General features: G+C 40.6%; 2 protein-coding genes and 1 non-coding gene across 13 annotated transcripts; 2 read left to right on the top strand and 1 right to left on the bottom strand.

Moving 5' to 3' along the window:
* Positions 1 to 30,943: 30,943 nt before the first annotated feature.
* Positions 30,944 to 31,074, top strand: LOC138988049 (small nucleolar RNA SNORA38). The gene has a single exon (XR_011464393.1). It is a non-coding gene; the product is annotated as a small nucleolar RNA SNORA38 (small nucleolar RNA).
* A 20,046-nt stretch (positions 31,075 to 51,120) lies between these two features.
* LOC102271132 (natural resistance-associated macrophage protein 2) lies at positions 51,121 to 81,551 on the top strand. 11 transcript variants are annotated; one of them, XR_011464232.1, is made up of 17 exons: positions 51,123 to 51,991; positions 55,684 to 55,767; positions 57,987 to 58,138; positions 58,840 to 58,959; positions 59,391 to 59,510; positions 60,958 to 61,064; positions 62,339 to 62,409; positions 62,517 to 62,584; positions 63,651 to 63,806; positions 64,467 to 64,625; positions 65,303 to 65,389; positions 66,294 to 66,413; positions 66,568 to 66,717; positions 67,251 to 67,324; positions 68,199 to 68,352; positions 70,294 to 70,419; positions 71,719 to 71,854. XR_011464232.1 is itself a non-coding variant. In XM_070370785.1 (17 exons), the coding sequence occupies exons 2-17, from the start codon at positions 55,695 to 55,697 to the stop codon at positions 71,723 to 71,725; spliced, it is 1,674 nt and encodes a 557-aa protein (XP_070226886.1). In that variant the 5' UTR covers positions 51,123 to 51,991; positions 55,684 to 55,694; the 3' UTR covers positions 71,726 to 71,858. The 11 variants fall into 11 exon arrangements, 9 of the variants coding, with proteins under 9 accessions (XP_070226888.1, XP_070226891.1, XP_070226884.1 ...); XM_070370785.1 differs by having other exon boundaries at positions 70,294 to 70,349; positions 71,719 to 71,858; XM_070370784.1 differs by lacking the exon at positions 71,719 to 71,854 and adding an exon at positions 78,966 to 81,551 and having other exon boundaries at positions 51,197 to 51,991; positions 70,294 to 70,349.
* A 1,840-nt stretch (positions 81,552 to 83,391) lies between these two features.
* Positions 83,392 to 124,491, bottom strand: LOC102272833 (thiol S-methyltransferase TMT1A). Its single transcript, XM_005892034.2, has 2 exons — positions 123,988 to 124,491; positions 83,392 to 83,543 (listed from the first exon to the last, which is right to left on the bottom strand). The coding sequence occupies exons 1-2, from the start codon at positions 124,483 to 124,485 to the stop codon at positions 83,526 to 83,528; spliced, it is 516 nt and encodes a 171-aa protein (XP_005892096.2). The 5' UTR covers positions 124,486 to 124,491; the 3' UTR covers positions 83,392 to 83,525.
* Positions 124,492 to 144,179: the final 19,688 nt, after the last annotated feature.

Raw genomic sequence — 144,179 nt, 5'->3', positions numbered from 1 at the left:
TATGGCCCAAGATGACGCCTCTGGTGCCAAGATTACTCCAAAATACATCTTATGGTTGAGGGGCCTGGTGCCATTCTGAGTTTTAAGACATTCCTTTCTTTCATTAGCAAACTGCTAGTGACTATATAACATCCAGCTGAAGACTAGCAGGGGGTACTCTTTCTGCACCCTTCTGATGTCTATGTCAGAAGCTTTCTCTATCTCCTTTATACTTTAATAAAACTTTATTACACAAAAGCTCTGAGCGATCAAGCCTCGTCTCTGGCCCCGGATTGAATTCTTCTCCGGAGGCCAAGAATCCTGGCATCTTTTTGTGGTTCTGCAACAACCTTTCAATATCACAAGGAAGAATGTTCTTAGAATAGCTGAAGATAATATTTATCTTCCCAAGTGGCTCAGTGGTAAAGAATCCAATTGCCAATGCAGGAGCCTCTGGTTAAATCCCTGGGTTGGGAATATGCCCAGGGGGAGGAAATGGCAACCTACTCCAGTATTCTTGCCTGAAAAATTCCATGGACAGAGGAGCCTGGTGGGCTACAGTCCATGGGGTCACAAAGAGTTGGACATGACTGAGTGACTCTGAGTACACACACACACACACACACACACACGGTATAAGTTTAGTTATTTAGCTTTGAATAAAGACCATTTAGTACTTGCATAGTGTTGAAAGTTGGATATTGGCTTGGTTTGAGTGGAGGACATTGTCTTTATGAATCTTGTTTATATAGGGAAGACAGGGAGTGACATCTTTAAAGAGTGGAGTGTTTGAGGCCGAAAGGGAAGCCTTTTGCCTTATTATTGTTGTCATTTTATTGTGGGAGTCTCTCTGGTTAGGGAGCATTTGAATGTGCAGAATATAAGGAGTTAGAAGACCTAGCCCCTTGTTGTGTCAGCCATCCAATGCCATTTAGTCTTTTGAAAATTTAACAAGCATGTATTGAACAATTAACGTTTATTGCCCCCTAGAGACACATGAAGTGTACTTCAGGTATCATCAAGAATATCATGGACATAGTAAAACAAATATGAATTATAAACTGCAATACAATCAGAATGGAATATAGAAGAGTTGGCCAATGATAAAAATATATTTGTTGTCTAATTCCTCTTCCATTTTTAATTTAAGGTCAGAGTAACTTACATTTTTTAGCATAAGAATCGGTTCCCAGTAGAGTCTTACACTGGGAAATTACACTGAGAACCCTAATTTCTTATTGCTAGTAGGTCATCTTGTGTGGGGTATTTTTGTTTTCTTTTGTTTCATGGGTCACTAAGAGTGTCTATAAAATTCCTAGAAAGGAGGCTGAAAGTTAACTATTGAAATTTCAGCAGGTTCCAAAGGGTAGAAGGAGGAATATATGAGTCTTGATTCCCTGGTGGCTCGGATGGTAAAGAATCCACCCAAAATGCAGGAGTCCCAGTTTCGATCCCTGGGTTGAGAGGGTCTCCTAGAGAAGGGCATGGCAACCCACTCCAGTATTCAGTCAAAACAGTAGTAAGTTAAACTTAAGGCCACATATGCCTGCCCACCTACAGCTTCAGATCTCTGGTTATCCATTGCTGAAGCTTTATCAGAGAGAACTGCTATATCCCTAAAGTGTTCATTGAGAAATGGAAGGTGTCTGAGGTGTTTGTTGGGGAACTGAGTAAATCTGCATGAACTGTATGTTTTTAAAAGATAAACTATACGTTTACTTGGCAAAATTATTTTAAATTGCAGAACCGTATACAGTGTATATTCATGAGAAGTCCTCTTGCCTGACCTTGTTTGTGCTCCTCCACTCCTTCCTCTTGGAGTCGGCGTTACCAGTTTGGGACATCCTTTGGATTTCGTTTGTACATGTATTTTCTCAATCTTTCTCTTTTGTTACATAAGTGATAGCATAGCGTTCTATAAATTGTATCTTTAACCTCACCGTGTATCTTGGAGACTGTTTCCTGTCAATCCGCTTAGATCTGCCTTGTTTACGGTGTTCCATCCTATGAGTGTTCTAGGTTGTCTTAGTCTTTTGACACTACAGACAGTACTGTGGGGAATGTTCTTGCACATGCTGATACTTCCTGTACAAGTGTTTCTTTAGTATTCTTTAGTTTCTTTAGTATGCATTCTTAGAAATGGAATTGCTGGGTCAAAGGATATGTAGACTTTTGACATTTAGATAGAAAATTAATTAGCCTTCTTATCTTATAAAACAGTCTTACAACTTTTTTGATAAGGAATGGGATAAAATAGTTATAATACATTGACCCGTGAGTGCCTTTCCCCCCCTGCTGTCGATGGCTGTTTGATAGGAGGAAATTACTGGCTTTAAGAGAAGGTGACACTTAGTGGTTGGGGGAGAGCTAGAAAGTCAAGGCACATTGTTAATCATAACTGTCCGAGTACTGCAGGATTGAGTCTTGTTGCTTGTATCTCCACTTGATCTTTTTCTTAACGTAATTTAATGACTGAAGTGACCTGGTGGTATGGTCCTAGAGAGCAGAGTGGTCTTATATTAACTTATTGCTTCTGTATGGGTGTTGGATTTTCATGGAGACATAAACACTGGGCAGCACCCAGCCCATATTGACTCTCTGTTCCTTGGCCTAGTTATGTTCTCTAGACACTGCAAGAAATGAAAATTATAGTTGTTGACTCAATGTTTTGATGAGAAAGTTGGAGTCTAGGTAATTCCCTGATGGTCCAGTGGTTGGAACTTGGGGGTTTTGCCCAGGTTCCATCCTTGGTCTGGAAACTAAGATCCTACGAGCTGCACAGCACAGCAGAAAAAGAAAAAAGCAAGAAGTTGAAATCTAGAATCCATTTTCTTTCTTGGAGAGAGATTTCGGAAAGAAGATCAGACTCTTGTGTTTAAAAGTTTTGTAAGTAATTATGGGAATAATCACTTAGAATTGTAATAATTCGATTTTGTGGTGAGACATTTCTTTTTAAAATTATTTAACTATCACCCTTTCACACATGGTACTTGGGGAAAACACACTACTGTCTCAATTGTTTTAAAATATAACCTTTAAAGGCGTGTTTTGAATAGGAATCTTCCTCAAATGTATTGAATATTTCTGTGCCTTCTGAAACCAGATATCAATTATCAAGACAAAAGTAATCTAATTGAATTGGTCCTTCCTGAGTAGAGCAGCAATTAGAAACTTGAGTTATTCTTACTAACATAATATTAATAACGATAAAACAAGAGAGTTCCAGGAAAACATGTATTTCTGCTTTATTGACTATGCCAAAGCCTTTGACTGTGTGGATCTCAATAAACTGTGGAAAATTCTGAAACATATGGGAATACCACACCACCTGACCTGCCTCTTGAGAAATCTGTATGCAGGTCAGGAAGCAACAGTTAGAACTGGACATGGAACAACAGACTGGTTCCAAATAGGAAAAGGAGTACGTCAAAGCTGGATATTGTCACCCGGCTTATTTAACTTATATGCAGAGTACATCATGAGAAACGCTGGGCTGGAAGAAGCACAAGCTGGAATCAAGATTTCCAGGAGAAAGATCAATAACCTCAGATATGCAGATAACACCACCCTTATGGCAGAAAGTGAACAAGAACTAAAAAGCCTCTTGATGAAAGTGAAAGAGGAGAGTGAAAAAGTTGGCTGAAGCTCAACGTCCAGAAAACTCAAATCATGGCATCTGGTCCCATCACTTCATGGCAAATAGATGGGGAAACAATGGAAACAGTGGCTGACCTTATTTTTGGGGGCTCCAAAATCACTTTAGATGGTGACTGCAGCCATGATATTAAAAGATGCTTACTCTTTGGAAAGAAAGTTATGACCAACCTAGACAGCATATTTAAAAGCAGAGACATTACTTTGCCAACAAAGGTCCATCTAGTCAAGGCTATGATTTTTCCTTTCCATATGGTTATGTATGGATGTGAGAGTTGGACTATAAAGAAAGCTGAGTGCTGAAGAATTGATGCTTTTGAACTGTGGTGTTGGAGAAGACTCTTGCGAGTCCTTTGGACTGCAAGGAGTTCCAACCATCCTAAAGGAGATCAATCCTGGGTGTTCATTAGAAGGACAGATGTTGAAGCTGAAACTCCAATACTTTGGCCACCTGATGCAAAGAGCTGACTCATTTGAAAAGACCCTGATGCTGGGAAAGATTGAGGGCTGGAGGAGAAGGGGACGACAGAGGATGAGATGGTTGGATGGCATCACCGACTCAATAGACATGGCTTTGGGTAGACTCTGGCAGTTTTTGATGGACAGGGAGGCCTGGTGTGCTGCAGTTCATGGGGTCGCAAAGAGTCAGACACAACTGAGCGACTGAACTGAACTGAATACTAATCTTAAAAAAATAACCATTCAACACACTTCGGCACTTCTTTCTATTTTATTTTATTCATTTAATTAGTTTATTTTTTGGCTATGCTGAGTGGCTTGCAAGATCTCAGTTCCCCAGCCAGGGATTGAACCCAGGCCATATCAGTGAAAGGCTAGAATCCTAACCACTATGCCACCAGGGAACTCCCAATAATAATATTCTTCTTTGGGAGGTGGGTTGGAGGGGGCCAGTGCTGTGTGACTTGTGGGCTCTTAGTTGCCTGATCAGAGATCAAACTCACACCCTTGGTAGTGAAAGTGTGGCGTCCTAATCACTGGACCACCAGGGAATTCCCAATAATCTTCATAATAATGTTTCAGAGTGATTGAAGTATGCGAAAGTTGTCTCATATCAATAGCCCACGATTTTCCGTGTAAAAGCCATAGTCCTAGATCGGATTTGTGGTTTCTAGTTTCTTGTGTGTTATCCTGGCTTCTTAGAATTAATGTAAAATAAAAGTAAAAAGGCTTTAAGTGGGTTCTAGGAGATGTGCTGTGATTGGAATCCAAGTGGCATGCTGAGTGGTCAGATGTGTGAATCCTATTTAGGTGAGGTGCTGGCTGAGAGAGGGGTGGGATTTAGTCATTGAGGTCTCCTGGCGAAACCATCTGGTAGCTCAGACTCTGATAGGATCGACATGGATACTGTTAATTATAACAAAGTTCTAGATATTGGTGACTATAGAGATGAAAGATTATGTTTTCTAACTTAGCAAGAGGTGGTATGTTTTATGCTCCAGAATATAGATGAAATATAACACCCCCTTCAGGTCTTAATTCTGTGATTTTGCAAAATAGGTATCAGATCAGATCAGATCAGATCAATCGCTCAGTCGTGTCTGACTCTTTGCGACCCCATGGACTGCAGCCCACCAGGCTCCTCCATTGCAGCACGCCAGGCCTCCCTGTCCATCACCAACTCCCGGAGTTCACTCAGACTCACGTCCATCAAGTCAGTGATGCCATCCAGCCATCTCATCCTCTGTCGTCCCCTTCTCCTCCTGCCCCCAATCCCTCCCAGCATCAGAGTCTTTTCCAATGAGTCAACTTTTTGCATGAGGTGGCCAAAGTACTGGAGTTTCAGCTTTAGCATCATTCCTTCCAAAGAACACCCAGGGCTGATCTCCTTTAGGATGGACTGGTTGGATCTCCTTGCACTCCAAGGGACTCTCAAGAGTCTTCTCCAACACCACAGCTCCAAAGCATCAATTCTTGGTGCTCAGCTTTCTTTATAGTCCAACTCTCACATCCATACCTGACTCCTGGAAAAACCGTAGCCTTGACTAGACGGACCATTTTTGGCAAAGTAATGTCTCTGCTTTTAAATATGCTGTCTAGGTTGGTCATGTTTCCTTCCAAGGAGTAAGCGTCTTTTAATTTCATGGCTGCAGTCACCATCTGCAGTGATTTTGGAGCCCCCAAAAATAAAGTCTGACACTGTTTCCACCGTTTCCCTATCTATTTGCCATGAAGTGATGGGACCAGATGCCATGATCTTAGTTTTCTGAATGTTGAGCTTTAAGCCAACTTTTTCACTCTCCTCTTTCACTTTCATCAAGAGGCTTTTTAGTTCCTCTTCACTTTCTGCCATAAGGGTAGTGTCATCTGCATATCTGAGGTTATTGATATTTCTCCCAGCAAGCTTGATTCCAACTTGTGCTTCTTCCAGCCCAGCGTTTCTTATAATGTACTCTGCATATAAGTTAAATAAGTAGGGTGACAATATACAGCCTTGACGTATACCTTTTCCTATTTGGAACCAGTCTGTTGTTCCATGCCCAGTTCTAACTGTTGCTTCCTGACCTGCATATAGGTTTTTCAAGAGGCAGGTCAGGTGGTGTGGTATTCCCATATGTTTCAGAAGTTTCCACAGTTTATTGTGATCCACACAGTCAAAGGCTTTGGCATAGTCAATAAAGCAGAAATAGATGTTTTTCTGGAACTCTCTTGCTTTTCCCATGATCCAGTGGATGTTGGCAATTTGATCTCTGGTTCCTCTGCCTTTTCTAAAACCAGCTGGAACATCTGGAAGTTCATGGTTCACATATTGCTGAAGCCTGGCTTGGATAATTTTGAGCATTACTTTACTAGCATGTGAGATGAGTGCAATTGTGTGGTAGTTTGAGCATTCTTTGGCATTGCCTTTCTTTGGGATTGGAATGAAAACTGACCTTTTCCAGTCCTGTGGCCACTGCTGAGTTTTCCAAATTTGCTGGCGTATTGACTGTAGCACTTTCACAGCATCATCTTTCAGGATTTGAAATAGCTCAACTGGAATTCCATCACCTCCACCAGCTTTGTTTGTAGTGATGCTTTCTAAGGCCTATTTGACTTCACATTCCAGGATGTCTGGCTCTAGGTTGAGTGATCACACCATCGTCATTATCTGGGTCGTGAAGATCTTTTTTGTACAATTCTTCTCTGTATTTTTGCCACCTGTTCTTAGTATCTTCTGCTTCTGTTAGGTCCATACCATTTCTGTCTTTTATCGAGCCCATCTTTGCATGAAATGTTCCCTTGGTATCTCTAATTTTCTTGAAGAGATCTCTAGTCTTTCCCACTCTGTTGTTTTCCTCTATTTCTTAGCGTTGATTGCTGAGGAAGGCTTTCTTATCTCTCCTTGTTATTCTTTGGAACTCTGCATTCAGATGCTTATATCTTTCCTTTTTGCCTTTGCTTTTCACTTCTCTTCTTTTCACAGCTATTTGTAAGGCCTGTCTCCTGTACAGTGTCATGAACCACAGTCCATAGTTCATCAGGCACTCTGTCTGTCAGATCTAGTCCCTTAAAACTATATCTCACTTCCACTGTATAATCATAACGGATTTGATTTAGGTCATATCTGAATGGTCCAGTGGTTTCCCCCACTTTCTTCAATTTAAGTCTGAATTTGGCAATAAAGAGTTCATGATCTGAGCCACAGTCAGCTCCTGGTCTTGTTTTTGCTGACTGTATAGAGCTTCTCCATCTTTGGCTGCAAAGAATATAATCAATCTGATTTCGGTATTGACCATCTGGTGTGTTCATGTGTAGAGTCTTCTCTTGTGTTGTTGGAAGAGGGTGTTTGCTATGACCAGTGCAGTCTCTTGGCAAAACTCTGTTAGCCTTTTCCCTGCTTCATTCTGTACTCCAAGGCCAAATTTGCCTGTTACTCCAGGTGTTTCTTGACTTCCTACTTTTGCATTCCAGTCCCCTGTAATGAAAAGGACATCTTTTTTGGATGTTAATTCTAAAAGGTCTTGTAGGTCTTCATAGAACCGTTCAACTTCAGCTTCTTCAGCGTTACTGCTTGGGCCACCCAAGACGGATGGATCATGGTGGAGAGGCCTGACAGAATGTGGTCCACTAGAGAAGGGAATGGCAAACCACTTCAGTATTCTTGCCTTGAGAACCCCATGAACAGTATGAAAAGGCAAAATGATAGGATACTGAAAGGGGAACTCCCCGGGTTGGTAGGTGCCCAATATGCTACTGGAGATCAGTAGAGAAATAACTCCAGAAAGAATGAAGGGATGGAGCCAAAGCAAAAACAATACCCAGTTGTGGATGTGACTGGTGATAGAAGCAAGGTCCGATGCTGTAAAGAGCAATATTGCATAGGAACCTGGAATGTTAGGTCCATGAATCAAGGCAAATTGGAAGTGGTCAAACAGGAGATGGCAAGAGTGAATGTCGACATTCTAGCAATCAGGGAACTAAAATGGACTGGAATGGGTGAATTTAACTCAGATGACCATTATATCTACTACCGTGGGCAGGAATCCCTTAGAAGAAATGGAGTAGCCATCATAGTCAACAAAAGGGTCCGAAATGCAGTACTTGGATGCAATCTCAAATACAACCGAATGATATCTGTCGTTTCCAAGGCAAACCATTCAATGACCAACCAATATGTCTCTGCATATTAAAAAGCGGAGACATTACTTTGCCGACAAAAGTTCCTCTAGTCAAAGTTATGGTTTTTCCAGTAGTTATGTATGGATGTGAGAGTTGGACCATTAAGAGAGCTGAGCACCAAAGAATTGATGCTTTTGAACTGGGGTGTTAGAGAAGACTCTTGAGAGTCCCTTGGACTGCAAGGAGATCCAACCAGTCAATCCTAAAGGAAATCTGTCCTGAATACTCATTGGAAGGACTGATGCTGAAGCTGAAACTCCAATACCTTGGCCACTTGATGCAAAGAACTGACTCACTGGTAAAGACCCTGATTCTGAGGAAGATTGAAGGCAGGAGGAGAAGGGGATGATAGAGAATGAGCTGGCTGAATGGCATCACCGACTTGATGGACATGAGTTTGAGTAAGCTCTGGGAGCTGGTGATGGACAGAAAATCCTGGGCATGCTGCTGACCATGGGGTTGCAAACAGTCAGAGATGACTGAGCAATTGCACTGAACTTGTGCTTGTTCATAGCAAACTGTGTTATCTTACTCTAGTACTTTTGACTTTATATTGTCTTCTCCTGCCCTCAGTCTTCCCCTAAAGAGACTAAACTATTTGAGGGTAGGGAGCTACTTTTATCTTTATATCTCTAGACCAGCACAGTGCCTTCAACATAACACATACTCAACAAGTGTTTGCTGAATGATGAAAAGCAGAACCATTACTTCGTAGTACAGTTCCTTTTATTTTGCTCAATTAGGTGTCACAGCTCATACTAAGAAGATAATTACCATGCTATTGTTATTCAGTCACTACGTCATGTCTGACTCTGCTACCCCATGGACTTCAGCACACTAGACTTCCCTGGCTTTCACTGTCTCCCGGAGTTTGCTCAAACTCGTGTCCATTGAGTCCATGATGCCATCCAATCAGCTCATCCTTTCTTACCCCCTTTCCTCCTGCCCTCAATCTTTTCAGCATCAGGCTCTTTTCCAATGAGTTGGCTCTTTGCATCAGGTGGCCCTAGTATTGGAGCTTCAGCTTCAGCATCAGTCCTTCCAATGAATATCCAGGGTTTCCTTTAGGATTGACTGGTTTGATCTCCTTGCTCTTCAAGGGACTCTTAAGAGTCTTCTCGAACACCACAACTGAAAAGCATCAATTATTTGGTACTCAGTCTTCTTTATGGTGCAACTCTCACATCCGTACATAACTACTGGAAACACCAAAGATTTGATTGTATGAAACTTTGTTAGCAAAGTGATGTCTCTGCTTTTTAATATGTTGTCAAGGTTTTTCACAGCTTCTTTTCCATGGAGTAAGCCTCTTTTAATTTCATGGCTGCAGTCACTGTCTGCAGTGATTTTGGAGTCCAAGAAAATAATTTCTGTCACTGTTTCCACTTTCCCCCCATCTATTTACTATGACATGATGGGACCGGTTGCCATGATCTTAGTTTTCTGAATGCTGAGTTTTAAGCCAGCTTTTTCATTCTCCTCTTTTACCTTCATCAAGAGGTTCTTTAGTTCCTCTTCACTTTCTGCCATTAGAGTGGTATCATCTACATATCTGAGGTTTTTGATATTTCTTCTGGCAATCTTGATTCCAGCTTTTGAATATTCCAGTCTAGCATTTCAAATTATGTACTCTGCATCCAAATTAAATAAGCAGGGTGACAATATACAACCTTGATGTACTGCTTTTCCAATTTGAAACCAGTCCATTGGTTGATGTCCATTCCTAACTGTTGCTTCTTGACCTGAATACAGGTTTCTCAGTGGACAGGTAAGCTGGTCTGGTATTCCCATCTCTTTAAGAATTTTTCACAGCTCATTGTGATCCACACAGTCAAAAGCTTTAGTAAAGTCAATGAAACAGAAGTAGATGTTTTTCTGGAATTCCCTTCCTCTTTCTATGATTCAATGGGTGTTGGCAATTTGGTCTCTGGTTCCTCGACCTTTTTTAGACTCAGCTTGTACATCTAGAATTTCTCATTGCACTAACACACTACATATGCAAACCCCACTCCCATCATCCCATAATCCTAGACCTACTCAGGCTGATTCTACTTTGCACATCATGAAGGGGAGCTGAGAACATTGTGACTTCTTCTCATTAATGTAGACAACAACCCTTAAGTAATTTAGGTTCCAAAGTAGACTCCTTGTCTACCTGGACTATCTGATTTAGCTGTTGATATAACCCGAATTAACCAGATAACTTTACACTTATTCTTTGGATTTGACTGTGTGACTATCACTTAATTCATATACTAATAAAAAATAGCTGATTGCTCAAGCTGGATAGCTCAGTTATATAGGGTACAAACTATTCATTGGTCCTTTTATTATAGAGGATAATAGAAACTATAACCTAGTTCTCTACTGAGTTATTCCTTTTGAAAATTGAAGCATATATCACATATAATATTATGGTGTACAACATAATGATACTGTATTTGTATGTACTGAGAAATGATCACCACAATAAGCCAAGTTAACATCTATCACAGTTACAGATTTTTTTTCTTTTGATGAGAACTTTGAGTATCTGTACTCTTAGCAACTTTCAAATATGCAATATAACATTATTAACTATAGTCATCATGCTGTACATTATATACCCAAGATTTATTTATTTTGTAACTGTAATTTTGTGCCTTTTCCCACTGAGGTTTTGGTTTTTTTTCAGTGCTTAAAATACCAAGACATTAACTTATAACTGGACAGTAACCTCAACCAAGTGAAGATCACTGTCTTTCTTACCACTCCTCTTCCATTAATCATCTTGATTCAATATTCATGAATGAATATGAATGAATTAATAAATAAAAATACTGTCTAATTGTTGGGGTCCTTAAATGGACCAGGATGTGGCAGTCCAGAGGCGACGATAGGAAAGTGAAAGAGAGAGAGGCTGATACTCCCTGGTTTACGCAGAAAACCAATAAAGCCCTTGACACAGGACTTGTGTCTCTCACGAAAGCACCAGGCGCCGTCTCGAGGAGGGGTGAAGGCACAGGGCGCCTTCTCGAGAGAGTCTTAGAAGCCCGAGCAGGAGAGTGAGCAAGACGGTCTCTGCGCTCCAAAGAACCAGCCAAGGAGAGAGAGAGAGAGAAAGAAAGAAAGACACGGGACCCAAGGTCTGATAGAGCAAAGGTGTTTTAATGATTTCTCTGTGAGTATATAAAGGCTGTAGTACGAGAAGTTTCTTTTGACAATGATAAAGATCAGAAAACCAAATGTACAGCAACTGTCACCAAGGGAACAAGGGATTAACGATGGTCACAAGGTCAGGAGACAATCCATATCTCAAGAAAGGGGATCGAGACTAAGCAGTTTTGTCATAAAGAGAAAGTTTACTAAAAGAGATTCAAGCCTGTCTCACACAATGACCTCAGTTCCTGGGAACAGCGTGCTGTTCCGCTTAAAAAAAAAAACCACAAAAGACTTATGAAAAACAACACGTAAAAATCCTCCTGTTAAACATTCCCTGACATCTAATCTGAATGAATGAATAATAAAAATACTCTCAAAGACAGTTGAATCAAGATACAAATTAAGCAGGTTACCTAGAGTCACAGCTTCTACAAATCCTTGGACTACAACTCTCATGTGAATAAGATGAATGGACGTTTTCTGATCTCTTCTGTATTTTAACTTGTAAAAACCATAGGACACCACAGTCATAAAGCCTGCTATCCCTGTAAATTAAAAAAGTAGAGATTGTATAAATAGTAGGCTTAAAATTCCCAAGAGAGTAGAGAACTGAATAAAAGGCAGTTCAAGGGATCAGTACCTGAAAAATAGCAGGCAAGATACCAAAGAATGCTTCATTCATGGATTCAATATTTGAAGATTTGACTCTTTCCAGGAAAACCTGAATTGTATAGTGTAGTAACTAGTATAGCAATTTTCCTAATGCATGGTTTCAAATTTTTAAGCCTCAAGGCTTTTATTTGGGGCAAGTCACTTAGCCAGTGAGTGAACCAACCAAAATCTCAGCATTCATAGCTTTTGGGTATTTGGCTTTATTCTTTTCTACTTTTTATTAATATTAAGTAAGGAGTAAATCTAGTAAAGTGAAAGCAACTTTCATCTTGTATGAAAATGACATATTGAGTTTTAATGAGAGGTAAAAATATGTGAATATTTGCATGAGAAGCATGTGACTCTGGGAAGAACTGTGATATTAGAAAGTTCTGGAAGCCCTTACAATTATTTCTGTATTCCTCTGGTGGCTCAGACAGGAAACATTCTGTCTGCAATGCAAGAAACCCATGTTCGATCCCTGGGTCGAGAAGATCCCCTGGAAAAGGGAATGGCTATCCACTCTAGTGTTCTTGCCTCGACAGTTCCAAGGACAGACGAGCCTGGCAGGCTACAGTCCTTAGGGTTGCAAAGAGTCAGACATGACTAAGAGACTAACACACTACGTATGTCAAGAGCTGAATATCCTGCTGTGACAACCAAGATTCCATGTAGTTGACTCTGAAACAGAAAACTGAATATCAATCAACTGAATAGGGAAAATTCTAGAAAGTGATTTGAAATAACGTGAGAAGTTAATCCATAACAAATCAAAATAATCATTTAACATATAAGGGAATAACTATTTGAACTAAGTTGGATTTATACCTCATACCAACAATACAAAAAAATTCTAGATGAGTTAGAATTAAGTTTGAAAATAAAACTATCAACAAAATCTAGAAGAAAATACAACAGTATATTTGTAATATCTAAAAAGAGTAAGGTCGACTTAAAAAAAAGTGACAAAGACAAAAATGCTGTATTATGATGACAGAATAAAGGAAACTTCTGCATAATGAAAGTGTGGCTTTATTTTGGGAATTCTCTCTTCTATTGATTTGTGCATCTATCCCTTCATCAATACCACAGTGTCTTGGTTGCTCTATTTATATAGTAACCCTTAGTATCAGGTAGGGGTGATAACTCACACTTAATACTTTTTCTTAAAAAAGGTTGTTTCAGCCATTCTAGTACTTTTGCCTTTACATAAATTTTAGAATAAGCTTGTTTATGTCTATTAAAAAATATTGCTGGGATTTTGATAGGAATTACACTAAACCCATAGATGAGTTTGGGGAAGATTGACATCTTTATTGAGTCTTACAATCCATGAACACAATAGTCTCTATAATTTTATTTATTTATTAAAAAATTTTTTTTTCTATAATTTTAGGTCTTTGATTTCTTTCATTAGCACTTTGTGTTTCTCAGCATATATTTTCTGTACATGTTTTAAGCTTATACTTAATCATTTCATTTTCTTTAGAGTGATTGTAAATGGTCTCATGTCTTTAGTTTCAGTTTCCATATGTTCATTGTTAGTGTATCGTAATGAGATTGATGTTTACATAGAATAGCAAGTTTTGACTATGTTGGCATATCTTTGTCTATATAGGTGGATGAGGATATATTTATTCTCTCTGCTGCTGCTGCTGCTAAGTCGCTTCAGTTGTGTCCAACTCTGTGCGATCCCATAGACGGCAGCTCACCAGGCTCCACCGTCCCTGGGATTCTCCAGGCAAGAACTTTATTCTCTCAGTGTCCATTTAATAAGTGGAAATAAGAATCAGAGTAAACAATCACATTTATACATATATTTTGTAGGCTGATTAGCGAAAAATGAAATTGAAATTAAAATGATAAACGAAAAGTGCAAAAAACAAATAACAGTAAAACGATGATAGTAGGTACATTGAGAAACAGGTACAATGCTAAAACCTCTGTAAGTTTAACCAAATCTTTCTGGAAAGATATAATAAGTGACGTTAAACTGAACATGCTCCTGCCACAGAAATTCTACTTTGGGGAACACAGTCCAAGGAAGTAAGCAAAGGAAAACTCAAGAAGTTGACACAAAGATGTTTATGGCTACACTATGTATGGGGAAAAACAAAACAACCCAAATGGCCCAAACAGAGGTAAAAACTACCAGGGCCCTAAAAAAATTATAAGTATAGGAAGTACTAATATATATGATGAAATGTTAAGTGAAAAATGCAAAAGCAAATAATCTACTAACACAGAATTTAAATACATGTAATTGTAATGTGCACATAGACCTTAGCAGTGATCATAAGATTTTTAACAACATAAATCAATTATAAAGACAGAGGTTAATATAAGAAATGAAAATATTCTATAAATTATCTCCTTAGGCTACTTCATCCCGTGGCAGAAAATACTTAGTAGATATTCATGATGAAACAAGTGCCATGGCAGAACAAACTTACATTCGTAATAAAACAAGTGAAACAAACTACTCAATAATATATACACAAATTTTACCATTTATTTTTCTAGCAAAAACTTATACATATATTTTGTAGGCTGATTAGGGAAAAGTGAAATTGAAATTAAAATGACAAACAAAAAGAACAAAAAACAAATAACAGTAAAACGATGATAGTAGGTACATTGAGAAATGTACCTTATCTATTGGCTCTCTTTCCTTATCAAATCAAGACTCTATTCTTACTAAAATTTGTTTTGTTTCTTTTAGAGATTGAAGTCAGAACCTTTACTGCTTTCCATACAGTATCTCTGTAGTTTGTGTATAATTGAGGTTAGCTGGAAACACTGTTATCTTTCTACTTTATTTTTTTTATCCTTCATTTTGTTTTTTGCTTTAATTTTTTATTTTTTTAAATTATAAAAGTATGATGTCACATTTATAAGAGACTTGGAAAATACAGAACAAACTTACATATAGCTCTACTATATATTACAATTAGTTTTTTTAAGTAGATAAATTAAGACTTTTAGTTGGCATTTCAATATCGAACTCTAAAAAATCAATAGAATGAATATACAGAGAAGTAGATGGATATAGTAGACCTGAAAAGCACTGTGAATGAATTCAACATAATTAAGATTTATACAATTTTCATACAACAGTGCATACTTAATCACTCAGTTGTGTCCAACTCTTTGTGATCCTGTAGACTATAGCCCACCAGGCTCCTCTGTTTATGGTATTCTCCAGGAAAGAACACTGGAGTGGGTAGTCATTCCCTTCTCCAAGGGATCTTCCCCACCCAGGGATCGAATCCGAGTCTCTTGCATTGCAGGCAGATTCTTAACCATCTAAACCAACAGGGGAAGCCCCTCACATGACAATAGGATACAAATTCTATTCACGCTCCCATAGACTGTAAACTAGAAGACACTGGAACATATCCAGGGACATGAAATAATGTGCAAAAATGTCATGATCTAAAGGTAGTGAAATCATACAGAACCTGTTCTCACTGTCAAATTATGTTAGAAATCAATATCAAAAGATATTTTTAAATAACCCATATATTTTCAAGTGCTGCTGCTGCTAAGTCGCTTTAGTCGTGTCTGACTCTGTGCGACCCCATAGATGGCAGCCCACCAGGATCCCCCGTCCCTGGGATTCTCCAGGCAAGAACACTGGAGTGGGTTGCCATTGCCTTCTCCAATGCGTGAAAGTGAAAAGTGAAAGTGAAGTCGCTCAGTAGTGTCCGACTCCTAGCGACCTCGTGGACTGCAGCCCACCAGGCTCCTCCGTCCATGGGATTTTCCAGGCAAGAGTACTGGAGTGGGTTGTCATTGCCTCCTCCTTTCAAGTGCTATGTGACATTTACTAAGAGAGATCTTTGACTTAACCACTGAAAGTCTCAATAAAGTTAGACTGAAAAAAACACAGAGGGTGATTGCAGAGAGAAAGCATTTGAATGAGAAATTAGTATCAAAATGAGAAATTAATATTAAAGATACTTTAACAAAATCCCATGTGTTTGGGAATTAAAGGTCCACTTTTATTTTTTATATAAATTTATTTATTTTAATTGGAGGCTAATTACTTTACAATATTGTATTGGTTTTGCCATAGATCAACATGAATTCACCACGGGTGTACACGTGTTCCCCATCCTGAACCCCCCCCCCCCACCTCCTTCTCCATACCATCCCTCTGGGTCAACCCAGTGCACCAGCCCCAAGCATCCTGTATCATGCATCGAACCTGGACTGGCGATTCGTTTCACATATGATATTATACATGTTTCAATGCCATTCTCCCTAATCATCCCACCCTTGCCCTCTCCCCACAGAGTCCAACAGACTGTTCTATACATCTGTGTCTCTTTTGCTGTCTCACATATAGGGTTATTGTTACCATCTTTTTAAATGCCATATATATGTGTTAGTATACTGTATTGGTGTTTTTCTTTCTGGCTTACTTCACTCTGTATAATAGGCTCCAGTTTCATCCACCTCATTAGAACTGATTCAAATGTATTCTTTTTAATGGCTAATACTCCATTGTGTATATGTACCAGAGCTTTCTTATCCATTCATCTGCTGATGGACATCTAGGTTGCTTCCATGTCCTGTCTATTATAAACAGTGCTGTGATAAACATTGGGGTACACGTGTCTCTTTCAGTTCTGGTTTCCTGAGTGTGTATGTCCAGAAGTGGGATTGCTGGGTTGTATGGCAGTTCTATTTCCAGTTTTTTAAGGAATCTCCACACTGTTCTCCATAGTGGCTGTACTAGTTTGCATTCCCACCAACAGTGTAAGAGGGTTCCCTTTTCTCCACACCCTCTCCAGCATTTATTGCTTGTAGACTTTTGGATAGCAGCCATTCTGACTGGAGTGAAATGGTACCTCATTGTGGTTTTGATTTGCATTTCTCTGATAATGAGTGAAAATTTTGGGGGGCTCCAAAATCACTGCAGATGGTGACTGCAGCCATGAAATTAAAAGACACTTACTCCTTGGAAGGAAAGTTATGTCCAACCTAGATAGCATATTCAAAAGCAGAGACATTACTTTGCCAACAAAGGTCTGGCTAGTCAAGGCTATGGTTTTTCCAGTGGTCATGTATGGATGTGAGAGTTGGACTGTGAAGAAGGCTGAGCGCCGAAGAATTGATGCTTTTGAACTGTGGTGTTGGAGAAGACTCTTGAGAGTCCCTTGGACTGCAAGGAGATCCAACCAGTCCATTCTGAAGGAGATCAGCCCTGGGATTTCTTTGGAAAGAATGATGCTAAAGCTGAAACTCCAGTACTTTGGCCACCTCATGCGAAGAGTTGACTCATTGGAAAAGACTCTGATGCTGGGAGGGATTGGGGGCAAGAGGAGAAGGGGTCGACAGAGGATGAGATGGCTGGATGGCATCACTGACTCGATGGATGTGAGTCTGAGTGAACTCCGGGAGTTGGTGATGGACAGGGAGGCCTGGCGTGCTGCGATTCATGGGGTCGCAAAGAGTCGGACACGACTGAGCGACTGAACTGAACTGAACTGAATTGATAATGAGTGATGTTGAGCATCCTTTCATGTGTTTGTTAGCCATCTGTATGACTTCTTTGGAGAAATGTCTGTTTAGTTCTTTGGCCCGTTTTTTGATTGGGTCATTTATTTTTCTGGAATTGAGCTGCAGGAGTTGCTTGTATATTTTTGAGATTAATTCTTTGTCAGTTGCTTCATTTGCTGTTATTTTCTCCCATTCTGAAGGCTGTCTTTTCACTTTGCTTATAGTTTCCTTTGTTGTGTGGAAGCTTTTAATTTTAATTAGGTCCCATTTGTTTATTTTTGCTTTTATTTCCAATATTCTGGGAAGTGGGTCATAGAGGATCCTGCCGTGATTTATGTCGGAAAGCGTTTTGCCCATGTTCTCCTCTAGGAGTTTTATAGTTTCTGGTCTTACGTTTAGATCTTTAATCCATTTTGAGTTTATTTTTGTGCATGGTGTTAGAAAGTGTTTTAGTTTCATTCTTTTACAAGTGGTTGACCAGTCTTCCCAGCACCACTTGTTAAAGAGATTGTCTTTTCTCCATTGTATATTCTTGCCTTCTTTGTTGAAGATAAGGTGCCCATAGGTGCATGGTTTATCTCTGGGCTTTCTATTTTGTTCCATTGATCTATATTTTTGTCTTTATGCCAGTACCATACTGTCTTGATGACTGTGGCTTTGTAGTAGAGCCTGAAGTCAGGCAGGTTGATTCCTCCAGTTCCATTCTTCTTTCTCAAGATTACTTTGGCTATTCGAGGTTTTTTGTATTTCCATATAAATTGTGAAATTGTTTGTTCTAGCTCTGTGAAAAATACCGTTGATAGCTTGATAGGGATTGCATTGAATCTATAAATTGCTTTGGGTAGTATACTCATTTTCACTATATTGATTCTTCCGATCCATGAACACGGTATATTTCTCCATCTATTAGTGTCCTCTGATTTCTTTCACCAGTGTTTTATAGTTTTCTATATATAGGTCTTTTGTTTCTTTAGATAGATATATTCCTAAGTATTTTATTCTTTTCGTTGCAATAGTGAATGGAATTGTTTCCTTAATTTCTCTATTTTCTCATTATTAGTGTATAGGAATGCAAGGGATTCTGTGTGTTGATTTTATATCCTGCAACTTTACTATAGTCATTGATTAGCTCTAGTAATTTTCTGGTAGAGTCTTTAGGGTTTTCTATGTAGAGGATCATGTCATCTGCAAACAGTGAGAGTTTTACTTCTTCTTTTCCATTTTGGATTCCTTTTATTTCTTTTTCTGCTCTGATTGCTGTGGCCAAAACTCCCAAAACTATATTGAATAGTAGTGGTGAGAATGAGCACCCTTGTCTTGTTCCTGACTTCAGGGGAAATGCTTTCAACTTTTCACCATTGAGGATAATATTTGCTGTGGGTTTGTCATATATAGCTTTTATTATGTTGAGGTATGTTCCTTCTATTCCTGCTTTCTAGAGGGTTTTTATCATAAATGGATGTTGAATTTTGTCAAAGGCTTTCTCTGCATCTATTGAGATAATCATATGGCTTTTATTTTTCAATTTGTTAATGTGGTGTATTACATTGATTGATTTACAGATATTGAAGAATCCTTGCATTCCTGGGATAAAGCCCACTAGGTCATGATGTACGATCTTTTAAATGTGTTGTTGGATTCTGATTGCTAGAATTTTGTTAAAGATTTTTGTATCTATGTTCATCAATGATATTGGCCTGTAGTTTTCTTTTTTTGTGGCATCTTTGTCAGGTTTTGGTATTAGGGTGATGGTGGCCTCATAGAATGAGTTTGGAAGTTTACCTTCCTCTGAAATTTTCTGGAAGAGTTTGAGTAGGATAGGTGTTAGCTCTTCTCTAAATTTTTGGTAGAATTTAGCTGTGAAGCCGTCTGGACCTGGGCTTTTGTTTGCTGGAAGATTTCTGATTACAGTTTCAATTTCCGTGCTTGTGATGAGTCTGTTAAGCTTTTCTATTTCTTCCTGGTTCAGTTTTGGAAAGTCGTACTTTTCTAAGAATTTGTCTATTTCTTCCAAGTTGTCCATTTTATTGGCATATAATTGTTGATAGTAGTCTCTTATGATCCTTTGTATTTCTGTGTTGTCTGTTGTGATCTCTCCATTTTCATTTCTAATTGTATTTTTCTCCCTTTGTTTCTTGATGAGTCTGGCTAATGGTTTGTCAATTTTATTTATCTTCTCAAAGAACCAGCTTTTACCTTTGTTGGTTTTTGCTATGGTTTCTTTTGCATTTATTTCTGGCCTAATTTTTAAGATTTCTTTCCTTCTACTAACCCTGGGGTTCTTCATTTCTTCCTTTTCTAGTTGCTTTAGGTGTAGAGTTAGGTTATTTGTTTGACTTTTTTCTTGTTTCTTGAGGTATGCCTGTATTGCTATGAACCTTCCCCTTAGCACTGCTTTTACAGTGTTGCACAGGTTTTGGGTTGTTGTGTTTTCATTTTCATCCGTTTCTATGCATATTTTGATTTCTTCTGTGATTTGTTGGTTATTCAGCAGCATGTTGTTCAGCCTCCATATGTTGGAATTTTTAATAGTTTTTTCCTGTAATTGAGGTCTAATCTTACTGCATTGCAGTCAGAAAAGATGCTTGGAATGATTTCAATTTTTTTTGAATTTACCAAGGCTAGATTTATGGCCCAGGAGATTTATGGCCTATCCTGGAGAAGGTTCCGTGTGCGCTTGAGAAAAAGGTGAAATTCATTGTTTTGGGGTGAAATGTCCTATAGATATCAGTTAGGTCTAACTGGTCTATTGTATCCTTTAAAGTTTGTGTTTCCTTGTTAATTTTCTGTTTAGTTGACCTATCCATAGGTGTGAGTGGGGTATTAAAGTCTCCCACTATTATTGTGTTATTGTTAATTTCCCCTTTCATACTTGTTAGCATTTGTCTTACATATTGTGGTGCTCCTATGTTGGGTGCATATGTATTTGTAATTGTTATATCTTCTTCTTGGATTGATCCTTTGATTATTATGTAGTGTCCTTCTTTGTCTCTTTTCACAGCCTTTGTTTTAAAGCCTATTTTATCTGATATGAGTATTGTTACTCCTGCTTTCATTTGGTCTCTATTTGCATGGAATATCTTTTTCCAGCCCTTCACTTTCAGTCTGTATGTGTCCCTTGTTTTGAGGTGGGTCTCTTGTAGACAACATATATAGGGTCTTATTTTTGTATCCATTCAGCCAGTCTTTGTCTTTTTGGTTGGGGCATTCAACCCATTTACATTTAAGGTAATTATTGATAAGTATGATCCTGTTGCCATTTACTTTATTGTTTTGGGTTCGAGTTTATACACCCCTTTTGTGTTTCCTGTCTAGAGAAGATCCTTCAGCATTTGTTGGAGAGCTGGTTTGGTGGAGCTGAATTCTCTCAGCTTTTGCTTGTCTGTAAAGTTTTTGATTTCTCCTTCATATTTGAATGAGATCCTTGCTGGGTACAGTAATCTGGGCTGTAGGTTCTTTTCTTTCATGACTTTGAGTATGTCCTGTCATTCCCTCCTGGCTTGAGGAGTTTCTATTGAAAGGTCAGCTGTTATCCTTATGGGAATCCCCTTGTGTGTTATTTGTTGTTTTTCCCTTGCTGCTTTTAATATTTGTTCCTTGTGTTTGATCTTTGTTAATTTGATTAATATGTATCTTGAAGTGTTTCACCTTGGGTTTATCCTGTTTGGGACTCTATGGGTTTCTTGGACTTGGGTGATTATTTCCTTCCCCATTTTAGGGAAGTTTTCAACTATTATCTCCTCAAGTATTTTCTCATGGTCTTTCTTTTTGTCTTTCTCTTCTGGGACTCCTATGATTCGAATGTTGGGGTGTTTAACATTGTCCCAGAAGTCTCTGAGATTGTCCTCATTTCTTTTAATTCATTTTTCTTTTTTCCTTTCTGATTCATTTATTTCTACCATTCTATCTTCTACCTCACTTATCCTATCTTCTGCTTCCATTATTCTACTGTTGGTTCCCTCCAGAGTGTTGTTTATCTCATTTATTGCATTATTCATTATATATTGATTCTTTTTTATTTCTTCTAGGTCCTTGTTAAACCTTTTTTGCATCTTCTTAATCCTTGTCTCCAGGCTATTTATCTGTAACTCCATTTTGTTATCAAGATTTTGGATCATTTTCACTATCATTATTCAGTATTCTTTTATCAGGTAGATTCCCTAGCTCTTCCTCTTTGGTTTGGTTTGGTGGGCATTTATCCTCTTCCTTTACCTACTGGGTATTTCTTTGCCACTTCATCTTGTTTATATTGCTGTGTTTGGGGTGGCCTTTCTGTATTCTGGCAGTTTGTGGAATTCTCTTTATTGTGATGTTTCCTTGCTGTGGGTGGGGTTGGAAAGGTGGCTTGTCAAGGTTTCCTAGTTAGGGAAGCTTGTGTCGGTGTTCTGGTGGGTGGAGCTGGATATCTTCTCTCTGGAGTGCAATGAAGTGTCCAGTAATGAGTTATGAGATGTCAATGGGTTTGGAGTGACTTTGGGTAGCCTGTATATTGAAGCTCAGGGCTATGTTCCTGTGTTGCTGGAGAATTTGTGTGGTGTGTCTTGCTCTGGAACTTCTTGGCCCTTGGGTGGTGCTTGGTTTCAGTGTAGGTATGGAGGCGTTTGATGAGCTCCTATTGATTAATGTTCCCTGGAGTCAGGAGTTCTTTGGTGTTCTCAGGATTTGGACTTTAGCCTCCTGCCTCTGGTTTTCAGTCTTCTTCCTACAGTAGCCTCAATACTTCTCCATCTATACAGCACCAATTATAAAACATCTAGGTTAAAGATGAAAAGTTTCTCCACAGTGAGGGACACCCAAAGAGGTTCACAGAGTTACATGGAGAAGACAAGAGGGAGGAGGGAGATAGAGGTGACCAGGGGGAGAAGAGGGGGAATCAAAAGGGGAGAGAGCAAACTAGCCAGTAATCACTTCCCTATGTGCTCTCCACAGTCTGGATCCCTCAGAGATGTTCACAGAGTTACGCAGAGAAGAGAAGAGGGAGGAAGGAGACAGAGGTGGCCAGGAGGATAAAGGGGGGAATCAAAAGGAGAGAGACAGATCCAGCCAGTACTCAGTTCCCTAAGTGTTCTCCACCATCCGGAACACACAAAGAGATTCAGAGTTGGGTAGAGAAGAGAACGGGGAGGGAGGAGATAGAGGTGACCTGGTGGAGAAAAAAGAGAGTCCAAAGGGGGAGAGAGCAGTCAAGCCAGTAATCTCGCTCCCAAGTAAAAATGGGTACTGAAGATTGGGTTCTTAAAGGTACAAAATTGATTAAAAAAAAATACCAAAAAGCAAAGATTAAAAATCTAGAGTAGAGGTTGGATTCTCAAAAACACAATATTAAAGAAAAAAAGAGTCACAAAAAATTATAATATATATATTTGAAGTTTGCTTTAAAAAATAGGGTCTTTTTGCAAATTAATAATAGGTTATAAAAATGAAAAAAAGTAATAGAGGACTTAAAAATTAAAAAAAATTTTTTTAAATTTAAAGAATGATAATAGTAAAAATATATCTAGGACTTCTCTGGAGCTCTTGCTTACAGTGTGGGGTCAGTTCATTTTCAGATAGTTCCTTGGTCCGGCTTATACTTCTCAAGATCTATAGGCCCCTTCCTATGTAGTTGGTGCTAACTACAGGGTTTTAATCTATTGCACCTGTCACTTCCAAGGCAGTTCCCTCTGTTTTAGCTTCTTCTGTTTGCTGGTCTCTTCAGTGTCTAATTTCCACCCTGACACAAGGGGGCGGTGGTGGTCACTTTTTTTTAGGCTCACTTGTTCAGTCGTGCCGTGGGGAGGGAGGAACACTGCAAACAAGTAACACTGGCGTGTGCTCGCACTGTCTCGGCCACACTGGGTTTGCCCCTGCTCACGGTGTGTGTACTTTCCCTGTCTACACTGCTTAGGCTCTAGGTTGCTCTGCCAGGAACTGTCTGAGGCCGGCCCTGGGTTGTGCACACTTCCCAGGCCTAAGCCACTCAGGTTCAGGTACTCGGGTAGTCCTCAGAGGCACAGACTCGGTTGGGCCTGCGTTTTGTGCCCTTCCCACGTCCGAGCAGCTCAGGTGACTGTTGAGGTCCTTTAATGGACCAGAACCTGGTGGTCCGGAGTTGATCGATAAGAAAGTAAAGGAGAGAGAAAGAGGCTGATATTCCTTGGTTTACGCAGAAAGCCGATAAAGCCCCTGCACGGGGCTTACTCTGTTCACAGAGGCCTCAGGCGCCCTCTCCATGGGGTGAAGGTGCAGAGGGCCTTTTCAAGAGGGTCTTAGAAGTCCAGGCAGGAAAGTGAACTCAGAGAGCCTCTGTGCTCCAGGGGATCAGCCTGAAAAAGAGAGAGAGGGAGAGAGAGAGAAAGAAAGACATGGGGACCAGAGCTCTAATGGAGCAAAGGTGTTTTAATCAACATGGTGTGGGCATATATACTGTCTTACAAGGTAGTTATTCTCAGCAAAGATAAAGATTAAAATTCCAGACTTACAAAACATAGGCAATCCATATTAAAGAGAGAGAGAGTTGTAAACAATCACTTTTACAGTATGGTTCACAAGAAGGAAGAGGGTACTCATCACCATATAGAAACACTAATGAAGGAAATGCCAGGATTCCTCAGTCCCGGGAGAGGCTTGCCTCTCCTCTTAATTCCTGAGTAAGGAACAGAGAATTCCTGACAGATCCAAAACAGCACACAGGAAGCCTCCTGTTATATGCTTCCTGACAGGTGACCAGGTGTTTGTCGAGCACAGTCTCTGCGACTTATCGCCTCCCCGGTCCCTGCCGCTCGGTTTTCTGGGTGTACAACTGGCGCACCTTCTCAGGCAGATGTTGACCGTCCAGAATCCCAAGAAGTCTTGGTTAGCAACGAAGCCTGCTTGCAGTTTGGTAGATGATGCCTCTCTGGAGCCGTGATTGCCCGCTTCTGGCTCTGGCTGCCCTTGCCTGCCTGTCTCCGGTGGGGGATGGACTGGTCCACAGCTGGCTAGCTCTGTTCAGTCCTTTGTTCTGTGCGTGGGCCTGGCAGCGTTTTAGGTTAGTGCTTTTTGCAGGGTAGCTATCCCATAGTCTGGTTTGCTATCTCAAGTTAGTTCCTTCAGATTGCCCTCGGGGCATTCAGGTCTGGTTCTTACTCTAAGCAATGCAGCCCGCGCCTCCCTGCCCAGTCCCCGCTTGCTAGTGGCAAATGCACGCGTCTGCGCTGTTTCTCCGCTGGAAGTTACCACTGGGCATGTAATCTGTGGGTTTTAACTATTTATTTATTTTTCCTCCCGGTTATGTTGCCCTTTGAGGTTCCAAGGCTCGCCACTGACTCTCCAGTGAGAGTGTTTCTTGGTGTTTGGAAACCTCTCGTTTTTAAGACTCCCTTCCTGGGATGGATCTCCGTCCCTACCTCTTTTGTCTCTCTTTTTGTCTTTTATATTTTTTCCTACCTCCTTTCAAAGACAATGGGCTGCTTTTCTGGGTGCCTGATGGCTTCTCCCAGCATTCAGAAGTTGTTTTGTGGAATTTACTCAGGGTTCAAATGTTTGTTTGATGAGTTTGTGGGGGAGAAACTGGTCTCCCCATCCTATTCCTCCGCCATCTTAGGACTGCCCTACTCTCTTTCACTTTCTTATCATTGACTCCGGACTGCCAGGTTCTGGTCCATTAAAGGACCCCAACAAGTGGCACCCAGAACAGGGATCTGGTATACACGGCATTTCGGACAGAGTGACTCAGGGCCTATTGAGGTCGGGACCTACTGAGGTCGGTAAGTACTAAGACACGGGTCAAACGGCTGGAAAGCCCCATCATTTCTCTACTTTACTTCACCATTTGCTTAAAGTTCAGGGACTTTTGGTTTCACACCAACGAATAGAGCCTTGCCTTCAAACAGTAGTCGAACATAGTCCCTGATTCCTGATAAAGACAGTTTTGATTTAGAAATTTGGCACTGGGTCAAAGAAAATGTTGAATGAGCTGCCAGATGGAGAAAAAATATTCCAATTGATTTCTGGCCCCTATGAGCTCTCATTAAAGCTGTAATCCTGCCATTTCAAGGTAATTCTAGCCCTCACAATATTCGACAACAGACAGAACACTTGTTACATAAATATGAATTAGATGATAAAACTTTACAGAAGGCCCAATTAGAACAACATAAAATATTTCAAAAATTTCCTACTAATCATACCCCAGCTGCTCCAAATGCTCCTCATCTGCCAGTGGGCACAAATCCAAAAGTCTCTTCTTTGCTAGACTTACTCGCTTTCCTTGAAATTCTCCTATTTTTGTTATAAAAAGAAAATCTAGCAAATGACGTCTCTTAACAGATCTTAATCCCAGGGATGGTGGAGCCTGGCAGGCAGCCGTCTATGGGGTCGCACAGACTCAGACACGACTGAAGCGCCTTAGCAGCAGCAGCAGCAACAGACCTTAAAAAAGTTAATGAAAGGAGATCCTAATTTAAATAGCCCTCATTCACTTTCTCAAGAGACACAAGAGAAACTCTATTTAGTGCAAAAAAAATTACAAAAACAGTTTCGTACTCGCATCAGACTAGATTTACCTCTAAAATTATTTGTACTCCCTTCTCTTCATTCTCCCACAGGACTTCCTGACCCAACAGCTCCAACCTTGATATAACAAAAACATGCCTAGGTAAAAGCCTATAATTAACTCTTATCACATTATTGAAATAGACAACCCACTTTGCCCTGAGATGTCAGCCTTAGACAGATTAGTATAACTTCAAGCCAGAAAAAAAAAAAAAGAGGGGGGGCGACAAACAGACCTTTTATATCTTAAAGCAGAAAACTATGAGACCTCTGTCTGTCTGGATATATATATATATATATATATATATATAGAGAGAGAGAGAGACATATATATATATATATATGTCTGTCTGGATATATATATATGTCTCAATATATATATATATGTCTCATATATATATATATGTCTCAATGTATGTCTTTGTCTCTGGATAATATTGCTGAGGTTAATTTATAAATGAGCTAAACAACTGTTCATGGTTTCTGAAAGAAAGTAAGATGCATGTTTTCAGTAAAAAGCGTATAAGAAATGGAATTGGCTTGTAGATGGCTATTCTATGAATAGACAAATAAAGTGATAAACACAGAAAGTGTAAAAAAAGTTTGTGAAAAGTGAGACCCAAAAAGAAAGTTCTACATGTGGTACATTTTATTAAGAGAAAAAGAAGGAAATATGGCTTATAGATGACTGTTCTATTAATGAACAGATAACGTGATGAATACAGAAAGTGTGAAAAAGGTTTGTGGAAAGTGAAACCCAAGAAGAAAGTTCTATATGTGGTACATTTTATTAACAGAAAAAGAAGTATGACTTACAGATAAATACAGAAAGTGTAAAAAAGGTTTGTGGCAAGTAGAAGAGAGTTTTATGCATGATACAAGTTTCTAAGACTTATGAATTTACTAATAACTGCTAGCTATAGCTATATTGTTTTCTATGTCACTTGTTTCGGAAGAATTTCTTATGTTAACAAATGTGTGACTGAGCCTATGATATAATGCTGATATGCAGTTCCACATGAGATCAATGATTATAATAATGTAACTCTAGATATGGGAAGAAACAACAAGAGGGAATATTTTCTTGGACCAAGAGGCTAGTAAGACAGTGGTCCAGAGACTTTTGCTACTTGCAAGGCCTGGTCCAATAACAGCACACTGAGTGGCCTATCAATGAAATCTTCCCTAGACCTGGAAATGAGCCTTCCCAACACCGCAAGACACAATAGCCATGAAATGCCCCCCAAACATGGTCAAATATGTGGCTATGAAGGGACCCTGCTGACTGGAAGTTGGTACTTGCCAGCTGCCTCTACAAAGATTACATCACGACCACTACAAGGTGCTGACCTTCAACACCCCCTGAAAGGAGTTCAGGGTGGAAATCAGAAATAAGGCACTCTGTGCTCTGAGAAAAAACCCAAAAGGACTGGCCTTCAGACAGTCAGATGTTTTCAGGTAAAGATTTTATGAGCCCTAATTCTTGCATCTTCTCACACCTAGAGAAACACTAATGTCATGAACCAATGTCTGGGCCTAGTTCTCCTGGTGGTCCCTGAACAGCTTTTCTACTTATATTAATCTTTGGGCCATGTACCTTTAACTTTCTTGTTAAGTTTGTTTCTTCCAGAATACAACAAATCTCCAAATGGTAGTATGACAAGAATATTCCCTGACCAACACCTAGACAATGCTGAAACAAGTCATCTTATCATTCCATGGACTCTCATCTCCCTCTGTTAATGCACCCTGTCGGAGAACAGGCAAAAGGAACCCAGAACCCCATGACGTCCCTGTACAGCCTGAAGAAGCCAGAGCAGTCATCGCCCCCTTTCCCCTGAGACTGGGTTTCCAAATGCCTGAGAAGAAAAATAGGTAGACAGTTAGACATGAAAAGGGTATCAAAAGGGACCAAAATCCAAAATCAGGATTTCCAAAATCAGGAAAATTAATGCTTATGGCTAATCACACCATTATCGATTGGGGACCCCATGGTATGTGGTTATCTAAGTGCTCAGATGATATATTAACAATACTATGTATGACTATGCTACTCAAGTAACATGAAAAGTTACTACGATGGAACATTAGCATGACAAAGGACTTCTTGGCTGGTTTGACGATGGAATGACACCCCCTCATCCTTGAATTGTCCTCGATAAACAGATTGGGCCTGAACAATGAGACATCTGGAAACTTGCTGCGAACACCAAAAAACTTAAAACTTGGACTAGACATTTCACAGAGACCAATCGTAGTCATAATAACTATTTCTTTCATTATAATCAATCATATTTCATACAAGCTTGTGTTCCCCTTCCTTTTGTTACAATTATATTTGTTGTTTACCATTGCCTTTATGCAAAAATTGTTAAAACTAAACAGACTCAACTAGTCAAGACCCTTTTTACAAATATAATAAATAAGGGGGAATTGTCAGGGAACATTTAACAGGAGGATTCCTGCATGCTGTTTTCTATTTCTCAAGGATTCTCTGTTCCTTATCAGTTCCTATTCAGGGAACAAATGAAACAGCACACTGTTCCCAGGACTGAGGTCATAGGATGAGACATGTAAGAATCCCCTACAGTGACTCTTTTCAGCATCAGCAACCTTGTATGTATTAGACTATCCATATTGTGGCTATTGATAAAATGTCATCCTGTGTAATAGCTGAGTAATCATCTTACTAAAGATATATAAGCCTACATTTCTGCTAATAAAGCACCCTTGCTCCATCAGAGCTTGGGTCCCTGTGTCTTTCTTTCTCTCTCTCTCTCTGTCTTTCTCTCTTTCACTTTCTTATCGTCGACTCCAGACTGCCAGGTTCCGGTCCATTAAAGGACCCCAACACCACACAGTCAAAGACTTTAGCATAGTCAATGAAGCAGAAGTAGATGTTTTTCTGGAATTCCCTTGCTTTCTCTATGATTCAACGATGTTAGCAAATTGATCTCTGGTTCCTCTGCCTTTTCTAAACCCAGTTTGTACATCTGGAAGTTCTCAATTCAAGTACTGCTGAAGCCTAACTTGAAGGATTTTGAGCATAACCTTACTAGCATGGGTAATGAGCATAACTGTTCAGTATTTTGAACATTCTTTGGCACTGGCCTTCTTTGAGCTTGGAATGAAAACTGACCTTTCCGGTCCTGTGGCCACTGCTGGGTTTTCCAAATTAGCTGACATATACAGTGCGGCACTTTTTAGGATTTGAACAGCACCATCTTTTAGGATTTGAAATAGCTCAACTGGAATTCCATCACCTCCACTAGCTTTGTTCCTATTAATGCTTCCTAAGGCCCACTTGACTTCACACCCCAGGACGTCTGACTCTAGGTGAGTAACCACACCATCGTGTTTATCCATATCATTAAGACTTTTTTGGTATAGTTCTGTGTATTCTTGCCACCTCTTCTTAATCTCTTCTGCATCTATTAGGTCCTGACTGTCTCTGTGGTTTATCATGCCCATCCTTGCATGAAATGTTCCTTTGATATCTCTGATTTTCTTGAAGAAATCTTTAGTCTTTCCCATTCTATTGTTTTCTTCTATTTCTTTGCATTTTTCATTGAGGAAGGCCTTATCTCTCCTTGCTATTCTCTGGAACTCTCTGGAATTCTCGTTCAGTTGGGCATATCTTTCCCTTTCTCCTCTGCTTTTTATTTCTCTTCTTTCCTCTGCTATTTGTAAAAACTTCTCAGACAACCACTTTGCCTTCTTGCATTTCTTTTTCTTTGGGATGGTTTTGGTCACTGCCTCCTGTACAAGGTTATGAACCTCTATCCATAGTTCTTCAGGTACTCTGTCTGCCAGACCTAATCCCATGAATGTATTCATCACCTTCACTGTATAATCATAAGGGATTTGATTTAGGTCATACCTGTATCACTTGTTTCTGGAGGAGGGCACAACAAACCACTGCAGTATTCTTGAGCCTGGCAGGCTGCAGTCCATAGGGTCGCACAGAGTCGGACATGACTGAAGTGACTTAGCACACACAGAGTGTATCACTTGTTAATTTCTTATTTTAAAAAATATTTCCTTATATTCTCAGAATTGGATTAGAAGTTTCCAACCTCATTTGAATTTTTTTAAATCACTAGGATAATACATTTTGTAGACTTTTAGCACTAACCCTAGATGCCAAAATACATAGAACTATATCAAAGCTTTGAGTGAATATAAATTAGAAATCTAGCATTCTTTTCATACTAAGTCAAACAAGTAGAATTAAAATGTCATAAATTTTTTTAGTCAAAAGTCATAAATTTTCTAAAATACATACATATACATACTATATATGTATACACACACACACACACACACACACACACAAGCTTTTCTATCATCCTTGATAAAAGCTTGAGAAAGAACAACAACAAAAAAGAGATGGAGAAACTGGAAAACATAAGTGAAATGAAATGGGAGCACTGAATATGAAATAGAAAAGGTGAAACAAACTAGATAAAAGTATAAAATTATCATATAGTCCAGTTGTTTTTAAACATGGCTGCTCATTAGAAACACATCTGGAGTTTTGGAGAAGAATAGCAATAATTTGGGCATTTATATTTTTCAAAAGATTCCAAGATAATTCTGTTATGCATCTGGATTTTTAAAAGTGATTACAAGTTTTTCTATGAAATCATAGTTTTAGTGATATAGAATTCTATTATTTTCTGTTGACTGATCATGATACAAAGATATTAAGTGTATAATAGTTATATAATCAAAATAGTAAAAAGTGTTTTAGAGGAGGAAATGGCAATCCACTCCAGAATTCTTGCCTGGAAGTTTCCACGGGCAGAGGAACCTGGCTGGCTACAGTCTATTGTGGTCGAAAAGAGTTGGACACAACTGAGCAACTGAACCTACATGACCCTCCTACAAAGGTGTGTCTGTGGTTTCCTGTCTTTGGACACGTAAGACTTGGAGGCAAAGAAATGTGGATTTGGAGGAGTCTGTGGCCAGCTTCCTCCCTGCAGGCCCAAGATCAACCATCCAACATAGAAAAGCCTTTGATTTCTCCATCAAGTCTGAATGAGAGTCTTGCTGTGTAGAGTATTCTTGGTTGTACATTCTTCCCTTTCATTACTTTAGACATAACGTGCCATTTGCTTCTGGCTTGCAGAATTTCTTTTGTGAAATCAGCTGATAACCTGATGGGAGTCCCCTTGTATGTTATATGCCATTTTCCCCTTATTGCTTTTAGTATTTTATTAATATCTTTGTCTTTAATTTTCACAGTTTTGATTACTATGTGTCTCAGTGTCTCCTCCTTGGGTTTATCCTGTCTGGGATTGTCTGCACTTCCTAGGCTTGGTTGACTATTTCCTTTTCCATGTTGGGGAACTTTTTAGCTATTATTTCTTCAAACATTTTCTTGGGTCCTTTCTCTGTCCCTTCTCCTTCTGTTGTTGTTGTTCAGTCACTAGTCTTTTATGACTCTTTGTGACCCCGTGGATTGCAGCACACCAGGCTTCTCTGTCCTTCACCATTTCTCGGAGTTTGCTCAAACTGATGCCCATTGAGTCGATGATGCCATCCAAACATCTCATCCTCTGTTATTACCTTCTCCTCCTGCCTTCAATCTTTGCCGGCATCAGGGTGTTTTCCAATGAGTTGGCTCTTCTTATTAGGCGGCCAAAGAATTGGAACTTCAACTTCAGCATCAGTCCTTCCAATGAATATTCAGGGTTGATATCCTTTAAGATTGACTGCTTTGATCTCCTTGCTGTCCTGGGGACTCTCAGGAATCTTCTTCAGCTCCATAGTTCGAAGGTATCAATTTTTCAGTGCTCAACCTTTTTATTGTCCAGCTCTCACATCCATACATGACTATTGGAAAAACCATAGCTTTGACTATACAGACCTTTGTAAGGCAGTCTGTAAAAAACAGACCTCTGTTTTTTAACGCACTGTGTAGGTTTTTCATTGCTTTTCTTCCAAGGAGCGAGGGTTGACCATAAGGACATTTTTCAGCAAAGTCAAACTTTTAGGTTATTGCTATCCAATAGATGTGAAATGGATCTCATTGTTGGTTTAGTTTGCCTTTCCCCAGTTACTAGAGATGTAGACTAGTTTTTTACATATATTATTGGTTATTTGTATTTCTTCTTCTGGAAATGGTTTTTTCATACCTTTTGTCCATTTTTCTATTTGGTTGTTTATCTCTATTTTTATTGTCATTGTCGTTGGTTTGTAGGAATTCCTTACAGATACCCATCTTTTTCTAACATGTATGTTAGAAATATATATGTTGCAGATAACTTCTTCCCATTTCCCTATCACTTATGTTTTAATCTTGTTTAAGATGTCTTTTATGTAGGATGTTTTAACTTTGTTAATTTTTATAGAAATTGTCCATTTTTCAAAATTTGATATAAGAAATTAGATCATGAGCTATTCTATTTTTTTTTTTTTCAGATAATTTTAAAGGTTTTGTTTTACAACTTTAGGTTTTTCACCCACCTGGAGCATATTTCACCTTCTTTTTCTGTCTTCTGAAGCTTCTAGGGCTCACCATTTGCTTCTTCACCACATTTCTCTAGTGAGAAGTCTTTGACATTCTAGACATCTTACTTCCTCCCTCTGAGTCTTTCTCTTAGAAACAACGGAATGGGAACATAAATGAAGCTCCAGGCTTAGAAAACTAGCTATTTGAAAGCCTATAAAGAAGAAGCAAGTGGCAACGATCAGGTAAAAGGAGACATTGGGAGGAATCTCTGCAAAAGATGATACATAGGGTGGTTCTTCACCCTTCACACCAAGAATCTGAGAACCCTGGAAGAAAATTTATGCTTGTGGGGAGAAGGAAGAGTGTCTCAGAGAGCTGGCCCTGAAAGAAGGGAGGTGTAGACTTGAGATAGGATCCTAAAAAAAACCTTTTTATTTGGTACTGGGGTATAGCCAATTAACAGTGTTGTGATAGTTTTCAGTGGACAGTGAAGGGACTCCACCATACATGTACATAAATCCATTCTCCCCCCAGTTATGTCCTACTTTTAAAGTTCTTCCACATCTACTTTTTTTTAAATTTTCTACTTTCTTACTTTACCTCTCTCCCCTACCTTCAAGTCCTGTGAGCTTTTTTTTTTTTTGTCTTGCACCAGAAGATTGTGAAAGTGAGGCATATAGAATCACATAGAAGTTGTTGGTGAAGTTAAGGAAGAACCCAGGTTTCTTGACCTTCTTGAACACTGGAAGGTTTCAAGCAAGCCCAGCTTGAAACCAGGTTGTGGGAGAGAGGAGCAGTATCCCAAAATTACCAGAAGGAGCCTGTGATTTCTAGTGCCATAAACATCACCACAGTCATAATCTTCATCAAAAAGCCTTTATCAGGGCCTACTTGCAATGAGCAATTAAGGTAGACACTGAAATAAATTTAGAATGCATTGCTCATGAACACGGTCTAAGAATTCACACTCTATGAAAAAAGAGATAAGCAAAGGCCATATATATATGACAATAAAGAAGAGATAGACCAATCTAGCTACTGCAGACAGTAAAGAATTAATATCAAATATGCCAGAAGTCACTGCAATACAAGGAAAAGAGGCTTGCTGGGTGAAGAACAGAGCCTAGTAGGAACTGGTTATGGGGGTTCCAAGTTCAGGGAAACTGTTACTGACCAATTAGGGAGGGCATGTCTCTTGCCTTCGGACTTCTTCCCCTCCCTTTTACCCACCACACACACGCCCCACCCCAAGCTTTTCTTCTTCACGGCAACATAACCCTTGCCACGGCTCAAGATCAGAGGAAGTTTTACTCTGTGTTAGTCTTTGATTCTGAATTAGGGACCTTTACCCAGCATCAGAAGAAACCACCCTCAGGAGCCGCTTTGTGCTCCCAGACTCGTGCACAGCAATTAGAGCAAATGGACAGAGGTAAGGACACTCCTGGAGGGAAGGTCTCCGCGCCCAGCTTTGGCAGGGTCACCCGGGATCTCTACCATTGGCCTTAGTATTCACTGTGGCATGTGGCTCATTACTCCACCTGTCCCATTCACTGAGCTTCTCCTGCGTTCAATTTCTGTAGGGAAAAGGAAGCCCCTGCTTCAGGGTACTCTCAGTCTAGGCATATCTGCACTTTCAGCAAGATTCATCAATGTCTCAAATAGCTGAATCAATATTAAATCATTCTACAGTTTAATCTCTCTCTCAGAATATCACTATCAAATATTCTAATATAAGAAAATAAAGGATTAATATATTCACATACACATGTGAATATATATGTTACTAAATGAACATGCATTGCTCAGGAGGAAGTCATTGGCTCTGTCTCAGGGTTCTTGCACTTGCTTTTCTCTCTGCTGGAAGTTTTCATCTAGATAGTTATTCCTATGATTTGCTCTCTCACTTCAGTCAGGTTTATCCTTCAAAGTGAGGTCTTTCCTAACCAGCCCCTCTAAATTGTCCTTATCTCCTACCTCTGGCTCTAGCTCCTTCTTACCATGCTCTTTCAATTTATTTCCAAAATAGAATTTATCACTGCCTGATGTACACTTAGTGACTTGTTTTCACCCACCCCCACAACAGAAGTTCCCTGAGAGCAGGAAGTTTGTATTTTTTGTTGTTTGTTTAAAAATTTCTTTTGATGTGGACTAAAGTCTGTATTGAATTTGTTATAATATGGCTTCTGTTTTGTTAAGTCGTTAAGTTGTGTCCAACTCTTGGAGACCTCATGGACTGTAGCACACTAGGCTACTCTGTCCTCTACAATCTCACTGAGTTTGCTCAAATTCATGTCCATTGAGTCACTGATGCTATGTAACAATCTCATCCTCTGCCTCCCCCTTCTCCATATGCTTCTGTTTTATGTTTTGATTTTTTGACCTCACAGCATGTGGGATCTTAGCTCCCCTACCAAGGATTGAACCCACACAGCCTGCATTGGAAGGCGAAGTCTTAACCATTGAACCACCGGGGAAGTCCCTGTATGTCTTAACCACCACTACCTGTGTCTAGAACAGTATCTGGTACAGAGTAGATCTTCAATGCTGTGTTAAATGAATGAAATGAAATACAGCAAGCATGTGTTTGTGTGTCCTTATTCTAATGTTGTTTGGTGACATTAAATAGGAGAGATTGAGATGTCTTTCTAAACTAATCCTATTCAGCTTTGGAAACTCGGTCATTCTAAACCTCTGACTCCACCTCTTAAGAGGACACCTCATAATCTCTTTTTAGTCCAGGTGACTCACCCTCTAACTGCAGCGGTCAGCTTGTGTTCTTGGTATCCTTGACCAGTATTTTTTGTTTGAGACTTGGCTTATAACCCAAGCTCAGTGTTAGACAGAGCATTCCCTGAGACTTTTGCTGGAACAATAAGGGAAAAGATATCTACCTGCTGATGGGGAGGATTCCATCAGCTCAGAGTAGATGGTGGCTGTGGTCCCACCATGTAGGCAGAACTTGTCTGAGAATAAAACCCCACTGGGACTGAAGTAGAGCCCAGAGTGAGAGGAGGTTAGAAGGAAAGAGACAAGTGCACAGCAGCTTGGTTGATACCATCTGAGTTCCCAGATGAAGCCCTGCCCAAAGCTTGCTGTTCCATTGGGTTACATGTGTGATTTACTTCCCTTTGAGCACAGTCTGAATTGGGTTTCTATCACTAGTTATCAAAAACCAAAACAAGGGAATTTCCTGGTGGTGCAGTGGTTAAGACTCAATGCTGTCACTGCTGGAACCTCGGTGTTATCCCTGCTTGAGGAACTAAGATTTCTGTAAGCCTCGAGGTGCAACCAAAAATAAATAAATAAAACATGTCTAATGCCCATTTAGCTGTATAATTTATACTACATCAGTTTTCACTTGTTTACTAAATAACACATGCAAATTTTTGCCTAAGACATTACAACATTTTTATAGCTTACAAAATAATCTGTGTATATCTATCACTTGATTGTAACGCAAGTATGTGAGGTTGGGTGCCGGGGTCCAGCCCTGGCTGATCCAGGGTATTCGAAGCGGGGATGGCGTCGGCGAGGGTCAGGATACAATAGCTTCAATTAGATATTAATTAAAGATATAAAGAGTAATAGAATAAGGATAGCTCAGTAGGAAAATTCAGTGGAGAAAAGAGGCTGAGTAGCTTGGTTTACGCGGGAGACCAATAAAACTTCAAGACAAGAAGTTTGCACCACTTATGTAGGCCACAGGCGTCCTCCCATTCTCCTGAAGGAGAGGAGACACTGAGGCCTCCCCGGTCGGATCTTAGAAGCCCAGGCATAATTAGTAAGCATTCCGCGCTCCAGATGGAGACTCAGCCAGAGTGAGAGAGAGAGCGACATGGGGAGACCAGTATTTCGAGAAACTGATCCCCATTCTTTATTTTCCATGGTCTACTTTTATACACTGGGATGTTATGCAAAAGTCATGCGGGGTCAGCAGTCCTGACTTTTATCAAAGTCAGGTGCTTCATACAAATGTATACAGAGGTCTTAGGGGTGTTACATCATCTTCTGGCCAGGGGGCCTGCTGACAATTTATGACCCTCTCCTTGTGACAGCGGTCAGTCAACCAGGACACTTATTTCTCCAGGGGTGATTATTCTTAAAACAGACGCCACCCAAATAAAGTTACATTTCTATAGGGTGAGGGTATAGTGGGTTTTAGTTAAGGAAAGAATTTACTTAGCCTAAGGTCTAACATGATTAATATCAAAGGTTAATACTTATTTCTTCTATATATTCATTAATGTGTGTAAGGGCAGGGGATGTAGAGACTTAGCAACAAACATTGGCTCAACAAATGAAAAACCCTTCACCAATACAATTTCTAATCAGCCCACTATACTTATACTAATGGTTTTCTAACTTTTCTAAGCAACCTGTTTTTAGAAGGTTTAAAGCATCTCGTGCCTCTCACGGTTGGGAGGCTGTGAGCAATCACATGTGGCTGGACAAGCCCGTCAGGCAGGCTAGAGAACCTTCAGAGGAGTTTGTAGGTTAAAACACTCTTGTCACGCCCAGGAGTTTTTATTAACTGGAGCTCTAGGTTAACTCCTTCTCCGAAAGAGGTGGTGGGGGACAGCCCCCCGTAAAGTCAGAAGTGTAGGTGAGAGCACAAAGTAGTAAAGTAGGCAGGCTCTGGTTATGGGGGTAGATGCTCGAGGATTTCCAGGGGGACTCCTGAGGCTCGATCCCGCCTTTGCGTATGTCGAGCCTCCTTCCTCATGACCTTTGCCATGGGCGGAGTACCTCACTCTGGCCCCCAACAGTTGGGTATAGATTATTCTTTCAGTTGTCTAAACTGAAGCTCAGAGAAATCAATCAATTTATCCAACAACAAACAGCTAATAAGTGGCAGAGCAAGAATGCTAAGTAGGTCTTTGGCTCTAAATCCCAAGGCCCAGTCTATGGCACTTCAGCTACTTAAATAACTGAAGACTTTCTTTCTGGATTTGTCTCTATTTAAAAAATGTTTTTAAAAGATTTTCTTACCATGTTGCATGGGTTCCTGGATCTTGGTTCCCAACCAGGGATTGAACCTATACCTTTGGCAGTGAAAGCACTGAGTCCTAACCCCTGGACAGCCAGGGAACATCTGCCTTTCTTTGTCTCTCTTAATAGAAAAGCACCGCTCTTAGAGACAGGACCTTGCTCTTTGCCTTGAGTCCTTTAATCCCTAGGGCAACTCCCTGAATGAGTGGAGGCTCCGAGTGGAGCGTTCGACCTCACTAATTGTAAGGATAGAGTTTGCTCATCAAGGAGCTTGTTATTGGCTGACTGAAATAATGCCTTTGTATCAAGGGCTGTTTTTCCACCTTTTTTGACTGCTACAGTAAAAAACATATTCTACAGCAACCCAGTACACACACACACACATACATGCAAATACATTATTAAAAATAAAGTTTCACAAAATAATACCTACTTTAGTACTTTTGACATTCTCTGATAGTTCGTTCCTATAGAGAGGGTTAATAGCCTTGATAGAGAGGCCAGAGGTCCCCAGGGGAAGAAAAGGACAAATCTTTTTTTCCCTACATTCCTGCATCTTAGTCACATAAGAAGTTTTTACAAACTCGTCTTAAACTCTATTCAGTTCAGTTGCTCAGTTGTGTCAGACACTTTGCGACCCTATAAACTGCAGCACGTCAGGCCTCCCTGTCCATCACCAACACCTGGAGTTTACTCAAACTCATGTCCACTGAGTCTGTGATGCCATCCAACCATCTCATCCTCTGTTGTCCCCTTCTCCTCCTGCCTTCAATCTTCCCCATCATTAGGGTCTTTTCACATGAGTCAGTTCTTCCCATCAAGTGGCCAAAGTATTGGAGTTTCAGCTTCAGCATCAGTCTTTCCAATGAATATTCAAGACTAGTTTCCTTTACGGTGGACTGGTTGGATCTCCTTGCAATCCAAGGGACTCTCAAGAGTCTTCTTCAAACCACAGTTCAAAAGCATCAATTCTTCTGCGCTCAGCTTTCTCTATAGTCCAACTCTCACATCCATACATGACTACTGGAAAAACCATAGCTTTGACTAGATGGACCTTTGTTGGCAAAGTAATGTCTCTGCTTTTTAATATGCTGTCTAGATTGGTCATAGCTTTTCTTCCAAGGAGTAAGCGATTTAAATGTCATGGCTGCAGTCACCATCTGCAGTGATTTTAGAGCCCCAAAACATAAGGTCTCTCCCTATTTCCATTGTTTCCCCATCTATTTGCCTTGAAGTGATGGGACCGGATGCCATCATCTTAGTTTTCTGAATGTTGAGCTTTAAGTTAACTTTTTCACTCTCCTCTTTCACTTTCATCAAGAGGCTCTTTAGTTCTTCTTCACTTTCTGCCATAAGGGTGGTGTCATTTGTATTTCTGAGGTTATTGATATTTCTCCCAGCAATCTTGATTCCAGCTTGTGCTTCATCCAGCCCGGCATTTCCTATGAAGTACTCTGCATGTAAGTTAAATAAACAGGGTGACAATATATAGCCTTGATGTACTCCTTTCCTGATTTGGAACCAGTCTGTTGTTCCATGTCCAGTTCTAACTGCTGCTTCTTGACCTGCATACAGATTTCTCAGGAGGCAGGTCAGGTGGTCTGGTATTCCCATCTCTTTCAGCATTTCCCACAGTTTATTGTGATCCACACAGTCAAAGGCTTTGGCATAGTCAATAAAGCAGAAGGAGATGTTTTTCTGGAACTCTCTTGCTTTTTCTATGATCCAACAGGTGTTGGCAATTTGATCTCTGGTTCCTCTGCGTTTTCTAAATCCAGCTTGAACATATGGAAGTTCACGGTTCACATTCTGTTGAAGCCTGGCTTGGAGAATTTTGAGCATTACTCTGCTAGCCTGTGAGATGAGTGCAATTGTGTGGTAGTTTGAGCATTCTTTGGCATTGCCTTTCTTTGGGATTGGAATGAAAACCGCCCTTTTCCAGTCCTGTGGCCACTGCTGAGTTTTCCAGATTTGCTGGCATATTGAGTGCAGCACTTTCACAACATCATCTTTTAGGATTTGAAATAGCTCAACTGGAATTCCATCACCTCCATTAGCTTTGTTCACAGTGATGCTTCCAAAAGCCCACTTGACTTCACATTCCAGGATGTCTGGCTCTAGGTGAGTGATCACACCATTGTGGTTATCTGGTCCTGAAGATCTTTTTTGTATAGTTCTTCTGTGTATTCTTGCCACCTCTTCTTAATATCTTCTGCTTCTGTTAGCTCCATACCAATTCTGTCCTTTATTGTGCCCATCTTTGCATGAAATATTCCCTTGGTATCTCTAATTTTCTTGAAGAGATCTCTAGTCTTTCCCATTCTATTGTTTCCTTTTATTTCTTTGCATTGATCACTGAGGAAGGCTTTCTCATCTCTCCTTGCTATTCTTTGGAACTCTGCATTCAAACGGATATATCTTTCCTTTTCTTCTTTGCCTTTAGCTTATATTCTTTTCTCAGCTATTTTTAAGGCCTCCTCAGAGAGCCATTTTGCCTTTTTGCATTTCTTTTTCTTGGGGTTGGTCTTGACCACTGCCTCCTGTACAGTGTCACAAACCTCCATCCATAGTTCTTCAGACACTCTGTCTCTCAGGTCTAATCCCTTGAATCTATTTGTCACTTCCACTGTATAATTGTAAGGGGTTTGATTTAGGTCATACCTGAATGGTCTACTGGTTTTCCCTACTTTCTTCAATTTAAGTTTGAATTTGGCAATAAGGAATTCATGATCCGAGCCATAATCAGCTCCTGGTCTTGTTTTTGCTGACTGTGTAGAGCTTCTCCATCTTTGGCTGCAAAGAATATAATCATTCTGATTTTGGTATTGACCATCTGGTGATGACATGTGTAGAGTCATCTCTTGTCTTGTTGGAAGAGGGTGTTTGCTATGGCCAGTGTGTTCTTTTGACAAAACTCTGTTAGCCTTTGCCCTGCTTCATTTTGTACTCCAAGGCCAAATTTGCCTGTTACTCCAGGTATCTCTTGACTTCCTACTTTTGCATTCCAGCCCCCTGTGATGAAAAGAACATCTTTTTTTGGGGTGTTAGTTCTAGAAGTTCTTGTAGATCTTCATGAAAGTGAAAGTGAAGTCTCTCAGTCGTGTCCGACTCTTTGTGACCCCATAGACTGTAGCCTACCAGGCTCCTCTGTCCATGGGATTTTCCAGGCAATAGTACTGGAGTGGATTGCCATTTCCTTCTCCAGGGAATCTTCCCAATCCAGGCCTCAAACCTGGGTCTCCTGCTTTGTAGACAGACGCTTTACCATCTGAGCCGCCAGGGAAGTCCAATAGAACCGTTCAACTTCAGCTTCTTTAGCATTACTGGTTGGGGTATAGACTTTGATTACTGTGAAGGATTATATAACAACAATGTATCCTGCTCAAGGGCATGTTTCTCCTTCTTAAGAACCTTCTGACTAAGCCTGTCATCTTAAAATGTATATTGTGGGAGTGGGTCCAGTAAGACCTTTACAACCTTGAGACACTCTTCTGATTTACTGTTAATAATCAATTGAAAAAGTATATAACTCCCTTGCTGGGACTAGTGAGGGGGCACTCTCCATCCCCCTTCTGATGTGTATGTCAGAAGCTTTCTCTGTCTTTTTCAGTGTAATAAATTTTCTTCCACATGAAGTCCTGAGTGTCTGGAACTTTGTCCCTGATCCTGAAGCTAAATCCTCTTGTTTGGAGATCACAAATTACTATTCCATTTTTACAAATTTTGATTTTACAAATTCGGATTGTGACACACTAAATTGATTTCATAATCCAATAATGTATTGAGACTCAGTTTGAAAAGCACCATTATAGGTCACAGATATATAAAGTCACATCCAAGGTAATGTTCACATCCCGTGAGAATCACAGAAGGGTTTACAGGGTGTGTGACATTGAGTTACATTTTGAAAAATGGACAAGATTTCAATACTGGAAGTGCAGGTGGAAGTAACAGCAGGAGCCAAGGTGCAGGGTCTGGCAAGCCCAGCATGTGTTCAGGATGAAGAGAATATGAAATTCAACTAGAGTGAAGGAGTTCCATGGTGGGGAGGTTAACAGATGAGCTGGAAAGAAGACTGAGACACGGATTGGATCCCTGGGTCAAGATCCCTGGGTCATAACCCCCAGAGGAGAAAATGGCAACCCATTCCAGTATTCTTACCTGGAGAATCCCATGGACAGAGGAGCCTGGCAGGCTATAGTCCATGGGTTTGCAAAGAGTCAGGTAGGACTTATAAGCTGAGCACACACCCAAAGACTCAATTTTGGAAATATATGCATAAATATAAACAGTTGTTGTTGTTAATATTCTAATAATATTCTAATGAATAGTCTTCATTGCCTGACAGCCATAATATATTTTTAAAAGGAGATGATACGTTTATGGAACACCTTCTATATACCAGGCCTTTTTTAGCACCAAGTGTACAAAGATAATTGCCCCAATGAGAAGCTCACATTTTAGTCAGAGAAGAAAACACAAAAACATTAACCCACTAAAGGATTCTGCTTATCTTATTTGTGTTGTATCTGTACCACCCATCTTCTGCCTGGTGGTGGTGGTGGTGGTAATTTAGTCACTAAGTCGGTTCTGCCTGGTATGAAGTTGATTTTCATTAAGTATATTCAGAATGATTTAGTGCTAGGGTAGAGTAAGAAGTATTCAGGTAGCAGGCAGAATGTAGGGCTAAGGCTCCTTGGAGGAAGGGGTCCTGTAATGTTTCAACAGAGGGGGATATTTTAATGGAACTAATGGTCTTAACGATAAAAACAACAACAATAGTGAGTTTCTCAGGTAAGGAAGGTGTATGACTGTTAGCATAACTGATGCTATCTTGGGCCCCTAGGGGTCCTCTTGTTTTTCCACTGACCTGACCTAGGACTGTACAGTCCACTGAATCACTTCTCTGTTGCCAAGTACTTTGTAGTTCATAGGTATTGTTTGATAATCACTGGGCCCATGACATTAGTAACCCATTAATAAATCTTGACTTAGGAATGCATGTCCTGTTTTGACCAACCTACCCCATATCCTAGTTTAACAATAAAATTGTCCAATTGGCCCCTTGACCGTGTGGAGTGCAGTTGTGAAAGCTTCTGGATTATTTTTCTCCCAATCCCACCCTGTGAGTAAGTACCATGTATTAATAATAAACTGAAGCATGATTATATGGAGCTGCCTGTCTTGCTTTCCTGTCTCAAAATGCCATCTCAGTTTGATGGGCATTTTTTGTTCCCTCTGTCCTCCAACAAAAAGGGAGGGGAGGGAAGAGTTAGGGGGCTTCCCAGTTGGCTTAGTGGTAAAGAATCCACTTGCCAATGCAAGAGACATAGGAGAGGTAGGTTTGATCCTTGGGTTGGGAAGATCCTCTGGAGAAGGGAATGGCTACCCACTCCAGTATTCTTGCCTGGGAAATTCTATGGACAGAGGAGGCTGGTGGGCTACATACAGTCCATGGGGTCACACAGAGTCGGATATGACTTAGTGACTAAGCACACACACAAAGACTCAATTTTAGAAATATATACATAAATATAAACAGACATAGTCTAATTATTAGTCTTCATTGCCTGACAGCCACAACAGATTTAAAAAATGGGATGATATATTTATACTTAACACCTCCTATATATCTGGCCTTTGTTAGCACCAGGTGTTCCAGAAAGACGCCAGGTCTGGCTGCTCACAACTCAAAGCCAAGTAACAAGCCAGGTTGGTGGAAAGAAAAGTATGCTTTATTTCAGACGCTGGCAACTGGGAGTTGAGGGGTATTCGTCTGTCCAAAGGTTGACCCCTCTCCCCATAGGTAAGAGATTTTATAGACAGAAAGAGGGGACTACATACAGAAGCAGCAGAGTTCACTCTGACAGTCATCTTCAAATTGGTCATTTGGTAATCTGACTGGAGTCTCTTGATTGTTTCAGGTATAGTTAATCTTCAGTTCCGGGGTCTGATTTCTTTAAGGCCAGTTCTCGGAATTGTGGCAGCTCATGTTGTGGGTACAGCCTGGTCATTGTGTAGTTAACTTCTCCACCTGGAGTTTCAGTATCTATAAGACAGCTCAAAGGATATGGCTCAGAATATTATCTACAGTCCTTGAGAAGGAATTAAAAGTCCTTCACTATGCTTAATGACTACATTATTATTATTAGGCGTCCTTTGACTGTTTTCCTTTGTTTTCGCATTTCTCACTTCTCAGATTAAACTTATTCTTTGACTAAAGTTCTCTGCAGACAAAAGGCAGGCAGAAGACATTGGGTAGGAGGTAGGGATCAAGGGCCTAAGGCTGCTGCTCTGTTTCACAGGTATATAAAGATACCTGCTGCTTTTGAGAAGCTCACATTTTAGTGGAAGAAGAAAGCACAAAAACATTAACCCACGAAAGTATTCTGCTTATCTTATTTGTGTTGTATCTATACCACTGATCTTCTGCCTGGTATGTAGTTGATTTTCAGTAAGTATATTCAGAATGATTTAGTGTTAGGGTAGAGTAAGAAGTGTTTGGGTAGCAGGCAGAATGTATAATGCTGCCTGGAGGAAGGAGTCCCGGAATGCTTCAAGAGAGATGGATATTGTAATGGAACTAATAGTCGTAAGGATAAAAACAACAACAGTAATGAGTTTCTCAGGAAAGGACGATGTATGACTGTTAGCATAACTGATGCAATCTTGGGCCCCTAGGGGTCCTCTTGTTTTTCCACTGACCCAACCCAAGACTGTACAGTCCACTGAATCACATCTCTGTTGCCAAGAGCTTTGTAGTTAATAAGTATCATTTAATAATCCTTAAAGTCTTGTAGCCCTTATGCTCTGCTGATCCTCAAACAATGACAACCTTTTGCTGACGTATTCCAGGAAAGTAGTTACTCCTCATAAATCTAGACTTAGGAACACAGGTCCTATTTTGAGCACCTAACTTAATACCCTGCTTTAATAATATAATTGTCCCAATGGCTCCTGGATGGTGTGGAATTCAGTCACCCACGTTTCTGGACCATTGCCCAATCTCACTTTGTAAGTTGTTTTTCAGCCACTCAGTAGTGTCTAATTCTTTGCAACCCCATGAACTGCAGCATGACAGGCTTCCCTGTCCTTCATTATCTCTTGGAGTTTGCTCAAACTCATGTCCAACCATTTTATCCTCTGTTGTTCCCTTCTCCTCCTGCCCTCAATATTTCCCAGCATCAGATTCTTTTCCAATGAGTTGGCTGTACCCATCAGGTGGCCAGAGTATTGGAGCTTCAGCTTCAGCATCAGTCCTTCCAGTGAATATTCAGGGTTGATTTCCTTTAGGATTGACTGCTTTGATTTCCTTGTTGTCCAAGGGACTCTCAAGGGTCTTCATCAGCACCACAGTTTTAAAGCATCAATTGTTAGGCTCTCACCCTTTTCTATGGTCCATTTCTCACATCCATACATGACCACTGGAAAAACCATAGCTTTGACCATATGGATTTTCGTCAGCAAAGTGATGTCTCTGCTTTTTAATATGCTGTCTCGGTTCATCATAGCTTTTCTTCCAAGGAGCAAGCATCTTTTAATTTCATGGCTGCAGTCACTGTTCATAGTGAATTTGGAGCCCAGGAAAGTAAACTCTGTCATTGTTTCCACATTTTCCCCATCTATGTGCCATAAAATGATGAGACAGGATGTCATGATGTTAGCTTTCTGAATGTTGAGTTTTAAGCCAGCTGTCCTCTTTAATAGCTGTTTTAATGTCCAGTTTTAATAGCTGTCCTCTTTCAGCTTCATCAAGAGGCTCTTTTGTTTCTCTTCACTTTCTGCCAAGAGGGTGGTGTCATCTGCACATTTGAGGTTATTGATATTTCTCCTGGAAATTTTGATTCCAGCTTGAGCTTCATCTGCTGGGCATTTTGCATGATATAGCCTGCATATACATTAAAGAAGCAGGGTGACATTATACAGCCTTGATGTGCTCCTTTTCCAATTTGGAACTAATCTGTTGTTCCATGTCCAGTTCTAACTATTGCTTCTTGACCTGCATACAGATTTCGAAGGAGGCAGGAAAGGTGGTCTGGTATTCCCATGACTTGAAAAATTTTCCACAGTTTGTTGTGATCCTCACAATCAAAGGCTTTAGCGTAGTCAATGAAGCAGAAGTAGTTTTTTTTTATGGCATTCCCTTGCTTTCTCTATGATCAGTGGATGCTGACAATTTAATTTCTGGTTCCTCTGCCTTTTCTAAATCCAGCTTGTACATCTGGAAGTCTTGGTTCACATACTGTTGGAGCATAGCTTGAAGGATTTTGAGCATTACCTTGCTAGCACGTGAAATCCACACAATTGTGTGGCAGTTTGAACACTCTTTGGCATTGCCCTTCTTTGGGACTGAAATAAAAACTGAACTTTTCCCATCCTGTGGCCACTGCTGAGTTTTTGAAATTTGCTGGCATATTGAGTGGTGATAGAGTTCTGCCAAGAGAATGCACTGGTCATAGCAAACACCCTCTTCCAACAACACAAGAGAAGACTCTACACATGGACATCACCAGATGGTCAACACCAAAATCAGATTGATTATATTCTTTGCAGCCAAAGATGGAGAAGCTCTATACAGTCAGCAAAATCAAGACCAGGAGCTGACTGTGGCTCGGATCATGAACTCCTTATTGCCAAATTCTGACTGAAATTGAAGAAAGTGGAGAAAACCACTACACCATTCAGGTATGACCTAAATCAAGTCCCTTATGACTATCCAGTGGAAGTGAGAAATAGATTTAAGGGACTAGATCTGATAGATAGAGTGCCTGATGAAACTATGGATGGAGGTTTGTGACATTGTACAGGAGATAGGAATCAAGACCATCCCCAAGAAAAAGAAATGCAAAAAAGCAAAATGGCTGTCTGAGGAGGCCTTACAAATAGCTGTGAAAAGAAAAGGAGATGGGAAGATGGGAAGCGAAAAGCAAAGGAGAAAAGGAAAGATATACCCATTTGAATGCAGAGTTCCAAAGAATAGCAAAGAGAGATTATAAAGCCTTTCTCAGTGATCAATGCAAAGAAATAGAGGAAAACAATAGAATGGGAAAGACTAGAGATCTCATCAAGAAAATTAGAGATACCAAGGGAATATTTCATGCAGAGATGGGCACAATAAAGGACAGAAATGGTAGGGACCTAACAGAAGCAGAAGATATTAAGAAGAGGTGGCAAAAATACACAGAAGAACTGTAAAAAAAAGATCTTCATGACCCAGATAATCACGATGGTGTGATCACTCACCTAGAGCCAGGCATCCTGGAATGTGAAGTCAAGTGGGCCTTAGGAAGCATCACTATGAACAGAGCTGGTGGAGGCGATGGAATTCCAGTTGAGCTATTTCAAATCCTAAAAGATGATGTTGTGAAAGTGCTGCACTCAATATGCCAGCAAATCTGGAAAATTCAGCAGTGGCCACAGGACTGGAAAAGGTCAGTTTTCATTCCAATCCCAAAGAAAGGCAATGCCAAAGAATGCTCAAACTACCACAAAATTGCACTCATCTCACACGCTAGTAAAATAATGCTTAAAATATTCCAACCCAGGCTTCAGCAATATGTGAACCGTGAACTTCCATATGTTCAAGCTGGATTTAGAAAAGACAGAGGAACCAGAGATCAAATTGCCAACATCTGCTGGATAATCAAAAAAGGAAGAGAGTTCCAGAAAAACATCGGCTTCTGCTTTATTGATATGCCAAAGCCTTTGACTGTGTGGATCACAATAAACTGTGGGAAATGCTGAAAGAGATGGGAATACCAGACCACCTGACCTGCCTCTTGAGAAACCTGTATGCAAGTCAGGAAGCAACAGTTAGAACTGGACATGGAACAACAGACTGGTTCCAAATAGGAAAAGGAGTACATCAAGGCTGTATATTGTCACCCTGCTTATTTAACTTCTATGCAGAGTACATTATGAGAAACACTGGGCTGGAGGAAGCACAAGCTGGAATCAAGATTGCCGGGAGAAATATCAATAACCTCAGATATGCAGATGACACCACCCTTATGGCAGAAAGTGAAGAAGAACTAAAGAGCCTCTTGATGAAAGTGAAAGAGGAGAGTGAAAAAGTTGGCTGAAAGCTCAACATTCAGAAAACTAAGATCATGGCATCCGGTCCCATCACTTCATGGCAAATAGATGGGGAAACAGTGGAAACAGCAGCTGACTTTATTTTTTGAGCTCCAAAATCACTGCAGATGGTGATTGCAGCCTTGAAATTAAAAGATGCTTACTCCTTGGAAGGAAAGTTATGAGCAACCTAGACAGCATACTAAAAAACAGAGACATTACTTTGCCAACAAAGGTCCATCTAGTCAAGACTATGGTTTTTCCAGTGGTCATGTATGGATGTGAGACTTGGACTATAAAGAAAGCTGAGTGCTGAAGAATTGATGCTTTTGAACTGTGGTATCGGAGAAGACTCTTGAGAGCCCCTTGGACTGCAGGAGATCCAAGCAGTCCATCCTAAAGGAGATCAGTCCTGGGTGTTCATTGGAAGGACTTATGTTGAAGCTGAAACTCCTATACTTTGGCCACCTGATGCTAAGAGCTGACTCATTTGAAAAGACCCTGATGCTGGGAAAGATTGAGGGCCAGATGAGAAGGGGACAAAAGAGGATGAGATGGCTGGATGGCATCAACGACTCAATGTACATGGGTTTCAGTGGACTCCGGGAGTTGGTGATGGACAGGGAGGCCTGGCTTGCTGCGGTTCATGGGGTTGCAAAGAGTCGGACACGACTGAGCGACTGAACTGAACTCAACTGAGTGCTGAAGTTTAACAGCATCAACTTTTAGGATTTCAAATAGCTCAGGTGGAATTCCATCACCTCCACAAGCTTTGTTCATAGTAATGCTGATTGTAAACTGAAACATGATTATATGGAGCTGCCTGTCTTTCTTTCCGTCTCAAGATGCCATTTCATTTTGATGGGCACTTTTTGTTCCTTCTGTCCTCCAACAAAAAGAGAGGGGTGGGAGAAGTTTGGAGAGCTTCCCAGGTGGCTCCTTTGTAAGGAATCCTCCTGCCAATGCAGGAGACATAGGAGAAGCAGATTAGATCCCTAGGTCAGGAAGATCCCTTGGAGGAGAAAATAGCAACCTTCTTCGTATTCCTGTCTGGAAAATCCCATAGACCAGTGGAGCTTTGTGGGCTATATGTAGTCCATGGGGTTGCAAAAAGTCAGACAGGACTGAGCTTCTGAGCAGGTACAAACAGGAGGAGTTAATTTCAGGCAGTTCAGGGAAAACAAAAGCTTGAAAAGAATATTGAGAGAGTGGATGGGAGGTGAGCATGGAAGGAAAAGTCTCCTGTTCAAATAAAAAGCACATACAATACAGATACATATTAGCATCTATACAGAAATCAGTTGGTTATTGTGGTACTGTGAAATGTTCAGTAAATTTACATGAATAGGATTTTATAAAAGAGGATCATTTCCAAGCTGGAGATTTGAATGGAAGGAAATTGTTTTAGATGGAGGCACTATAGTATGGTAGTGGGGAGCTGGCTCTTTGGATCTAACAAATCTTTATTCAAAGCCTGGCTCTATCACTCACTTGTGGGTCTTTAGGCAAAGTACTTAATCTCCCTCAGACCTAGGTTCCTAATATACAAAATTAAGATCATAGTTCTTGCCTCACAAATTTATTGTGAGGATTAATTCCTATTTATAACATTTTACATATGGTGTTTGATATATAGTAAGAATTCCATAAATGTTGTCAGTTACTCTAAGTGAATAGCAGGGACCCAGTAGGCAAGACTTGAGTGTGTATGTTGGGAGCAATTCCTGAGTAAATGTGACAGGGGTGCTATGGTAGATTCTCCTTGTAAAACGCATTCCTATTTTGGGAGTCCTAAACTAAAACAGGGCCTTTTCCTTAAACACGTTCGTTCTTGGGTGCTTTCGTATTTCTTCTTTTTTTCTTCTATTTTCCCATGAAGGCAGGTACATTGAGCCCAACCCAGTCTAAGGCAGGTATGCTTTAGGAAACTTGTCTGCTGTAGAACAAGGAGAAAAGAGATAGGTCAAATTGTAGTGGGATGACTTCTAGTCCTGGAATAAAGACATCTTCGTCTTGTGATGCTATGCTGTTCTGTGACTCTAGCTCCTGCGAAAGGAGACAGAGATGAAATCTCAGAATAAAAGTTTTCAAATGCAATTAATTGTTCATTAGTATCCAGGAATGGCAGATATATGAAGTTTTTCTTTTCAGGGCAGGTCAAAGATGAGATTTGATTATACTTCTAAGAGTGTTATTTGCTTCTTAAAATTTCCTCTGGTATCTTTAACAATGTGTTGCCCAGAGAAGCATAAGAGGCATTGTCTAGCCAAGAGAAGGTGCACTCCTCTGCATATATAGAGGCAAGAAACAGGAGCAGCAGTGGAGAAAGTCAGACCCAGCCTGCACAATGAAGAAGCAGAGTAAGAAGGAGGCAGCCCCACACTGTGAGCTAAGTAAGTAGCCAGCAATAAGCATATAATAGCCCAGGGACTCTACCCACCAGAGCAGACCTGGAACACGACAAGGAGGCTCCAGCCATTTTATTTTCTAGTTGCAGTAGACGTTCCCAAAGGAAAGGTTCTGTTCTGGAGGGACTTCATTAAGCCTTTCTGAAACTCCCCATATGTGTTGCAGAGAGATTCTCAGAATTAATTTGTGCATTTTCTTTTCTCTCTAGGAGAAATTCTCTATGGAAACCCACCTGTATCAGATGTTTGATGATTCTCAGCCCAGTTTTTTGGGTCCCTGAATTTGCTTGTACTTTGTCCTTTATTTGGATTTTGCTTTTTGCAGTTTACTCTCCTTTCCTCTTCTCTTGGACTCCTTTATCAACTAATAAAAATTTCTCCTAGCAGTTTTTACACGAAGAAAGATGTTGGAGGGTTTTATGCTTTTCTTCTCTAGATCTATGACTTGGTTAGATACGCTTGGTTACCTTTAAGGAAAGCGGTTATGGGGGCGATGTGGGGGCCGGTAGAGAGAGGGGTCTAAGAATGTTTCTGGCAGCTGTAAAGGACATTGTAGAAAATTAGGGTGGTTAGTCAGACTATTTTCTCCCTTCTGAAGCACCACTAGCCTGGTCGTCATCTTCAGACAAAGACTGGGATGTGCGATTGAAACTGGGAATGGAGCGGAACTGCTTTTGGGTAGGTGGAAAATAAAGTTTGGGAGAAGAAGCGAGGCAGCTGAATAGGAGAAAGGAAAACTCATTGCCGAGACTTCGGAATAGGGCACCTGATGCAGTCGAACTGGCTGCACTAGCTGATGCTTCGCGGTTCCTCCCAGGTGTGGGGCGCTCTTGGTGGGGCAGCAGATACTATGATGTGGCTCTGGGGGCGGGAGGTGGCTATACTTTGCAGGGTGGAGCTGGAATTCTCAGAGAGCCGTGTCTCAGAAGAAATGATCTTGTCTTCCAGGGCCTAACGAGGCCACGGCGAACTACAGCAGGAAACGTACTCGTCCGCAGGTTGCTAGCGGGGTGGGAGACTCCACAACACAGTGTGGGTTGGACCAGCTCCAGCACTAGCTCAGCCGCAGACAGCTCCCGCCCAGGCCTCCGTGGCCCCGCCCCCAGTCAGCCTGGAGTGGGCGGAGACTCGGGGTCCGTAGTCAGCCTGCCACGCGCGTTGGCCCCACGGCGAATATGAAGAATCCAACCCAAAGGAATGTGCGGCAGCGATCCTGTGGGTCAGCCGCAGGGCGTGTAGGGGGAGGCTGGCGTGGGGCTGGCTCCAGGGACATGGAGCCGCTGGAGCGGGGACCGATTGTCAGGTGGTTGCGGAGCCGGTAAGGTGGGCAGCGGGCCAGGTCAGGGGTCACGCGGGCGCCCCGCTTTCCCGGGCTCCCGGCGGCTCGAGGGCAAGCCTGGGACCAGGCGCCGCGGCCAGTATTTGGCGTGCGGGGCGCCAGGCGGGTCTGCGAGGGGCGGCGCGGGCTGGAGGGCCTGGACGCGGGTTCCAGATGGAGCCGCGTTCTTCAAAGGAAGAGCGAGAGGAGGGCGCCGGGACGGGGAGCGGGAAGTGAACGCCGGAGGTCGCAGGGGCCTCGCCCCTTCCCCGCCGCGGCCTAAAGAGACCTGAAGAGAAAATGGCTGAACCCCTGGGCGGACCTGCCGCGGTCCCGGGACCCGTGGTCGAAGGTCTGCTGACCCCGCTTCACGCCGCGGGAGAGGCCGACGGACGAGGGGCAAGGTCCCCTCGGCCTCCTTGTTATCTTCGGAGCCCTGATGCCCCGTCCGCTTCCTGGGCCTCCCGCCGCCGCACTTCAGCGAAAGAATTCATTTTACTACGGGCGACATCCAAGAAGCGCCTCTTCGTGTGAAGGGCCTGGACAGACCGCTGAGTCCTGCTGTGTAGATCGGTTTTAGGGCTGTTTGTGCAGCCTCCAGGCTCAGGAACTTTTGTAGGGGCAACGCACTCCGTGAGTGAGAAGGGTGGCTGGCTGCTCGACATCTGTTCGGTTTCATAGGTTCGTGCTGTTGCAGCTATGTTTACTTTTGGACGTTCTCTTTTTGTTTTGTTTGTTTTGTTTTCAGTTGGTTTCCCCCAATTCTCTTCATATATCAGACTTTTTCAAAGAGCATCATTGAAGAAGTTGAGTAACCTGGACTTGAGTTTTCCAGTGTGTAAAGATATTCTCATACCGTCCACTGCTTTCATAAGGAGTGTTACGAAGTTAAGGGAATGTGACACCTCTTTAAAGTAAAATCAGAAGCAAAAATTCTATGGAATGCGAGGCAAGAGGAGACAGGTTTCCAGAAATTTTTGCTGGCCATAGTTGTAGTGAATATTGCTGCGACTAGGGGACCTTGTGTTTCTCCCTTGATTCCTGTGGAATCTGAACCCCAACTAGTCTTGGCTCTGTAAACCTTTGAGCAAGATTCTTAGCCTCTTTGTTCCTTTGTTTCCGCATGCTTAAAATGGGGATTGATAATATCAGTGTTAAAGAGCTGATGGTGAGTATTGAATTAATATGCATAACGTGCTCAGAACATTTCGTAGCATGTAGGAGTTTTTGTTATTATTACCTGTAAGTGCCTTCTTTCCCCTAAAAGATTCCACAATAAAGGAATTCTGATCCCCTGAACCTATTGCCCGTGAACCCTTAGGCCTGTTTTTCATCCTTGTCATTCATTACCTGAGGGTATAGTATGATTACCTGTGACAATAGACTTTCTGCTGAGTTTATTTTATCATTAACTAAGACTACATGGAAAACTCCAACTATGCAGTACTGGGTCTGTCCATGATAGCTATGTTGGGTAAATGAAAACTTCTTTGACTGTTTAGTTTTTTATTGGATGATATTTCATTTATAGTCTTGGCCTAGGCCAGTTTTTTTTTTTTTTTTTTTTGAAGTCAATGCCCTCCAAACCATGATTGCAGCATACTTGGTTCCTCCTGTTTCCAGGATGGCTGTGGGACTTGGGTGGAGAATTTTTGGGCAGCCTGGCTATACTTCTTGTTAGTGAATGGGGAAGCTGTACATAAATCTTACTCTACTGTTAGAAAATCAGCAGTAATCCCTTAGAATGTACACAGAGATACCAAGCAGCTTTGGTATCTTTTAAACATTTTTAAACATTTACTTATTTTGTTTATTATTTATTTGAGTGCATCGAGTCTCAGCTGTGATGCCTTCACGTCTCTCTGTGGTGCTGGCTCAGTAGTTTCCTCTCTGCATGTGGGATATTAGTTCCCCAACTGGGGATCAAATCTGCATCCCCTGTGTTGGAAAGTGGACTCTTCAAACCACTGGACCACCAGGGAAGTCCTTGGTTCAGTTTTGACTCAGTGAAGTGACGAGGTTACACACTGGTTTTTACAAAGCAGCATCTTTTCTAATATTTGACTTTTAATGCTAAGAGCTTGGGTGGGTGCTGTGAAATCAAAGATACCTTTATCCCCTATTTCCTTATTGTGTATATAAACAGAAATATCTGCTGACAGACTTATGCTCTTTATGTGAGCTTAAAAGTTTCTCTCAGGTTCTCTTGCTACTACTTGGAAGGCTCTAATGAAAGACTTCTGTCTTGAGATTCTCTCCTTCCAAAAAGCTGCTGTTTATATAGGTAGCAGAATTGGGACCTAATCGCAAAATGAGAAACTTTGAGTTTACAAAAAAGAACATTGTTTCATGCATAATATGCTGGCCTGATTTGACTGAAGTACATATGGTGTAAATTCAATTATTTTTTTTACTAGATGAATTAAGATTTTTAGCTGGAGTTTCAATATCAAAGTCTCCAAATGAATAGAATGAATATACAGAAAAGTAGAAAGATACAATAGACCTGAAAAGCACTGTAAAAGCAATTCAAGATAATTAAGATTTATATAATTTTCACGCAACAGTAGGATACAAATTCTGTTCAAGCTCCCATAGACTGTAAACTAGGAGACACTGGCACATATCCAGGAACATAAAACAATGTGCAAAAATTTCATGATCTAAAGGTATTAAAATCATGCAGAGTCTGTTTCTTATCACTGTGGAATCATGTTAGAAATCAATATCGAAAGATATTTGCAAATAACCCACATATTTTCAAGTGCAATGTGACACTTACCAAGAGAAATCTTCAACTTAGCCTTTGAAAGTCTCAATATGTTCTGAAAAAAACAGAGGCGGTGATTGCAGAGAAAAAAGCATTTAAATGAGAAATTAGTATCAAAATAAAAAATTAATATTAAAAAAATTAATATTAAAGATACTTTAAACAAAATCCCATGTATTTGGAAATTAAATGTCCACTTTTAAATGATGGGTGTACCTGAGAAGGCTTAACAAGGAAAATTAGAAAATATTTGTAATAGAATGAAAATGAAAAGACTGTTTGCCAAGATTGTTGCATGAAGCTGAAGCTGCTCAAGGCAGTTAAATACAGTGTGGAATGTTGAATAAGGTATAAAAACAAATAATGGACACGCATATAATTTTGTGAAATCTGACTTGATGTTCTGATGAGAAAGTTGGAATCTAGGGAATTCCCTGTTGGCCCAGAGGTTAAGATTCAGTGCTTTCACTCTCAGGCTGGGGCTCCATCCTTGTCCTGGGAACTAAGATCCTATAAGCTGCATGGCACAGCAGAAAAAAAAGAAGTTGGAATCTAGGATCCATTTTCTCTCTTGGACAGAGATTTCACAGAAAAGATCAGACTTATTGTGTTTTATTAGCTCTGTAAGTAATTATGGGACTAATCACTTAGAATACTAATAGTAAAAATTTATTTAAATTTTAATTTATTTAACATTTTGTCTTGAGATACTTTTGTTTAAAATTATTTTCCAAGCACCTTTTCACACTTCATACTTGGAGAAAAAGCACACTACTATCTCGATTGTTTACTTTTTAAAGATAAACTTTCAAGGCCTGTTGTGAATAGGAATTTTCCTCAATTGTATTGAAGACTTCTGTGCCTTCTGAAACAGGATATCAGTCATCACAACAAAAATAATCTGTAATAATTGAATTGGTTCCTCATGAGTAGGTCAGAAATGAGAAACTTTTTATAATAATAACAATATTAATAATAATGTTCTTTTAAAAATAACTGCTCTTAACACTTTTGGGCACTTCTATTTTATTTTATTTATTTAATCAATTAATTTTTTGGCAGGGGAGTTCCTATGTTTTCTAAATTAGCATGAGGTGCTGTGTTTTACACTCCAGAAGATACCCCACCGCACCCCTACCCTCACCACCGGCTTCTGAGAAAATTGAAACTTGAGCTCACTTGAGTTGTTTGTTGGATCAAAAAGAGTTATAGATTCTATCCTTAAAAACCCATCAAAATGAGGGGAAGTCAGTCTTTTAAATATTTGGATTAATCTGGAGGCAAAGGCAGAGATTGAGTGATTGCCTGCAGACCTCTCTGTGGAGGCTGATTAAAACCCACTTCCCTGAAATACTTTTTACTTCAGTTTGGTTTTGAATTCTTGCCACCAAAATCATGATGAAAACTTTTACATTTTTTTCTGTTAAACATCTCTTAATCATATTCTGAAAACTGTGATTATTTTCAAGGTTATCTAATTCAGTAGAACAGTTATTCATTTCATATAGTAAGGGTTCAATCATACAGAGTCACAGAATGCTTGTTTTGAACTTGTTTTTATTTGTTCTTGCTAATTCCTCTCCCTCTCTTCTCTCCTTTCCAGAATCCTGTTCTATGAATTCAGACATTCAGGTATCCTCCATAGTATTGGGTCCTGCATCTTCTGTTCAGATACCTGTTCCAGATGGTAATTGATTGCTTTGTGCTATTGACTCATTTTTATTTGGAATTAGGCTTAAGCCAGTAACAGTTTACCATATTGTCCTTCTTGTCCTCTGTCCCATCAAAAATTGTCTGCATTTCCTATCTTCTGGGACTTCCCTGTAGCTCAGTTGGTAAAGAATCCACCTGCAGTGCAGGAGTCTGCCTGAAACACAGGAGACCCAGGTTCGATTCCTGGGTTAGGAAGATGCCCTGGAGAAGGAAATGGGAACCCACTCTAGTATTCTTGCCTGGGAAATCCATGGACAGAGGCGCCTGGCGGGCTACAGTCCACGGGGTTGCAAGAGTCGGACTAAAGCACCATTGTACCCCAACCAACAATATCATGGAGACCTGCTCCATTCAGGGGTCACCACCTGGTGCCTTAGGCTGTAAATGCAATGGATTTATAACCACACAGACCTCCCTCATAACTTATTTCCGGTTCTGAGATGAGCTAAGATTAGCTTCAAGTTTGGTTTCTTATAGCAGTAGTGCTTAGCTAGGGCTTCCCTGGTGGTTCAGATGTTAAAGAATCTGCCTACAGTATGGGAGACCTGGGTTCGATCCCTGGGGTGGGAAGATCCCCTGGAGAAGGAAATGGCAGCCAACTCTAGTATTCTTTCTTGGAGAATTCCATGGGCAGAGGAGTCTGGCAGGCTACAGTCCATGGGGTGACAGAAAGTCGGACACGACTGAGCGACTAACACTTTGAGTACTTGAAAAGGCAGTATAACTTGCAGCCTGGCATAAAAACCTCTAGGGTGGTTTAGTTCAGTTTAGTCGCTCAGTTGTGTCCAACTCTTTGCGACCCCATGAATTGCAGCATGCCAGGCCTCCCTGTCCATCACCAACTCCCAGAGTTCACTCAAACTCATGTCCATCGAGTCAGTGATGCCATCCAGCCATCTCATCCTCTGTTGTCCCCTTCTCCTCCTGCCCCCAATCCCTCCCAGCATCAGAGTCTTTTCCAATGAGTCAACTCTTCGCTAGGGTGGTTAGGCTGCTTCAGATGAGAATGCAGCAGGAAAATACTGAACTAGCGCCTTATAGAGTATTTAATGAGACTGTGCTTTGACTAATCCTTCCTGATTCTAAATTTCTCTAGACTTAGCATTCTTTTTCTGTAAATTTCCTCCTTAGTTCAGTAACACTTAAGGTAAAGTGAGTCAGTTCCCTATAGAAAGAAAACTGCAAAGATATCTTGGTAACCCTGAGATTAGAGCTTTGTGGTTAAAAATAACCATTTGATGGCTACACACACTGAGTTTCCTAACTTTCTTGTCCCTTAACACTTTTCTCTCAGACCCTCTGTCTCCCTGCATTTAAAATGAGCAGCAAAATGCAGGAGGAAGGGAAACACCGATGATTAGTCTGCGATGAACCCTCCTGTCCTGAGGGTGATAACTACGCTCCTCCCCAAGCTGTTCACTGCAGATCTTAGTCAGATGGCAAAGGGTTCCTGTTTGGTGGTTTCCTTGCAGCTTCTGATTTTAGCCTGAAATGTGGCAGGATTTTGCAAGTTACCAATTTTGGGGGAAGCCTGATGGAGATATAATGTCCAAGGGTGATCCTTTGAGTTCAGTTCAGTCGCTCAGTCGTCTCCAACTCTTTGCAACCCCATGAATCACAGCACGCCAGGCCTCCCTGTCCATCACCAACTCCCGGAGTTCACTCAAACTCATGTCCATCGAGTCGGTAAATCCTACCAAATAACGGATGGAGGGTGGAAAGGGGAGTGTCCCATTAGCCTATTTCCTTCTAAAAGTTAAGATTTTAGGTTATCAGTGAGGCTAGTCTGGGGATGTTATATATTGAGCCCTAGACATCAGTGATTTTAGAAGAAAATGAAATGATTCTAAAAATTGGCAAATGATAATAGAAGTGTGAAAGTAGGGGGAAACCGTTTGTGAGATTAATGTTGAAAACTGATGTAGAGTTGAGTGACCGGGAAGAGGGCTGAGAGGGAGCTTTATCACCATAACCATTTTTGTATTTCTCAAATTTTCAGCCATGTGAATGTATTGCCTATTCAAAATGTAATTTATTAACAATATAAATAAAAATAAAGTAAATTGAGATAGAGTCAGGTCAGTCTTATGTGTTTAGGTATTAAAAGATTTAATTTCAGTATTTCTAAGATGATTGTTAGTATTAGAGTATTTTGTTAATTTTAACTCATTTCTTTTCAAACTGTTAATTCAGAGGATGCTTTTGGAGACCATGGGGACTCTGCCAGTCTTGGTGCCCTCAACCCTGCCTACAGTAATTCCTCAATTCCTCAGTCCTCCGGGGGCCTCTCAGAGGAGCACTTCACCACCTACCTGGATGAGAATAATGCCGTTCTTGAGGAGAAGGTTAGTGACAGGTCCTTGGAGGAAAACATTATTATCTGGGGAAAACCTATGAATTCAGAGTCTGCTGGACAACTCAAAATCAACAACCTCAGAGTCAGTTCTGGCAGGCAATCTCTGAAGACTGAATTTTTGTAGTCAGAATAAATGGAAACTGTTAAGGAAACTAAGGTCCTTGAAAAACACTTGCCAGGTTGTACTAGTGAGTATTTTTTGATCCAGAAACGAGAATTTCAGGTTCCTTTTTTACGGTGCCTTTTGTCCAATTTGGATAGTACTGATATTCTTGCTGGGGTTTTAGAATGAAAGGCTGTTGGAAAGGGCAAGTAAGAGAAGGGTTGGACTCTTATTTGGACAGAGTTGATTGTCTTATTGATAAGCTGTGGAATAGATGGCAATTAAACTTGGACACACCCATGTCCAACTTCGGAAATCCTTTGTTTATGAAACTGATACTGTTGCTTTTTATGTGATAAAATAATAAATTAGATCAGCAGTTTGGAGGTGGGTGATAATTTTTTTATTTCTCCAAGAGACACTTTGTTATTATTATTTTTTAACGTTTTATTCTGTACTGGACTATAGTCAGTTATCAATGTGACAGTTTCAGGTGGCAGCAAAGGGAGTCAGCCATACACAGGCATGTGTATCCATTCTCTCCCGAAGGTGATAATCATTTTGCTCTGTTTTCCTCTCTCGTACAGCACTCTTGTTTTAGCTTTCGTAAACTCTGGGTCTTCACAGGACCAGGACTTCTTATGAGCGTTGTGGATCCAGGAAACATTGAATGTGATTTGCAGTCTGGAGCACTGGCTGGATTTAAGGTGAACATGGAGTCCTCCCTCTTTCCTTTGTAAACACACACAGCGCACCACAGCCTTTTCCTCTGCTCTGCCTGCTGGGTATCAGCCTTGGTGGCTACATGCTGATACTTCATTGGCCCTGACGCTTAGGTGAAAAGTACTTTTCCATCTGTTTTTAAACTTTATTTTGTCATGTAGTTGGTTTTTAATTTTATTTTACCCAGGTAGTTTCCTTGAACAAAAGTGAAACAGCAAATGGGAAAAACTAAGACTCAGAAAGGTGCAAGGTGACCTAGCAAGTTCTGTGCAGAATGTGATAGAGAACTCAGTCGTTGGATCCCTGAACGGGGCGCTTTGCTGAGTGTACTGTTTCCCATTCCCATTGCCAAACAACCAAACCCAAACTTCCAGTTGTTTCATGAGTGTAATGTTGGGATTTTGTTCTTCTGTAGCTGCTCTGGGTTCTTCTGTTGGCCACCATTGTCGGGGTCCTGCTCCAAACGCTTGCAGCTAGGCTGGGAGTGGTCACCGGGCTTCATCTTGCTGAAGTGTGTTACCGTCAGTATCCTAGGGTGAGCAGTGTTTGTCTGTTACTCATAGGTAACTGTGTGTCTGGCAACCTGTGCTGTCCCACCGTCTCCCCCCGCCCCCATACTGAAATAGTGGAGGAAGAGGGGATCTGTGTCCCAGAGGACTGGCAGTCCCAAGGGAAATTCTGTAGTTTCTCTCGCTGCTAAACCATGTTTCTGCACTCCTTCAAAATCTAACGAGATTCACATTTACCAGAAAGTTTGCTTAGACGTTTCTGTGTGAGTAAACACTTACCTTTTACTATGCCTTTTGGCACCAAGCGGGGCCTAGTCCACAAAGGGGCGGGGCTGTTCTCTAAAGCTTTTTTTTCATTCATCCATATTACTCCATTACTTTGCATTATGCATATTTTCTTTTTTGTTTGTCTTTGCTGTCAATCTGAAGTGAGTTTTTTTCTTTTACTAGGGCATGTTTGGCAGGATCTTTGAATTTGTTAATGATGCTTTTTCATTTTACCTTGACCCTGGAGTTTACACTGTCCTCCATAGTTTCCTTCTGGATATTTAGGTCTTTCTTGTTCCTGCTTAAGTCACGAATGGATAGACACAGGGTCTGGAAGATAGCTTTAAACCGACTTGATCTTTAGATAAGTATCTACCTCCAGTTTTTTCTTAAAGTTTAATCTCCTTTCCTGGCTGTGAGAGAGTATCTTTACCTGCCTTTTTTTGTTTTGTTTTTATATGCGTCTCAAAAAAAAAACAACCTGGTAATTTATAGTTTGTTTAGCTTCTCTTTCTTCATGTATCTCAGCTGTTGTTTTTTTGTGACTTTTTTTTCAGTAGTAGGTACATGGAAGTGGTCCCCCCACGGCCCCCGCCCCCCCCCTGCCTCAATGAGCTTGCACTACTAAATTTCTTTCTGTTTAATTATTTGACGAGATTATCTTCCAGATTTTGTTATTGGACACCCAGTTCCAACACTTTGCCCTGAGTCCCTTTTGCATATCTGTCTTTTCACTTGCTTGTGCATTATTATATTAAGGATGACTCCAGCCTTTTCATGTTTGTTTTGTCTCTTCAGCTATGGTCAGGATAGATATTTTTTCTATAGTATTTCTGTTCTCTCCTGAACAATATTTTGACCATTTTAGCATCCTCATTTCCCCTAAGAATTTTAGGATTGTTTTTAGGCAAAAAAAAATTAAATGGAAATAATGAATGGAAATTCCATTTTTCTGTCAAGTGAAATGGAAGGAGAAGAAATTGACATCAGCTGTTGCCCTGACCTGGACTCATAGGCTCTGCCACAAAGAGCAGCCTGGCCCTCTCCATCAAGGGGCCAAAGCTGAGTTCTGGTCCTTCATCTCTAGACCTAAGGTTTAATAAAGGACTGTTTATGGATCACTGCCAAAATGTGAGTTCTAAACTATGGGGTAAGTTCTTAGAAATGATTAATTAGAGCCATATCTTTCTGCTGTTTGGTGTTTAGGTTCCACGAATCCTTCTGTGGCTGATGGTGGAGTTGGCTATCATTGGTGTAGATATGCAAGAAGTTATTGGCTCAGCTATTGCCATCAATCTCCTGTCTGCAGGCAGGTGAGAGGTTTGTCTTCTAGAAAGTAATCAATGTTTTGTGAGATTTCAAAACAAGTATAAAAACAAAAGTCCTTCCCTGGTGGCTTAGTGGTAAAGAATCTGCCTGTGAAGCAGTAGGTACAAGTTTGATCCCTTGATTGGGAAGATTTCCTGCTGAAGGAAATTGCACCCCGCTCCAGTATTCTTGCTTGGGATGTCCTATGGATAGAGCCTGGTGGACTACAGTCAATGGAGTTGAAAAAGAATTGCACACGACTTAGAGACTAAGCAACAACATAAAAAGAAAAACACAAGTCATTTTCAATTTCCAAGATTCACTCAAGTATTATTTTTTCTGTAGAACCTTTCTGAAACTACTTTCCTTTCTCCTGGCAGATGTAGGCTCTATATCTTTCATGTTCTCATGTTGGGTAATACATACCTGTGTTATCCAGTATGTGGCAGTGTGTATTATAATTAATTTGTATGTCAGTTTATCCCAAGTGAGGTCATTGAGAGAGAAGACCAGTGCTCTTCAGTTTTGTGTCCTGAATGTCTGAAATACTAGACAAAGTTTGAATGAATGTATTGTTTCACTTTGACAAACCTAGACAGTGTGTTAAAAAAGAAGGACATTACTTTAGTGACAGAGGTCCTTATAGTCAAGGCTATGGTCTTTCCAGTAGTCATGTATGGATGTGAGCGCTGGACCAAAAAAAAGGCTGAGTGCCGAAGAATCGCTGCTTTTGAACTATGGTGCTGGAGAAGACTCTTGAGTCCCTTAGACAGCAAGGAGATGAAACCAGTCAATCTTAAGGAAATCAACCCTGAAGACTCATCGGAAAGACGGATGGTGAGGCTGAGCTCTAATACTTCGGCCACCTGATGCGAATAGCTAGACTCATTGGTAAAAGACCCTGATGCTGGGGAAGATTTATGGCAGAAGGAGAAGAGGGCGACAGAGGACGAGATGGTTGGATGGCATCACTGATTCAATAGGCATGAACTTGGGCAGACTCTGGGAGATGAGATGGTGAGGCACAGGGAAGCCTGGCGTGCTACAGTCCATGGGATCTCAAAGAGTTGAACACAACTTGATGACTGAACAGCAACAACAAATTGTTTCATTTAGTGCTGTGATCCTAAGCTACCCAGGGCCTGGCCTGCTTACCATGGATCCATTTTCCAAGTCCTTGCTCCTGCAAGTGTCAGATATCTGGAGAACTGTTGGGAAAAGAGTCATTCTCAATGTTTCTTTTCTTCCCTTAAATCTCTGTTTTTCATCTCTGACCTAGGATTCCACTATGGGGTGGAGTTCTCATCACCATTGCAGATACATTTGCATTTCTCTTTTTGGACAACTATGGTAAGGAGCATGGGAATGGAGGGGTCAGTCAGAGGAGCTGCTTTCCATCATGTGATTTACAGGGAAATCTGCCTTCTGTGGACTCACTGCTACATTTTCCCCTTCAGGTTTACGAAAGCTAGAAGCATTTTTTGGTTTTATCTTCACTGTTATGGCCCTCACATTTGGCTATGAGGTGAGTATTACAGGCTATTCATTAACTTTATTTTTTTATTAGCTTTTTAAAACAAGATTTTTGTTCTTTTATTATAAGAGACAGTAGGTTTTAACAAAAAGCCAAATTCAACCTTATGCCAATTTTAAAGGAATGAATTGTAGTAAAGACTAGTGTCCAAGGAAGACCTGCAGGGACTGTTAGTTCAATTGATTAGAATTTCTGGAACTTTCCAAACTAATCTCCCAGGTTGGCCATCCCAATAACAGAACAGCCTTGGAGAGGGTTAGGAAAGGGGTTGCAGGGTTATTCTTGGCTGTTACCTAAACGGATTCTGTTTTTGCTCATCCTGGTTGACAGTAATTGCAGCTTGGACTGTCTCTGTATTGTAGCAATGAACTATAGGGGATACAGGGCCTATTTGCTGGTTTGTGCCCCAGTCCCAACACTCCACTGGGTTAAAACTAACTCTACCATTATATGTAGTGAAGTGAAACCCAGCACCTTTCTATGTCCAATTATTATAAACTGACTTCTCTTTATTGCCCTAGCTAGTAAGCTTTTAACAATACATCTGCTCTGAGTAGATGATATACCTTGGTCTAAGGCTTCCAAGGGAAATGCTGAACCAGGAAAAAAGTGTGTATGAGAAGTGTTTTTGAGTGAGTCTCTCAGCAGATGCTAGTGGTAAGCATAAGTGCTTTTTATATACGTGGTGAGCACAGAAGCATGGTTAGTGTGGGTAATCAAGAATTGACTGTATTCTAAGGTATGTCTGACAGGAGTTATTGTGGCACTAATATCAATAAGGCCGTTAGCAGCTGTTTTATTGCTTTAGAATATTAATTGCATTCTCTACACGTCTATTTTGTATATATAAAATACAATATGAAATGTCTGGACACTCCAGTCCTAAATTCTCTGAACTGTGCTGCTTGGTTTTTTTTGGGTGGTTCTGTGTTCCTCATTTCCTGTGTAGTTGTTGATGAAGGGGTTTAAGGAGTAAAGATGCAGTGTTTTCTAGTACTGTGTTACTCCCTAGTCTCATGTTCCAGAAAAGACTAATAGCTGTTCTGTTTGTGTGTAGTATGTTACAGTGAAACCCAGCCAGACCCAGGTCCTCAAAGGCATGTTCCTGCCATCCTGTTCAGGCTGTCGTACCCCACAGATCATGCAGGCTGTGGCCATCGTGGGCGCCATTATCATGCCACACAACATATACCTGCATTCTGCCTTAGTCAAGGTGAGCAAGACCTTTCTCATCTCAGTGGCCTGTGTAGTTCATGGGACCTTTTCCTTTAATTGCAAGGGACACACACTTAGTTTACAACTGTTAGAGCCCTGAAGGAGCACAGTGTTTTTCGACAGTTGGCCTCCACACAGTTGGACTCTGTTTTTATCACAAAGGTGACCAGAGATAATAGACCCCATAGAGAAGAGACTAAAGTCCCTCCTAAAAATACTGAAGATGTACCATGTTTCCCAACTTTAAATCTCAGAAGCCTGAATGGCCCCCTAGTGGTCAGGGAAAAAGCCCAACCTGGCTTTTACCAGTCAGTCCAACACAATCATTAGCTGGGAGATTTCAGAGACTTTTGTCATTAAGGTTGTCTCCTGCTTAGGTCTGAAATCGGGTTGTTTTTGTAGGTCAGCAGTTCTTCCAGCCACAGTAACTGAGGGCTCAGAAGTCACTTGGTCACTTTTTCCAGTTTGGGGATGTATGATATCATCACAGGGTCATGACTTCTTACTCAGTAAACCGGGATGTAAGTGGAATCTCACACATTTCATGTGATCAGTTGTTTGCCATTGAGGACTTTCAGTGGACTCCATACTCATGAAATATTGCAAGTAACTTGTTCCAACAGTTTAAAAAAACTGACTTTTGCTGTTACCTCTCTAGTCCAGACATATAGACCGAGCCAAAAGGCAGGAAGTTCGAGAAGCCAATAAGTACTTCTTCATTGACTGCTGCATTGCTCTCTTTGTTTCCTTTATCATCAACACCTGTGTCATCTCAGTGTTTGCGGAAGCATTTTTTGAGAAAACCAACGAGCAGGTGGTAAGTAAGCCAGGGACATGGGTAGTAGTGAATGCGAGGGTAAAGAGAAAAGCTGACTGGGACAGGAAAACGTGACAGTGACTTAGAGCGCAGGGGAAATAGATCTCAGTGCTGCCCACTAAATCATTGCTCCAGTCGTGGTTTACACTCTGGGGCTGTGGTGCAGCTCAGCCCATCCTTCCCAGCTTTTGACTGGGAAGGGGGTTTTCCTCGGACAAAGGTTGCCTCTTGCTGTTGTTAGTGGCTTCACATCTGTTTGCTCTTTCTCATCCCCTTTCCCTTCCTGTTTACCAACTACTGGCTGCTTGCCAGTCCTACTGGTGATGACAGGTTGGGAGGAATCAACACACAGAAAACAGAATCTGTGGCTAGGCAGGCTGTTTTGTCACTTTGAATTCTCTGTCCTCGTGACTCCTGATTGCCAGTCTGGTTTTGATGACTCCTTTTTTTCCCATCATAGGACCTCTGACTTCCGTCTCTGCTTTGACTAAGGGCTCCTATTCTGGGTGTCCTCTCATATTTGTGGCCAGTCTCTGCTCTCATCAGAATCCATGTCCAGTTTCTTGCCTTTAGCATCTGTCTCTTAGATGACCTGTGTGTGAGCTGTAGGGGAGGTCTTCTTAATTTGAATCCTGACCTCAAAATTAAAAGTCGTTCCTAAACTGCTCTGGTTCCAGGTTGCAGTCTGTAAAAACAGCAGCAGTCCCCACACTCACCTTTTCCCAGACGATAACTCAACACTGGCAGTGGACATCTACAAAGGGGTAAACCTGTTCAGATTTCTGATCTTTGTCCCTGAATCAAGATTCTTAGCGTAGTATCTGGTCTTTTCTGAGGGTTCACTTCAGAGCTCAGCATATCTTCTCTGGATTGTTGAGTATTGTTATTCAGAGGTCCCTTGCCAGACAAGCCTTTTGGATTATGGAAGGAAATATAAGATCAGCTGAAAATATGAATTGTATCCGTGATTCTTAAACTTGTGTTGATAGCATTTTGTGCTATAGGCGTTAATTGGCATCAAAGAAAGTGTTCTTAGTAAAGTGGTCTTTTTTTGTTTTATGTATTTGTTCTCCTCCCCAACCCCTCATCCTTGTGGCTGGAGACTTTATTTATTTAGGCCATGCTGTGTGGCATGTGGGATCTAGTTCCCTGACCAGAGACCATCCCATGTCCCCTGCATTCGGAGCATGAAGTCTTAACCACTGGACTACCAGGAAAGTCCCAGGAAAGTGGTCTTTGTTGGGACCTCTCTGTCCCTTTTATGCCAGGTACATGGTGAACCTCCAAGAGTAGAATAAATAGTATGCAGCATCTCCAGAATTCATTTGCACTTTATCTCCATTTCTATCACCGTCTTCTAGAATACTGTATTAAGGAATATAATTTGGGAAATGTAGACTTTTTTTTAATAGTTAACATATAAGTTGAGGATAAAGGCTTTAGGAGCCTAGAGAAGAGAAGGGACTAGGCTGAAGAGGAATGGGGGCCCATCCAGAAGAATTTAGGTTGAAAGCCTCTAGAATGAGGTCAGGACCCGAGTCTAACTTCTGGGACAGTGCCAGCGCAGCGCTTGGTAGAGGTGGGTGTGTAGCCAGGAATGGGGAGAGGTGACGCAGAGGAGCACTATGGGGTGTTGTCTCAGGTGATCTCTCTCCCTTGCCTCTCCAGGGTGTTGTGCTGGGGTGTTACTTCGGGCCTGCCGCTCTCTACATCTGGGCAGTGGGGATCCTGGCTGCGGGGCAGAGCTCCACCGTGACAGGAACCTATTCTGGCCAGTTTGTGATGGAGGTACATGCTGCTGTGACTGGGATAGACGAGAGGAAGAGGACGTTGCCCTTTTGTCCTTTCTTAATCCCATGCCTCTAAGGTCTTCCCGAACCTCCCCAGACCTTTTTCTGTTTCCTCTTCCAGACATTCATCCTGTTTCTGTGTTTTCTTCCAGGGATTCCTGAACCTAAAGTGGTCACGCTTTGCCCGAGTGAGTCTGACCCGCTCTATTGCCATCATCCCCGCTCTGCTTGTGGCTGTCTTCCAAGACATGGAGCATCTAACAGGGTTGAATGACATCCTGAATGTTCTTCAGAGCTTACAGGTGAGGAGGGAGCTGGGGAAACTCACATCCCGTTGAGTCAGGAGGCATTCTGTATTGCCCTTAGGTACCAAGCCTAGTGTGGGTGTGGGGAAAATTCAGAGGAAGAAAGAGACACATTCTTGGTCTACAGTGAAAGCATATGAAATCTCTGGCATCTCAAAGGCTTTTAGAAATGACTTTTTTTTTCCTAAGCCTGTTGAATGGGAATTATAAACGGTAATTACACAAAGAACACAATGTTATTGTTTGTTAATCCAAGCAAACATTAAATAATGTATAAGACACTCCTTGGTTTTATGGAGGTTAAGAAAATTTGGCAGATACAAATTTATTAAAGACACTATGAGCATAATTGATGCTAGGTTCATGTTACAGATTTCCACATAACCCTCCAGCATGTTGTGATGACAGGAATAATTTCTCACAGAGTAGGTGAGGCAGGGTCTGTGGTTCTGTTTTGCCAAGAGTGCTGCTCTCTGGGGTTTTACAGGAACCTCCATAGCCTTGTCTGATCTTAGTTTTCTCTTTTCCAGCTTCCCTTTGCTCTCATACCCATTCTAACATATACGAGCTTGCGACCGGTCATGAGCGAATTTGCCAATGGACTGTGAGTGTGTTTCTTTCAGTTCCCAAAGATGTGTGGGGGAAGGGTATCTTCATCAAACAGGCCAGTCAGAAAATCAGTTCTAGGGGAGCTGTATGCTTTAAGAAGTGATTGCTAGAGCTGCCCCTTCAATCTATGACTTAGAAAATAGAGACTACTGGGGACTTCCCTGAAACTAAGGTCTCGTATACCACAGAGAATGGCCAAAAATTAAAAACAAATAAGCACAACATTGTATATCAACTCTACTTCAATTTTTAAAAAGTTAAAAAAAAAATGAAGATGGAGATTGTGTATGTAACAAAGGAGGGAAAGCATATTTTTTGTTCTAATACCTTTTCTGTACATCTTTAAAGGATATGCATATTTGAAATGACTTGTTTTCATCTCTAGAGACTCAAGACTTTTTGCAGTTTTAGGGCTTGTGTCATTTTTAGGGAATTAAATAATAGGGATTATTTGATAGTGTAACACTATTTTTCCTCTTTCTGTGTGTGTGTGTGTGTGTGTGTGCCACTCAGTCGTGTCTGATTCTTTGTGACCCATTGTAATTTGTGACCATGGCGTTCTTCTCCAGGCAAGAATACTGGAGTGGGTAGCCATTCCCTTCTCCATGGGATCTTCGTGACCCGGGGATTGAGCCCAGGTCTCCTGCACTGCAGGCAGATTCTTAGCTGACTGAACCACGGGGAGGGAAGCATTTCTTTCTCCCTAACATTGCGTAACTTTGACCCTTTTAACCTAATCTGGGACATAAGATCTACTTTTAAGTTTATTTTAAAATGCTGCTTACTCCTGCCTAAGGAGATACAGTGTCTTTTTCCATCTGTGGACAGGGTGGACTATTCCATTGATAATTGTGCTGATTCTTTTACAGAGGCTTGAGGATCGTGGGCGGTATCGTGGTCCTTATCATCTGTTCCATCAACATGTACTTTGTCGTGGTTTATGTCCAGGATGTAGGGCATATGGTATTGTATGTGGTGGCTGCAGTGGTCAGCGTAGCTTATCTGAGCTTTGTGTTTTACTTGGTAAGTCCAGTTGGAAGGGGCAGGGGTGGTCAAGGGGGGCTAACACTCAGAAGAGAAAGGACCCAAAAGAGCACATAGCTAGCTATCTTCAGGTTATTGACACAATTCACATGAAATCGTTAAACCAGCTGTGACTAAAGAATATTTTTAGCCATAAATTTTCCCTCGGTTCCTAAGTGCTGTCATTTTTCTGTCATTCCATCTGATTTCCATTCCTAATACTTCCTAACAAGAGAGTGTGGTATGTTTGAAAAACGCAAAGATCAGCTGTGTAGAAAGTAGAGAGTGGTAAAAGATGGGGCTGGAGAAGGGAGCTGTGTCATGTGATTTCAGATCTTTGGAGGGCAGCACATGTGGGTTCACAGCCCTGCCCAGCTCTACTATTTAATAGCTGTCCAATGTTGAAATTAGTAAATAGTGATATTCTCTCTTTGAATTATTCTAGAATTATTAAAAATGATGGTTATAAAACATAGCTCTACAGAGGAATGCAGAATTATGTATACCTAGATAATCAAAAAAGTATCAAAAGTCTAGAGCAAATTATGTAAAAATGGTAAGAGTAGATGCCTTAGGATGGTGGAATTATGGATATATTCTTTCTCTATTTTGCAGATCTATAATGTTACTTATATCAGTGAAAAGCAGTGATAGCTACACCCATCCACCTCCCTGTTCTACACAGGTTTCTCTAAAAAACACAGGGTTCAGGATTAGGGACAGCAGAATATATAATGTATCTGCTACAGAGAATGGCAAGGCTGGAAGGTGGAAACCCCCTGCTCATCTTTCTAACACTGACCTAGTTCCCATGCCTGGAGAAGGCAATGGCAGCCCACTCCAGTACTCTTGCCTGGAAAATCCCATGGACGGAGGAGCCTGGTAGACTGCAGTCCATGGGTTCGGTAAGAGTCAGACACTACTGAGCGACTTCACTTTCACTTTTCACTCTCATCCATTGGAGAAGAAAATGGCAACCCACTCCAGTACTCTTGCTTGGAAAATTCCATGGATGGAGGAGCCTGGTGGGCTGCAGTCCATGGGGTCAGTAAGAGTCGGACACGACTGAGCGACTTCACTTGCACTTTTTACTTTCATGCATTGGAGAAGGAAATGGCAACCCACTCCAGTATTCTTGCCTGGAGAATCCCAGGGATGGGGGAGCCTGGTGGGCTGCCATCTATGGGGTTGCATAGAGTCGGACACAACTGAAGCGACTTAGCAGCAGTAGTTCCCATGCCAGTATCTGCCACAGGGTAGGTACTTGATTGGGAAAACATTTTAGTAAATATTGAAAAATTATGACTTGAGTAGATACATCTCTTCTTTTTTCCTCCTGAGTGAACCATGGGCAAAATAAGATTATGATGAGCCTGTAATATAGGGACTTACTCTAAGGAAACCCAAGTAACTGAGTATGGTCTTGACAGAAATTGTTTTAAAAATTCGCAGCAAGGCATTCTCTGGTGGTATAGTCATTAGGATTTCGGGCTTTCACTTCAAAGTCCCAGACAGACAGACAGACTCACATACCCCCACCCAAAGAAAATGCTGTAGAAGTTAAGGGGATCTTTCCTTCATGCAGATGTGCTGAATTGTTCTCAGTCAGCCTGACACTATAGAAATTGTTGAAGACCTACTTTTAAGGCCGAGCACTGATTCTACAGTGAAGTACTACTGTTTAATCAGGAGACTATCGCGATTTTATTAGTCAGTCATTCCCCGTAGTGCAAGGAATGTGATAAGCCTGAACAAAAGTGGTATTCTTGGAACTCTCCCAATCAGATAAAAGAAGCAAACACCGAGCAGTAGGAACAAAGGGAACTGAGTATCGAAATCAGCACAACAAAGAAGTTTGCATCTGAGCAGTGCAATGTGGGCGGTGCAGCGGGCAAGGGCTCTCCACAGAGTTTGGTGAATGATGACTGTATTTTCTTTCAGGGTTGGCAGTGTTTCATTGCACTGGGCATGTCCTTCCTGGACTCTGGACACACACGGTAAGCATCTCTGAAGTCCTGCTGAGCGAAGATGCTATCCATGGCTACACTAAGTAAACACTGTCTGCAGGTACCATCAGTGTTTCTATGGTTTACTGTGTGAACATAGCCAGACGTATGTGTTGCAGAGACTGCATTTAGGACTCAACTGTTTGTTGGAAAAGGCTTTGTTGTGTGTGTGTGAAAGATGGCATTATTTTTCTCTCTGAACTCTAACCTGGGAACTGGATTAGGTAGGATCCTTGACAACTTGACGTCTGCTTCTCTCAAACAACACTGAACTCTTTTGCTGCCCAAGGGCCAGCTTCTTTTATCTTTTTGAAGCATAATCCTCTATGTAAGATTGTGAGAAAGACTGACTATATGTTAAAAAAACATATTTAGTAATTCAACAAATTTTTTATAATACAAAGTACAGAATACGTGTGCAAGTTTAGTTTATCCAATGACAGTGCATTTAAAAGGCTGCGAAATACTTTCCTTATGCATACCCTTTGAATAATTGTTTTTTCTTTACATCTGTTTAATGTCTTATCTCCTTTAGTAGAATCAAGGGAAAGCAGTTTGTGTTGTTCATAGCTATACTCCCAAAACCTAAAGTAGTGTCTTAGTTCAGTTCAGTTGCTCGTCCAACTCTTTGCGACCCCATGGACTGCAGCATGCCAGGTTTCCTTTTCCATCAACAACTCCTGGAGCCTACTCAAGCTCATGTCCATCCAACCATCTCATCCCTTCTCCTGCCTTCAATCTCTCCCAGCATCAAGGTCTTTTCCAATGAGTCAGCTTTTCGCATCAGGTGGCCAAAGTATTGGAGTTTCAGCTTCAGCACCAGTCCTTCCAATAAATATTCAGGGTTGATTTCCTTTAGGATTGACTGGTTTGATTTCTTTGCAGTCCAAGGGACTCTCAAGAGTCTTCTCCAACACCACAGTTCAAAAGCATCAATCCTTCAGTGCTCGGTTCTCTTTATGGTCCAATTCTCACATCGATAATAACTACTAGAAAAATCCTAGCTTTGACTATATGGACCTTTGTTGGCAAAATAATGTCTCTGCTTTTTAATATGTTGTCTAGGTTTGTCATAGCTTTTCTTCCAAGGAGCAAGTGTCTTTTAATTTTATTTTCAATTTAATTTATTTAAATTATAATAAAATTTGATTTTATTTTCAATTTAATTTTAATTAAGTAGTGCCTAAGATATATTAAGTGCTCAGTAAAGTGTTTATTGCATAAAAGGTTAGCAAAGATTTTTGACTGCTACAAATGGACAATGAACTTAGAAATGTGAACAATAATATATTTGCAAAGTGTCACACTGGAATTTTCTTCCACTTAGAAAACCTTAAACCTGTTCTCATTTTTCAACAAGCTTATGAACCTATCTCTCTGATGGATGGAGGTGTCAGTGCCATTGAAGGATACGAGAAGAGATTGTTCCACGTTGCTCTCTTTCCGTACTCCAACATGACTACAATTTTGATTATTGTAAAGAGTTTGTTTCAGGATTCCTCAAAATCTACGACTCTTGGTTTCAAAGCCATTGTGCAAGTTTAGTGTTGAAATCTACTAGTGTTGGAGGGTCTCCTCTAGAGGCGTGGGTCAGCAGTGGCTCACTGCAGGGACTGGGGCACTGGTACCAGCAGTCCTCTGGATTATTTTAATTATAAAGTAATAAATTTTTAATTATAAAAGATTAAATCTCCACTAGGGTGGCTTGATCCATATTAATAAAAATCATGAGATAATCTACCCCTATCAGGTTCAGGATTCTTTTAATTTATTTTCACTTTAAATTTCTCAGTGGCAGTTAAGAGGGATGAGAAAGCATAAAAAAGATGATATATGGACATATGGTAAAACTCACTTGTAGGGGATGGTAACTAATCTGTTAGAAAATCACTTGAACAATTTTCTGCAGAGATTAAATAAAGAGTTTATCAAAATTTTCTTTGGAGTCCTGATTTTAATAATTCTCATATTAGCACAGAGCTCTCCTGATGGTATTTCTTATTGAACACTAGACTTGGGAAACCTTCCCCTTCCTCCTCCAGGAGGGTAGCGATAGAAAAAGATGGTAGCATTTATGAACTGATGTTCTCAAGAGACATTAGAGTGAGGAGAAGAAGAAAAGGAGCCATCTGTTTTATTCCTAAAAAACACCTTCTACCAGAATTGTCATGTTTTTCTGAAGCATGCCCAAGACGACTTGCAAGGCAATCTCAGGAGCTCTGGATGTAAGCGTTGGAAAGCTCGCTCCCTCTCAGCGAGTCCTTTGGTGTCACTGGTTGCCAAGTTCTCTCTGCAGGGTTGCATTGGGCTACCTCACTTCAGCCATTCCCTCAGAGGGAAAAACTTTGAGACCAGATGGTGGAGCTCTGGAGTCATAGGAAATGGGTCCCTTCAGCATGGAGCTGCTGCTCTTCAGCCACTTCTGACATTTTTACATGTGGAGCCTGACACCATGTGATTATCTCAAACCAAATCACATTGTCTGCTGCTACTGCTGCTGCTAAGTCACTTCAGTCGTGTCCGACTCTGTGCGACCCCATAGATGGCAGCCCACCAGGCTCCCCCGTCCCTGGGATTCTCCAGGCAAGAACACTGGAGTGGGTTGCCATTTCCTTCTCCAATGCAGGAAAGTGAAAAGTGAAAGTGAAGTCGCTCAGTCGTGTCCAACTCTTTGCAACCCCATGGACTGCAGCCTACCAGGCTCCTCTGTCCATGGGATTTTCCAGGCAAGAGTACTGGAGTGGGGTGCCATTGCCTTCTCGATCACATTGTCTGGTGGAGATAAATAATGCATTCTTTTATAGCCACTGACTTGGTGAGAACAGTAATGGGAATGCAATCAAAGGACTTTTCATTTTGGTGTCTTCCTTCTGTAATTCCTGTTGATTGATATTCTCTCTTCACCTGAGCCCCTAAAGGCATTGTTTCCAATAAAGCACAGACTGAATGGACTGTTTTATATCTCATTAAGGGTAAACTGGGGGCTTCTCTGTTGGCTCAGATGGTAAAAAATCCATCTGGAGTGCAGGAAACCCAGATTTGATCCCAGGGTTGGGAAGATCTCCCAGAGAAAGGAATGGCAACCTACTCTAGTATTCTTGCCTGGAGAATCCCATTGTTAGAGGAGCCTGGCAGGCTACAGTCCTTGGGGTCGCAAAGAGTTGGATACGACTGAATAACATTAACTCGCTAACTAAGGGTAAACTGATGTGTTCCACTGACCATACCTTTACCTCAACCCTTCCAGTGACATAACACAGAATCATGAGAGGAAAATTCCCTAGCCATTATTCCTCACATCCCTTTCTTTCCCTAATATCATTCCCTAAACTGGTTACAAGGGCACTCTGAAAATAACTGGGGACTGACATCTTAAGTTCTCATCTGGCCTCAGTAGGTGAGGGCCATGTTGACAAAGTTCTTTGTAAAGACAGTACACTAACATTTACTTTTCCCCAAAGTCTGGGTAGTTCCGGTCAGTCTCAGATTTACAGATGTTTCAAAACCCAGGTAAAAGCTGCTAGTTTTCTTTTTAGAGTTATATATATGACTTGCAGTGATGGAAAATTTCTTCCCAGTTAAGCTGCTGTTTATACCACTATATGTGTAGTATTTTTACAGTGTTAACACCCTCATGCTATATATTCCATCAGATGCTCTCACATGTAAAGTGTACTTTCTGTTCAGCCAGTACTTTGGCTACAGTAAACAACATTTGAAATTGAAATCTTCCAGCGCCAGCATATGCAGTCTGTGTGGCATAAAATAACTGCTGCTACAGCATACTGGGAATTAACAGGGATGGGGAAGAGCTGCAGTTTGGCTCCTGTGAGGTCCGTTAGTGGTTTTGGGAGTTGTTAAAATGAGCTTTTAGTGACATTTAACAATATGTACACTTAGTTTGTCATTTAAAAGTTTTTTTTTCTTTTTTCAATTTGGTTTCCTGGGTATTTTTTTAACCTTGAAAATACTCTGTTAATGGGTCTCAACACGTTTGAAATACTGAAACATCAACTACCACCTGGAGAACACATTAGACCCACAGTGTTAGTGATTCTTCTCTTTGTAAGAGTTAGAGAAATACAGTTTGCACCTGGATATCCAGGGATGCTGACCCTCTGTGGAATAAAAAAAATAATTGGCCTGTAATCTATAGTTAGCTTTTCATGTTTATACTCAGCCCTTCATGTCCAGTGTTCCTCTGAATCTGTGATTCTGCATTCTCAAATTCACCCGACTTGGGATCATGTATTTCTGTAGCATTTAATATTGAAAAAAAATCTGTGTGGGAGCAGACCCTCAAGGTTCAAATTTACAGCATTCAAGCCTCAACATACGTTTAGTTCTGAGAAGACTTGAATTGTCGACAGCAAACACTAATTTCTACTACCGATTTAGTTAGTTTTGCTGTTGCTAAAGATTACATCGTTACCATATTTAAAGTTGAAAAAAATGGTCATTTTGCATTTCTCTGCTCTAAGCTGAATATTTTTCTGTCTGTAGTCTTGTTTCACCATTGAGGTAGGCTTTTATATTCTGTTTATGCTGCCAATAAAAAGTATGTGTATTTGAAAAGAGAAATGAAAATTGTTTAGCTTAGATATGAAAGCATTCTGGCAGACTGTTGAGGTCCTTTAATGGACCGGAACCTGGTGGTCCGGAGTCGACCGATAAGAAAGTAAAGGAGAGAGAAAGAGGCTGATATTCCTTGGTTACGCAGAAAGCCAATAAAGCCCCTGCACGGGGCTTGCTCTGTTCACGAAGGCCTCAGGCGCCCTCTCGATGGGGTGAAGGTGCAGAGCGTCTTCTCGAGAGGGTCTTAGAAGCCTGGGCAGGAAAGAAGAGCCTCTGCACTCCAGGGGATCAGCCTGAAAAAGAGAGGGAGAGTGAGAGAGCGAGAAAGAAAGACACGGGGACCAAAGCTCTGATGGAGCAAAGGTGTTTTAATCAACATGGTGTGGGCATTTATACTGTCTTACAAGGTAGTTATTCTCAGCAAAGATAAAGATTAAAATTCCAGACTTATAAAACATAGACGATCCATATTAGAGTTGTAAACAATCACTTTTACCATATGATTCACAAGAAGGAAGAGGGTACTTATCACTGTATAGAAAAACAAATGAAGGAAATGCCTGGATTCTTCAGCCCCCAGGAGAGGCTTGCCTCTCCTCTTAATTCCTGAGTATTCAGGAATTAATAAGGAGCAGAGAATTCCTGACAGATCCAAAACAGCACACAGGAAGCCTCCTGTTAAATGCTTCCTGACAGCAGACCAGATATAAATACAAAGACCAAGCTCAGACACAGTAACCTGCTAGGCTTGTCACCAAACACACGGCAGGAAAAGCTAAGTCACTTAGTTTGTCCCAGGAGTGTCACTAGAGCTTCATTTTCCCTTTGTCTATTGCAAGCTTCCCCTGTCTGTCTTACAGGAATTGAATACTGTAAGTTACACCATAGAAATTATCTCAGAGTTTTGTTCTACATTTGTCCTTCCTCCCTTATTACTTTTTTTTTTTTTTTTTTTTTGTGCCATGTGGCTTATGGAATCTTAGCTTCCTGACCAGGGATTGCACCTGGGCCTGTGGCAGTGAAAGTCTGGAGTCATAACCACTAAGCCACCAGGGAACTCTTTATTTGGGTTTAATTTCAGAACTAAAATAAGATGCATAACACTTTGAAGGTCCTGATTTTAGACATTTCCTTTAGCTCTGCCCTCTGCAGTGCTTTCTGTTTCTTCCACGGACAGGACCAGTGAGTCCAGATGTGTCACCTTCTTTTGACACCTTAGCTTGGGAATGTTAAAAATGACTAACGCATGCTAGTTGGGTGTCTAAGCACTCACGTTTGTGTGTGTGTGTATTGGGGGGCACTCAGTCGTGTCTGACTCTGTGACCCCATGGGCTATAGTCTGCCAGGCTCCTCTGTCCATGAGATTTTCCAGGCAGGAATACTGAAGCAGGTTGCCATGCCCTCCTCCAGGTATCTTCCGGACCCAGGGATCAGACTCGAGACTCTTGCACCTCCTGCATTGGCAGGAAGATTCTTTACCACTGCACCACCTAGGAAGCCCAAACACTCACATGATCTCATGTAATTCTTATAACAAAAGGATATAGATAAGGCAACTGAAGGACCAAAAATTAAAACATATCACCAGTAAGTGGGCAGTTGGCCTTTGAACCTGACTAGCTTAATTCTAGAGCCCATGTTACCATTACCAACCATCCTATACAATATACAGTATACACTTTGTAGTATACATTTTAAGACACCAAGCTTTGGTGTCTAGCAGCATCCAGAATAGCACCATATCAAAGATACTTTTCTTAATGCTCTGAAGAGTGCTATAGTACATTAGGTCAAAAGTTGCCAATTGATAGGCTAATTTTGTTTGGCCTGTGCTAAATTTTCAAAAGTACCTGAATGCTTTTTCTGGTAGGTGTAGAAAATGGGCAGGGCCAGTAATAGCTAAGAACTGATAGTTTATTCATTTCCATAGCCCTGTGCCCTTGAAAGGTTTAGCCAATTCCTCTGCCATTTAGCCCCAGTTCTCAGTGTCCCCAAGCAATACCACAAACTTATCCAAAGAAGGAGTTTTCTCTACTAAGTCATCAAGTGATATAATCTGGAGGTCATAGGACTAAAAATGCAGCCCTTGCTTACTACAAGCCCACCCCACCACCTTGAGAATAGGCTGCAGTGAATTGCCCGATATCTGATAATTGCTCTTGGTTATTAAGACCTTAAGTCATAAGACCCTAAATTTGTGTGAAAGGTGAAGTGCTGTTATTCTGCCCTAAGGCCAGTGTGTTTCAGTAATTGCTAGCCTGATAGTTGAGAATAGTTTTTATCATAGGCTCCATTTTGTCTCATCTTCTTACAGTCATCACAATCCTCTGATGGGCATTTTTAATGTCTAAAAAAATATCGAAGACCTAAATGAGTTAGGCTTCCCAGATGGCGCAGTGGTAAAGAATCTGCCTGTCAGTGCAGGAGAAACAAGAGATGGGTTTGATCCCTGGATTGGGGAAAATCCCCTACAGTAGGAAATGGCAACCCATTCTAGTATTCTTGCCTGGAAAAATATTCATGGACAGAAGAGCTGGTGGGCTATAGTCCATGGGGTCACAAAGAGTCAGACATGCCTGAGCACAGACATCACACACACAAAATGTGGTAGCTTATTAATGTCCTTGGCATTTTCAAATGTACCATTTTTTCTGGTTTTACAAATGAGTAGGATAAGGCTTCAGAAGGATACATGACTTGCTCAAGGTCACAGGGAGTGGCATAGTTGGAGCTTGATCCCAGCCCCAGTGCCTTTTCCACTACACTGTACTAGTCCATAGGGTCAGAGTCAGACATGACTGAAGTGACTTAGCACGCATGCATACTGTTAATTTATTGTGTGCATTCAGCATCCTGCCTATTCATATAGTCTTATTTAATTCTTATAACAAAAAAATCAGCCTCTAAATTACAGATGAGGTAACTGAAAGAGCCAAAAGAGGCTGTTACCAGGGGCAACAACATTCCTAAAATCCCAGGTAATACCAGTAGGGCTAAAAGGAGACTCAGTGATTGTCCCACGGTGAATGCAGAGAAGAAAAACAGGGTAAGCTCCATCTTCACAAATGCCAGTACAAACCGTCTGGATTAAGTCTCCAGGAGTGGGTCTGGCAATATGTTTTTTTGCTTTGTTTTCATATTTATTTTTGATCTGCCCTGGGTCTTGGTTGCGTCTCAAGGGATCTTTTGTCACCGTGCGCAGGCTTCTCTCTAGTTGCTGCTTGTGGGCTCCAGAGCTAGAGCTTGCTCAGTTGCTCCCAGGCATGTGAGATCACAGTTCCCTGACCAGGGGTCAAACTATGTCTTCTGCCTGGCAAGGCGGATTCTTAACCCCTGGACCACCAGAGACGTGTCTGGCAGTGTGTTGTAAAAGCAGCTGAAGTACTTCTTATTCAGTCTGATAAGTGTTCGGGACCCATAGATTTTTTCCTGTTCCCTTAGCACATGCCATGTTATGTTTCTTTCTTTAAATGGAAGACTTTTCTCTGCTCAGGTGCCAAAGGATAATAGAGCCCAGATAACAGGGCTCGGGATTTAGATTATTTGAAATTTGATTTCTTTTCTCTGTTTTGGTTGCACTGTGCAGCTTGTGGGATCTTAGTTCCCTGACCTGGGATTGAACCCGAACACTCAGCAGGGAAAGCACAAAGTACTAATCACTGGACCACCAGGGAATTCCCTGAAATTTGAGTTCTAACACACTTGATATTAAGGTATAAAAGCTCACAGTACATTTGCTCTTAATATCCTGATCAGAAACACCCATGTGGAGGTAGAGTATGTCACAAGAATAGTTAAAGTGAAAATTTTGTATTTGGCATTTAACAAATCCTTAACTATTTCAGCTCCTGTCAGTTATTTTATATATGTAGTAAACCATTCATATATTTATAAGCCATTTATTTTCTGAAAGAAAATCAGTATAGCAGAACTGAAATAAGAGCTACTTTTATATGCTGATTATAGATATTTGAATGCCAATTTTAAATACTTATAAATCAGTCTAACTCTTTTCCATCTTTTTGTCCTCAGCACCATCTGGGATTGACAGTTCAACCTGAACTCTACCTTCTGAACACCGTGGACGCTGACTCACTTGTGTCTAGATGACGGACAGCCTCAGGGACTATAGAAGACCCACTTTCTCTTAGTCCTTTTGTGCCAAGTGTCCTGTTAACATTTCTCTGTTAGTTCAGTCGTGAGTTTTGTTCAGATGTTTTGAACAAAAGGTAAAGATTTCCTCATAGGGTAGATTTTGTCACAGTGTTAAAGCTGACAGCTATTAAGTGTAGGTCAGAGACCCACCACCTCACAACAGTCCTACAGCTGCCAGAGTTAAATGATTAGCCTATGATGGCCACACACCCCTATGGGCTTTTGTCTGGACTTCTGGAATTTTAAAAGTATATATGTGTGTATGTTTATGTAAACCTGAACTTACTAGTTTGGGTAGAGTTTTATATAAAAAGGATATTTTTTATTTTATTTTTTTAAAGAATGTTGTTTCAGATAAACCAGATATTTTGCCTGAATCACAAGTGACAAAGGAATAAGAGCACTGTTCTTTTTCAGAATGAGCTGGTCAAATTGACTTACTTTAAAAGTGATACTTGACTATGGCCAGTTGAACTTGACTTGGATTTAATCGACCTATCCTTGGTAGCTACTGATACTAGCATATCAATTCTAAAGAAAACATTTCTTTTATTCGGCAGTTGTATTTCATCCTGGTTGCTGGCATGCTCTGTGATTATTATTTTCTTTCTTGTTGTTTTTCTTGAATTTTTCTTCAGCGATATGACGGTATTTTCCAAAGAGCTTAATACCTAGTAACAATATCCAGAAGTCATTCTGGATTCTGGTCATTCTTTAACCAATGATCGTTTTCCATGCTGCATTGGAACTCAGCCCATTCTAGCACTTTAGGTATAAAAAGAATTCTAACACGGAACTTTATAAAGCCCAACAGAAGATAATGGAGATATTAGTTTTCTTTCTAATATGTGTATAGTCCCAGTTTTTCTTCCCACTTTTTCCATTAATACTCAAACACCGTTTCTAGGCCAAAGTCTATTCCTAATAGCCTTTGGAAGTATTTCTAATATTTCTAATGCAACTCTCCTAGGGAATGCTAAGCATTTAAAGTTATTTATACCAAGTAGTATGAGACTAGAAGTAGACTGGGACTTGGAAGATACTGTCACAAACTGCCTGCCCACATGTGGATTATAGAGTTTTTTTTGACTCCTCTTCCTAACCAGGATTTTTTTCCATAAAATTTTTATAATACATCATTTAATACCTAAAACTTGAAAGTTTCTGCATATTGATCTGATTGAAAAGTCAGAGGATTCTGAACACCAGGCTCACACCCCTTAATGGAAGTGCAGTTGGCTTACACTGAATGGCAGCTATCCGTTCTTAATGGAATACAGTCTGTGCCTTCTCTCCTTTTCTCCCAGCCCCAAAGACACTGAATTTGCAAGCCCTGCAGCCTTTGTATGTTTGAGCATCATTTTCCTCTTTCAGCGTAAACCTTGCTGCCTTATTTTAAAACTTAGGACCTTTCAGTAAGACTTAAAAAAAAAAAAATCCAGACATCACCTTTGTTGATTTGTAATGATTTGATCCTCTGAGTGTCAGGGATATTTTTTCCAAGATGATTCTTTAAAAATCCCTCATTTCTACTTCGTGGCCTTTGAAATTTCTGATAAGAGCAACAGCCTTGCATCCCAGGTTAGAGAGCTTGTGATCTTAAAAGTAAAACTGAATTAACATCATTTATCAGCTCTTATTTGAAAAAGAGACTTAAAAAATGAATTTCAGTGTTTTGGTTTCTTTATACAGAGACAGCAACTCTAGATGAATCAGTTTGTTGGGTTTTTCTTCCCTCCCTGGGCAAGTGTCCAGATGTTCATTTCTCAGTAGTTTCATTACCAGAGAATGTTTGGGGAAAGAAAAAAGCAAAAAAAAAAATCCTGTTATACAGCTCATGAGAAAGATAAGGTGGTTGGTTAAACAGAGATTAAGTTCTTAGGGGCATTTCTGTAGCTTATCTCCATTCTTTAATTGTATGTTACTAGGAATAGACTAGAGTTTGCAGAAATTTATTTATAAGTATACCCCTCAGGTCATACAACTCCTGTAATCAGAAAACTTGATATAAAGCAAAAACTAGGTCATGCCAAAACCAGTGGAGGAGACTGATGTTTAAAGATTGAGTCTTGGGTAGATGTTTTTGCTAAGTTAAGAGCATTTAATCATTATGATTTACAAATCTGGATTTCTATGATATGTGCTTATATAGACAGTAATATAATCAATCTCCCCCCCTTTGACCCTACTGGGCGGCATGCGGGATTCCCCACCTGGAATCCAACTGATATCCACCTCCAGTGAAAGTAGAGAGTCTTAACCCAATATGTTCAGGGGAAGTCCCAATATATTCAGTCTTAAGATTAACCTAGATGTACATACTCACTCAATTCCTAAGGTTTAACACTGTGGAGTCAATTTTAAAAGGATTCTCTGACAGTATATACCCAGAGTTTCAGAAAAATGCAGTTCAATACTGAGCAGCTGCTCAGTATTGAATTGAACAGCTGCTGCTACATACTACATTATTGAGCAGCTGCTGCTACATAACTGTGTGCTGGCCTAATAAAAAAGGCATTCAGAGCATACCCAATAGTTTAACTAGTCAGTGAGGCATCAGAGATTACAGCAGCCAATGAAAATAGCCTTCTCAGTTTTTAAACATTATGATATTAAGCACCAAGCCTTTGCCCCAGAAGTACCGTGCACATTCAGGTTTGTATCTGTAGGGTCTTCCCTCCATGACCTCCCCTCTTTGCCCAAGCTAATGTGGGTAAATGGGCATCCTGCATACTTAGCTCGTCTCCATAAATGATTTTGCATTTTAATTTAAGCATAATTGCTGAGCTCTTATGTATAACTACTCTTAATTTTTTTCACTGCTTTTTTCAAGCAAGAATTACATTAGTATATTCAGAGTAAGATTATTGTAAAATTCTGGAGTCTTTTGGGTTTTGTGAGAAGAGCCCATTTCTGATTAAACAGTTCATCTATTTTTAATGTTGAGAATCTTTTGGGAGAGGGGGATCTTTGTGGTAGCCTGATTAGAAGTATCTTTTCATTGTATAATCAGTATGAAGGATGACATTTCTATGGCCTCGGTCTTAAATTTTCCTGACTCTCATGGAACACATTGGAGCCAACTGCTGGAATGTTTACTCTAGGGAAATAGAGTAGCTGGATTCTTTCCTTGCCTGTTTCCTAAACGGGACAGTGTTGACTGAAACATGTATGTCTCTTGGTGGCGCTTGAAGAGCTTCATGGTGAGTACAGATGGCAACTTTAAAAAGAATTACCCTATGCCCTAGAGAAAAGTGTATATAACATAGAGCAGTGAGTTAATGTTGTCTAGAATGTAGATATAGTATCCAGTATTCCTGCATCTTTCCCTTCTCCAAACACTAGACTTCACTTTCCAGTCAGAATAATTTCTCCAGTACAGAAAACATCAAGGAAGAGGAAATCAGCACTACAGATCATATTATAGTGTCCCCCCACCCTTTTTTTTTTAATAGTGCATTCTTGCTTTTATCTCAGTGGGTACTTTTTTTCCCCCTCTTTGGTTTTCTTCCCCAGGCCTGGAGTTGCAAGAGATCTTAGGCATAGCAGTTATGACTTTAGCAAGATGGAGCTAGTTTTTAGAACCCTAAGGCTTACAGAGGAGCTTGACGCCTCAGGTATACTTCACATTTATTATCTTTGTTTCTTGTGTTTTCTGCAGTGTCATACCACATCTCCCACAATACTGCCATATGAGGGAAAAGGGATATTTTTTTTAGCAATTTTCCTTTGTACTCCCAAAAATACTTTTAAGAAGTATAAGGATGAATACACAAATATTTAAATCTTAGATATTTATGTTTGTGGTAAATGAGTCAAATTTCTTTATAAGAGTGAGGTGCAGAGTAATGAACCAGGTTTTTTTTTTTTTTTAATTCACCGAGCCCCAGACAGCACGCTACCCAGCACAAGCTCTGTGCTAGCCACGTGCACTCCCACCGGGGGCCTCTGGGCTGAACCAAATTTAAATAAAAACATGGCCGTTCATTCTCCTCTGAATTAATTTTTGCCCATTCTAAAAAGGAGTTTATGAAAGCCTTAATTACCTTGCCCTGTTTGGAGAGAATTGAGTGAATAGAGCATCACATTTAATATGGATAGTGAAAAGTTTTCTGTAGCCATTATATAACTCCTAATTTTCAGATCGATTTGGCATAATATAGATTATTTTCTGCCACTAACTAGAAAATAAAAAAATTCTTAAGTGAGAACATCATGTCCTAGGTTCTAAAAGACAAAGGTATTTTTGAGTTGACTATGATTACTGATTTGGAAATCAATGTCTTAAACAATTGAAGGCTATACGAATTCTGATGGGAACTTCTGCAGTATAATTTGCTATATATTGAAAATTCACTCTTCATAAGGACTTCTCAGAAGGCTTCTTATTTTTCTTGTGTGTAACTTCATTTTTTGGTAATCCTTACAGAGTAATCCTTATAAAGTAAAGAACACCTAGAAACAAAAAGATGTATATTAGTAGAATATCCGTAAGAAACAAACACTGAATTGCATCACTTGTATTTTTTCTAAAACTAACCTACAATTGAAAACAAACACTCTTTATCGTATTCATTTTTGGCTTGGATCATACAAATGACTCTAGAGGGAAAAAAACCCCCAAATCCAAGAACCCTTTAGAATCAGTATAAATCTGAATTTATGATGTTACTGTGCCACTGTGAAGTTTGAATTTTAAGATAGTGGTGAGAAGGGAAAGTGGGAAGATTGGCTAGATCTTGAGATTTAAAAAATAGGCACTTAGAAAACATATATTCAGTATTGTACACAGTATTCTGTATTCAGTACTGTACTCAGTATTGTATTCAGTATTTTGATAAAAAGGAAGATGAATGGATCGTATTCCCTGCTTCTAGGAATTTACCGTTGAGTGGATGAATTAGCTATCTTTAGGCACATGAGCAGATGTACATCTTCCCCAAGGATGAGGTCCTAGGGCTCTGCAGAAAGGGGGAAGGGCCTGGGAGGATAGCCTGAGGAAGAGCTGATTCTGTGAATTCCAGGGACATCAACAAATGTTCATACCCAAAGCAAGATAGGGAGTGGCAGATTTAAAATACATTCCATAACAGTTGTCAAGGCATCAGCTATCTAGTCAGTCAGTTCAGTTCAGTCACTCAGGCATTTCCGACTCTTTGCGACCCCAAGAATCGCAGTACGCCAGGCCTCCCTGTCCATCACCAACTCCAGGAGTTAACTCAAACTCAAGTCCATCGAGTCGGTGATGTCATCCAGCCATCTCATCCTCTGTTGTCCCCTTTTCCTCCTGCCTCCAATCCCTCCCAGCATCAGAGTCTTTTCCAAGGAGTCACCTCTTCTCATGAGGTGGCCAAAGTACTGGAGTTTCAGCTTTAGAATCATTCCTTCCAGAGAACACCCAGGACTGACTGATCTCCTTCAGAATGGACTGGTTGGATCTCCTTGCAGTCCAAGGGACTCTCAAGAGTCTTCTCCAATACCACAGTTCAAAAGCATCAATTCTTCAGCGCTCAGCATTCTTCATAGTTCAACTCTCGCATCCATACATGACCACCGGAAAAACCATAGCCTTGACTAGACGGACCTTTGTTAGCAAAGTAATGTACTACATAGTCTAAACTTAAAATTTATTTCATTTTCCTTCTGGTTTATTTATGACACTTTCTGTTAATACCTACTGAGTGAACAGAACCTAAAGGGTCAGTAAGTTCATTTTCTCATCCTGATCAGATAGAAAAATAAGGCAGATGTCTGCATAATTTTCTAAAGAAATAGTATTGTAACTATCAAAGATGCATAAAATTCAAGCCAAAAAATGTTTAAACTTGAATCATTGTTGTATCTATGGAAATAACATTATCTGTTTCAGAGAGTACTATAGGACTCATTTCTCTGTGCTTATTAGACACAATTATTGAGATACCAAGGGAATAGTTCATGCAAAGATGGGCACAATAAAGGGCAGAAATGGTATGGACCTAAAAGAAGCAGAAGATATTAAGAAGAGGTGGCAAAAATACACAGAAGAACTATACAAAAAAGATCTTCATGACCAAGATAATCACGATGGTGTGATCACTCACCTTCAGCCAGACATCCTGGAATGCGAAGTCAAGAGGGCCTTAGGAATCACTATGAACAAAGTTAGTGAAGGTGATGGAATTCCAGTTGAGTTATTTCAAATCCTAAAAGATGATGCTGTGAAAGTGCTGCACTCAATATGCCAGCAAATTTGGAAAACTCAGCAGTGGCCACAGGACTGGAAAAGGTCAGTTTTCATTCCAATCCCCCAAAAAGGTAATGCCAAAGAATGCTCAAACTACCACACAATGCACTCATCTCAGAGGCTAGCAAAGTAATGCTCCAAATTCTCCAAGCCAGGCTTCAATAGTACGTGAACCGTGAACTTCCAGATGTTCAAGCTGGATTTAGAAAAGGCACCAGAGATCAAATTGCCAACATCCTCTGGATCATGGAAAAAGCAAGAGAGCTCCAGAAAAATACCGACTTCTGCTTTATTGACTATGCCAAAGTCTTTAACTGTGTGGATCACCACAAATTGTGGGAAATTCTTAATGAGATGGGACTACCAGGCTTCCTGACCTGCCTCCTGAGAAATCTGTATGCAAGTCAAGAAGCAACAGTTAAAACTGGACATGGAACAACAGAATGGTTCCAAATTGGAAAAGGAGTACGTCAAGGCTCTATAGTGTCACCCTGCTTATTTAACATGTATGCAGAGTACATCATGAGAAACGCTGGGCTGGATGAATCACAAGCTGGAATCAAGATTGCTGGAAGAAATATCAATAGCCTCAGATATGCAGATGACACCGCCCTTATGATAGAAAGCAAAGAAGAAATAAAGAGCCTCTTGATGAAAGTGAAAGATAGTGAAAAAATTGGCTTAAAACTCAACATTCAGAAAACTAAGATCTTGGCATCTGGTCCCATCACTTCATGGCAAATAGATGGGGAAACAGTGGAAACAGTGACAGACTTTATTTTTTTGGGCTCCAAAATCACTGCAGATGGTGACTGCACCCATGAGATTAAAAGACACTTGCTCCTTGGAAGAAAAGCTGTGACAAACCTAGACAGCATATTAAAAAGCAGAGACATTACTTTGCCAAGAAAGGTCCCTCTAGTCAAAGCTATGGTTTTCCCATCCCATGTATGGATGTGAGAGTTGAACCATAAAGAAAGCTGAGTGTTGAAGAACTGATGCTTTTGAACTGTGGTGTTGGAGAAGATTCTTGAGAGTCCCTTGGATTACAAGGAGATCCAACCAGTCCATCCTAAAGGAAATCGGTCCTGGGTATTCAGTGGAAGGACTGATACTGAAGCTGAAACTCCAATAGTTTGGCAAAGAACGGACTCATTGGAAAAGACCCTGATGCTGGGAAGGATTGAAGGCGGGAGCAGAAGCGGGCGACAGAGGATGAGATGGTTGGATGGCATCACCGACTCTGTGGACATGAGTTTGAGTAAGCTCCAAGAGTTGGTGATGGACAGGGAAGTCTGGCATGCTGCAGTCCTTGGGGTCGCAAAGAGTCAGACACGACTAAATGATCTGAACTGATTAATCCCTTGCCTACCTCAGGTTCAACCCCTGAGTTGGGAAGTTTCCCTGGAGTAGGAAATGGCAGCCTACTTGAACCAACTCAGTATTCTTGCCTGGAAAATTCCATGGAACAAAAATTCCTGGTGCGCTACCATCCATGGGGGTACAGAGTTGGATACCATTGAGTATGCACCCATGCTACTTCTTAGATGTAGGAGTTCCCCAGAGTTCTGATCCTGTTGAGACAGTGTGTAATTTCCTTGGTTTTGTCTCTCCACAACAAAGATTTGAAATGGTGAACCAGTGTTAACAGCTTGGTTACAGCTCAGAGTTTTATTCGGCAAACAGGATAGTATACCCTCAAGGCATGAGGACAGGCCACCCCAAAGGAGAGGCCCCAGTGTATCTTGGCTCCCTTTTTTTATACGTTTTGTCTCCTCCTCCCTCGCCTGCCCTGTGCAAATTAGGGCTGGCCAGGAAGGGGGCATATTGTTTCACCTGAGGTTCTCACTCTGGTCTGCGGGTTTTCTTTTGTTCCATTTTCATGGGCTTTTCCGTTTATCTTTTAGCCACCGCCATTTGGGACTCCTTTTTCCTATTCTAATTACCTAACATTTCCCTCTCAAGAGATGGGAGGCCCAGTTCTTTGGTTATAGGGGTGTGGAGGTCTCTCAGGCTACTTCCTGCTGAGCTGGGATGGCAAGGGGTATTGGGCCTCCCCATCTTACTAGTCTCAAGCCTCAGAGCCCTTATAGTGGTGTCCATCTAAGGGTGAGTGAGATATTTTCTGCGGTTGGATATTTATGTATCCTTGTTGAACTAGCATTGCATTTTGTAGCTTGTTGACCTGTGCAGAGACAAAATGGGTTAAACAATTGACAAAACATGGAGCAATCATGAACAGTATCCATATGGTGATAACAGGGGTTAGTAGGCCTCTTCAGGCAACCATTTTGCCTTTTTTGCATTTCTTTTTCTTGGGGATGGTTTTGATCACTGCCTCCTGTACAGTGTTATGAACCTCCATCCATAGTTCTTCCAGCACTCTATCAGATCTAATCCCTTGAATCTATTTGTCACTTCCATTGTATAATCGTAAAGGATTTGATTTAGGTCATACGTTACTGGCCTAGTGGTTTTCCCTACTTTCTTCAATTTAAATCTGAATTTTGCCCAAGGAGTTCATGATAAGGAATTTTAAAATAGACAAAATAAATCTCACTTTTTTAGAACAATAGGCATTAAACCCAGTCTGGACCTGGCACTTTGGGGACACTTGTAGCCTGTAGCCAGTTGTTTGTTTTATAAAAAGTAAGGTTGAAGTTACTAGCTGCCTGCAGACACTGTTTTGAGAATATCTGGTGGCATCTAAGTCTGACACAATTCAGAAAACTCAAGTTCTTATCCATACAAGGACTAGTCTGAAATTATACCCATAGTGTCACCTAGTAATTTCCTTGAATGTTTGAACCATAGCTACTCTATTTTGACTTTTAATTGTAATATTCTCCTTAATAGCCAGAGCAGATGTCACCGTTAATGATGTCAGTGTTTCTCTAGGTATGAGAAGATGCAAGAATTGGGACTTGTGAAGTCTTCTTTAGAAGAAGACTAGTTAGAAAATATCTAACTACTTGAAGGCCTGTTCTGCCAGAGTTTCCCAGAGCAGAGTGCCTCCTCCCTGATCTGTACCCTGAGCTCCTTTCAGGCATGTTGAAGGACAGCAGCTGCAGTGGCCATGCTTTAACCTTTGTAGAGGTAAATGGCAAGTGGCAGTTTCCAGTTGGCAGGGCCCCTTCATGGTCATAAACTTGACCGTGATTTGGGGGAGGGGTCATTTCATGACCATTTTGTCCCACGGTAATTAGAATGCTGACTCTCAGGTCTGTCAGACATCTTTCTGATAGGCCACTCAATGTGCTGTTACTGGACTAGGCCATAGAACAGCATCCAGAATTCTCTAGACCACCTATCTTACTAACCTCTTGGTCCAGGAAAACCTCCTTTTGTTGCTTTTTCCCATATCTAGAGTTACACTGTTATAATCATTGATCTCATGTGGAACTATATTTTATTTTATTAGAGGCTCAGTCACACATTTGGTAAGGTAAGAAAGAGCAATTTTGTAAAATAGGCAAAATGCAAATAACATAGTAGCAGTATTAGTAAAGTCATAAGTAAGAATTAAGCCAAGAACTTCCATTAGATGCAGGCTGCCGGGGTCCAGCCCCGGCTGATCCAGGGTATTCGAAGCGGGGACGGCGTCGGCGAGGGTCAGGATACAATAGCTTCAATTAGATATTAATTAAATATATAAAGAGTAATAGAATAAGGATAGCTCAGTAGGAAAATTCAGTGGAGAAAAGAGGCTGAGTAGCTTGGTTTACTCGGGGGACCAATAAAACTTCAAGACAAGAAGCTTGCACCACTTACGTAGGCCGCAGGCGTCCTTCTGTTCTCCTGAAGGAGAGGAGACACTGAGGCCTCCCCAGTCGGATCTTAGAAGCCCAGACAAAATTAGTAAGCTTGGTGGGTTCCGCACTCCAGATGGAGACTCAACCAGAGTGAGAGAGAGAGAGCGACATGGGGAGACCAGTATTTCGAGGAACTGATCCCCATTCTTTATTTTCCAGAGTCTGTTTTTATACACTGAGATGTTATACAAAAGTCACACGGGGACAGCAGTCCTGACTTTTATTAAAGTCAGGTGCTTCACACAAATGTATACAGAGGTCTTAGGGGTGTTACATCATCTTCTGGCCAGGGGGGCCTGCTGACAATTTACGACCCTGTCCTTGTGACAGTGGTCAGTCAACCAGGACACTTATTTCTCCAGGGGTGATTATTCTTAAAACAGACGCCACCCAAATAAAGTTACATTCCTATAGGGTGAGGGCGTAGTGGGTTTTAGTTAAGGAAAGAATTTACTTAGCCTAAGGTCTAACGTGATTAATATCAAAGGTTAATACTTATTTCTTCTATATATTCATTAATGTGTGTAAGGGCAGGGGATATGGAGACTTAGCAACAAACATTGGCTCAACAAATGAAAAACCCTTCACCAATACAATTTCTAATCAGCCCATTATACTTATACTAATAGTTTTCTAACTTTTCTAAGGAACCTGTTTTTAGAAGGTTTAAAGCATCTCGTGCCTCTCACGGTTGGGAGGCTGTGAGCAATCACATGTGGCCGGACAAGCCCGTCAGGCAGGCTAGAGAACCTTCAGAGGAGTTTGTAGGTTAAAACACTCTTATCACGCCCAGGAATTATTATTAACTGGAGCTCTAAGTTAACTCCTTCTCCGAAAGAGGTGGTGGGGAACAGCCCCCCGTAAAGTCAGAGGTGTAGGTGAGAGCACAAAGTAGTAAAGTACGCAGGCTCTGGTTATGGGGGTGAATGCTCGAGGATTTCCAGGGGGACTCCTGAGGCTCGATCCTGCCTTTGCGTATGTCGAGCCTCCTTCCTCATGACCTTTGCCATGGGCGGAGTACCTCACTCTGGCCCCCAACAGCAGGCCAGTAATATTGCAGGTTATCTGCCTTAGTCTGTTCTTCCAGGGAAATTACATATTGACATTGTCCATAAGGCACACAGCTCAGTTTCCTAGTGTTATTAGATTGATTATCCTTAGTATGATTTGTTACCAACATAGAGGAGACTTTAAACTTAAGTATTCATAGCCTGGTGTTATCTACATAAATCCATCCCATTATTGTGAGAGATTTTATTTCTTGGCTTAAACTTTGCTTGTTGCTCTGATTGAGATTGAGTAATAGGAGAAAACTCAAATTTATGGCCAGGGTTAGAGCAGGCATTATTAATTGACAGGTGAGGGGATCCCATCTAGCATTATCAATAGTGACCTGAACATGACTATGATTTTTCTTTTAAAGTAAATTTCCTCAGAACTGACCAATTAGAGCCTTGGAGAAGAGAAATTCACCAAAGTAACCCAGAACTAAATGCTGGTGAAGTGAAAGTGAAGTTGCTCAATCGTGCCTGACTCTTAGCGACCCCATGGACTGCAGCCGACCAGGCTCCTCTGTCCATGGGATTTTCCAGGCAAGAGTACTGGAGTGGGGTGCCATTGCCTTCTCCTCAAATGTTGGTAATTGGCCACAAACCCAACAATTGGATTGATTTCTAAAACTAGCATAGAATCATGCCTAGGATAGAAAAACATTTGATTCATACGTAAAGGTCTAAGAAGTCAAGAACATGTCATAAATGATCATAAAATCACACTGAGGATCCTGGGCAAGCTGTCTATCTCTGATGTCGTCTTCTCCTCCTAGTGTAGTGCAGTTTCCTCTGTTTGAGTGTCATTTTGAGGTGAGTTCAGGTCAGCTGTTCTCCCTATAGACCAGTCCAGAGTAGGAGCCTTTGAAAGTGGGAATTAATCTAAGGTCAATTTCCTTTCAATTTCACTGTGCATGAGCTAGTTAAGAGTACCTGATAAAAACCATCCAGGTTGGAGACAGTCTCTTAAATTATGTCTTTTTCCAGTCCTGGTTGCAGGTTGTGAGGCATTTGATCTTTGTCTAAAGATTACTGAGATAAGTTTCAGGAACAAACTTAGGGGTGTTCTTTAAATGTTCAATTAAATTTTATGTTAATATTGCATAATAGCAAAGAACTATCCAGGAAATGAGTCTGACACAGACCTCCATTAACAAACTGGGATTTAATATTCACTGAAACATCTTTTTCTCCCTAAAACCACCCTCATTACCAAACATAACCAAATTAAGACCAGTTTGTTTATGAAATAGGTCTGGTCTCAATAAACTTGGCCTGATGATTTATAAAACCATAATTGATCATAGACTTTTTTGCTTTGCTGAAATTTTATACAATCTCAGACGAACTCTTAAAACCTTTCAGGGCTAAGAAAGTCATGCAAAGACATACACATATTCAGATAGACACAATGCAAGATCTAGCTTCATTTTCTAAACTTAGTCATGAATCAGATATTAGAATATAAAATTCACTAATTTATAAATAACAGTTGGAATAAATAAAAAATTTAAAGGCTTCTTCCCATTTTCCCCTCAGTCTCAGGAATTAGAGGTGGTCTGGATAAGTGTTCCTGAGAGCCCTGGTCTCAAGGCATAGGGAGAGAAAATCAAGTTCTTGATTTTCAAGAAAGTACTTGATTTTCTGATCTCAGGGTCAGAATTCTAAAAAGCTGTTTGATCAAGTTTGCTTTTACTAACCGTATATGCAAAAATTTTGGAACCAGTTTTCTAGGACTTTTACCTAAATCAACTTTCTCTGAGGTCTAAACAGAATGGCAGCAGGTCTAATAAAATGGTGTTCACACAAAGCAAAATGGCCATTGCAAATCATAACACAGAACACGAAGTATGAAACACACAGGCCTGTCAGTCCTAATCGCACGTTCCCTTAAATACAAGATGACAGTCTCTCAGAAAGCCTTCTATGGAGATACAGAACTTCAGATCCAAGTACTAATAGAGTAAATGAAAATAGCTTAGGTCTTCAAAGATTTCAAAGGGAGGAAAGGAAGCCAGGTTGAAAGAAGAGGGGGAGGGAGGCCTGAGGGGGGGACAAAAGGGGTGGCCTTACAGACGTCTCCTGCCACCTGCAGAACCCAGGTGTTACAGGACCTTATGCTGGGCCTCCAGAGAAGGGAGGACTGGAACTCGGCCCTACCAGAAACCGGTCCAGGCCAGACCAGAACAAAACCAGAATTCAAGCCAGAAACCAGGCAGAACAGAGCCATGATTTGAGTTCTCTGCCAAGTAGAGGTGATCAGCCTTTGATCCTCAGTCAGGCTGAGGCCCTTTGACCAGATTCTTGCATTAGGACCAGGGGACTAGAAGAAAAGGATAGGATAGGAAGGGTTAAGGAGAGGAAAGAGGGAGAGAAGGAAAGAGAGGGGTCAATAAAGTCTCTCGTTCCTTACATGGTCGGGGCACCCTGGTGAGTTGTCTGCTTCAGGAAGAGACCAGGCACAAAAGGGTCCTGGTTGCAGCCGCTGGGTCTGGTCCATTGGCAGGCGAACTGGTCCCTGAGTACCCCAAGTGGTCAGAGTCACCAAATGGTGACTCCCTACCAGAGTCACCATTTGTTGCAGGAATGGGGACCCCTTCCACAGCCCAGAAATGAGCTCTTGTCTAACACTCAAATGAATTGTCTGAGAGGACACACAAACTAACAAAGCAAGAGATTTTATTGAAAAGGGCACCTGGGCGGAGAGCAGTAGGGTAAAGGAACCCAGGAGAACTGCTCTGCCTTGTGGTTCCCAGTCTTGGGTTTTATGGCAGTGGGATTAGTTTCCACATTGTCTTTGGCCAATCATTTTGACTCAGAATCCCTCCTGGTGGTGCATGCATTGCTCAGCCAAGATGGATACTGCCGGGGTCCAGCCCGGTGGATCCAGGGAATTCGAAGTGGGGACGGCGTCGGCGAGGATCAGGAAACAACTGCTTAATCAAACTTTAATTAAGGATATAAAGACTAATAGAAAAAAAATAAATAAAGACTAAGAGAATAAGGATAGCTCAGTGAGGAAATTCAGTGGAGAAAAGAGACTGAAATAAGGATAGCTCAGTGAGGAAATTCAGTGGAGAAAAGAGGCTGAATAATTCAGCCAGAAAGTAAGAGAAAGAACAACATGGTGAGACCAAGTTTCGGTGAACAAGGCCCGCACTTTATTTTCCAAAGTAGTTTTTATACCTTGAGTTGTGCATAGAGAATAATGGGGGAAGGGGTAGAGTCATGCAGCAAGCCAGGCTTTCTTCCTGCAAACTTATCATATGCAAAAGCTTAGGTGATTTGCATCATCTTCTGGCCCGGAGGCCTGTTAACATTTTAAGACCCTTTCTTCAGAAAACTTATTTTTCTCCAAAGGTGATTAGTCAGGCGCCACCCTCCAAAAGCATTAGATAAAGTTGCATTCCTACAGAGCAAAGGTGTGGTGGGCTAGAACAAGAAAAAGAATTAACTCAAGGGTCCCAGGTTACAAACATTAAAGCTACTATTTACACCAATTATATTAATCAATACACTGCCAGGGACACAGCAGGTAAGGGATATGGAAACTTAGCAGCAAACATTGGCCCAAAAAGTGAAAATCCTTCACCAATACAATTTCTAATCAATCTTTTAACTGCTCAAAGGAATCTGTGTTTAGACAGTTTAGAACATCTCATGCCTCTCACAGTTGGGAGGCTCTGAGCAATCACATGTGGCTGGAAAAACCTATTCAGGCAGGCTAGAGGATTTCCAGAGGAGTTTGTAGGTTGAAACACTGTCACACCCAGGAATTATTAACTGGAGCTGTAAGCTAACTCTTTTTTCAGAGAGGTAGTGGGGGACAGCCCACCGTAAAGTCAGAGGTGTAGGTGAAGGCACAAAGCAGAAAGTAGGCAGACTCTGGTTTTGGGGGTAGATTGCTCGAGAATTTCCAGGGAGACTCCTGAGGCTTGATCTCGCCTTTGCGTATGCCAAGCCTCCTTCCTCATGACCTTTGCCAGGGGCGGAGCTCGCTCCCCGCAGGATACCAGCAAGAAGGATTTTGGGATGTGGTCAGACACATGGTATCTCCTTTTGACCTTTCCGGAACTCTTCAGGTTGGTGGTGGCTTATTAGTGCTGCATTCCTTACTAGGCCCTCCTGTGTAAAATAACTCACGCAAATGGTTACTATGGTGCCTGGCCAGGGTGGGTGGTTAGAGTCAGTGTGCTTTCCCTAACAAACAGACTGATGCAGAATTTGGCATTAGAAGCTTCCAGAGATGCATAACCCTGAGGATTCCTTCTGGGCTATCTGGAGTTTGTTCTCTGATGCTTTAAAGGTATTAATGGTCTTTTTTTCCCTGCTCCAGTGGCAAAGAGTATGCTGGCAGTTCATGGCTTGTGTTAGCAAAACATTAAAAAAATCATCACTTTGCAGATACCCTTAATCAGGTGCCTATAGTAAGCAAGGCTTTGGATGAGCAAATATTTACTGCCATAGAACATTTCGTGGAAACAAGGAGTATAATACAGTTGATTACTTCTAAGTGTGCTGGAGAACTTGGGAAAACTATATGATGGGCTCAAGCATTGTTTTTGTTTTTGTTTTTTTTTTTGAGAAGCAATATTATTTCTTTATTTAGCTGCATCAGGTCTTTTTCAGCATGTGGAATCTAGTTCCTTGACCAGGAATCAAACCTAGGCCCCCTGCATTGGGAGCTTGGATTCTTAGCCACTGGACCACCAGAGAAGTCCATAGGCTCATGGCTTTTAATTCCCAGCTCAAGTTTGTGTGAGGGACCTGAAAGTTTTGTGACTTTCCAAAAAGAAACTCTTAATTCCTGTAGCCATGAGATTGATGTTTCTGAAAAATATACAGAAAGGCTAATCTCGTGGTTACTCACAACACAGATTAAACATCCTACCGCACAACACCTCTTATGTTAAAGTTTAGGGCATTGCTTTGGAAGGAGCAGGACTCTGAAAATTGAGATGGGGACATACAGGCAGATTTCAATGAAAATGGATCCTCGAATGCCAATAGCTTACGGACACTCCTTTGCCAGGAGAAACAGTCTTTCTATCTCAGTCTTAGAATGACTGAAACTTGGACCAACAAGTAGTCTCCGTTAATGAAGCTGAAATACCAGAACTTTGTTAGGATACTTCCATGGTAGACGGTGATTCTTCTTTACTGGGGGCACTGTATTCCCCAGGGAAATCTGGAACTATCTGGAGACATTTTGATTGTCACAGTGGGATGGGTACTGTTGGCATCTAGTTGGGTAGAGGCCAGGAATAGTGCTGAACTTTCTGAAATGCACAGGACGATCCTCCACAAGAAAGAGCAACCCAGTCCAAAATGTCAGTAGTGTTGAGTACGAGAAACTTTGCCACAAAGGAAGGTATTCAGGGCTTAGGGACATTGGAATGTTAGACTGGATTTATCCTGCTCTTGTGTGCAGGTGTGCTCACTCGCGTCTGAATCTTTGTGACCCTCCTCTGTCCATGGGATTTTCCAGGCAAGAATATTGCAGTGGATTCCCATTTCCTCCTCAAGGGGATCTTCCTGACCCAGGGATCGAACCCACATCTCTTGTGTCTCCTGCATTGGCAGGCGGATTCTTTACCACTGAGACACATGGGAAGCTTTAGCCTGCTCATTCACCCCCTCAATATATCTCCTTCCTTCTGAAAGCTGTAAGTAATACATTTGTGAAGGGAGCCCTGGCCTCCTTGAAGAGGTATATGGTAGTGATTTTCTGTAAGTCAGAAATGACAGTGGCAATTTCTGGGCTTCCTGAATTCAGTGGGAATGATGAGATTGTAGGTTGGCAGGGGTCAAGCAGCAGCATGTATTTGGCAAAGACAAGGAAAGTATGATTATTGTTATGGGCAGCAAATCTTAAGCAATAATCAGAACAGTCTAAGCCAAAAAGATCTTTGACATTGGCTAAGTCATTATCATGTACCTAGAGTTGAAAGTGTTGAGCAGCATGTAAGCAGAAAAGCTCTAGGTTTGATGAACAAAAGTTTGACTTGAATCATCACAGTAGAAAGCCATGGCCTCTCAACCAATTCCCAAATTTGAGTCAATTCATAGACCCAAAGTCCCTGCAGTAAAGGCGAGGACAGATGTCCTTAAGGAAAGACCTTACTCCACAGCCAAAAATGCAAATACTATATAAATTCTCCTTCTAGTCTTCCTCAAGGAAGCTGTGACTATTCAACAGGGTGCTTGTTCAAGAGGAAGGGGGAAATAATCACATTTGTGGGGCACTGTGATAATGGATTTCTATAAACTTAATCAGGTGATCAATCTAATTGCAGCTACTGTAGAGGTGTGGTTTCACTGCTATGGCAAATGAACACAGTTTTTACTATTTGGTTTGCAGCTGTTAATCTTATGGGTTGCTTTCTTTCTGTACACCTTAGTAAAGACCTTCAGGAGCAGTTTTGTTTCATCTGGCAGGGCCAGCAGTACACTTCCAGTGTTCACTTGGGGCTGTGTGGACTCTCTAGCCCTATGCCAGAATCTAGTCTATAGGACCTTGATCATCTCCCTATTGCACAGGATATCACATCAGTTCAGTTCATTTCAGTTCAGTTCAGTCACTCAGTCATGTCCAACTCTTTGCGACCCCATGAATCGCAGCACGCCAGGCCTCCCTGTCCATCACCATCTCCTGGAGTTCACTCAAACTCAACGTCCATCGAGTCGGTGATGCCATCCAGCCATCTCATCCTCTGTCATCCCCTTTTCCTCCTGCCCCCAATCCCTCCCAGCATCGGAGTCTTTTCCAATGAGTCAACTCTTCGCATGAGGTGGCCAAAGTACTGGAGTTTCAGCTTTAGCATCATTCCTTCCAAAGAAATCCCAGGGCTGATCTCCTTTAGAATGGACTGGTTGGATCTCCTTGTAGTCCAAGGGACTCTCAAGAGTCTTCAACACCACAGTTCAAAAGCATCAATTCATCAGCGCTCAGCTTTCTTCACAGTCCAACTCTCACATCCATACATGACCACTGGAAAAACCATAGCCATGTGTCCATTGTAAAAAACCAATGTAATCAGTCCATTATATTGATCTTATCTGTTAAGAGGAAATTGCTTCTATATACTTAAGGTAAGGAGGAGTATGTCTGGAATGTATACTTTCTTGGGTATTTCTTAGTACTCCCATGTCCTGTGATTAAAGAAGGTAAAAAATTACATCCAATTCAGGAAAGATGATTTAATGACCCAGATCATTCAAGAATGAATGTTTGGGTTAACACCACAGTCAAATAACCATGAATAGCCAAGATGCTTTCTGAAGGCAAAGATAGATAAAATGGCTAGTGGAAAAACATAGTTATAATACAAGTCATGATCATCTGACCAGTTTCAGAAACAAAGACTGTGGTAGTTATGATTATTTCTTCCTTTTTTTGATATAAATACACTTGTGTATACATCTACCAATGTTTTTCTGTTTGCCACTTCCATTTATCTACCATCTAATATAAAAAGTGTTAATAGTAGTTAACCTCATATCTCAGGATTTAAGTCATAGGATGTCAAAGAGGAACACAACTCAGCTCAATGATAAATCAGCATCACCCAAAGATGGACAGAAGGACTTGTATCCCCTTTGGGAGAGAGAGAGCATGTTTTTGGTTATACAAGGCATGGGTGATTTTGCCATTGTCTTTGTTTAAAGGTAAATGTATTAAGAGAGGTATATATGGATGCCAGGTCCATGAGGGGTAGACAGTGGTAGATTTGTACTGCGTCAATTTAGCTAAACTGTAACTAGGTTTTCCAGAATTCCTCTCCTTTTGTCAACTACAGATTGCCACTTGGCATCTACCTCTACAGGGATTAAATCATGTGCTACCAGTTTTCAACACCCCCTGAAAGGAGTTTAGGGTGCAGAGCAGAAATGAGGCACTCTGTGCTTAGGGAAATACTGGCAAGACAGGTCTTCGGATTTTTCAGAAGCAGATTTTATGAGTCCAATTCTTATATCTCCTCATCTAGAAAAGTACTAAAATTCTTTATGGTGATGACTGTTCCTTGTGACTAGCAGAAAGCTCATGAGACTAGCAGAAACCTTCTGGAAAAGTATGTGTTGACTGCATGTATTCCCCCTTCACCAAAATCAAATATATACTACCCTTGCCCCACACAGGCTTCCCTGTGGCTCAGTTGGTAAAGAATCCTGCTGCAATGCGAGAGACCTGGGTTTGATCCCTGGGTTGGGAAGATCCCCTGGAGAAGGGAAAGGCTACCCACTCCAGTATTCTGGCCTGGAGAATTCCAAGGACTATACAGTCCATGGGGTTGCAAAGAGTTGGACATGATTGAGTGACTTACTTCACTTCACTTCCTCCACCTCACCTGCAACCTCTCTGGAGCAGTTTCTCAAAGCTATCTGATGTGCTGTCTCCCAGTCTGCAGTCCTCATTTTGCCCCAAATAAACCTCAATTCTCAACTCTCACGTTGTGCATTTTTTTAAGTTCCACAGTTTCATTCCCTGGAAATCTGCACAGGTGACATTTTGCATGAGACCAGAAGGCAGAAGTAAAGCAGCAGCCAAGTTCTTTGAACCTGGAAAGACACTCTTGCAGCCTATTTTTGCTTATGTGCTGGCCCACCTTGTTGGAATGGGGCAGCAATCAGGACTGCAGCTACTATGGCTTCTGCTGAATTTCCTCTTTCATGTTCTCTGACTCCTTGTTCAGGTCCATGTTTAGCTCCAGGATTAAGGGGCATTAGCTTTTTCTATGTCACTCTCAGCATCTACTTTGGATGCTTACAGATGGTGAGAAATCCACAATGATTCCAATCTGTTCTAGGTCATCCTGTAGGGTCCAGATTTTTCTTACTTCTCTCACTTTTCATCTAGTATTTCTTTCTAACTACTTGTTCTGACCACTTCAGGTCCCAGCTCTTAATACATAATAAGCAAGATCATCACAGTTAAATAAATCTAAATATGTACAATAACTCTATTACTCTATGTTACTACTAATAATTCTATAGTCTCATCAAACAGTGATTGATTCACCTACCATACCAAGCTATGTAGCATTCCACTAACATGCCATGCCTCTATGTCCTTTGTTTTCTCTTCTACCCAGAGTCCTGACTTCCTTCTCTGCTCAGTTAATTCCTCCATATTCTTGGTGTATCACATGGTTCACATCCTTAGAGGAGCCTCCCCTGGATTCTCAGCCCTAGAGAATTTGTGCTTGTGCTTTGTGCTTGTGCTTCCATAGCAACCTGTGTTATCTTGTAGTACCTTTAACTTTATATTGTCTTCTGCTCTTGGTCTGTCTCCCAAAGGAGACTAAACTATTTGAGGGTGGGGAGTTACTTCTATCTCCAGACCAGTACAGTGCCTTGCACATAGCACATGCTCAATAAGTGTTTGCTGAATGACAAGAAGAACACATTAATTTGTACTAAAGTTTCTTGGTGTATTTTGTTCAAGACCTGGTGGCTCAGACAGTAAAGAATCTGCCTGCAATGCAGGAGGGGTGGGTTCAGTCCTGGGTTGGGAAGATCCTCTGGAGGAGGAAATGGTAACCCACTCCAGTATTCTTGCTTGGAGAATTCCATGGATAAAGGAGCCTGGCAGGCTATATAGTCCATGGGGTCGCAAAGAGTCGGACACAGCTGAGCAACTAACACTTTCACTTCTTTCACATATCACAGCTCATAGTAAGAAGATAATTACCATGTAACTCCCTATATGCAAGCCCCACACCCATCATCCCATAGTCCTAGACCTACTCAGGCTGATTCTACTTTGCACATCATGAAGGGGAACTGAGAACATTGTGACTTGTTCTCATTAATGTAGACCAAAAATCCTTAAGTAGTTTAGGTCCCAAAGTAGACTCCTTGTCTACCTGAACTATCTGATTTAGCTGTTGATATAATTTTATGCTCATTCTTTGGGTTTGACTGTGTAAATATCACTTAATTTATAGACTACTAAAAAATTGCCTGTTGCTCAAGCTGGATAGCTCAGTTATATAGGGTACAAACTATTCACTGCTCCTTGTATTATAGAGGATAATACAAACTATAATCTAGTTCTCTACTGGGTTTTTCCTTTTTAAAATTGAAGTATATTTCACATATAACACTATAGTGTACAACATAATGATTCTGTGTTTGTATGTATTGAGAAATGATCACCACAATAAACCTAGTTAACATCTATCACCAGACGTAGTTACAAATCTTTCTTTTGATGAGAACTTTTAAGATCTACTGTGTTAGTACCTTTCAATGCAACACAGCATTATTAACTATAGTCACCATGATGTACATTACACCCCTATCACTTATCTCACTTATTTATTTTATAACTGGAATTTTGTACCTTTTGCCTACTGAGTGGTTGTTTTGTTTTGTTTTTCAGTGCTTAAAATACCAAGACATTAAGCCTATAACTGGGCAGCAACCTCAACCAAGTAAAGATCACTGTCTTTCTTACCACTCCTCTTCCATTAATCATCTTGATCCAATATTCATGAATGAATATGGATGAATGAATGAATGAATACAAATACTCTCTAATTTGAATGAATGAATAATAAAAAGATAATTAAGCAGGTTACCTAGAGTCACAGCTCCTACAACAAATCCTTGGGCAGCAACTCTTATGTGAAAAAGATGAACGGACATTTTCTGATCTCTTCTGTATTTTAACTTGACTATAGGACACCACAGTCATAAGGCCTGCTATCCCTGTAAATTAAAAAAGTTCAATCCCTCAGTCGTGTCTGACTCTTTGCAACCCCATGAACTGCAGCAAAAGTAGAGATTATATAAGGGGATGACGGAGGAAGAGTTGGTTGGATGGCATCATCGACTCAATGGACATGAGTTTGAGTAAACCCTGGGAGTTGGTGATGGACAGGGAGGCCTGGCGTGCTGCAGTCCATGGGGTAGCAAAGAGTCAGACACGACTGAGCGACTGAACTGAACTGAACTAAGTAGCAGGCTAAAATTCCCAAGAACTTAGAGAATTGAAAAGGGGCTCTCCCAGGGATCATTACTTGGAAGATAAACAGGCAGGATACCAAAGAATACTTCATTCATGGATTCAGTATCTGCAGTTTTGACTCTTCCCAGAAAAACCTGAATTGTATAGTGTAGTAGCTTGTATAGTAATTTTCCTGACACATGGTTTCAAATTTATAAGCTGCAAGACTTTTATTTGGGATAAGTCACTTAACCAGTGAGTCAACCAACCAAAATCTCAGCATTCATAGCTTTTGGATGTTTTGACTTTATTCCTCTCTACTTGTTATTTATGTTAAATAAGAAATAAATCTAGTGAAGTAAAAAAGACTATAATCTGTGAACACAATAGTCTCTATTTAAGTCTTCTTCGATTTCTTTCATTAGCATTTTATATTTTTCAGCATTCAGATTCTGTACACGTTTTGTGAAGCTTATACCCAATCATTTCATTTTCTTTAGAGTGGTTGTGGATGGTCTCCTGTCTTTAAATTCAGTCTCCATATGTTTGTTGTTAGTATACAGAAATACCATTGGTGTTCATGAAGGATAGCAAGTTTTGACTAACTGTGTTGGCACGTGTTTGTCTCTGCTTGGTGAGGATATATTTATTCTCTCAGAGTCCATTTAATAAGTGGAAATTAGAAGAATCACATTTATATGTATATTTGGAAGGCTGATTAGCAATAAGTGAAATTGAAGTTAAAATGACAAACAAAAACAGCAAAAAAAAAATAACAGTAAAACGATGATGGCGGGTACATTCATAAATAGGTACAATGCTGAAAGCTCTATAAGTTCAGCCAAGTCTTTCTGGAAAGAACTCTGGAAAGGTATAATAAGTGATATTAAACTGAATGTACTTCCTGCCTTGGAAATTCTACTTTGGGGAACATACTCCAAGGAAGTAAGTAAAGGAAAAGTCAAGAAGTTGATACAAAGATGTTTATGGCTGCACTATGTATGAGGAGAAGCAGGCGACAAAGAATGAGAGGGTTAGATGCCATCACTGACTCAATGGACATAAGTTTGAGCAAACCCTGGGAGACTGAAGGACCGGGAAGCCTGGCATGCTGCAATCCATGGGGTCTCAAAGAGTCGAACGTGACTGAGTGACTGAACAACAATAATATATGAGGGAAAACAAAACAACCCAAATGGCCCAAACAGAGGAAAAACTACCATCAGTTTAGTTCAGTTAACTCGCTCAGTGTTGTCTGACTCTTTGAGACTCCATGAATCGCAGCAAGCCAGGCCTCCTGTCCATCACCAACTCCCGAATTCACTCAGACTCAACGTCCATCGAGTCAGTGATGCCATCCAGCCATCTCATCCTCTGTCGTCCCCTTCTCCTCCTGCCCCCAGTCCCTCCCAGCATCAGAGTCTTTTCCAATGAGTTAGCTCTTCGCATGAGGTGGCCAAAGTACTGGAGTTTCAGCTTCAGCATCATTGCCTCCAAAGAAATCCCAGGGCTGATCTCCTTCAGAATGGACTGGTTGGATCTCCTTGCAGAGCTATATAAAAACTGTAAGTATAGGAAGAACTAACATACTACAATGAAATGCTAAGTGAAAGAAGCAAAAACAAATAATCTATTGACACAGAGTTTAAATACATATAGTGTACACATAGACCTTAGCAGTGATCATGAGATTTTAAACAATATAAATCAATTATAATGACAAGTTAATGTAAGAAATTGAAATATTCTGTAAATTATCTGCACAGGAAACTCCATCCTGTGGCAGAAAATACTTAGTGGATATTCTTAGTGAAACAGAATTCTTTTCTGTTCTTAGTGAAAGAACAGAATTCTATTCTTTCTTAGTGAAAGAAACTATTCAATAATATATATACAAACTTTACCATTTATTTTTTCTAGCACAAACTTGGCTCTCTTCCCTATCAAATCAAGACTCTGTTCTTGCTGAAATTTGTTTTGTTTCTTTTAGAGATTAAAGTCAGAACCTTTACTGCTTTCCATACAGTGTCTATAGTTTGTATGTAATTGAGTCTAGTTGGAAACATTTTTATCTTTCTACTTTAATCACTCTAAATGTCTCTGGGAAAACATTTAATTTACAACAGACACAGTGAATAATCTCTGTTCATTATAGTGATCTGCTCAAGTGATACTGATCTCTTGAATTGTTTTTCTAGTTAAATATGCTAAAGAAGATGAAGAAATCACTGTAAAATTATTTGGCTCCATTTCTTGCTTTTTACAAGCCTTAATCAAATTAAGTGGAACATTTAAACACAGAATATTACCATAAAATTAAATTTTGATTTTTTTGATATGTAAATAATGAGACCTATAAAGTTGCTAGATTTGTAGTGACATTTAATGAAAACATACAACTTATACCTACTTAGAAGTTTTTGTGGAATTACTCACAAACTTACATATGTCTGATTTATACATATATATATATATTCAAAATTTGTTGAATTATAGTTGATTTACAATGTTGTGTTAATTTCTCCAGTAAAGTGATTCTGTTATACACATATATTTTCTTTTCATATTCTTTTCCATTATGGTTTATCACATGATATTGAGTATAGTTCCTGTATATATATCTGAATTAATTATTTTATTTTATTTTTTTAGCAGTTGTTATATATTTAATTTATAAAAAGACCCCCAAATAATAATAACGAATTATCCAGGGCAGCAGGAAGTAGGGTCAGGTCCTCCCCATCCCAGCTGTGCCCCTCTTCCTTTCTGGCAGGAAAAGAATTGGCCTCCCAGGGGTAAATAAGTTATTTGAATAGTTTCCAGACAAAATACACACAAGGAAAGAGGCATGGCTGAAAGTATGCAATCATAATGCTTAGGGCAGCTAAAGTATCCAAAAGAGAAGGAAGAGAAAGCTTAGCTTTTAAAACAAATTACTGGTGCTTAGATTTTGTGTGTGTGTTTTTAAGCCCACATAACATATAGTATTTGTTAAAAGTGTGAATGTATTAAATATATGTTGGGAAAGGATATAGAAGCCAAGACTCCAGATACAATTATAATAATATTGATATTTCTTGAACCTAGAGTTTACTTAACTATCAATGTTAGCATCTGGAACACATCAGAAAGCCAGCAACAAGCCACAGAGCATGAACACCACAAAGTTAACACTCTCAAATATATAGGTAGGCCCAGTCTTTCATTCAGAGCTTTTTAACTCCGGATTGACTCACAGTTCTTTTAGCTTGGGTATCTAGCTTCTGTCAGCACAGAATACTAGAAGCAGAAGTTTCTGAGGATACCCAGTGATGGAAGAAACAGAAAAATCTATAAACATCAGACACAAGAACTTAAAGGTTGGAGTTGATTAGCTGACAAAGAGACATGTATATCTTCCTTAACTCATGATCGAGTTACATCTTGATAAACCCATCATAAGTCGAAAATACATTAAGTCAAAAATTCATTCAATACTACCTTACTTACTGAACAGGTATTTCCAGTGACTCAGCGGTAAAGAGTCCACCTGCAATGCAGGAAATGCAGGAGATGCGGGTTCCATCCCAGGGTCAGAAAGGTCCCCTGGAGGAGGGCATGGCAGCCCACTTCAGTATTCTTGCCTGGAGAATCCCATGGACAGAGGAGCCTGGTGGGCTACAGTCCATAGGGTCGCAAAGAGTTGGACAGAAATGAAATGACTGAGTATGCACCCATGCACCTACTGAACATCACAGCTTAGCCTAGCCACTTTAAACATGCCTGGCATCCTTACAGTAGCTTGTAGATAGGCACAATCATCAAACACAAAGTCTATTTTATAATACAGTGTTGAATATTCATGTAATTTATTGAATATTGTACTGAAAGTGAAAAACAGAATGGCTGGGTACACAGAGTGGTTGTAAGTGTTTTGGTTGTTTTCCTTCATGATGGCGAGGCTGACTGGGAACTGCTGCTGTCCATCATCACATACCACATATTGCTAGCCCAGGTAAAGATCAACATTCAAAGGATGATTTCTACTTTTTTTTTTTTTTTTTGTTACATGTGAGTGTCCAGATTTCCCAGCACCATTTGTTGAAGGGACTGTCTTTCCAGCATTGTGTAGTCTTGCCTCCTTTGTCATAGATTAATTGACCATAGGTGCATGTGTTTATTTCTGAGTTTTCTATCTTGTTCCTTTAATCTCTATTTCTAATTTTGTGCCAGAACCATACTGTTTTGATGACTATAGTTTTGTAGTATAGTATAAAGTCAGGGAGCCTGATTCCTCCAGCTCCATTTTCTTTTTCAAGATTGCTGTGGCCATTCAGGGTCTTTTCTGTCTCTATACAAACTTCGCAATTTTTTGTTCTGGTTCTATGAAGAATGCCATTGGTAATTTGATAGGGATTGCACTGAATCTGTAGATTGCCACCTTGGGCAGTATAGTCATTTTGACAATATTGATTCTTCCAATCCACAAATATGGTATATCTTTCCATCTGTTTATGTCTTTGATTTCTTTCATCAGTATCTTATCATTTTCAGAGTATAGGTCTTTTTTGTCCTTGCTGCTGCTACTGCTAAGTCGCTTTAGTCGTGTCCAACTCTGTGCAACCCCATAGATGGCAGCCCACCAGGCTCCCCCCCGTCCCTGGGATTCTCCAGGCAAGAACACTGGAGTGGGTTGCCATTTCCTTCCAATGCATCAAAGTGAAAAGTGAAAGTGAAGTTGCTCAGTTGTGTCTGACTCTCACGACCCCATGGACTGCAGCCTAACAGGCTCCTCCATCCATGGGATTTTCCAGGCAAAAGTACTGGAGTAAGGGTGCCATTGCCGGTAAGTTTATTGCCAGGATAAATATCAATAACCTCAGATATGCAGACGATACCACCCTTATGGCAGAAAGTGAAGAGGAACTAAAAGGCCTCTTGATGAAAGTGAAAGAGGAGAGGAAAAAGTTGGCTTAAAGCTCAACATTCAGAAAACTAAGATCATGGCATCTGGTCCCATCACTTCATTTATAAGCTGCAAGACTTTTATTTGGGATAAGTCACTTAACCAGTGAGTCAACCAACCAAAATCTCAGCATTCATAGCTTTTGGATGTTTTGACTTTATTCCTCTCTACTTGTTATTTATGTTAAATAAGAAATAAATCTAGTGAAGTAAAAAAGACTATAATCTGTGAACACAATAGTCTCTATTTAAGTCTTCTTCGATTTCTTTCATTAGCATTTTATATTTTTCAGCATTCAGATTCTGTACACGTTTTGTGAAGCTTATACCCAATCATTTCATTTTCTTTAGAGTGGTTGTGGATGGTCTCCTGTCTTTAAATTCAGTCTCCATATGTTTGTTGTTAGTATACAGAAATACCATTGGTGTTCATGAAGGATAGCAAGTTTTGACTAACTGTGTTGGCACGTGTTTGTCTCTGCTTGGTGAGGATATATTTATTCTCTCAGAGTCCATTTAATAAGTGGAAATTAGAAGAATCACATTTATATGTATATTTGGAAGGCTGATTAGCAATAAGTGAAATTGAAGTTAAAATGACAAACAAAAACAGCAAAAAACAAATAACAGTAAAACGATGATGGCGGGTACATTCATAAATAGGTACAATGCTGAAAGCTCTATAAGTTCAGCCAAGTCTTTCTGGAAAGAACTCTGGAAAGGTATAATAAGTGATATTAAACTGAATGTACTTCCTGCCTTGGAAATTCTACTTTGGGGAACATACTCCAAGGAAGTAAGTAAAGGAAAAGTCAAGAAGTTGATACAAAGATGTTTATGGCTGCACTATGTATGAGGAGAAGCAGGCGACAAAGAATGAGAGGGTTAGATGCCATCACTGACTCAATGGACATAAGTTTGAGCAAACCCTGGGAGACTGTGAAGGACCGGGAAGCCTGGCATGCTGCAATCCATGGGGTCTCAAAGAGTCGAACGTGACTGAGTGACTGAACAACAATAATATATGAGGGAAAACAAAACAACCCAAATGGCCCAAACAGAGGAAAAACTACCATCAGTTTAGTTCAGTTAACTCGCTCAGTGTTGTCTGACTCTTTGAGACTCCATGAATCGCAGCAAGCCAGGCCTCCCTGTCCATCACCAACTCCCGGAATTCACTCAGACTCAACGTCCATCGAGTCAGTGATGCCATCCAGCCATCTCATCCTCTGTCGTCCCCTTCTCCTCCTGCCCCCAGTCCCTCCCAGCATCAGAGTCTTTTCCAATGAGTTAGCTCTTCGCATGAGGTGGCCAAAGTACTGGAGTTTCAGCTTCAGCATCATTGCCTCCAAAGAAATCCCAGGGCTGATCTCCTTCAGAATGGACTGGTTGGATCTCCTTGCAGAGCTATATAAAAACTGTAAGTATAGGAAGAACTAACATACTACAATGAAATGCTAAGTGAAAGAAGCAAAAACAAATAATCTATTGACACAGAGTTTAAATACATATAGTGTACACATAGACCTTAGCAGTGATCATGAGATTTTAAACAATATAAATCAATTATAATGACAAGTTAATGTAAGAAATTGAAATATTCTGTAAATTATCTGCACAGGAAACTCCATCCTGTGGCAGAAAATACTTAGTGGATATTCTTAGTGAAACAGAATTCTTTTCTGTTCTTAGTGAAAGAACAGAATTCTATTCTTTCTTAGTGAAAGAAACTATTCAATAATATATATACAAACTTTACCATTTATTTTTCTAGCACAAACTTGGCTCTCTTCCCTTATCAAATCAAGACTCTGTTCTTGCTGAAATTTGTTTTGTTTCTTTTAGAGATTAAAGTCAGAACCTTTACTGCTTTCCATACAGTGTCTATAGTTTGTATGTAATTGAGTCTAGTTGGAAACATTTTTATCTTTCTACTTTAATCACTCTAAATGTCTCTGGGAAAACATTTAATTTACAACAGACACAGTGAATAATCTCTGTTCATTATAGTGATCTGCTCAAGTGATACTGATCTCTTGAATTGTTTTTCTAGTTAAATATGCTAAAGAAGATGAAGAAATCACTGTAAAATTATTTGGCTCCATTTCTTGCTTTTACAAGCCTTAATCAAATTAAGTGGAACATTTAAACACAGAATATTACCATAAAATTAAATTTTGATTTTTTTTGATATGTAAATAATGAGACCTATAAAGTTGCTAGATTTGTAGTGACATTTAATGAAAACATACAACTTATACCTACTTAGAAGTTTTTGTGGAATTACTCACAAACTTACATATGTCTGATTTATACATATATATATATATTCAAAATTTGTTGAATTATAGTTGATTTACAATGTTGTGTTAATTTCTCCAGTAAAGTGATTCTGTTATACACATATATTTTCTTTTTCATATTCTTTTCCATTATGGTTTATCACATGATATTGAGTATAGTTCCCTGTATATATATCTGAATTAATTATTTTATTTTATTTTTTTAGCAGTTGTTATATATTTAATTTATAAAAAAGACCCCCAAATAATAATAACGAATTATCCAGGGGCAGGGAAGTAGGGTCAGGTCCTCCCCATCCCAGCTGTGCCCCTCTTCCTTTCTGGCAGGAAAAGAATTGGCCTCCCAGGGGTAAATAAGTTATTTGAATAGTTTCCAGACAAAATACACACAAGGAAAGAGGCATGGCTGAAGTATGCAATCATAATGCTTAGGGCAGCTAAAGTATCCAAAAGAGAAGGAAGAGAAAGCTTAGCTTTTAAAACAAATTACTGGTGCTTAGATTTTGTGTGTGTGTTTTTAAGCCCACATAACATATAGTATTTGTTAAAAGTGTGAATGTATTAAATATATGTTGGGAAAGGATATAGAAGCCAAGACTCCAGATACAATTATAATAATATTGATATTTCTTGAACCTAGAGTTTACTTAACTATCAATGTTAGCATCTGGAACACATCAGAAAGCCAGCAACAAGCCACAGAGCATGAACACCACAAAGTTAACACTCTCAAATATATAGGTAGGCCCAGTCTTTCATTCAGAGCTTTTTAACTCCGGATTGACTCACAGTTCTTTTAGCTTGGGTATCTAGCTTCTGTCAGCACAGAATACTAGAAGCAGAAGTTTCTGAGGATACCCAGTGATGGAAGAAACAGAAAAATCTATAAACATCAGACACAAGAACTTAAAGGTTGGAGTTGATTAGCTGACAAAGAGACATGTATATCTTCCTTAACTCATGATCGAGTTACATCTTGATAAACCCATCATAAGTCGAAAATACATTAAGTCAAAAATTCATTCAATACTACCTTACTTACTGAACAGGTATTTCCAGTGACTCAGCGGTAAAGAGTCCACCTGCAATGCAGGAAATGCAGGAGATGCGGGTTCCATCCCAGGGTCAGAAAGGTCCCCTGGAGGAGGGCATGGCAGCCCACTTCAGTATTCTTGCCTGGAGAATCCCATGGACAGAGCAGCCTGGTGGGCTACAGTCCATAGGGTCGCAAAGAGTTGGACAGAAATGAAATGACTGAGTATGCACCCATGCACCTACTGAACATCACAGCTTAGCCTAGCCACTTTAAACATGCCTGGCATCCTTACAGTAGCTTGTAGATAGGCACAATCATCAAACACAAAGTCTATTTTATAATACAGTGTTGAATATTCATGTAATTTATTGAATATTGTACTGAAAGTGAAAAACAGAATGGCTGGGTACACAGAGTGGTTGTAAGTGTTTTGGTTGTTTTCCTTCATGATGGCGAGGCTGACTGGGAACTGCTGCTGTCCATCATCACATACCACATATTGCTAGCCCAGGTAAAGATCAACATTCAAAGGATGATTTCTACTTTTTTTGTTGTTGTTGTTACATGTGAGTGTCCAGATTTCCCAGCACCATTTGTTGAAGGGACTGTCTTTCCAGCATTGTGTAGTCTTGCCTCCTTTGTCATAGATTAATTGACCATAGGTGCATGTGTTTATTTCTGAGTTTTCTATCTTGTTCCTTTAATCTCTATTTCTAATTTTGTGCCAGAACCATACTGTTTTGATGACTATAGTTTTGTAGTATAGTATAAAGTCAGGGAGCCTGATTCCTCCAGCTCCATTTTTCTTTTTCAAGATTGCTGTGGCCATTCAGGGTCTTTTCTGTCTCTATACAAACTTCGCAATTTTTTGTTCTGGTTCTATGAAGAATGCCATTGGTAATTTGATAGGGATTGCACTGAATCTGTAGATTGCCACCTTGGGCAGTATAGTCATTTTGACAATATTGATTCTTCCAATCCACAAACATGGTATATCTTTCCATCTGTTTATGTCTTTGATTTCTTTCATCAGTATCTTATCATTTTCAGAGTATAGGTCTTTTTTGTCCTTGCTGCTGCTACTGCTAAGTCGCTTTAGTCGTGTCCAACTCTGTGCAACCCCATAGATGGCAGCCCACCAGGCTCCCCCGTCCCTGGGATTCTCCAGGCAAGAACACTGGAGTGGGTTGCCATTTCCTTCTCCAATGCATCAAAGTGAAAAGTGAAAGTGAAGTTGCTCAGTTGTGTCTGACTCCTCACGACCCCATGGACTGCAGCCTAACAGGCTCCTCCATCCATGGGATTTTCCAGGCAAAAGTACTGGAGTGGGGTGCCATTGCCGGTAAGTTTATTGCCAGGATAAATATCAATAACCTCAGATATGCAGACGATACCACCCTTATGGCAGAAAGTGAAGAGGAACTAAAAGGCCTCTTGATGAAAGTGAAAGAGGAGAGTGGAAAAGTTGGCTTAAAGCTCAACATTCAGAAAACTAAGATCATGGCATCTGGTCCCATCACTTCATGGGAAATAGATGGGGAAACAGTGTCAGACTTTATTTTTGGGGGCTCCAAAATCACTGTAGATGGTGAGTGCAGCCATGAAATTATAAGATGTTTACTCCTTGGAAGGAAAATTTTGACCAACCTAGATAGTGTATTCAAAAGCAGAGACATTATTTTCCCAACAAAGGTCCATCTAGTCAAGGCTATGGTTTTTCCAGTAGTCATGTATGGATGTGAGAGTTGGATTGTGAAGAAAGCTGAGCACTGAAGAATTGATGCTTTTGAACTGCGGTGTTGGAGAAGACTCTTGAGAGCCCCTTGGACTGCAAGGAGATCCAACCAATCCATTCTAAAGGAGATCAGTCCTGGGTGTTCTTTGGAAGGACTGATGCTAAAGCTGAAACTTCAGTACTTTGGCCACCTCATGTGAAGAGTTGACTCATTGGAAAAAACCCTGATGCTGGGAGGGATTGGGGGGCAGGAGGAGAAGGGGACAACAGAAGATGAGATGGCTGGATGGCATCAGTGACTCTATGGACACGAGTCTGAGTGAACTCTGGGAGTTGGTGATGGACAGGGAGGCCTGGTGTGCTGCAATTCATGTGGTTGCAAAGAGTCAGACACAACTGAACTGAACTGAAGTTTATTCCTAGGTTTTTTGTTCTTTTTGATGTGATGGTAAATGGAATTGCTTCTTGAATTTCTTTTTCTGATCTTTCATTGTTAGTGCATATAAATGCAACAGATTTCTGTGTATTGATTTTTTAACCTACAACTTTACCAAATTCACTGATGAGTTCTAGTAGTTTTCTGGTACCATCTTTAGGATCTTGTATGTATGTATAGTATCATATCATCTGCAAATAGTGATAGTTTAGCTTCTTTTCCAATTTAGATTTCCTTTAACTTCTTTTTCTTTTCTTTTCTGATTCTTGTACCTAGGACTTCCAACACTATGTTGAATAAAAGTGATGAGAGTGGACATCCTTGTCTTATTCCTGATCTTAGAGGGGATGCTTTCAGCTTTTCATCATTGAGTATGATGCTAGCTGTGGTTTTGTCATATAAGGCCTTTGTAATGTTGAGGTATGTACCCTCTATGCCCAGTTTCTGGAGAGTTTTTATCATAAATGGGTGCTGAATTTTGTCAAAAGCTTTTTCTGCATTTATTGAGATGATTGTATGGTTTTTATTCTTCAGTTTGTTTATGTGGTCTATCAAATTGATTTGCAGATATTGAAAATTCCTTGCATCCCTGAGATGAATCTCATTTGATCATGGTATTCTTTAACTTCATACACAAAAATAAGTTCAAAATTAATTAAAGAGAGAGTCTCACTAATGTGAGACTGGACACTATAAAACTCCTAGAGGAAAACATATACAGAACACTCTCTGACATAAATCGCAGCAATATCTTTTTAAATCCATCTCACAGAATAATGGAAACAAAACAAAAAATAAACAACTGGGACCTACTTAAACTCAAAAGCTTTTGCACAGCAAAGGAAAATATAAACAAAATGAAAAGACAACCTACATATTGGGAGAAAATATTTGCAAGTGAGCCCTGAGGGATTAGTCTCCAAACTTTTCAAACAGCTTATGATGCTTAACAGCTTCAAAACAAACAACCCACTGAAAAAATGGGCAGAAGGCCTGAATATACATTTCTTCAAAGAAGACATACAGATGGCCAACAGGCACATGAAAAGATTTTCAACATCGCTAGTTATTAGAGAAATGCAAATCAAAACTACAATGAAATATCACCTCACACCGATCAGAATGGCTGTCATTAAAAAATTCACAACAAATGCTGGAGAGGGTGTGGGGGAAAGGGAGCCTCTTACACTCTGTGTACTGTCCCTTCGGTTGTGTCAGACTGTTTGAGGCCTATGGACAGAAGCCCACCAGGCTCCTCTGTCTGTGATTCTCCAGGCAAGAATACTGGCGTGGGATGCCATGCCCTCCTCTGGCGGATCTTCCTGATCCAGGGATCAAACCTGTATCTCCTGCATTAAGCTACCTTATGACACTGCGATCCCACTCCTGGACATTCATCCAGAGGAAAACATGACCCAAAAGGTCACATGCATCCCAATATTCACTGCAGCACTGTTTACAATAGTCAGACATCAAGCAACCTAAATGTCCATTGAGAGAGGACTGGATAAAGAAGGTATGGTACACATACAGAATGGAATCTTACTCAGCTATTAAAAAGAATGAAATAATGCCATTTATAGCAACATGGATGAATCTAGAGAGTACCATACTGAGTGAAGTAAGTCAGACAGAGAAGGAGAAATATTGTATGACATCCTTTATATGTGGAATCTAAAAAGAAATGAAACAAATGAACTTCCTTACAAAAAAGAAAGAGATTCACAGACTTGGAAAACAAACTTATGGTTGTCAGGGGGAAGGGAGAGTCAGGGAGTTTGGGAAGGTCAAGTGCACACTGCTATGTTCAAATGGATAACCAACTAGGACCTATTGTATAGCACATGGAACTCTACTCAACAGTTGTGTACCAGTCTGGATGGGAGGGGGTTTAGAGGAGAACAGATACATGTATATGTGTGGCCGAGTCCCTTCATTGTTCACCCGAAACTACCGCAACATTTCTATTGGCTATACCCCAATACAAAAGAAAAAGTTTAAAGTTTTGGGGAAAAAACACAAAAAGTCATTAGCAAAATAACGAAGCAAGAAATGTGCATTAAAATGATGTATAACATAACCATATTTAAGAACATATTCTAATATCAAACAGCAAATTTCAAAAATGTAAAACCATAATTACTTTTACTCCAACCTAATATGTGCTCCGTGAAATAAAAATCTCCTCTCTGAGAAAGAAAAGGGAAAACAAAACAAAATACACCAAGGATTTTAGTGTGGGGAAAACAAGATGACTAAATGTCAGATTATATATTATATTTATTATATGTCAGATTATATATATTTATAAGATGACTAAATGTCAGATTTCGGTGGCCCTAGAGGCCAACTTCATGAGAAGACATGGAGAAATCCAAGCTTACTACGATACCGTTGTGGTTAATAGTATCATCTTCTGTCAGATTGTCTACAGAGCTGCCAGTCTATACTGTCTGTTCATAGAGGAATAGATAATAATAGCTAAAATTTAAAGCAATTTAAAGTAGTCAAGAGCCTATCCTTAATGCCTGTTTGTCACATGTTAATCCACTTAATCGTCACAATGCACTTCTTTGGTAAATATTATTATCATTCCTATTTTTCACAGGTAAGGAAACAGTCACATAGAAGATAAACAACTTGCTCAACATCATACAACCTACAAATGTCAGAACCAGGTTTTTAACTTGAGTTGTCTGACTCCAGAGGCTTGTAATACTGTCGCACCAATATGTTTATTTTAGAAAATTTAGAAAATAGAGAAAAGTTTACAAATAAAAACAGTCAACCACCTTTCATTACCTCGAGATAACTACTGTTAAGATTTTGTATGTACTTTTATATGAATATGTATTTTCCCCCTAATACTAGGATTGGAATATACATTCTATTTTATAATCTTTTCTTTTATCTATGTATTTGAGTATTATTCTAAAACATGGTTTAGAAAATCTTTACAAAAAAAAGAAACAATACAAAATCTTTACACAGTATTTCACATCACTAAAGTTACCATCTCCTATTTAACCATTCTCATTTAGACTATTTCCAGGTTTTCACTACTCTAAATACTGTTACAGTGAACATCCTTACCCATAAGTGTTCATGACCATCTAAAATTGTTTCCAAATAAATAACTTGCTAAAAAGTAGAGTTGCTGAATCAAAAGTCTGTGCCTTTTTAAAACTGCTGGTGCAAGTGAAAGTGAAGTCGCTCAGTCATGTCCGACTCCTGCGACCCCATGGACTGTAGCCTACCAGGCTCCTCTGTCCATGGGATTTTCCAGGCAATAGTACTGGAGTGGGTTGCCATTTCCTTCTCCAGGGGATCTTCCTGACCCAGGGATCGAACCCGGGTCTCCCACCTTGTAGGCAGATGCTTTACCGACTGAGCCACCAGGGAAGTCCAACTGTTGATACAGGTTGTCAAATTGCTTGTGTGCTCAGTTCCTCAGTCACCTCCAACTCTTTGCGACCCCATGGACTGTAGCCCACCAATCTCCTCTGCCCATGGATTTTACAGGCTAGAATACTGGAGTGGGTTGCCATTTCCTCTCCAAGGGATCTTCCCAACCTGGGGATCAAATCTGCACCTCCTGCATTGGCAGGCAGATTCTTTACCAATAAGCCACCTGAGAAACCTGTTTTCAAACTGCCCTTTGGAAAAGTTGCAGCAATTTGCATTCATACCAGCAACAGATATGAGTGCCCATTTCCAATAAATGCTCATCGATACATTTTTTGATCAACTTGGTATGTAATGTGGTATTTTTGATAACATGCATATCTTTAATAATCCTAACATCTTTTACTAAATGTTATTGGTTGTTTAGATTTCTTCTTTTCTGATTTGTCTCTTGATGTCCATTATCAGTTTTCTAATAGGCTGTTGGCTTTTTTCTTACTGATCTGTAAAGGCTTTTAGTATAGTTAGACTATGTACACTACAAATGTTTTCTCCCCATTTGTTGTTTGCCTTTTAATTACATTTTAAAATAAACTTTAATTTTATCTGAAAATTGTTCTTAGGCTCTGCTTTGCAAACCTGTGGGAATCTGAATCCATGCCAAGCACTGCTTGGTGCTAAATAACCATGTTTTATATTTTGTACCATTGTCACAGAATGTAAATGATAGGAGTAATTTAAAAAACTGAATCACCTAACAAATGAGAACATATCGTACAGCACTGCTTAGTGCACTGTGGTGATCTGCATGGGACTGAAATCCAAAAGACATTCTATTTGCTGTGCAGTAGAAACTAATGCAACATTGTAAAGCAACTATACTTCAATACAAATTAACTTTCAAAATAGGGAAAAAAATTTAAAATAAAAGCATACATTTTTGGTTTGTTGAAATTTTTAAAAAAATATGGAGCCATCTAAAAGTCTTACTAAATTCATGATAACATTTTTCTTCCTTTGATTTGTTTAATTGGAGAATAATTGCTTTACAATATTGTGTTGGTTTCTGCCATACCTCAACACACATCAGCCATAGGTATACATATGTCACCTCCCTCTGAAACTTCCCTCCCATCTCCTACCTCATCCCACCCCTCTAGGTTGTCACAGAGCACCAGGTTGAGGTCCCTGCATCATACAGCAAATTCCCACTGGCTGTTTACAAGCAGTTCATGATAATATTTTGTCATTAGTTATTTTATTCAATCTGTGGATGCTGTGTGTAAGTAACTGTCATATAACAGCAATTGCTGCTTTCATCTGGGACAGTCCAGGTCAAGTTTGGACACAGTAGTAGCTATACATTATTAAGGAGTCTTCAGAAGTTTTCTACTTATCTACATCTTGGGGGGAGAAGGAGGAAAGGGACCAATGAGTACCTCTAAAACCCATGGTGAGTGTCCCATTCTCCTTAGCCTCTTCTAGCTTCCCTAGTCTTGACTGTCCAAAGCAGAGTTTAGAGAGGGAGTTCCCCCTAATTCTGTGGGCAAGCATGAGACCTGTGTTTAGGAATGGAAAACTTGAAATTTCCTAGTGGAAAAAAAATTTCTCCATAGAAGAGGCCAGAGGAGAAGAGGAGACCTGTGCCTGGGAGGTTGCTGATGTGCTCTGGGTTATACAGGTTATGTTAGAGATGCCTGTTACCCATTCAGGTGACTGCTGTGTAGACAACTGGACTTGAACATTTGGAGTTAGAAGAGAGATCTGAGCTTGATACTTAGATTTGGAAACCATCTATGTACAAGATAATTGAAAACTTTGAGGGGCATGAGATTGCACAGGGAGTGTAAATAAGCAAAATTAGAACCAAAATAGAAATTCCAGTGTTTAGGGGATGGGCAGAGGGAGAATAGCCAGCAAAAATGATAGAAATGTTGAAGTTGGAGCAACACAAAGCTCCAGTGATAAGCACTGTGGTGCAGTGAGAAGAATATGTGCATTAAAGTCAGATCTGCTGGCTGTGTAATGTGGGGCAAGTTTCTTAACTTCCCTAGGTCTGTTTCCCCAACCCAACATGAAGACAGTCCCTGTGTTAAGGAATGCGTGATGGGGTGAATGAGAATGTAGGAAAGTCCCTGGTTCTATTCAGCAGTGAGAGGGTGCTTTGTAGGAGTTAAAGGAAGAATATGATCCCCTAAGAGCATTCTCAGTGCTTAAACCTGAGGTGATCATTATTTGCTTTGCAGAAGCGTAAGATTAGTAGCACTATAAGCAAAATGTCTCCTAACTGTGCCAGTTAATGCCCAATCTTAGGACAGAAGCATCCAGGATGTGAGTATCAGAATCAGACATTTTTCAGATACTATTTTGATGTTGGCCTATCCTTGAGCCAAAGACAGAATTATAGTTGGCCCTCAGCCCTTGGTATCAATGGCTTCCCTGAGAGCTCAGCTGGTAAAGAATCCACCTGCAATTCAGGAGACACCAGTTTGATTCCTAGGTTGGGAAGTTCCCCCAGAAAAGGGATAGGCTTCCCATTCCAGTATTCTTGGGCTTCCCTGGTGGCTCAAATGGTAAAGAATCTGCCTGCAATGTGGGAGACCTGGGTTTGATCCCTGGGTTGGGAAGATCCGTTGGAGGAGGTCATGGCAACCCATTCCAGTATTCTTGCCTGGAGAATCCCTATGGACAGAGGAGACTGGTGGGCTACAGTGCATAGGGTTGCCAAGAATCGGACACGACTGAACGACTAAGCACAGCAAAGCGCTCGGTATCCATAGGTTCCGTGTCCTCAGAAGTAAGCAGCTACAGATCGAAAAAACTGGAAAAAATCCAGAAAGTTACAAAAAAGCCAAACTTGAATTTGCCACATGCTGGCAACTATTTACGTAGCAATTACATTATATTAGGTATGCTAAGTAACCTAGAGATGATTTAAAGTATGTGGGAGGATGTGCATAACTTATATGCAGATTGTCCACCATTTTATATAAGTGACTTGAACTTGTGTAGATTCTGTTATCTGTGGTGGGGGCAGAGAGGGACCCCAGGGATACTAGATTTGATTGTATATTATTGTCTCAAAACACTTTCTTCAAGTCCTTTTCTTCCTGAGGAACTTCCTCTGTTAGAAAATAAAACTGGGAATTACAGAACATCCTTTTCCCCTAGAATAGTAAATTCAAATGTTAAGATGTTCACACTTAATGTATGTTCACCTATATTTAGAAAATACTGTAAAACTAATTTTTAAATAACCAATAAAGGTAATATGTGAAAATTACATATAGGTATAAAGATTTCAAACTATACAAAGAGGTATAAAATGAAAAATAATTCTTTCCCCTCATCCAATTCCCTTCCCAAGAGGTAACTGTTAATAGTTTCTTATGTATCATTCTCATTAACATAAATACTTATATAGGTATATTCTTCCCCCAACACACACAAATGGACTTGTATTCTACATAATATTCTGTTTTTGTTACCTTTTAAATTAATACTAAGTCGAGGATTTTTTTCATATCAACATAGGTAACTCTTCCTTGTTCTTTTTAACAGATGCACAGAAATTCTTTATACTATGTGAAAATTTACTTAACAGCCTCTGACTGATGGGTATTTACTTCCTGGTGGCTCAGATGGTAAAGCGTCTGTCTACAATGCGGGAGACCTGGGTTTGAGCCCTGGGTCGGGAAGATCCCCTGGAGAAGGAAATGGTAATCCACTCCAGTACTATTGCCTGGAAAATCCCATGGACAGAGGAGTCTGGCAGGCTGCAGTCTATGGGGTCGCAGAGAGTCGGACACAACTGAGCAACTTCACTTCACTTCAATTTGTGGTGTTGCAAATACTGTAATAAATATTTTCACATATAAATGAGTTTTTGCACATTTATACAGTATAGCTATAGGATAAATTCCTATTGGATGAAGGAGTAAGTGTACTTGAAAATTTAATATTATTAAATTGCCCTCCAAAGAGGACACTTCTTCCAACTGGGGTATCCAGTCCTCCAAACCTACCCCAACACTATATTGAACTTAAAAGTTTCTGATAGAATAGTCGGTAAAGTAGCATCTTGCTTTACTTTCTTTTTAATTAAAGTGTAGTTGATTTATAATATTAGTTTCAGGTATACAACATAGTGATTCAGAATTTTTATAGCTTATACTCCATTTAAAGTTATTACAAAATAATGGCTGTATTTCCCTGTGCTGTAGAACATATCCTTATTGTTTATTTATTTTATACATAGTAGTTTGTATCTCTTCTCCCACATTCCTGTCTTGCCCCTCTACCCTTCTTCAGTGGAATGGCAAAGTTACTTGCCTTGAGAACCCCATGAACAGAATGAAAAGTAAAAAAGGTATGACATTGAAAGATGAACTCCCCAGGTCAGTAGGCACCCAGTATACTACTGGAGAAGAGTTGAGAAAGAGCTCCAGAAGGAATGAAGAGGCTGCGCCAAAGCAGAAACAATGCCCAGCTGTGGATGTGTCTGGTGGTAAAAGTAAAGTCTGATGCTGTAAAGAACAATATTTCATAGGAACCTGGAATCTTAGGTCCATGAATCAAGGTAAATTGGAAGTGCTCAGACAGGAGATGGCAAGGGTGAATATCGACATTTTAGGAATCAGTGAACTAAAATGCACAGGAATGAGCAAATTTAATTCAGATGACCATTATATTTACTACTGTGGGCAAGAATCCCTAAGAAGAAAAGGAGTAGCCCTCATAGTCAGCAAGAGAGTCCAAAATGCAGTACTTGGGTATAATCTCAGAACAACAGAATGATCTCTGTTTCCAAGGCAAGCCATTAAATACCACAATAATCCAAGTCTATGTCCCAATCACTAATGCCAAAGAAGGTGAAGTTGAACAGTTCTAGGAAGACCTACAAGACCTTATAGCTAGAACAAACACCAAAAAAAGATGTCCTTTTCATAATAGGGGACTGGAATGCAAAAGCAGGAAGTCAAGAGATACCTGGAGTAACAGGCAAGTTTGGCCTTAAAGGACAAAATGAAGCAGGGCAAAGGCTAACCGAGTTTTGTCAAGAGAACTCACTGGTCATAGCAAACACCCTCTTCTGACGACACAAGGTGACTCTACACATGGACATCACCAGAGGGTCCATACAGAAATCAGATTGGTTATATTCTTTGCAGCCAAAGATGGAGAAGCTCTATACAGTCAGCAAAAACAAGACCAAGTGCTGACTGTGGCTCAGATCATGAACTCCTTATTGCCAAATTCAGACTTACATTGACGAAAATAGGGAAAACCACTAGGCCATTCAGGTATGACCTCAATCAAATCCCTTATGCTCATACAGTGGGAATGACAAATAGAGTCAAGGGATTAGATCTGATAGACAGAGTGAAGAGCTATGGACGGAGGTTCATGACATTGTACAGGAAGTGGTGATCATTGTACGAAAAGTGGTTTTGGAAATGCAAAAGGAAAAATGGCTGTCTGAAGGGGACTTATAAATAGCTGAGAAAAGAAGAGAAGCTAAAGGCAAAGGAGAAAGGAAAACTATACCCATTTGAATGCAGAGTTTAAAAGAATAGCAAGGAGAGATAAGAAAGCCTTCTTAAGTGAACAATGCAAAGAAATAGAGGAAAATAATAGAATAGGAAAGACTAGAGATCTCTTTGACAGCATGTGGTGAATGGTGAACAGTGTCGGGTTTGTGATCTCCAATGGAGAGAATTTTGCTTCAGATTCAGAGACTCAGCTTTAGTCCACTCAGAGCTTCCTGGCAAACATTTTATTACAGTGAAAGAGGGGTAGAGAAAGCTTCTGACACAGACATCAGAAGGGGGCAGAGAGGGCCCCACTAGTCTTATCAAGGCCTTATGTACCTTTTCAAATGGTTGTTAACAAGAGAACGGTCTTATCAGACCCCAAAAAACAAACAAACATTTTAAGATAACAGGATTAGTCAGAAGGTTCTTAAAAAGGAGAAATATGTCTTCCAGCAAGATATAATGTTGTTATGTAATCATTAGTACAGAGTTTAAGGAAAAACAAGCCCTTGAGCAAGATAAGTTGTTTTGTTGTGTAATCATTAGCTGTATGCTTAAATAAAAAAAAGTCTTATGTGACTAAGATGAAGGAATGTAGACAAAAAACTTTGTTGCTTTCTCCTCCTTGAGGGCCCTGGACTCCTCATCAACCTACCTAAGAATTAACTCTCTCATCTTCAAGAAAATTAGAGATACCAAGGGAACATTTCATGCAAAGATGGGCACAATAAAGGACAGAAATGGTAGGGACCTAACAGAAGCAAAAGATATTAAGAAGAAGTGGTAAGAATACACAGATCAGATCAGATCAGTCGCTCAGTCGTGTCCAACTCTTTGCGACCCCATGAATCGCAGCACGCCAGGCCTCCCTGTCCACTATACAAAAAAGATCTTCATGACCCAGATAACCATGATAGTGTGACCACTTACCTAGAGCCAGACATCTTGGAGTGCAAAGTCAAGTGGGCCTTAGGAAGCTTCACGACAAAGCTAGTGGAGGTGATGGAATTCCAGTTGAGCTATTTCAAATCCTAAAAGATGATGCTGTGAAAGTGCTGCACTCAATATGCCAGCAAATTTGGAAAACTCAGCAATGGCCACAGGACTAGAAAAGGTCAGTTTTCAATCCAGTCCCAAAGAAGGGCAAGGCTAAACAGTATTAAAACTACCAAACAATTGCACTTATTTCACATGCTGGCAAAGTAATGTTGAAAATTCTCCAAGTAAGGCTTCAATAGTACATTAACCAAGAACTTCCAGATGTTGAAGCTGGATTTAGAAAAGGCAGAGAAACTAGAGATTAAATTGCCAACATCTATTGCACTGATGCTGGGAGGGATTGGGGGCAGGAGGAGAAGGGGACGACAGAGGATGAGATGGCTGGATGGCATCACTGACTCGATGGACGTGAGTCTGAGTGAACTCCAGGAGTTAGTGATGGACAAGGAGTCCTGGTGTGCTGTGATTCATGGGGTTGCAAAGAGTTGGACACGACTGAGTCACTGAAATGAAATGAACTGAACTGAACTGAATTGCACTGTGGAAAAAGCAAGAGAATTCCAGAAAAACTTCTGCTTTATTGACTATGCTAAAGCCTTTGACTGTGTGGATCACAAAAAACTGTGGAAAATTCTTAAAGAGATGGGAGTACCAGAACCACCTTACCTGCCTCTTGAGAAATCTGTATGCAAGTCAAGAAGCAACAGTTAGAACCGGACATGGAAAAATGGACTGGTTCGAAATTGGGAAAGGTGCACATCAAGGCTGTATATTGTCACCCTGCTTATTTAGTTTATATGCAGAGGACATCATGAGAAACACCAAGTGGATAAAGCACAAGCTGGAATCAAGATTGCCAGGAGAAATACCAATAACCTCAGATATGCAGATAACACCACCGTTATGGCAGAAAGCAAAGAGGAACTAAAAAGCCTCCTGATGAAGGTGAAAGAGGAGAGTGAAACATCTGGCTTAAAACTCAACCTTCAGAAAACTAAGATCATGGCATCTGGTCCCATCACTTCATGGCAAATAGATGGGGAAACAATGAAAACAGTGACAGACTTTCTTCTCTTGGACTCCAAAATCACTGCAGATGGTGACTGCAGCCACAAAATTAAAAGATGGTTGCTCCTTGGAAGAGAAGCTATGACCAACCTAGATCACATATTAGAAAGCAGAGACATTACTTTGCCAACAAAGGTCTGTCTAGTCAAAGCTATGGTTTTTCCAGTAGTCATGTATGGATGTGAGAGTTGGACCATAAAGAAGGCTGAATGCCAAAGAATTGATGGTTTTGAAATGTGGTGTTGGAGAAGACTCTTGAGAGTCCCTTGGACTGCAAGGTGATCAAACCAGTCAATCCTAAAGGAAATCAACCGTGAACATACATTGGAAGGATTGACGCTGAAGCTGAAACTCCAAAACTTTACCCAGCTGATGTGAATAGCTGACTTATTAGTAAAGACCCTGACGCTGGGAAAGATTGAAGGAGAAGGGAATGACAGAGGATGAGGTGGTTGGATGGTATCACTGATTCAATGGACATGAGTTTGAGCAAGCTCCGGGAGACGGTAAAGGACAGAGAAGCCTGGCGTGTTGCAGCCCATGGGATTGCAGAGATTTGGGCCCTATTGAACAACTGAACGACAACATACTCCATTTAAAGTTATTACAAAATAATGGCTATATTTACCTGTGCTGTAGGATATATCCTTGTTGCTTATTTATTTTATACATAGTAGCTTGTATCTCTTCATCCCATATCCTTGTGCTGCTCCTCCCCTCTCCCCTCTCCCAACTGGTAATCACTAGATCGTTCTCTATATCTGTGAATTTGTTTCTGTTTTGTTATATTCACTTGTTTTATTTTTAAGATTCCATTATAAAATATCTTGCTTTAATTTGTTCTTTAATTGCAAGACTAAGCATTTAAATCACATATTGGCTATCTTTATATTTCTGTTCCAGTAATTTGCTTCTTTTTCTCTTTTTAAAAAACAATTGATTGGGAACACATGTACTCCCGTGGCGGATTCATGTTGATGTATGGCAAAACCAATATTGTAAAGTAATTAGCCTCTAATTAAAATAAACAAATTAAAAAAAATAAAAAACCCAATTGATTGAAGAATCCTGTTGTTGATTTGTAATGTCTTTTAATATGAAGGAAGTTAACCCATTGTCTATCATCCTTAGCAAATATTTTAATAATTTTTTTGTACTTTAAGTTTGTTTATAATCTATTTCTTTTCCCTGAAGGAGTTCTAAAATTTTATTTATTTATGTACTATCAGTCTATTTCTTTAAAGCTTCTTCTGCACTCCAAGATTTTTTCTTAAAAAAATTCAACAGTATTTTTTCTAGTAGCTTTACTTCTATGTTAGGGTGTTTGATCTACTGAAATTGGGAGGACTGCCCGTGGTGATGTGCTTGCCACTAAGCAGCCCTCCTCATGCCCGCTCTCACCGGCCTCAGCACTCGGCACACTTCCTGGAGGATCTGCTCCTGGTTCTTCACGGAGCAGAGCACCAGGGTGCAGACCACCACATCCATGGAGCCTGAGGCCACCTGGTGCATGTTCTCCCCGGCAGCCACTATGAAGCGCTCAAACTGCAGGTGTCGGTTCTGGGCAATGCTCTTGATCAAGAACTTCTCAAAGTTGGGGTTGGGATCAACACAGGTCACCTGGCATCCAGAGGGGTAGAACTTGAAGTTGGCCCCCGTGCCACAGCCCAGCTCCAGCAAGGAGAGCTTCCCAGAGGGGCCCGTGAACTCCCGCAGATTGCTGAAGAGCTCCTGCTTTTTGCTCTCCATCTGTTTGTTGTACATCACAGTGAACCTCGCCACGAAGTAGGGGAACTGCTGTTTGCCTATCCAGTTCCACAAGCCCAGAAAGTCCAGCAGGTACATGGGAAATGCCAGGATGCAGACGGCCAGCCGGAGGATAACAATAGTAAGCGCCATCACTCAGAAAACAGGTCAACAGTTAGAGATCTGCTCCTTTAATTGCAGGAAGTAGGTTTCTGGTCACACTCCAGAGCCAATCAGCTGCAAAGGAAAGAAGAATTGGCTGTGCTGGAAATACACAGCTGAAGTCAGATCTTGGGCAAGAGACCCGTTTTATCCAATTAATAGATGTTTGGCAGAAATTGCCTCATTATTTTTCATGAAGTGAAATGAGAAAGTTTCCAGCTTTTCCTTAGAAGGAAAGCTGATTACAACCCCCTATTCCTGCTTGGGGAGAAGGCAATGGCAACCCACTCCAGTACTCTTGCCTGGGGAATCCCATGGACGGAGGAGCCTGGTGGGCTGCAGTCCATGGGGTCGCTAAGAGTCAGGCACGACTGAGAGACTTAGCAGCAGCAGCCGCAGCAGCATTCCTGTTTGGAGACTACTGCTGCAGTTTTAAATGCAGAATGTACTCACAGCTTGCCTGTTTTCCAGTGACCCCTCCTAAGAAAACGATCTGTAGGTGAAGCCTGGCTAAAACCCACACCAGCAAGCCAATGCCAAAGCCTAGTTATTACTACATGCCCCCTCCTACTTCCGTTCCATCTTGCCCCACTATGCCTCTTTTTTTAAAAAAAGAAATGAAAGTACGTGCCTGTCTGGTCACAGTTAGCAAGACTTTTCCCTTTTGCATTCTCGGCAGAGGCTGTCTGCCGAGATTACTATTATTAAATCCAAAAATGGGAGTGTTTTTAAATCACTGTCTTGGGCCCCCCCATCTTTTAAAGGGCAAATTTCACCTTCAAACTGTGCCAAACCACTTCATTACTGGGGCTTCCCAGGCTGCTAGGGGTGAAGAGCCTGCCTGCAGTTCAATAATAGAGGTAAGAGATGCGGGTTCTTTCCCAGGGTCAGGAAGATCCCATTCCCGTATTCTTGCCTGGAGAATCGCATGGGCAGAGAAGCCTGGTGGGCTACAGTCCATAGGGTCACAAAGAGTAAGACACTACTGAAGCAGCTTAGCACACATATTCATGCATGTACTACATTACTGAGCTTATTTACATCAAAAAATGTTTCCAGACATCCGTATGTTTTAAACAGGAAAGCCTGGGTTTTAGGGTGGTTGGGGAACATATAAATTTTCAAAAAGAATATTTACTTTTTAAAACCAGGTGATGGATATAAAGAATGTTCTGTTGTTTCATTATTTGTTACCATAGTTTAGTTGCTAATTTGTGTCTGATTCTTGCCATCCCAAGGACTATAGTCCACCAGGCTCCTGTGTCTATGGGATTTAGCAAGCAAGAATACTGCAGTGGGCTGCTATTTCCTTCTCCAGAGGATCTTCCCTACCCTGGGATGGAACCAGGATCTCCAGCTTTGCAGGCAGATTCTTCAAAGACCGAGCCACCAGGTAAGCCATTATTATTTGTTATACCCTACACATATTTTATAAATATATATTCCATCTTAACAGCTTTCTTGAGGTAGAACTGACATACAATAAACTACAAACATTTAAACTGTCTAGTTTGGTTACATTTTCATGCATGTACACACCCGTGAAGTCATTGCTTCAGTCAAAGTAATGAATATACCTATCACCTCCCCCAAATACCTCTTGCCTCTTGGTAACCCCTCTTTCCTGTCCTCCCTGCTCCTGGGCCACCAATGATCTGTTTTCTGTTGCTACAGATTAGTTTGCATTTCCTATTCCTGTTAATGGAATCATACAATATCTACATTTTTTGGTCTGGCTTCTTTCATTTAGCATAATTGAGAGTCATCCATATTGTTGCATGCATCCGTTGGTTTTCCTGCTTAGTATTCCTTTGTATGGATCTATAACAATTGGTTTATCCACTCACCTGTTGATGGACATTTGGGTTGTTAACAGTTTTTGGCTGTTGCAAATGATGCTACCATGGGGACTTTCCTGGTGGTCCAGGGGTTAAGAATCCACCTTGCAATGCAGTGGAATCAGGTTTGATCTTTGGTCAGGCAACTAAGTTTCTGGGGAGCAACTAAGCCCCCACGCCACAACTGCTGAGCCTGGAACCCACTAGTCAAAACTAAAGAGTCCGTGAACCTCGAGGAAAGATCCACTGTGTTGCAACAAAAGATCCCGCATGACACAACAAAGATCCTGTGTGCCGCATTAAGACTCAATGCAGTCAGAGAAATAAATATACTTAAAAAAATTAAGCTACTGTGAACATTAGTGTACAAGTCTTATACATGTACATATGCTTCCTCCTGGATAAATTCCTATGAGTAGAATGTGTAAGTCACGTGGTAGGTACATGTTTATCTGTTAAAGAAAATGCCAAACTGTTTTCCAAAGTGGTTGTACCACCAGCAGTGTATGAGAGGTTGAGTTGCTCCACATCCTCACCCACAGTTGGTGTGGTCATCCTTTTAATCTTAGCCATCCTAAAAAATGTCTTGTGGTCCCTCATTGTAGTTTTAATCTGCATCTCCCGGTGATTAATGATATCAAGCATCTTTTAATGGGCTTATTTGCCATCTATGTATCTTATTTGAAGTGTCTGTTCAAACCTTCTGAACGTTTTATTTATTATTATTATTATTATTATTGTTTTTGGCTATGCTGTGTGGCACGTAGGATCTTAGATCCCCAACCAAGGACTGAACCTGTGCCCCCTGGAGTGGAAGTGTGGCACCCTAACCACTGGACCGCCAGGGCATTCCCTGAACATTTAAAAATAGGGTTATTTTCTTATTGAGTGTTGAGAATTCTTTGCAAGTCATTATCAAATATGTGATTTGCAAATATGTTTTCCTACTCCATGGCTTGTCTTTTTAATGGTATGCTAAGAAATGCAGAAATTCTTGTGCATCTTTGTCTGGTTTTGGTATCTGAATAATGCTGTCCTTGTAAAATGAATTTGGAAGTGTTTCTTCCTCTTCTGTTTCTTGGAAGAGTATGAGAATGATTGGTACTAATACTTTACATATTTTATAGAATTCCCCAGTGAAATCCTCTAGTCCTAGACTTTTGTTTGTTGGGAGATTGTTCCTAACTGATTTAATCTCCTTACTAGTAATCTATCTCTTAGATTTTCTATTCATGATTTAGTCTTGGTAGGTGGTATGTTTCTAGGAATTTATTCATTTCTTCTATGTTAACCAATTTGTTGGCTCATAGTAGTCACTTAATTCTTTGTATTTCTGTGGTATCAACTGTAAAGTCTCCTCTCTACATTTCTGATTTTATTCATTTGAGTCATCTCTTTTTTTCTTGATGAGCCCTAGCTAAAGATTTGTCTATTAAATCTTTTTAAAAAGCCAATATTTAGTTTCATTGATCTTTTCTATTGTCTTTTTAGGCTCTGTTTTATTTATTGCCACTCTGATCTTTGTTATTTCCTTCATTCTACTAATCGTGTGCTTTATTTGTTCTTTTTTTTAGTTTAGTTTATTTAGTTCTTTTTTTTAGCCTAAAATTAGGCTATTTGAAATTTTTCTTGTTCCTTGTGGCAGGCATCTATCGTTTTGAACTTGTCTCTTAGTATTGCTTTTGCTGCATCCCATAAGTTTTGGTATGTTCAGTTCCGTTCAGTTCAGTCACTCAGTCATGTTAACTCTGTGACCCCATGAACTGCAGCATGCCAGGCCTCTCTGTTCATCACCAACTCCCGGAGTTCACCCAAACTCATGTCCATTGAGTCAATGATGCCATCCAACCATTGCATCCTCTGTCGTCCCCTTCTCCTCCCGCCCTCAATCTTTCCCAGCATCAGGGTCTTTTCAAAAGAGTCAGCTCTTCACATCAGGTGGCCAAAGTATGGGAGTTTCAGCTTCAACATCTTTAGGATGGACTGGTTGGATCTCCTTGCAGTCCAAGGGATTCTCAAGAGTCCTCTCCAACACTACAGTTCAAAAGCATCATTTCTTTGGTGCTCAGCTTTCTTCACAGTCCAACTCTCACATCTATACGTGACCACTGGAAAAACCATAGCCTTGACTAGATGGACCTTTGTTGGCAAAGTAATGTCTCTGCTTTTGAATATGCTGTCTAGGTTGGTCATAACTTTCCTTCCAAGGAGTAAGCATCTTATAATTTCATGGCTGCAGTCATCATCTGCAGTGATTTTGGAGTCCCCGAAAATAAAGTCAGCCACTGTTTTCCCATCTATTTGCCATGAAGTGATGTGACCGGATGCCATGATCTTAGTTTTCTGAATATTGAGCTTTAAGCCAACTTTTGCACTCTCTTCTTTCACTTTCATCAAGAGGCTTTTTAGTTCCTCTTCACTTTCTGCCATAAGAGTGGTGTCATCTGCATATCTGAGGTTATTGATATTTCCCCCAGCAGTCTTGATTCCAGCTTGTGCTTCCTCCAGCCCAGCATTTCTCATGATGTATAGAAGTTAAATAAGCAGGGTAACAATATACAGCCTTGATGTACTCCTTTTCCTATTTGGAACCAGTCTGTTGTTCCATGTCCAGTTCCAACTGTTGCTTCCTGACCTGTATACAGGTTTCTCAAGAGGCAGGTCAGGTGGTCTGGTAATCCCATCTCTTTCAGAATTTTCCACAGTTTATTGTGATCCACACAGTCAAAGGCTTTGGCATAGTCAATAAAGCAGAAATAGATGTTTTTCTGGAACTCTCTTGCTTTTTTGATGATCCAGCAGATGTTGGCAATTTGATCTCTGGTTCCTCCACCTTTTTTTAAAACCAGCTTGAAATCTGCAAGTTCACGGTTCATGTACTGCTGAAGCCTGGCTTGGAGAATTTTGAGCGTTACTTTACTAGCGTGTGAGATGAGTGCAATTGTGCAGTAGTTTGAGGATTCTTTGGCATTGCCTTTCTTTGGGATTGGAATGAAAACTGACCTTTTCCAGTCCTGTGGCCACTGCTGAGTTTTCCAAATTTGCTGGCATATTGAGTGCAGCACTTTCACAGCATCATCTTTCAGGATTTGAAATAGCTCAACTGGAATTCCACCACCTCCACTAGGTTTGTTCATATTTCCTTTTTTATTTTTCTCAAGGTATCTTTCAATTTCTCTTTTGATTTCTTAATTGACTCTTTGATTGTTCAACAGCATGTTTTTTTAACCTCCATATAGCTGTAAATTTTCCAGTCTTCTCGAAATTAATATCTAGTTTCATTCCACTGTGGTGAAGAAGATATTTGATATGCTTTCAGTTTTCTCCTTTTGCTTCTATTTTATGTTTTGGTTTTTGGCCATATGGCATGTGGAATCTTAGCTCCTTGACTAGGGATTGAACCCACACAGCCTACATTTGGAAGACAAAGTCTTAACCACTGGAATGCCAAGGAAGTCCCTGTATGTCTTAACCACTGCTATTTTCCAGTGTTTAGAATAGTATCTGGCACAGAGTAGATCCTCAATGCTGTATTATATGAATGAAATGAAATGGAACAAACGTGTGTTTGTGTGTCCTCAATCTAATGTTGTTTGGTGACATTAAATAGAAGAGACTGAGATGTCTTTCTAAACTAATCTATTCAGCTTTGGAAACTTGGTCATTCTGAATCTTTGACCCTACCTCTTAAGAAGACTCCTCCCCAACCTCTTTTTACTCTGGGTGCCTCACCCTCTAACTCCAATGGTCAGCTTGTGTCCTAGGCACCCTTGACCGCTATTTTTGGTTTGGGACTTGACTCATAATCCAAGCTAGGTGTCAGACAGAGCCCTCCCTGAGATTTTTGCTGGAACAATAAGGGAAAAGATATCTATCTGCTAGTGGTGAGGATTCCACCAGCCCAGAGCAGGTGGTGGCCACCATCCCACCATGCAGGCAGAACCTGTCTGGGAATAAACCACACTGGGACTGAAGTAGAGCCCAGAGCAAGAGGGCGTTAGAAAGAAAGAGATAAGTGGACAGTGGCTTGGTTGATATTATCTGAGTTCCCAGATGAAGCCCTGTCCAAACTCACTGTACCATTGTGTTATGTGTGATTCACTTCCCTTTGAGCATAGTCTGAACTGGATTTCTATCACAGGTAATCTAAAACCAAAACAAAGGAATTTCCTGAGGGTCCAATGGTTAGCACTCAAGTGCTGTCACTACTAGGGCCCCGGGGCCTGGGTGGGATCCTTGGTTAGGACAGCTTTTTTGTGTTAGTTTTAGAAGGTCTTGACAGAAACTTTCACCTTCAGCTTCTTCAGCGTTAGTGGTTGGAGCATAGACTTAGATTACTATGATATTGAATGGTTTACCTTGGAAATGAACTGAGAGCATTCTGTCATTTTTGAGATTGCACCCAAGTACTGCATTTCAGGCTCTTGTTGACTATGAGGGTTACTCCATTTATTCTAAGGGATTCTTGTCCACAATAGTAGATATAATGGCCATCTGAATTAAGTTCGCCCATTCCTGTCCATTTTAGTTCACTGATTCCTAAAATGCTGATGTTCACTGTTGTCTTCTGCTTGCATGCCTGCTAAGTAGCTTTAGTCTTGTCCAACACTTTGGGACCCTATGGACTGTAGCCTGACAGGCTCCTCTGTCCATGGGATTTTCTATGCAAGAATACTGAATGGATCAAGAATACTTGCTTGGATATGAAGTGTGTGATCATTTCCTAGTTAGGGGATCTTTCCAACCCAGGGAACGAACCTGCATCTCTTATGTCTCCTGCATTGGCTGGCAGGTTCTTTACTATTAGTGCCTCCTGAGAAGCCTCTTAACATCTCTTGCTTGATCATGTCCAATTTACCTGGATTCATGGACCTAACATTCCAGGTTCCTATGCAATATTGTTTTTTTTAGCATCAGACTTTACTTTCACCACCAGGGCCACTGGTGACATTACTTTCACCACTGGATCACCAGGGATGGCCCCCCTAGAGGGAGGAACATCTAAAGTGAGACATTAGGGACTTCCGTGGTGGTCCAGTGGATAAGAATCTGCCTGCCAATGCAGGGGACATGGGTTTGATCCCTGATCCAGATAGATCCCACATATCATGGAGTAACTAAGTCCATAAGCCACAACTATTGAACCTGTGCTCTAGATCTGGGGAGCTGCAACTACAGAGCCCATGTGCTGTAACTATTGAAGCCCATGTGCTCTAGAGCCCATGCTCTGCAACAAGAGAAGCCACCGCAATAAGAAGCCTGCACACTGCAACTGGAGAGTAGTCCCTGAACTTTGCAACTAGAGAAAAGCCTGTGCAGCAAAGAAGACCCAGCACAGCCAAAAATAAAATAAATAAATAAAATTATTTTTTATAAAAGCAAAGTGGGACATCAGTGGTAAGTAGGAATTAGCTAGATGGAGGATGAGCAGAGCCAGAATGCTGCAGCAGAGGCACAACATGTGAAAGACAGGGAGGTAAAGGGAACATCGATGCATTTGGGGAACAAAAAATATAGGGAGCATCCTTTCAGATAAAGAAACGAAACAAAGATTTGATGATTTACCCACAGTTTCTCAGTTGGCTTGACCTGGAATCCAGGTCTATTTTACCCTTAAGAGGCTGTTTTTACTCTCACTGCCCCACGAATGTCTCTAATGCTGATTGGGTCCTCAGTATTATTACACTGAAATTGCATACAGGTTGTTTAATATTAGAAGAGGATGAAGGAGTGAACCTAAGCAATGCCTTCATGTGAGGAGTAGGAAGAAGAAAGTCCCAGTGAAGGTAGGAGAGAGAACAATTCAAAAAGAACAACTCAAACAGCACAGCATGATGGAAGCCAAAGAAAGTGTTGTAAGAGGAATGGTATCACATTTCAAAGATGGAGAGAGTTGAAGAGTTAGTGGGTTTTCTGACTCTACTTGGCGATGATCTCATTTAGCTAATGAGAACGTAATTTCTAGGGGGTTGGTCACAAAAGGATGGAAAAAAGAGTGTTGGAGAAGTAGAGGAGTGCAGATCACTTTTTCAGATACATTAGTTTCTGGATGCAGGAAGTAGTAAAAAGGGAAACCAACTTCAAGATGGAGGCAGTCAGTTATTTGGAGGTGATCTTGAGATAGACACTTAAAGGAAAGGAAGGAAGCAGTCTGCACAGGAGTTGAGCTGTGATGTAGGATACAGGTTGAGCCGACCATCAGAGCTGTCCCTGGTTGGGAGAAGAGGGGTGAATCTTCATCTTCCCACCTAGATCAGTTATTTGATGTGGGCTGCCTAAGAGAGGCATAAGAGGTCATGCCTGAGGCCAACAGCATTCCCACTTGAAACAGGGGTAATAAGTCCTTCATTCTCACAGGGCATACTTCTAGTGCATTCCAGCATTATCACAAGAATACTTTTAGGATAGATAAAAATATCACAAGACTCGGTTTCAGTCCCTGGGTTGGGAAGATCTCCTGGAGGAAGAAATGGCAACCTATTCTAGTATTCTTTCCTGGGAAATTCATGGACAGAGGAGTCTGGTGGGCTACAGTCCATTGGGTTGCAAAGAATCTGATATGACTTAGCAACTGAACAAACATACAAAGACTCAATTTTGGAAATAGATACATAAATATAAACAGATATACCTAGTTATTAGTCTTCATTGCTTGAGCCGTAACATGTTAAAACAATGGGATTATACATAGTTATGGAGCTCCTCTTATATATCTGGACTTTGTTAATACCAGGTGTACAAAGATAATTTCCTCTTTTGAGAAGCTCATATTTTTGTGGGAGAAGAAAGCATAAAATATTAACCCACTAAGGGGCTGTGCTTATATTATTTGTATTGCGTCTGTTCCACCCATCTTCTGCCTGGTAGGTAATTGATTTTCAATAAATGCATTCAGAATGAGTTGGTGTTAGAGTAGAGTTAGAAGTGCTTGTGTAGCAGACAGGATATAGGGCTAATGCTGCCTGGAGGAGGGAGTCAGCAAATGCTTCATTAGAGGAGGGGTTTTAATGGAACTAATAATAATAACAATTAAAAAAACAACATAATAATGAGGGTTTTTTCCAGGTAAGAAATGTATATAACTATTAGCATAACTGACGCCATCACGCCCAAGTTCCTCTTGTCTTTACCCTGACCCAATCCAGGACTGTGCTGTGCTGTTACTCACTTCTCTGTTGTCAAGTGCTTTGTAGTTAGTAGGTGTAGTTTAATAATCGTTAGGATCAGGTGGCCCCTATGCTCTGTTGATCCTCAAACAATGACAGCCTTTGCTGATGTATTCCCATGAGACTAGTTACCCATTCATAAGTCTTGACTTGGGAATACAGGTCCTGTTTTGAGCACCTACCCCCATACCCTAGTTTAAGAATAAAATTGTCCTAATGGACAGTTGTGGAATGTAGTTTTGAGGTCTTCTGGATCATTGTTCACCCAATCCCACCCTGTGAATAAGTTACCATATAATAAACGGAAACATGATTATATGGAACTGCCTGTCTTGCTTTCCTGTCTCAAGATGCCATCTCAGTTTGATGGGTGCTTTTTGTTCCCTCTGTCCTCCAACAAAAAGGGAGGGGTGGGAGGACTTAGGAGGGGGCTTCCTGGGTGGCTCAGTGGTAAAGAACCTGCCTGTCAATGCAGGAGACACAGGAGATGTAGTTCTTGTTCCATCTTGGGGGTCTTGGGATCTTGAGTTTGATCCCTAGGTCTTGAAGATCCTCTGAAGGAGGAAATGGCAATCCAGTCCAATATTCTTGCCTGGAAAATCCCATGGACTGAGGAGTCTGGCTTGCTATATAGTCCATGTGGTTGCAAAGAGTCAGACAGTACCGAACTTCTGAGTAGGCATGCATGGAGGAGTTAATTTCAAGCAGTTGTTCAGGGGGAAAAAAAAGCATGAAAAAGAATACTGGGAGAGTGGATGGGAAGTGAGCATGGAAGAAAAAGTCTCCTATTTAAATAAAACCACACATGATACAGATACATATTAATATCTATGTAGAAATCAGTTGGCTATTATGATAATGTGAAATGTTCAGTGAACTTACACGAATAGGATTTTATAAGAGAAATTATTTCTGAGCTAGAGATTTGAATGGAAGCAAACTGTTTTAGGTGTGTAAGATGAGGCACTGTGATTTGGTAGTTGGGGTGCTGGCTTTTGGATCCAACAAATTTTTATTCAAAGCCTGACTCTACCACGAACATGCTGTTAAATTAATTAACTTTAATTAATTTACCTCCTTAAGTAACTAATTACTTAACCTCCCTCAAACTCAGGTTCCTAATATGCAAAATAAAGATTATAGTCCTTGCCTCACAAATTTATTGTGAAGAGCAATTCTTGTTTATAATGTCCTAAATATGGTATTTGACACCTAGTAAGGATTCCATTAATGTTACTGTAAGTGCATTGGGGACCCAGCAGGCAAGACTGGAGTGTGTATGTTGGGAGCAGTTCCTGAGTAAAGGCCACAGGAGTACTATGACAGAGTCTCCTTGTAAAGTGAATTCCTATTTTGGGAGTCCTAAACCACAACAGCGGAGAAGGCAATGGCACCCCACTCCAGTACTCTTGCCTGGAGAATCCCATGGATGGAGGAGCCTGGTGGGCTGCAGTCCATGGGGTTGCTAAGAGTCGGACACGACTGAGTGACTTCCCTTTCACTTCTCACTTTCATGCATTGGAGAAGGAAATGGCAACCCACTCCAGTGTTCTTGCCTGGAGAATCCCAGGGATGGGGGAGCCTGGTGGGCTACCGTCTATGGGGTCGCACAGAGTTGGACACGACTGAAGTGACTTAGCAGTAGCAGCAGCAGCAAACCACAACAGGGACTTTTCCTGCAACAGGTTAGTTCTTAGGTGATTTCATATTTCTTCTTTTATTTTTCCACGAAGGCGGCAAATTGAGCCCAACCCAATCCAAGGCCGTTTTGCCTTAGGGAACTTGTCTGCTGTAGAACAAGGACAAAGAGATAGGTCAGTTGTAATGAGATGGCTTCTAGTCCTGAAAAGAAGGGATCTTCTTCATCTTGCGGTGCTACGGCTGTTCTGGGCCTCTCGCACCTGCAAAATGAGACAGAGATGAAATTTTAGAATAAAAGTTTTTAAATGTAATTAACTGTTTGCTAATATCTAGGAGTGGCAAATATACACGTGCATGCTCAGTTTCTCAGTCATGTCTAACTCTTTGCGACTATATAGACAGTAGCCCACCAGGATCCACTGTCTATGCAATTCTCCAGACAAGAATACTGGAGTGGTTTGCCATTTCCTCCTCCAGGGGATCTTTCCAACCCAGGGACTGAACCAAATCTCCTGTCTCCTGCATTGATCGGCAGATTTTTTACTATGAGCCTCCTTGGAAGCTCCCGAAGATATATAATGCTTTCCTTTTCATGACAGGTCAAAGAAGAAATTTGATTATGTTTTGAAGGGTGTGGTTTGCTTCTTGAAATTCCCTGTGGTGTCTTTAACAATGTGTTGCCCAGAGCAGGGTAAGTGGCCTTGTCTAACCAAGGGGAGGCGCATTTGTCTCCATATATAGAGGCAAGAGACAGGAGCGGCCCTGGGAAAAGTCAGACCGAGCCTGCACAATGAAGAACCAGCTTAAGGAGGAGGCAGTCCCACACTGTGAGCTAAGTAAGTAGCCAGCAAGTAAGTATATAAGCAGCCCAGGGAATCTGCCCACCTGAGAGCAGACCTGGAATGTGAAAAGGAGGGTCCAGCCATTTTATTTTCTTGTTGCCGCAGAGGTTCCCAAAGAAAAGGTTCTGGGGCTTCATCAAGCCTTTCTGAAACATTCCATATGCATTGCAGAGAGCTTCTCAGAACTAATTTGTGGTAAAGAACCTACCTGACAATGTAAGAGATGCTGCAGACTCAGGTTCCATCTTTGGGTTGGAAGATCCCCTGGAGGAGGAAATGGCAACCTACTCCAATATTCTTGCCTGAACAGAGGAGCCTGGTGGGCTACAGTCCATGGGGTCGCAAAGAGTCAGACACGACTGAGCGACTTCGAGTACACACACACACGTAGTATAAGCTTAGTTATTTAGCTTTGGATAAAGACAGCTTAGTACTTGCATAGTGTTGAAAGTTGGATACTGGCTTGGTTTGAGTGGAGGACATTGTCTTTATGAATCCTGTTTATATAAGGAAGACAGGGAGTGACATCTTTAAAGAGTGGAGTGTTTGAGGCCGAAAGGGAAGCCTTTTGCCTTATTATTGTTGTCTTCTTTATCATGGGAGTCTCTCTGGTTAGGGAGCATTTAAATGTGCAGAATATAAGGAGTCAGAAGAACTAGACCGTTGCTCTCTCAGCCATCCAATGCCATTTAGTCTTTTGATAATTTAACAAGCATGTATTGAACAATTAACGTTTATTGGCCCCTGGAGACACAGGAAGAACCCTACAGGTATCATTGGGAATATCGTGGACATAGTAAAACAATAAACATGAATTATAAACTGTAATACCATCAGAATGGAATATAAAAGAGTTGGGCAATGATAAAAATATATTTGTTGTCTAATTCCTCTTCCCTTTTTAATTTAAGGTCAGAGTAACTTACATTTTTTAGCATAAGGATCAGTTTCCAGTAAAGACTTACACTGGAAAATTAGGGTTCTCAGTCTTGTCTTTGTTCTTATTGCTAGTAGGTCATCTTGTATGGGTTATTTTTGTTTTCTTTTGTTTCATCTGTCACTAATAATAAAGTGTCTATAAAATTCCTAGGTAATAAAAGGAGGCTGAAAGTTAACTATTGAAATTTCAGCAGGTTCCAAATGGTAGAAGGAGTAATGTATGAGTCTTGATTCCCTGGTGGCTCAGATGGTAAAGAATCCACCTGAAATGCAGGAGATGCAGATTTGATCCCTGGCTTAGGAGGGTCTCCTAGAGAAGGGCAAGGCAACCCCCTCCGGTATTCTTGCCTGGAGAATTCCATGGACAGAGGAGCCTGGCAGGCTACAGTCCATGGGGTGGCAAAGAGTTGGACATGACTGAAGTGACTTAGCATGCTTGCACACACACTAGAGAATTATATATGTATATATATATATATATATATATATAGTCTGTCATTACAGACAACTTTGAGGAACATATGTGCTAAAAATTGTAAGGTCAGTCTACATTGGAGGCAGCCAGTATCTGTCACTGGAATAAATAAGTTGAATGTAACCTAATGGTAATCATTCCTCACATTTGCAAGAGAAAAGCTACTTAAGTATAAGGGCAAACCATTTTTTTCTGAAGTAAGAAGTGGGTACAGACTGGTTTAATAGACTTCCTTACTTCAGGGCAAAGGAGTCTTTGAAATTTTTACAGAGCTTGGAGTTGTGTTCTGAGATAGTTGTGTCAGGACAGGAGGCCAGGTTGGGCTGTCAAAGGGAAATACACTGCTGTGAACTTTGGGTTGGGAGGAAATCAGGAGAAGCTTAAAGTGAGAGTTGTGAGGAACAAAGACCAAGCTATAATTTCTGAAAGTAAGATATTAGTGGCCCTGACATATAAGCAGGCAAGGAGGTTTGGAAGCTGGCAAAGCCTCAGAGGGCTGAGCAGAGAAAGTGAAGAGCCCTATTTAATGGGTATTAATTTGGCCATTCTAGTTCTAAAGTCTCTGGCTGATGAGTGATTATTTTTGTCTAAAAACTCAGTACTTCTTGACAGCCTGGCCACATTTCTCCCCACTGTTATTGCCTTTGACACCGAGGCAGTTGACGTTATTTTCAACTGTACTCTTCCTCCTTGTATCTTACCCCCTCTCCTCTTCTTGCTGCCTAACATTTTCTCTTTCTCTTTTTTCTTAATCATTAGATGTTCTGCATGTCAGATATTCCTTTCAACCTTAAAACAGATTTTCAAAAGTCTAAGTCAAGTGGAAACAGCAAACTTGGTGCTGAGTTGAAATTGTGGTTCTCCGATTGACTAATTGAGATGTCTCCAATTTTGAGATTATTACCATGACATAAAAAGTCAGTGACATGATCTTTCTCAGTGGCCATTGTGTCAGAGAGAGAGAGAGAAAGAGAGAGGCTCTGAAGCAAGTTAAGCATGCTATACAGTAGCTCTGCACAGGCTCTTAAGCATGTTGTACCATAGCAGCACTATTTATGAACTGGGCGTGCTTGTGTGTGATGTTCAGCTTACCGAAATATTAACCACTAGGGTAGAGAGGGTTAGAGTTTCAAGGCCTTTTTCTTAAACTAACACCAGAGGTGCTTCTCCCTTTGTTCTTCTGTCAGGTGACAGACATTGAAAGTGTTAGTTGCTCAGTCGTTTCTGACTCTTTGAGACCCCGTGGACTGTTGCCCACCAGGCTCCTCTGCCTGTATTCTCCAGGCAAGAACACTGGAGTGGGTAACCAGTCCCTTATGCAGGGGATCTTCCTGATCCAGGGATCAAACCCAGGTCTCCTGCATTGCAGACAGATTCTTTATCATCTGAGCCACCAGGGAAGCTTGTCAGGAAGTAGATGTAATCTGTCTCCAATCTATCTTTTTTTATTATGTCATTTTATATCAACATCATTTTTATGAAAGAAAAATGGGATTATTTCGTATTAAAATTTTAAAAATAATTCTGAATTTCCCATCCTCAATTATAATTTAGAAATTCACATGGTTTCTCTCTCATCACCCCTAGTAGGGGCAGATTGAGTTTCAGAGTCAATTAGATAAATATCCTGATGGAAAGACTCAGAAACTGATGCTTCTTTATTGATCTGGAATGGAAAAACAGAGGAAGCTATCGTTTCTCATTCTAAAACATGGCCAGTAATATTCCTTATTAAAATCCATAAGTTCAGACAGCAGTGAGCTCTGTTTGAAACACAGAATATTTTAGTTTGTTGATTCCTAATCATACAGGGGCAGGAGCTCACCTTCATGAAGAGCATCTTATACAATATAAAAGCTATACTAAAAATAATGGTTTAGTAGGATTATCAACAGAGAAGGCAATGGCACCCCACTCCAGTACTCTTGCCTGGAAAATCCCATGGACGGAGGAGCCTGGTAGGCTGCAGTCCATGGGGTCAGAAGAGTCAGACACGACTGAGCAACTTCACTTTCACTTTTCACTTTCATGCATTGGAGAAGGAAATGGCAACCCACTCCAGTGTTCTTGCCTGGAGAATCCCAGGGACGGGGGAGCCTGGTGGGCTGCCGTCTATGGGGTCGCACAGAGTCAGACAGGACTGAAGTGACTTAGCAGCAGCAGCAGCAGCAAGATTATCAAGTATTTTAGCCTTAAAGTAGACCTTTAGAGGAAAGAGAATTTTAGAAGGATCTGGACATCTTTACATTTTCTTCAAAACAAATGGAATTCTGTGTTTTTTTTTTTTTTTAAGTCACAACTCCTTTTTATGCTCTAATAAACAACTTGGGTATGACTTTTAAGGCCTGTCTCAGCAGTTTCCATTTTGTCACCAGCATGTTGAACACTGAACATTGGCTGAGGAAACATCAAGAGAAAGAAGAGGTGGCTTTGCCATTCAGCTTTAAATATTCCTGTTTGCATTTATCTAATCAGCTGATTCCATGCACACTTTTCTGTTTGCCCCTATGAAACTTCTTTTCCTTCTTAATGCTGTCTCCAGCTTTATCTATATAAAGGAGTGAAAGAAGGGGAGAAGAATTAGAAGACCGTTCAAAAAACATTCCTCTCCAAAACTAAGATTAATTTTAGGGAGACCTTTGCAACATTGAACACAGCTCTAAAATCAATGAAATGGTTTTGGGTGACTTTGCTCTTTATAAGAGAGTTTAATAAGATAAATATTAGTTTAAATTCAAGTTTTTTTAAACCATGGGGGGGAAAAGTTGAAATTGTATGTATTTTAATACTCAGTATTTCACACTTTCTTGTTGGCAATTTTTAAACCAGGTTTAGGCTATCCAAATTATTCTTCAGAGTTCTTGTAAATGCTAAGAAAACACTTGGAATATTGTCAATTAAATATTCAGAGTTTATGATAGCTAGTAAGTGTTGGCGGAGAAGGCAATGGCAACCCACTCCAGTACTCTTGTCTGGAAAATCCCGTGGACGGAGAAGCCTGGTAGGCTGCAGTCTATGGGGTAGCTAAGAGTCGGACACAACTAAGCGACTTCACTTTAACTTTTCACTTTCATGCATTGGAGAAGGAAATGGCAACCCACTCCAGTGTTCTTGCCTGGAGAATCCCAGGGATGGGGGAGCCTGGTGGGCTACCGTCTATGGGGTCGCACAGAGTCGGACACGACTGAAGTGACTTAGCAGCAGCAGCAGTAAGTGTTGGGGGATATAACTTTTTATGTTGATATAATTTAAAACTTGCAGAAAAGTTGCAAGAGTAGTATCAGGGAATGAATGCTTTCAGGGTAACATGGTATGATAATAGTAAGCTGCAGATGCCTTGGGGGAGCAAGAAAGAGGGCCATTTAACCCAGGTTAGGGAGTGAGGAAACACTTTGCTGGGGAAGATTTTTTAATTTCTTTGGATTCAGGAGAAACTTCCAAATCACAATTTCAGAGCATGGCTATTTGCACACTAAGTCAAAGTATTAGTAAGTTAAGCTTAAGGCTACATATGCCTGCCCACCGACAGCTTCAGATCTCTGGTTATCCACTGCAGACGCTTATCAGAGAGAACTGATTCATCCCTGAAGTGTTCATTGAGAAACAGAAGATTCCTGAGGTGTTTGTTGGGAAACTGAGTAAATCTGCATGTTCTTTATGTTTTTAAAAAATAAACAATATATTTACTTGGCAAAATTTTTTTAAATTGCGAAACCGTATACAGTGTATATTCATGAGAGGTCCTTTTGCCTTTGTGCTCCTCCACTCCTTCCTCTTGGAGACGGCGTTACCAGTTTTTGGCATGTCCTTTGGATTTTGTTTGTACGTATATTGTATATTCTGTGTCTCTCTTTTGCTACATAAATGACAGCATACTGTTCTGAGTGTCTTTAACTTCACCGTGTATCTTGGAGACTGTTTCCTGTCAATCCGCTTAGATCTGCCTTGTTTACGGTGTTCCATCCTATGAGTGTTCTAGGTTGTCTTAGTCTTTTGACACTACAGACAGTGCTGTGGGGAATATTCTTGCACATATTGATGCTTCTTGTACAAGTATTTCTTTAGTATTCTTTAGTTTCTTTAGTATGCTTTCTTAGAAATGGAATTGCTGGGTCAAAGGATATGTAGACTTTTGACATTTAGACAGAAAATGTAATTAGCATTCTTATCTTGTAAAACAGTCTTAAAACTTTTTTGATAAGGAATGGGATAAAATAGTTATAATACATTGACCCATGAGTGCATTTTCTTCCCCCTGCTGTCGATGGCTGTTTGATAGGAGGAAATTACTGGCTTTAAGAGAAGGTGACACTTAGTGGTTGGGGGAGAGCTAGAAAGTCAAGGCACATTGTTAATCATAACTGTCCGAGTACTGCAGGGTTGAATCTTGTTGCTTGTATCTCCACTTGATCTATTTCTTAATGTAATTTAATGACTGAAGTGACCTGGTGTTATGGTCCTAGAGAGCAGAGTGGTCTTATATTAACTCACTGCTTCTGTATGGGTGTTGGATTTTCGTGGAGACCTTAACACTGGGCAGCACCCAGAGCGTACTGACTCTCCATTCCTTGCTCTAGTTATGTTCTCTAGACACTGCAAGCAATGAAAATTATAGTTGTTGACTCAATGTTTTGATGAGAAAGTTGGAATCTAGGGAATTCCCTGATGGTCCAGTGGTTGGAACTCAGGGTTTTGCTTCCAGGCCCAGGTTCCATCCTCGGTCTGAAAACTAAGATCCTACAAGCTGCACAGCGCAGCAAAAAAAGAAGAAAGAAGTTGAAATCTAGAATCCATTTTCTTTCTTGGAGAGAGATTTCAGAAAGAAGATCAGACTCTTGTGTTTAAAAGTTCTGTAAATAATTATGGGAATAATCACTTAGAATACTAATTGCAATTATTCTATTTTGTGGTCAGACATTTCTTTTTAAAATTATTAAACTATCACCCTTTCACACATGATTCTTGGGGAAAAACTGTCTCAATTGTTTGCTTTTTAAATATAACCTTTAAAGGCCTGTTTTGAATAGGAATCTTCTTCAAATGTATTGAATACTTCTGTACCTTCTGAAACCAGATATCAATCATCAAGACAAAACTAATCTAATTGAATTGGTCCTTCTTGAGTAGAGCAGCAATTAGAAACTTGAGTTATTCTTATTAATATAATATTAATAACACTAATCTTAAAAAAATCATTCAAGACATTTTGGCACTTCTTCCTATTTTATTTTATTTATTTAATTAGTTTATTTTTTGGCTATGCTGCGTGGCTTCAAGATCTCAGTTCCCCAGCCAGGGATTGAACCTGGGCCACAGCAGTGAAAGGCTGGACTCCTAACCACTATGCCACCAGGTGACTCCCATAATAATATTCTTCTTTGGGAGGTGGGTTGGAGAGGGCCTGTGCTGTGTGACTTGTGGGATCTTAATTGCTTGACCAGTGATCAAATTCACACCCTTGGTAGTGAAAGCGTGGAGTCCTAACCTCTGGACCACCAGGGAATTCCTAATAATCTTCACAATAATGTTTCAGAGTGATTGAAGTATATGAAAGTTATCTCATATAAATAGCCTACGATTTTCCATGTAAGAGCCATAGTCCCAGATCGGATTTGTGGTTTCTAGTTTTTTGTGTGTTATCCTGGCTTCTTAGAATTAATGTAAAATTAAAGTAAAAATGCTCTGAGTGGGGTCTAGAAGCTGTGCTGTGATTGGAATTCAAGTGGTATGCTGAGTGGTCAGATGTGTAAGTCCCATTTAGGTGAGGTGCTGGCTGAGAGAGGGGTGGGATTTAGTCAGCAACATTGAGGTCTGCTTGTGAAACCATCTGGTAGCTCAAACTCTGATAGGAAGGACTTGGATACTGTTAATTATAACAAAGTTATTGATATTGGTGACTATAGAGATGAAAGATTATGTTTTCTAATTTGGCAAGAGGTGGTATGTTTTACACTCCAGAATACAGATGAAATCTAACACCCCTTTCAGGTCTTAATTCTGTAATTTTGCAAAATAGGTACAAAATATGTCAATTTGTTGTTGTTGTTTTAGTCACTAAGTCATGTCCGACTCTTTTGAGACCCCATGGACTGTAGCCCACCAGGCTCCTTTGTCCATGGCATTTCTCAGTCAAGAATACTGGAGTGGGTTGCCATCTCCCTCTCCAGGGGATCTTCCCAACCAGGGCTCAAACCCAAGTCTCTTGCACTGGCAAAAGGATTCTTTTCGCCTAAGCCACCAGGGAAGCCCCAGAATATGTCGCTAGAATATCTAAAAAGAAAAGTAGAGCACTGTTTCACAGGAGCAATAATGGTACAAGGTGGAAAAAAACTAGTAAAGAATAGAGAAGGGGAGGCTTCCTCAGTTTTTTAGTAGGATAGTTATTGGGGTTCAAGGGGAGTGGTTAACAATTAGTATTATTTACCTTTCCCCTTCGAAGTTTGAACTTAACTGAGAAGTAGATTCCTTAATCAGTAGATCAAAATTTAAAAAAAATTTAGCCTTATTGATGGAGTTGACTGGATAATATGCCATAGATCTGTGGCCCAATGGACTTACTGATATCCCCGCTCTAACCCCCAGTTAAACTTAACCGGGTGATCCTCGCACTCTCCTTCCCAGGCTGCTTATTGCTGATGGAGAGAAGCGCAGGTGGTCTGTGGACTCTGCCTTGTCCTCCGGGTGCCTCTGGGGGGCGGGGGGCGGGGCTGGTTATTCATCTTCCTCTCAGGGTTGAAGTGTTGGGAATGAGACCTGAAACCTTAGAGCTGAAGTCTCTGTTCAG

Source organism: Bos mutus, chromosome 5 (genome assembly GCF_027580195.1).
Source record: "Bos mutus isolate GX-2022 chromosome 5, NWIPB_WYAK_1.1, whole genome shotgun sequence".
Classification (NCBI taxonomy): domain Eukaryota; kingdom Metazoa; phylum Chordata; class Mammalia; order Artiodactyla; family Bovidae; genus Bos; species Bos mutus.
The sequence above is the reverse complement of the archived record's forward strand: the minus strand, read 5'-3'. Positions and strand labels throughout refer to the sequence as shown.

Coding starts and splice junctions, on each gene's coding strand:
- LOC102271132 (XM_070370783.1), top strand. CDS start 55,695: ATGAATTCAGACATTCAGGTATCCTCCATAGTATTGGGTCCTGCATCT. Junction 55,768..57,986: donor TCAGATACCTGTTCCAGATG/GTAATTGATTGC, acceptor CTGTTAATTCAG/AGGATGCTTTTGGAGACCAT. Junction 58,960..59,390: donor GAGCACTGGCTGGATTTAAG/GTGAACATGGAG, acceptor GTTCTTCTGTAG/CTGCTCTGGGTTCTTCTGTT.
- LOC102272833 (XM_005892034.2), bottom strand. CDS start 124,485: ATGGCGCTTACTATTGTTATCCTCCGGCTGGCCGTCTGCATCCTGGCA.